The sequence below is a fragment of the Cupressus sempervirens genome, chromosome 9, assembly GCF_028749045.1.
Source record: "Cupressus sempervirens isolate cs-2001-9-10 chromosome 9, ASM2874904v1, whole genome shotgun sequence".
Lineage (NCBI taxonomy): Eukaryota > Viridiplantae > Streptophyta > Pinopsida > Cupressales > Cupressaceae > Cupressus > Cupressus sempervirens.
This window is the reverse complement of record NC_143126.1, coordinates 63,034,608-63,178,786: the sequence shown is the minus strand read 5'-3', so window position 1 is coordinate 63,178,786 and position 144,179 is coordinate 63,034,608. Positions and strand designations below refer to the sequence as shown.

The 144,179-nt window shown below is 33.3% G+C and overlaps 1 protein-coding gene across 1 annotated transcript; it reads right to left on the bottom strand.

Moving 5' to 3' along the window:
* Positions 1-56,345: 56,345 nt before the first annotated feature.
* Positions 56,346-127,912, bottom strand: LOC149537643 (agamous-like MADS-box protein AGL11). The gene is made up of 8 exons (XM_089801392.1): positions 127,693-127,912; positions 127,423-127,608; positions 57,433-57,511; positions 57,218-57,279; positions 56,986-57,085; positions 56,827-56,868; positions 56,610-56,651; positions 56,346-56,528 (listed from the first exon to the last, which is right to left on the bottom strand). Exons 2-8 carry the CDS (start codon positions 127,602-127,604, stop codon positions 56,346-56,348), a joined length of 690 nt encoding a protein of 229 aa, XP_089657518.1. The 5' UTR covers positions 127,605-127,608; positions 127,693-127,912.
* Between the last annotated feature and the right edge of the window lie 16,267 nt (positions 127,913-144,179).

Here is a 144,179-nt window from a genome sequence, read left to right as displayed (position 1 = left end):
ATGGCTAGTTGAAACTCAATATTTCTTGCTCTCTTTTCTAGATATCCTTTCCCATTTTATTTATTTGAGCAAAACCTTCTTCAAAAGAATAAAAGAATAGTTGTTTTTGTACCAATTCCTTCTTAGTATTACAAACCAAATGTAATTCTTTTTATTTATTAATTTATTTAATGTAATACTCATTACATCCTTTAGCTCATTTTCTCAATCTTCCTTATCTTTTATTTTTCCTATGCCCTTTATTGCATAGTGAAATAGATCAAAAATTTTGCTGAGGTATTTGGAGAAACTAAAATTAATTTTCTCTACAACAAATCCCTCCCACAATCAAAATCTAGTAGATCATGGGACTGGTCAAAGGTCTTTTCTAATTGATCATTAGAGTGATCCATAATTGAGCAACATAGGGTTGCAATAACATCATCCCTACTAATTCATTTTCTCAAAATTATTCTCAAGGTGGCTTTATTATTATCAACTCATTCCATATCTCTAACAACCTTGACCATTCCTAGCAGAAAAGTGGCCAACCTAAACTCACCTTTCTATACAAAATTATATCTTTGATCCTACCCTCATGTTGGATACCTAGTTTAACGTGTAGTGACCAAATCTTAGCTTTCTCCTCATTTAGCTCATCAGCCATGTAAAGTTCTGGTTGCTGGGGAGTTCTTGGAATTCCCATAGTTGGAATAGTATTAAATGGTGGCATAGGGGGGGGGACTACCTACAATTCTAAGGTATCTAGATTGCTTGATTCCTATATCTTTGGTAGATCTATCCATTTTTGAAATCTTATTCAATAATTGGTAGATTTGTTCACCCCTTTCATCATAGGCTTCTAGTACCATTTCAAAATTTTCATTCAATTTATGAAATTTATTTTTATCCTTGGCAGAAACCACCACCCCAAAATATGCCACTTCTTTATTCATCAAGACCACCTTTTCACTATCTACCTCTGAACCCTGTATACAATGAGATTATATGTGTTCTTAGAATCTGAGACTTCTTAAATTTTTGCCTTGTCTCTCTTTTGGATTGACCACATGACTAAGGCTTTATGGTCATCATTGAACTTAACCTCCTTTTGGGCTTGTATCACCTCATCCTTGGTCCTAAAGTATGTCTCTTTTTCTCTTCACACTACATCAAAGATCATTGCATTAGCAATGTCCCATTTAGGTAGTGTTAGGTCTCTCAAGCCTTTATTCCTTCCTTGTTGAGAGGTTTTTTTTTGAATTCCTTCATAATGTTATCCTTAACCTCCTCTTCAATATCATAGTCATGCCTAGTAGGTTGCTCTGTCATGATTTATTTGCACTTGGATTTGAAATTTTCTATATTACTGCACCACAAAAATTGGATGAAATCTAGGAATTTTATTGATGCCTTGCCCACCATAGGGTCAACTACTTTTCCTTTGAAATCATCTATAGAGAGGGCTAGTAATGACATGGGAGGCTCTCTAGCTGCTTCTTTTTTCTACTTCTATTGTAGTTATCACAACATCCCCTTTACTTCCTATTTTCCTCAATTGATCCCTCAAGGAGTGTTCATCATTGATTCAGATGGGGTTTGTGAAGGGGAGTACTCCTGAGCTAGTGAAGAAGATCCTTATTCTAGTTTTTGTTTCTTAGCAGCAAGTGTTGTAGAAGGAATCTCTAAGATGTATATTATCTATCTTTCCTCTATAATGTATATTATCTCAGCTTTAGAATGGTTCTACTTGCAAATATTTTCTCAATTTCAATAGCTCGATTAGGATAAGATTGAACCAAAACTTATTCCTTCTCATTTAGGGATTACATGAACCCAAAAAAATTGTTCCTAAGCATGTTAATTCTATTACCTCAATACTTTACATTAGCTAAGGTATCATACTATGGCTCTAAAGAATTAATGAATTCAAGAACTCTACTATACACCTTCGATTTTTCTTTCCTAACCTCCTATAATGAAAATTCATTCCTAATTACATCCTTAGAAAAATAGAAAAAATTCTCATAAGATTTAGCCTTAGTTCTATCTTTAAACATGTCATAAAATCTCTTAGGATCAATAAAGTGTGCATGAGATTGGCCCATCTGACTCAGTGCAAAGCAGGAGAATCCCCAAAGGAGATGTTCTAGCCCCTAGCTATATAACCACATAGTGGAAACACACAAGAAAGAAGCAGAAATGTAAGATTTAATACCAAATTCCAATAATTTGTTCATAAAATATAACTAAGTACATGCAATATGCCTGGCTATAAGGTCTTCTAGGTTAGGAAAAAATATAAACAATAATTACAAAATTTGTTCTGCAAGATCCAACTTACAAATCAATCTTGGCTAGTATAGATACACAACTAGATAAGAACACCAATAACAATCCACACTTGTACCTATAGGACCACCAAGACATCCTCTAGTTCCTAAGCCACAACTCTAGCTCTTCAAATTTGCATCTATCCTTCCTTCTATCCCAACTCGATGACTAAAAAACTCCACAAGACCCCTACTTATACCAATCTAAGATAGAAGTCAGCATAGCAATTACAAATTCAATAAAACATAACATTAAATACTTGAAGAGTTACATGTCAACTTGCAACAACAATGAACTATCTAGAAATTGATATCCAATAAAAATCATGATATCTCCTAGCTCTGATTGAATTATAACTTTTTGTTTGAACCAAAGGTAGAAATTTAAGTCCTCTACAACCCCTTCAAGGCTCAAAGGTTGAGTCATCAAGGATAATTGTGCATCCATCCCGAAAGTCAAGCATAGAAAACTATCGTGCAAAATTGCTAGAAATTGATACTTCGGGAGAATTGCCATATGTACCAAATTATGAGGAATTAGAACTTTCACCTTTGATAAAAGGAATTAAACTAGGCCCTCTTCATTTTGTGAAAGGAACATCCTTTAATTCTATTGTTTTAATATTTTGCATGGTAAAATTTCCCTAACCCAGGTACAAAAAATTAGATTGAATCCAATAATGGTGAGTAGGGTTTCTAGTTTTTATTCTTCCAAATTTTATTTTCTTTGAAAACATTTGTTAAACCCTATATCTCGTTCCTTTTAAATTTTTGGGCACAAAATTTGTTAAATTTTTGCCAATATTCTGTATTCATTTTAATTTTTTTTCATCCCCAAGTGGCCTTTTTCTCTTATGTTCCTCACCTTCTAATTTCTAATGCATTTTAGTATTAAACTTAGGATGTTTTCAGTCCAGTCTGTGAGAAAATTTTTATAGTGTATATTCTTTGCATATTTTCTATGAATACATCAACATGAAATGATCTTTGTGTTTCTTTCTAAGGTCATTTTGAGTTTACTGTAATTGGATGCAATTTTCAAGGAAAATTAATACAAGTTTTGAGCTGTCCCCATATCAATTTTTATTAAATTTTGTCTCCTTAGCTATTACCTAGTTATTTTGAGATTGTCTGAATAAAGCTTTCTTAATTGAATGCAATTCATCTGGGTTGTATATCAACTTATTACTGCTATTAATTCAACGAGTTAAGTAAATAATTTTGATGAATTAGATGGGATTGTCATGGTAATAGAAAGGATTTCTATAAGAATAAATTTTAGTAAGAATTGCTAACAATATTTGTTGTAAAGCAATAGATTAGATCCATAAATCGGAGTGGACTCTAAATCTTAATGGAATACACACTGACCAAATTTATTTAGTCTACAAAATAGATATACTATGAAGAAGCACCAATTCTAAAATCACAATCAACTTTAATTTACATATTTTTTAAGATTTTAAATGATGGTCAACACTTTTTTGCATGGAATGTTTTAGCCGTAGTTACCCACTATTGTTGGGAACACTTGCAAATCTATAGAAGAAATTTGGCCAAATCTATTATTCAAAATTTTAGAATCATGCATGTATTTGAGGATTTGAGATGAAAATTAGAATGAAACTAAAATAATTCTCATACAGTATCTTCTACTCTTGAAATAATCACTGGGTATACCCACTCTAGCTTTGCAGAGCCTAAAGAGTAGAAAACCACCCTTGGTTTTGTTGAAGTTGGTTTGGATGGTTTACATGTGTAACTACTAATAGGAATTGGCTAATCCTTATGCTATGTGAGTAATATCTATTTGGTATTGAAATTTTGTTGTTCAGTAGTTGTAAAATGCCAACAAAATGGTGACTCTGCTGGGGAGTTGTGCAACACATCTATGAAAAGTACTATACTTTCTTTGGTCCTATTGTGTACATGTGTGTCAGACTATTTAGTATTGCCTGTGGTTATAAGGGGGTGTTTTAGTGACAAACCTTGAGAATTTAAAAAGAAAGAAAGAAAAACCCAAATACTACAAAGATACAATGACATATCTAGCCTCTCGAAGTGTCTTATCTAACAAGCAAGAGTTACAGTCTTATAATCTCAGTGATTGGTCCATCTGTATTAGATATTTCCAATTTTATTTGTGGTTTTTCCTTGAAGTCAAGAATGATTTTAAGTGTGCATTTTCTCAAGAAAAGGGTGGTCATTTAGTCAAGGTTTTGAAGCTAGTGCTTATTTGATATATAGTGAAATGATTGACAAAAGAAAAAATACAAGAGCCAATCCTGATGTACCAATGTATACTTATTTACCTAAAGGTTGCAGGAAGAACCTGAATAAGATAAGGATAGATCCAAATCCTGCCTGGAAACTGAGAGGTAGTGTGTTAGTCAACTCCTAGTATCAACTAGTGATAGGGAGAGAGTCTTCTTCACTGAGCTCTAAATCAGAAACCACAAGACTCCTAGGAGAGATATTTACTACCCTAGTACCAGATGAAAGAACATATCAAGATAATAATATGTCACAAGTAGGGAATATATCCCCTAGACTAGGTCTCATAGCTCAAATATATCATAGGTTAGGACTGAGAAGTTCTTTTGGAGATCCTTCTAATCCTAAAATAGTCCCATATACCCAACCAAATCTTATAGATCCAGATTACCCTGTTGACTCAAAAGCTACTTCTATAGATCCTATAGAAGTATAATCAGAGATAAGATTCTTGAATAAATGGGTTGCTAAGGAAGAAGCTAAGCACATGCATCTTTAAAAAGAGAAGGAACAAGCCACCCTAGATGCTATAATAGAAAGAGACATTCTACTTAGAAGGATGGCTACCTGGAAGGAACAAAATAAAAAGTCAGAAGCAAAAAAAACAACCCTCTATGTTGATGTCTTTGGAGATGTAGACAATTTGAGAGCTAGAGTTCAAGAAAAAGAAAAACTCCTATATCAAAAGAAAGAACCAGTTATTGCTTAAGTCCAAGATTATAAACCTATCCAAGTAAATCCTATAGAACCCACTCTGAAAGTTGTAGATAAAGAAAAGGGTAAAGCTATAGGAGTCCAAATAAATGAACCTCAAGCTCAACCAAATAAAACTGTAAAACCTTCCATTGCAAAATTAGAACTAGATATTTAAAAGGCTAGAAAGGAGAAGGAAGACCTTGCAAAAGAGCTTGAGAAGGTGGAAAATGAAGCTGAAGCTATGGAAACTAGGAGAAAAATTTAGTTCATTAAGTCTAATTTTGCATTAGCCTCATGGCCAAATTTATCCACCCCAGCTTCAGTTTCTATACCTACTTGTGGACCAATAGTTTTCATTCAAGGAATATCTTAGTCTGTTCCTACCTCATCATTCACCACTTATACTCAAGCCCATGTTGTTCAACCTCAAAAATCCCAGAATGTCCCTCTTAACCAAGTCAACATAGTGAGAACCTTGAATGTTTCTAGTTTCCAAAAGAAATCCATGTACATGGAAAAGTATAGGAAAATATCATTTGTAGGTATTCCTTGTGCTCCACATCCCATATCTTTTGATTTAAGAGATAAAGTGGTTAAGTTTTCTGGAAATAATGTAGTTACTAGTGAAGAACATTTGAGAGTTTTCATAGATATGTTAAATGAGTATGAAGTTGAACATGAGGATGTGGTCATGAAATTAATTTTTGATTCACTAACTGAGGATGCAAGGGATTGGTTCAGAAGGTTACTTAATGATAGTACTACCTCTTGGAGTGACTTGGAAAAATTGTTCAAGGAGCAATATGGAGACAACACTAATGAAGGATTCATGTTAAATGAATTCAATAACATAAAAAAGAATCATAATGAGTCCACATTTGACTTCAATGTAAGATTCCAAAAAGGTATGTACAAACTATTTCAAGTTATGAGGTTGAATGAGAATGTTTGTCTCAAAACATATTTTAATGCTTTTGATAGCAAAATGGCTTATCAGTTGAGGGATAAGGATCCTAAAACTTTAAGGGATGCCTATAAGGTTGCAATAAATATAGAGAATAATAGGAAGCCATCTAGTAAACTGGGTAGGAGAGATGATCCAAATCTTTTCAATCCCAAGAAAAACAATAAAAGGGAGGTTGATAAAACTCTGGCAAGAAAGAAGCCAGAAGAACCTACCATAGGTGAGGTGTTGGAATTGCTTAAAAATATGAATCCTACTAGTTTCAATGCCCATAAGCCAAATGTTGTTGAGAAAACCCCTTTGAACAATAGCAATTTAAATACACAACCTAGAATGCAAAATTACCATTATACCACCCAATGGAAGGATGGCAAGCCAATCCCTAACTAGACTCAAAATGTAAAAGATAAGCATACAATAGACCCTCTACAAAGAAGTTCAATAAATATGAATGATAATGTGTCATGGTGTATTATTTGTCAAACACCTCACTCTGTAGAATATTGTGTAGTTGCTCAATCATTTGCTTCTGATCATAGTTTACAAACTGAGGAGGAGGAAGAAGAAAATAGCCATGATGATGTAAGTTGTAATATGGTAAGCATGTGTAGTGATTGTGTTGATTTTGATTTGGAAGAAATAGAAAGTGATCTAGAGAATAAGAAAATTGCTTATCATTTACATCATCAACAAGTTTTTTTAGACGATGAAGGTTATGACGAAGACCAAGTATGGGTTACATCTTTTGAAGTTGGTCATGTAAGTTTAAGAATGCCTTCTAAAGAGGAAATTGATAGGATATCTATGCAAATGATCTCCCAAGTACATAGCAATTACAACTTGAGAAATACAATAGTTAATAATGATGTGGGAAACCCTACTGGTATATTCATAAAAGATATTACACATAAGATGAAAGATGAGGACAAGAAGGCTAATGTAGAAATATTCAAGACTAAAGACATCAAAACCAAGAAGTGGGAACCCAAGAAGAAAGTGCAATTCCAAGCAAATGAGACAACAAAAGAAATTCTGCAAGAGAAGGGATTATGATCTCACAATTCTAAGCAAATAGTAATCCCTACTACTTAGAAGTTTCCTACTGTAGCTATGATTGTAAAACCTAGTGTCTTTGATCCTATTGATATGATATCCATGTTATCACAAATCAATATTAAGGTACCTTTGTCTGAGCTATTTTGAATTGAAGAGCATAAGAGCAAAGCCTTGTCATGGTTGGGAGGGATAGGAAATAGTAACAACAATGTAGAACACCAACAACCCCCCTTAGTAATAGAAGATAGTTGTATCATGTCCCAAATTCCCCAAATGTTTTTGGATGAATCATCAGTAGCATACATAGAAGATATTGACACATTTTTTTGCAGTCTAATTATAAAAGGAAAGACACTTTAAAATTGCATGATAGACTCAGAAGCCTCTAACACCATAATGCCTTTCAAAGTAATGGAAGCCTTAGGGTGGAAAGTTGACACTAAAAAAGGCAAAGGAAAAGGTATGGATGCTATAGAAGTACCAGTCATAGGTACCATTAATGCTTTGCCATTTAAGCTAGCTACATATCCTAAGGTAAAGTTGACCATGTTAGTCCTTGTAGTTGACATACCTTCACACTATGGAATGTTGCTTTGTAGAAAATGGTATTGCTAATATGGGAGGTCACCTGCAATGTGACTTAACTTATGCAACTTTTCACATGGGTGATAAGGCTATTAAAGTAGACAAAGAGAAAAGGGTTAGTCTCATCTTGGGTGAAGAAATTGACATAGATGCTACTTTCTTTTTAGTTGCTGGTCTGAATGCATTTAGAGTTTAATTGATTATCTAATAAGTTGAGAATTTTCCTATTGTAATTGAACATGAAGTTGAGTGGTGTATGAATTCTCCAAAGTTATGGACAATGTTCTTTGATGGGGCTAGTTCTAAGGAAGGTGCAGGGGTAGGGGTAGGTTTTGTCTCTCTTAAGAAAAACACTTTTAGATACTCCTTTACCCTAATTTTATCATGTACCAACAATATAGCTAAGTATGAACCCTTTTTTTTAGGGTTGAAAGTGGTGTTGGAATATTCAAATATGGAAAGAGTACTTATGAGAGGGTGGGATGAATCATAAGTATCACACTTTAGCCAATAAAAGTTTTACCTGAAAGTAAATTGCATGCATGTAAATACATTAAGTAAACATGAAATTTAACACATGAATCAACAACTCATAAAACTATAATTTGGTAACCCAGAAACCCTCCAGGAATAAGAAGGTAAAACTAGGGTGGGGATGATACCCACAAAAATTACTACAGTAATATTGTTCAACCACTTCTGATGGTCTGCCCTGTTAAAGGCTTTACACTATGTCAATAGTTACCTGGTTAGAGGATTTTCAAAGACTTAACATGAAGTGTCACCCTGTTAAAGGATTTAATCACCTAATTAAAGGATCTGATGAAATAGCTGTTAAGCTAACCTATCACCATAGGATTTTCATTCTAATACATTTGCTAGAAAGTATTAGGTATAATGAACCTGATAAATTACAATCCTTGATTGCTGAATGCAGGCACCTTTTCACTTTCACTGATCTTGATCCTTTGTGATCTGATAATCCTCGCTTCTGAAAATAGATTTCCCTATGCACCCTTGTATATCCAGTCATATATCCACTCATATATTTAAAAATGAAATTTTGTCTTACTTATAAAGACATTTGAGGATTTAGGGTTAGGTATGGATCTATGATCCATATTCAATCTCCATTTTCCGCTCATTATTTGCATTTATTCTATTGGTTGCATGCCTTCATCATTTTTCTTATTGGCTGCATGAACATTGCATAGGAAAAATAAAATATTTGATCTCATCATCAAATCCTTCGAGATTTACCTTATGTTGGCTGTAAAAATAGTTTTCATAATAATTTGTGCAGTTACAAACTCTTATGCTGATCTACTGAGTTACTTGGTTCCTGAAGCATTGTTGATATTCGACACATGTTGTTTCTTGGATAGCTCGACATCTAAACAAAACAATATCACTTGGCACCTTGTGTTTCTCGGCACTTGTTAACACTCAACACTTGTTAACACTCAACACTTGTGTTACTCGACACTTACACTTCACTTGGTATCTGATCTTCACTCGGTATCTAAAAACTACTCGGCACATGAAGATCACTCGGCATGCATGGTGTACTCGGCTCTAATGTGGAATTTGATTAAGTGTGTTGGCACTCAAGTGTCAAAAACCATTATGAGGTTAACAATCTCCCCCTTTGACATGAGTGACAAAAACACTTAACTAACCTTATTTGTACATTTACTAATCTGATTGGTATATACAGAGCTTAAAGAAAACTTTATCAAAATTTGTAACTTACAATATATACCTCAAAAATTTTATAACTCCGCCTAAGTTGATTATGCCTTATCTGTATATCAAGCAACTCCTTTGTATCTTTTCTCCCCTATTAATTCATCTCATAATATTTATATCTCCCCTTATTATAACTATTTTCTCCCCCTATTTTGACACTTATGTCAAAAAATGTTTAAGGGTTGAGACCATATTTAGCCAAAAATGTGATGTTTACCTCCATAATCATTCTGAGAGTTGCATCCCAATTGTTCAAAGCAATTTTTAGTGACTTATGTTGGATGGCAGTCTCAGCAACAAGATGAATAAGTCCATCTGATGTAGACAGATTTGGGTCTTTCTTGAGAACAGTTTTAGCATATAATTGCTCTTTATGGAGTATCTCTAAATGTGGGGTAATGGAGGATTGAAGATATATTAATTTGGCCTTGATATTAGCCTCATCTACTGTTAATACAACTATTTTGTTGTGAGTGTGAAGAGATTGAGCAAAATGCTTCTCACTTTGAGCTGGATCATTTGGTAATTGCATGCTTGAAATGTTTAAATTTCTTTCCAAGCTCAGTATCTTTTGGCTTGTTTCTTGTGTGAAGTATGAAAAATCACACAACTTTTTGTACAATGAGAATATATTCTCAAGTACCTTTTTCACTTTGTCAATAAGTTTAGCCAATTCAACTTGTGAAAGTGCAATTTGACTTGATATTTTCTCATTCACTTTCCCTTGAAATTTTCTTTCTGAGCATTCCATAAGTTTTGCATTTGCTTTTAGGTCTTCATTTGTCACTTGGTCAACAATATTTGTTAATTGTTCCATGATATGCTTTGAATCATCTGGTGATTGCAACTGAAGTCATCCATAAAGATGTCCTTAATCTCATGTAGTGTTTGCTTATGTTTATACTCATTCCTGAGTATCTCCTATCTTTTTCTCCTATTCAGTGCTTCCTGCACCTCATTGATTTGATCAATGGTTATTGATTTTGAGTCATAGCTCAGTATGACTATCTCCTCATCTAATTCAGGGTCTCCATAGTGAAGTATCCTTGTAACTCTGGTAGTACTAGATGATGGTACAAATATTTGCAATGGATGGTGTGAAGGAGTTCTCGAGGTAGGCAAATTTATTAATGTTTGTATTGCCTCCTATTCTTTAGGGGTTTTCACTATTTCCTCCTCCTTCTGTCTACCATGATCAATTATTGTAATTTGTGGAAGTGCACCTTGTGTTTGTTCTGTATGTAATGCCCCGCCCGTAGACCCTTGGAAACGAGGATTCAAATGAAGCCAAGATTTTTTTTTTTACAAGTATGAATGCACAAGACAAAATAATATAGGGATCACAAAGATCGCAACAGAAGACTTCAACACAATCTCGGCAACCAACGAATCTCCGAACGCCACTACCAAACTGACACACACAAACAAAACCAAAAAGGACAATGCACATGATGAGGGCACAAGAAAAAACCACTCATCAACAAAACACCAAGTTGGGGTAAAATGCAGAATCTTGAAATTTGGATAAGCCTGAAATCCTGAAGCCCTGAAAATTAGCTAAGTCTGAATTTCTGAAGCCCTGAAATTTCCTAGAATCTATAACTTATCTGTGAGAGGTTTGAAACCTATCTCAAATGATTTGTCGCATATATTAAAATATATCTTAAGTATAAGGAATTAAATGATATACTTATACTTAAACTTATACTTAAACGATATATTTTAAACCCCGAAGGACAACAATAGAAACCCAAAAACTGAATTTCAAAAGAAACCTCCTGAATTCAAAATGCAACAACATAGGCTCAAAGAATGCCCAAAAGGGTAACCAAAACCACTCTCAAAAAGATCGGATCACGAAGAAAAGTGCCCGCTAATGGCACACATAGATTTTTCACAAAACCCGTGCGACACTTTTTACTAAGGGAGGGCGATACTTCTCTTTAAGGCATGCGACATTCTTCCAGTGTCGTACGACATTTCTCAAGAAGGCATGCGACACTTTCAGCATCGTACGCCATTTCTCAAGAAGGCATGCGACACTCTTGCAGTGTCGTATGACATTTCTCAAGAAGCCGTGTGATACTTTACAGTGTTGTACGACATAGTTTGAATGGGCATGCGATACTTTTCAAAGTGTCGCACCATGCTGAACAAATGTTGCCCATAGAAACACGGAAACACTCCCAGAAGCAAAAAGGACCAAAATAGAGCAAAGAACCTCCACACCAGGGAGTACTGGATCCACAAAGGCTCGAGGAATGAACACTCGAGTGCAAGAACAACACCGAATGAAGAACATCAAACCATCTAAACCATGAAAGAAAAGAACATACTAAAATAAACATCACAAAGAACAAAAGCAACATCACAATGAACATAAATACATCTTAGGAACAAAACAACCAAACTAAGTATGTAGTTCCTCCCAACCGTCAATAGCATCATAAGACCATCGTGGGTCCTAGCCATCCCCCGCGCATAACATCCCAAGCCACCAACCAAATCGTTGGTACTGTCATAATAGGGACGTCACTACTAAAACATGCAACACTAAAAGCATAAGGAAATATAACATGCTAGTGATAACGCATAAGATAATCCTACAGTAGATAACATCACCTATCACATGCTAAACAACAGTAAGCAATAGATATACCACTAAAGAAAATCACATCATCTAATCATATGCTAAACATCATAATAAGGGAATGCGCCAAATAAAATAACATCATCTAAACATGATATACAAGCATCCCAATGAAAGCATAAATCACAAGAAAGCATACTCCGGAACCTGAAGTACCAAGTGAAAACATCCAGCAACGGTCGCACTAGGACAAAGATCATCTCTGTACATCGATCCCTACAAGTGGTGAAGGTAGCTACGCCTCCCAACCACCTGGCACCCGTAGATCCACACCCGCCATGCTGATGGAGATAATGATCCAACCACAAACACACATAAAGCACAACATCCAAGGCTAACACTCATGCCAGACAGTACGATGGCTGAACCAAGAACCTAAAACAATGCAAGGAGTAAAGGTCCTGGTCAGACACTCAATAGGCTACTATGTAGGGGCTGACATCTTGGAGAGTTGCTTGCCATCAAAAAGCCCAAGCTCAGATCATTTGTCCTCAAACTTAAATAGGTGCTCACACGTTGTGTCCTCGAACTTAATCGGGTGCTCACACATTTTACTTATCTTAAGTTTTATTAACAATCACACATTTTATTTAGTTATCACTTATATAAAGCTTCCTCTACCAACCCATGACGCCATGATCGTTGGACTGTGAGATAGAAGCCCCCTCTAGATGCTACCCTACCCTACCCATGCTCATCCTACAACAAGTGCCCGTGGGCATGCATACTCCCATCCCAACCCCAATGATCATAACTTTCGATAAATCCATGGAAGATTGGGCCTCACAAGTCACCCAACAAATGTACGTGCACGCACTCGTGTGTGGCGCACCACCATCACGAAGATCATAACACAAGGATAGGAATGAGAACATAATGCAAAGAAAACAGCCCACTGAAAGCAACACAGGAAGGATGGATTCTACACGAATCCCAAAGCCAATAAAATCATACACCATGAAATTACTCAACCAACCTCAATCCGAGAGTATGGATTCTACACGAATCCCAATGATGTAACAAGATGAAACATCATGAACTCACTCAATCGGCCTTAATCCGAGAGTATGGATGCTACATGAATCCTAGCGTTCACAAAACAAAAGCAAAGGTCTAAAGGAAACCATAACAGGTATAAAATCACTCAACCGAACACAACGTCGGGAGTACGGATGCGACACTCATCCCAATGCAACGTAAAAGTGCAAAAGTGTTCTGAATAATATCCAAACAAATCATCAATGTCCACGACCCACATTGTGCCAAGAAAACTTGAGAAAACAGGGTGATACGCAAAACGAGGTAAAAACCCCAAAAATTGAAAAACTTCAAAATTAAAACCCATTTGGCCTTTGGGTTCAAAAACCCCAAAAATCCAAAAATAAATAAAATCGGACACCGTATGCAAAAATGGCCAACATAACGGCGTAAAATCCAAAACCCTCATCTCAAAAAATAGAGAAATGTTCATACCCGCCCAACCGGGTAGAACTAGCATACAAAAACGGAGGGGAACACTAGTTTTCAGCCTCCAAACAAACAGCTACCAAAAATATAAGCTGAAACAGAGCAAAAATAATAAAACAGGAAAGCCCTACCTCACAGCCAAAAGGGCAAAACGGGAATCTGAACCATAAAATAAATATCCTGCAGAAGTAGCTGAAAATCGTGAGAATCCAAGGTTTCCTCGAGCTGGATCAAACGAGCCCAACCTCGCAACGATCCCACGCCCGTAGCTCCCACAACGAACAAAAAACTAAATCCTCATGAAGAGGATTTTGGGTTTTACTCTCCAACTTTCCAATTTGAAAGTGAGAAGTGAGGAATTAAATTCCTCTTTGGATACTTATTCACTTTTCGGGCAAATAATCGATTAGGGCAAATAACCAGCCAATCTAGCTAAACCCCGAATCGACCCAAATGAAAACAGGCTATTCCTATAAATAGGAATTCATCTATGGCAAAGCTGCCATAAATTAAAATAAATCAATTAAAAAGCCCGAAAACCCAAAAACACATAAATCTCCTAAACAACTTTCGCGACAAAGCAAAACTCTAAATGCACAGACACGCTTACTAGTCTAATCACATAATGCAAATGAGTTCAGATTTAATAATCACCGAAAGGTTTAAATTAAACATTTAATTAAGGATATGTCGACCATACAAGGGCGACATTGGTAAAATATGAATGGCTGAATCACTAACTCCATGTGCCACTGCCAAGGATATAAATCTTGCACACTAAACAACACGATCAAGTGCAATTTCATATAATAACATAGCCGAATCAATAAATTTATTAAATCACCTAATTTAACAATTAATTTAATTATATTAAAATAATCTATTTACATCACTCACGTTCGCATAATGCATAACAACGCAGGAATGAAGTAAATAACCATAGCATTAAATCCATCACACAACATATTAAGAGATATGTCCAAATACCAGATAACATCACAAAACACATTGTCAGCTCAAAATGGCATCATCATGCAATATGATTAACTGAATAGCATAGTAGTCTAAAATCCATGATATTGGAATCAAAGTGTAACATCTGACCCTCGGGTCCTCTCAAATGTAAACATAACATCAGTAACAAATATCTTTCTAATCAGAAATATAACAAGGTAAATGCCTACAACACATAACCAAAGAATCCAACATGAACAATCCATTCTAATTACTTAAGCATTTAATAATGATTTATTACTCTACATTAAAAAGGCATTTAAAACACATAAGCAAACACAGTCGTAAACATGACTAACCACTGCTACAGGAACCTAGTCCAATGTAGCATGGTAAAAGAACATAGTGAAATCTCTGCACACATCTCAAGGTAATCACAGAACAACCTCATGATACCACATCGATCCTGGCAACCACTGGCACAAACCTCAGTGAACCAAAAATCACATCATAATCTGAAAGATCAGTCAAAAGCATAATTAACGCAACTGATAAAGAAACATAAATCCAAACACCTCAATGATGTAGACCACTCAGGGTCACAATCAAGATCCATCACAACAAAAGATCAGCAAGGTTGCACCCATCAGGACGACTTACAAAAATCAAATGGGAGAGGCACTACACTGTAGGATCAGATGTAATAGTCTGTCTTGTTTGTTCTATTCCTTTTTCTACAGCTGCACTTGGCTTTTGTCTTGCAACATCAATTATGCTTATTGGTATTTGGAATTGACTACTAGTAGTTGTTGAGATGATAGAAGGTGGTTCTTGTGGATTAACCTTATCTTTGAATATACTTTCTACTAGTTTTTGAAATTCATCTATACTGATCAATACTGGATCTATGTATAATATTCCTTGTTCTGTTGATTGGTCAAGAATTCTTTTCAGATCTTCTGCAGTTAATGGATTGATATTCTGACCAGAAGTATCAGGAACATTAGTAATAGTTACAGTGTCTTCAGGTGAGATGGATGATTGAGGAGGGCTAGGGGGTGGCAATTGTGTGTCTTGCACACTCTGATCTAGTTGCTGCTCTTGTTCAGCTATTGTCATTGTATCCTATTTTTGTGTCTATTGCTCCTCTCCATCTTTCTTTTCTTCTTCCTTCTTTTCTTGTTCTCTTTTCTTTTGTTCTTCTTCTTTCCTCTCTTCCTCTCTTTTCTTTTCTTCATCTTCTTTCCTTTTTCTCCTCTCCTCTATTGGTACAACAGCTTCTTCCTTGTATTCTTCCTCAAGAAAATCTTCAATCTTTTTGTACAAGTTCTTCCATGATTTCATTGTTCTTTGAACAATCTCTTCCATTCTGTTTTGAAGTATGAAGAATGCCCTGTATTTAGGTGTAAACCTATTATTATGCCTTTTGACTATATTCTTTACTTGTTCCCTAGTCAAATCTGGCAATACACTTGCTAGGGTTGATTCCCTCATTTATTTTTCCATTTTCAAACAAAAATGCCATCTGTCTTCTACAATTTTTTACAGTTCTTTTGGCAATTGAGCATCTAGTTCAAGTGGAGTGTACTTGAACTGTGCCATCATTCCATAAACTATTTCTTCTATTCTATTCTATTCTTCTTTATTAAATTTACTAAAATCAACTTTATTTAAATTTCTTAAGTCACCATTTCCAATATTTTTACATAAGGTATCAACTGAAGAATGGGTTACCTTTTCAGATTGGTCTTCTTCATCAGTGTCAGGTTGGGCCAGATATCTTCTTCTTTTCCTCGGCTCTTCCTGTGTTTCCTTGATTTGTTTCTTCTTTGTAACTTCTTCTTTAGCCTTTTGAGTGGATGCCCTTGTTGTAGCTCGTGTTGTTGGCTTTTGAGGTGATGGCATGGTAGGTTTCTTTGATATGGGCTTAGCTAGAAGTTGTTCTATTGCCTTTCTCTTCTTTGGCTCAGCTTTAGTTGGTGCTTCCTTGGCTTCTTCTTCCTCTACACCTTCCTCCTTGTCTTCTCCAAGACCTTGTGTTAATTCTATTGGCCCTTGTTCTTTCTCATCTTCATCATCACTATCATCCTCTTCTTCTTCTGCTTCAGCCTCAATTTCTTTACCAAATTTCTTCTTAATCTTCTTTATTAATTTGTCTTTCTTCTTCAATGTGTAAGCCATTTTTAATTCCATGTTTATTTTTTATCTTACCACATCATAAGTTCCAAAATGTGGAGCACTTTTATCTATTTCTTTTGCTAATAATGCAGTTATTGCTATAGATGCCTCATCAATATTAATTTCATGTCCAAATCGCCTTAGCCATCTTACCCTTGGTATTACTGCTTGAATATAGGTAAAATCAATGTCAACTAAGAAACATATATCATTAGTATGTTTTTCTACTAAGGAAGTTGGTATCCTTGATCTTTGCTTCATGGATTTCTTGAAATCCTCAAAATAGCTTGTCATCAAGGTATCAAAATTTTCTCCCATTTGATCTATGTATTCATTCATTTCAGCAATGATGGTTTTTTCATTTCTCCATGCCACTTTGCCAAAAGAAGGAAACTCATTTTGAACATAAAATAATATGCAAACTAGGATTGCTCCAAACTTGCATTGAGTGCCCTTTGTTCTTCTTATGGTAGCTAGGTTTTCATTGATCTGTTGTAGTTGCAGTTCAGCAAGATCATAAGTATGATCCTTTTTCACCAATTTGTAGCCTACATCTATTGCAATACATGGTACACTGTTAAGTCTATTGGATTGATAGAATTTATGGGCAATGACTCTAACAACAAAATCAACTAGAGGATCCTTTATGGTGTGAATTGTCATTCCTCTTTTGTTCCACTGGACACCAATATTCTTTTCAATAACCTCCTTTGATTCACTTCTCAGGGTTTTGTACTGATCTAGGGTTGGGTACCCTGTTACTCTATGTATGATTTCTTTGGTCAGTTTGATGGGAATATCTTCTAACCACAAATTTTCACCATGAATTATGCTTAATACAAGTCTAACCCATTCTATTTTGAATACGGTGGGAAAGCTTAAAACTTCGGTCAAACCCTTTCTTTCAATGATTTTGAATTCTTCTTTCAAGACACCATCTACACACAGTTTATCATATGCCTGTCTTATTTCCATGTCTCCTAAAGCACCTATCTTACAGTTGTAACATTTTCTCACGTCTTGGACCATTACAACTTTTGGGGGAATATGGGAGAGAGCTCTGGCTGGTTCATTTTTGTAGGCAACTTTAGGAATAGGATGGAAATTGGGTTGCTTGACTTCATTTGAGACTAATTGTACTTCAAAAGACTCTTTTTTCAGTTTTCTTCGAACTTGACACCATTTATGCAAACTAGGGGTTTTACAACAAAAGGATATGAAACTAAGTAGCTCTGCACAAATGAAAATACCTCAAGATTGATGAAAAACATGTTGAATGCGGTTGCAATATGCTTGATACACTAGATTCTTGCTATGAAGTTGCTTAGCTCTCTTTTCTCTTCTTTGCTTCTTGATCACGATGAAAAAAATGAATTGAAATCACGATAATATACCCTATTTCCATCGCATTAAATGCTCAACTGCCAACTCGACTTCTAAAGAAATTTTGACCTAACTTGGCTTCCACTATATTTCCACTTTACTCAGCTTCCATTGGAGTTATCAACTTGGCATCAATTATCAGCTTGGTCACTGTTGGGAGCTCGGCATCTGTTTTAACTCAGTATCCAAAGACAACTCAGTAACAACATTTTAGTTTTTGTCTTGCCATCTTGTTTCATGTAGATTTATACCTTGCTTAGCTTCTTTGTCTTGGGATTGATGTATGGTATAGCTTTGTATATTAGTCATGTGTACTTCTCATGCTTAGTTTGATGTATTGTGATCACTTGACCCATTGGGTGAAGTGATCCCTCCACTTGATGTGTTGCACTCATCTTTCTTTCTCCAAGTCTTATTCATTTGCCCCCTTCTCTTTTCAACATCAATCTTTTGTTTTCCTTTGTTATCTTCAGTCTTGGGTGCCTTTGATCTTGTAGGATAGTTTTTGCTGATATGACCAATTTTTAAATAACTGAAACATGTAGTTTGATTCAACCATCTTTTATAGTTTCGTTTGAAATGTGTTCTTATGCAGTTTTGTGGTATATGTCCATATTCTTGGCAATAATGACAACTGAACCTGGTGTTGTAATCCCAATGATAATGACTTTCATTCCCTTCTATTTTTGCCGGTTGATTTGATGTCCACATAGGTTTTGATTTTCACTCAAATGTCCTATTTCAATACTTTTTTCAATTATAACAATGTCCATCAAATCTCTGATTCCTTGTGACATTGGATCTGCAATTTTGTGTCATATGTCCTTGCATGTTGCACTTGTGACAGAAACTCTTATTTTTGGGTGTGTTTGATTGATTGAATCTTCTACTCTTGCACACATTAGCTGTATGCCCCTTCTTATTACAGTAATGACAAGTGGGTTTTGAATTCTTACCTTTATCACTTCTTTGTTCAGCACTCTTTGATGATTATTCGACTCCAGTGCTATTGTATCCTAGTACTAATGTATCATGGGCAGATTTTGGAGATTTTAGTAACTGTTCAAAATACTTGATGGCTTCACTTGATTTATTGAGATTCTCTGCTACCTCTTTTTCTCTGTTCAATTCATTCTGCATTTGTTCATTCTGCATCTTCAAAGTAGAGATCTCAATATCTTTCACATTGAGTTCATGATGAAGGTTCATCATTTGGGCAAGTGTATCCATCTGCATGTTTGAGATCCTTGTCAATTCAGTACATTTTTCTTCAAGTCTGTTTGCAATATTTATTTTGTCATTTTCCATCATCACTTTATCTTCAACTGCTCTTTTCTTGTGTTCAATAATTTCACATATCATTATGGCCTGTGACTCATGTTCCATCTTGAGAGATCTTATCTCATCTGCTTGAACTTTGTCTTTCTCAATCAATTCTGCTATTGTTGCATCAAACTCTTTTGTAGCTTCATTGGAAAATATGTTGGTGGTATCAATCTCCGTGTAGTGTATATCATTTTCAGCTATGGCTAGATCCTTCCTTTTTTTTAATGAGTTTCTCAACTTGTTTCTAAATTCCTCCAAGCTATGCAGAGCAAGTTGAACATCTATCACCTGATTTTCAATGATCTTTCCAAGTTTGAAAGCTTCCATATTCAGATCTTTTCCTCCAAGCTGTTAGGCTTTTCGTTGTGAGAACCTAGATTTTCTCTGATACCAATTGTTGGAATAGTCAAATATGGAAAGAGTACTTATCAGAGGGGGGAGTGAATCATAAGTATCACACTTTAACCAATAAAACTTTTAACTGCAAGCAAATTGCATCCATGTAAATACATCAAGCAAACATGAAATTTAACACATGCATCAACAACTCATAACACTAGAATTTGGTAACCCGGAAACCCTCCAAGAATAAGAAAGTAAAACTGGGGTGGGGATGATACCCATAAAAATTACTACAGCAATATTGTTCAACCACTTCTGATGGTCTGCCATGTTAAAGACCTGCCCTGTTAAAGGCTTTACACTATGTCAATAGTGACCTAGTTAGAGGATTTTCAAACACTGAACATTAAGTGTCACCGTATTAAAGGATTTAATCACCTAATTAAAGGATCTGATGAAATAGCTATTAAGCTAACCTATCACCATAGGATTTTCAGTCTAATAAAATTTCTTGAAAGTATTAGGTATAATGAACCTGATAAATTACAATCCTTGATTGTTGAATGCAGGCACCTTTTTGCTTTCACTGATCTTGATCCTTTGTGATCTGATAATCCTCGCTTCTAAAAATAGATTTCCCTGTGCACCCTTGTATATCCACTCATATATTTACAAATGAAATTTTTTCTTCCTTATAAAGAAATTTGAGGATTTAGGGTTAGGTATGGATCTACGATCCATATTCAATCTCCATTTTCCACTCATTATTTGCATTTATTTTATTGGTTTCATGCCTTCATCATTTTTCTTATTGGCTGCATGAAGATTGCATAGGAAAAATAAAAGATTCGATCTAATCATCAAATCCTTTGAGATTTACCTTATGTCAACTGTAAAAATGGTTTTCATCATAATTTGTGCAGTTACAAACTCTTATGCTGATCTACTGAGTTACTCGGCTCCTGAAGCATTGCTGATACTCAGCACATGCTATTTCTTGGATAGCTCATCACCAAAACAAAACTGTATCACTCGGCACCTTGTGTTTCTCGACACTTGTCAACACTCAACACTTGTTAACACTCGACACTTGTTAACACTTGACATTTGTTAACATTTGCCACTTGTGTCACTCGGCACTTAGACTTCACTCAGTATCTAATATTCACTTGGTATCTAAAAACTACTCGGCACATGAAGATCACTCGGCATGCATGGTGTACTCGGCTCTAATGTGGAATGTGATTAAGTGTGTTGGCACTCAAGTGTCAAAAACCATTATGAGGTTAACAAGTGGCTACCCATCATGGGATCAAGGAGTTGCATGTTATAGGTGATTCTAAATTGATTATCTCATAGGTAAGGGGAACATATGCTTCTAAGAATAGAAGGTTGAAAAAATATAGAAATTTTGTGTGGGGTCAAATTGATTTTTTTGAAGCATTTGGCATATCATGGAGAGATAGAACTCAAAATAAGATGGCCGACTTATTAGAAAATGTAGCAATTAAACCCTAGGATGTATCATTTGTAGGGATATCACAAATTGAAGTTCAAAATAGGCCATTAATACCTAACAACATTGAGCATTGGAAAGTCTTTGAAGATGACAAACATGTTGTGAATTTCTTGTTAAATGAAGATAAATACCATGGATAGGAGTTGGATTATAGTGGTTTGGTTCAAACCATAGATGGGAAGGAAACAATTTTTGGTCAAGATGTTATATAGTTAAAAACTAATAAAGTACTTAAAGGTTTGGTTGTTTTGGATTGCATGTTTGATAACCAAGATAGGGTAAGGCCTAGTGCTAAAGATTGTAAACTTCAAGAGCTAGAAGATATAAATTTGGGTACTAATGACGCCCCTAAGAAAGTTCATGTTGACCAAAATTTGTCAGCTAAACTTAGAAAACCTCTAATTGATCTGTTGAGAAAATATAGATATGTCTTTGCTTGATCATATGATGATTTAAAAGCTTATAGAGAAGATATTTTTCAGCATGTCATACCTTTGAAGGATAATGTAAAACCCCCTTTAGCCAGAAAAAAAGACCAATTAATCCCACTCTGGCCCTAAAATGCAAGATGAACTAATGAAGTTAAGGGATGGGGGAATAATTAAACCTATCAGACATTACACTTGGGTTTCTAATTTAGTACCTATCAAAAAAAAAATGGAGATATCAGACTCTATGTAGATTTTAGAAATTTGAACATTGCTTCCCTGAAAGATAATTATGGGTTACCCAATATTGAAGCTATGTTGCAACAGGTGATAGGGTCTAAACTTATGTCAATGATGGATGGATTCTCAAGATATAACCAGGTCCTAGTGAAAGAAGAAGAACAATTCAAGATGGCATTTATAACTTCTTGGGGTACTTATGTGTATGTGAGGATTCCTTTTGGATTGATTAATGTTGGTGCCACTTTTCAAAGAGCCATGGATGTGGCTTTCCATGAGTACATAAATAAATTTATGTTTGTGTACCAGGATGACCTAAAAACTTATTCCAAAAAGGCTGAAGACCATTGTAGACATTTGAAAAATATTATTATTAAAGCATTGGAATATGGAGTTTCATTAAACCCTAAGAAGTGTGCATTTGGGGTAACTGAAGGAAAATTATTGAGACATATAGTATGAAAGTTTGGGGTAAAGATAGACCCTAAAAGAGTAGTAGCCATTGATAAGGTCCCTATGCCAAAGAATGTAAAAGGAATTCATTATTTCTTTGGACAAGTTAACTTTCTATGAAGATTATTACAAATTTTGCTGAGATCAATAGACCTATTTCTAAAATGCTCAAGAAAGGGGCTGCTGTCAACTGGGATGGTGAACCTTCATAGGCATTTTATGATATTAAGACTACTATAAAGAATGCCCCAATCCTAAGGACCCCTTACTACACTAAGCCAGTGCATATATTTTCTTTTGCATCTTTCCACACTGTAGCTATGGTTTTGTTGCAAAAGAATGAGGAGGGACATGAACAACCCATTGCTTTCTTCAGTAAGCCATTGTAGCTTACTGAACTAAAATATGAGATAAATGAAAAATAAGCATATGCTTTAGTAAAGGCTATTAAGGCATTTAGATGCTACTTGATAGGAGCTATTGTCATTGCATTTGTGCCTACTGCTGATGTAAAGGATATTTTTCTCAACAAGAAGTATTAGGAAGAAGGTGTAGGTGGATCAATAGGATCCAAGTGTTCAACATTGAGATATAGATAAAAAAAGTTGGTAAGAGGTCAAGGTTTAGCTAAACTCATGGTTCAATCTAATTTGGATGCTAATCAGATAAATATTGTTAGAATATTCAAATGGGAAGAATGCTTCTAAGAGAGGGTGGGGGGTAGTGAATCAGAAGTATTAAACTTCATCCATTAAAATTTTTAATTAAAAGTATATTACATGCATGTAAACATATGAAATAAACATGAAGTAAACACATGCATCATCAACACATAACACTAGATTTTGATAACCCAGAAACCCTCCACGAATAAGAAGGTAAAATTGGGGTAGGGGTGATACCCACAAAATCACTACAACAATAATTATTTTGACCACTTCTGATGGTCTGCCCTGTGAAAGGCCTACCCTATTAAAGGCTTTACACTATATCAATAGCGACCTAGTTAAATGATTTACAAACACTTTTCATTAAGTGTCACCCTGTTAAAGGATTTAATCACCTCTTCAAAGGATCTACAACCTAGCTGTTTAGCTAACCTATCAACATAGGATTTCCTTTCTAATACAATTGCTAGAGAGTATTAGGTATAATAAACCTAATAGCTTACAATCCTTGATTGCCAAATTCGAGGACTTGATCTGCTCTCTCTGATCTTGATTCTCTGAAATCTGATATTTGTTCGTATCCCTTGCTTTGTTCTAATCAACTGAATATCTAATTGCTGCTCTTTTCCTCTAAGTCTTTTCACTCTTCACTCTAAATTTCATATAGCTTCCCATATCTTCTTTTATCATATGCACAATGAGATTTCATCTTCTTTATAAAGACTTTCTAGGATTTAAGGTTACGTATGGATCTATGATCTATATTGAATCTTTATTGATTGCTCATTCCTTGCACTTTTATTATTGGTTGCATGGCTTCTCTATTTTTCTTATTGGCTACATGTAGATTGCATAGGAAATATAAAATATTTGATCTTATCACTTAGATCCTTCAAGATTCATCATATGTTGGCCATAAAAATGGTTTACATCTGAGTTTGTACCTTCTCAAATTCATATGTGCATTCTGTGTTACTGAAAACTCTCTGATTCTTGATGCTCGACACATATAAGAAACTAGCTCACTCAGCTCTTGTAGTGATTCTATTTTTCTCGGCATCATCTATGACTTGGCATCATTTGTGACTCTGCACCTATATATTACTTGGCACTTGTATCATGCTTAGCACCTGAAGTCACTTGGCACTTGATCTTCACTCGGTACCTAAAGATTGCTCAACACTTGAAGATCATTCAGCACTTGTTGCAATTCTAACTCAGCATACATTGTGTACTTGGCTTCAAAGTAGAAAGTGGTTAAGTGTGTTGGCACTCAAATGTTAAAAACCATTCTGAGACTAAAAATCTCCCCCTTTGACATGAGTGTCAAAAACACTTAACTAAGCATTATTTATCTAACCTTATAGGTACATCATTCATTATGTTCAGTGTATGCACAAAATCTCAAAAAATTGTTCAAAAGTTTTGCAAGCAACAGTATACCTTAAAATTCTTATAACTGCCCCTGAGCTGATTGTGCCAAAATTCCTGTAACCAAAATTTTGATCCTCTTTTGCTATTTATGTACTCTATACTTGTGTTATTCAATGTATCTCCCCCCTTTTTATATCTCCCTTATTATATCTCCCTCTTTTTTTTTATCTCCCCCTTTTTGTTTATCTCCCACTTTTTGAGACAAATGTCAAAGGGTACTAAGCGTTAAGACCATATTTTTCAAAAAATGCGCTATTTACTTCCATAATCATCTTGAGAGCTACATCCCAATTATGCAAAGAAATTTCCAATGACTTGTGTTGGATGGAAGTCTCTGGAGCAAGGTGAACAAGTCCATCTAAAGTAGAAAGATTAGGATCTTTCTTTAGAATAGTTTCAGTATAGGCCTATTCTTTATGGAGTACTTCCAAATGTGGGATTGGAGCTTTATCAGTTGGGCCTTGATGGTGGCCTCTTCTATTATCAACACAGCTACTTCCTTTTGGGTGTGAAGCATTTGATTAAAGTGCTTCTCACTTTGAGCTGGATCTTTTGATAGCTGCATGCTTGAAATCTTCAGATTCCTCTCCAGGCTCATTATTCTTTGGCTTGTTTCATGTGTGAAGTATGAAAAGTCACACAACTTTTTATACAATGAGAATATATTCTCAAGTACATTTTTCACTTTGTCAATCATCTTTGCCAATTCAACCTAGGAAAGTGCTATTTCACTAGATATTTTCTCATTTACTTTCCCTTGGAATTTCCTTTCAAACCATTTCATAAGTTTTACATTAGTTTCTTGGTCTTCATTTGTCACTTGGCCAACAATATATGACACTAAAGGCATCCATAAAGATGTACTTAATCTCATGTAATGTTTTCTTTAGTTTTTACTCTTTCCTAAGTATCTCTTACCTCTTTCTTCTATTCAATGCTTCTTGAACCTTAGTGATTTGATCAATGCTTATTGCTTTTGAGTCATAACTAGGTATGACTATCTCCTCATCTAATTCAGGGTCTCCATAGTGAAGCACCCTTGCAACTTTTGTATTACTTGATCATGGTGTTGAAATTTGTAATGGCATTGCATCATTGCTTGGCTATTTCAAAGGAGTTCCCAAGGTAGGCAAATTTATCAGTGTTTGTATTGCCTCCTGCTCTTTAGGGGTTTGCTCTATTTCTTTCTCCTTCTATCTACTACCTTGATCAATTATAGAAATGTGAGGAAGTGCACCTTGTGTTTGTGCTATAGGATCAGATATAATAGTCTATCCTGTTTGTTCTATTTCTTTGCCTCTTGTTGTATTCAACTTCTACACTATGGTGTCTACTATTCCTGATGAAACAACTATTTGCATTTGAAGTTGACCAACTAGCTGTAGAGATAATGGAAGGTGGTTGTTGTGGATTAACCTTATCTCTAACTATGTTTGCTACTCACTTTTGTAATTCATCCACACTAACCAATACTGGATCTGTACATAATTTTTCTTGTTGTGTGGATTAGTCAAGGATTCTTTTGAGATCCTCTGCAATTAAAAGATTGATGTTCTAAGAAGAAGTGTCAGGAACATCCTTTATAGTTATAGTGTCTGCAAGTGTGATGGTTACATGAGGAGGGCTAGAAGGTGGAAATTGTGTTTCTTACACACTCTAGTCTTGTTGCTACTCATATTCAGTTGTTTCCATTTAATCTTGTTTTTGTGTCTCCTCCTCACCTTTTTCTTTCTCCTCTCCATCTTTCTTTTCTTCTTCCTTCTTCTCTTCTTCTCCTTTTTCTATATTTTTTTCTTCTTCCTCCTCTTTCTCACTAGGCTCTACCTTATCTTCATGTTTAGTGTTTTGTCCCTCAAGGGGATCTTCTTCTCCATCTTTGACAGTAGTCAAACCATATATCAACTTCCATATTTTTGTTGACTTATTGACAACATCTTCAATCTTGTTTTGTAAGATACCAAAGGCTCTATACTTTGGTGTGAAATTGCCACTATATTTCTTATTAGCCTTTTTTATTTGACATCTTGTTAGGTCAGGCATCACTTATACTAAGGTAGATTCTCTTATCTCCTTTTCAATTTTCAGAACATAATGCCATTTGTTTTCAATTATCTCATATAATTCTCTAGGCATGGTATTGTCTAGCTCTAGAGGTGTATACTTGAATTCAGCCATCATGGCATATACTAATTCTTCTATTTTGTTTTGCTCTTCTTTACTTAGCTTTTTGAAATCAATGCTTTTCAAATCAGTAAAATCTATATTCTTAATATTTTCACAAATTTTGTCTGTGGCTAATTTGGGAGGATGACTTACCACTCTAAATTGGCTAATATCTTTTGACTCTGTTCTCTCCTTCTCATCAAAATTTGGTTGTGCTACATATTTTCTTCTTTTTCTTGGCAATTCACCAGTCTATTCAATAGCCTTCTTCTTCTCTTTAATTTGTTCCTTGGCCTTTTGTGAAGATGCCCTTTTCGTAGCCCTTGTGACTTGTATCCGTGGCTTGGCTTGAGTTGGCTTAGCACCCTTCTTTGCTTTGGGCTGGGCTGGAGGATGTACCAGTTGCCTTTCTTTTCTTTGGCTCGGCTTGGATTGGTGCTTCCTCAACTTCTTCTTCCTCGACACCTTCCTCCTTATCTTCACCTATGCCTTAAGTCAATTCCATTTGGCCTTGCCTTTGGTCATCCTCATCATCATCATTGTCATCATCATCTTGTTCTTCTACTTCAGCCTTAATTCCTTCACCAAATTTCTTCTTTATTTTCTTCACCAATTTATCTTTCTTCTCCATTATGGAGGGAGTCTTTAACTCTGTTACAACTTTGGATTTAACTACATCATATGTGCCAAAAGGCTTGGTAGACTTGTCTATTTATTTTGCAAGAAATGTAGTGATTGTTGTTGATGCTTCATTCACATCTAGTTCATAACCAAATGGCCTTAGCCATCTCACCCTTGGAACAGCTGCTTGGATATAGGTGAAATCAATATCAACTAAGAAGCATATATCATTGATATGTCTTTCCACTAAGGAAACTGGTATTCTTACCCTTTACTTCATGGATTTCTTGAAATCCTCAAATTAGCTTGTCATATGGGCTTCAAAGTTGTCACCCATTTGATCAATAAACTCATTAATTTGTGTAATTATAGTTTTGTTAGGATTCCAATTTACCTTCCTATAGACTGAAACTCTTCCATAATATAAAAGAATATAGACATAAGAACTGAACCAAATTTGCATTGAGCACCTTTTGTTCTCCTTATTGCTCCTAGGTTTTCATTTATCTATTGCAAAAAAAGTTCTAACAAATCATATGTGTGATCTCTCTTTACCAGTTTGTAGGCCAGATCAACAACTATGCATGGCACGTTGTTCAATCTACTGAATTGATAGAATTTGTGGGATATTATTCTCACAGCAAAATCTAGAAGAGGATCAGTGATAGTATCAATAGTCATACCTCTCTTATTCCATTTTGCACCTATATTATTTTTGAAATGACCTCTTTGGAATCACTGCATAGGGTCTTAGTCTGATCTAGGATTGGGAAACTCGTAACCCTATGTACTATCCTTTTTGTAATCTTTACTGGACCTTTTTCCAGCCAAAAGCATCCATTGTGAATTTTTCTTAAAACAATTCGTATCCATTCAATTTTGATTCCTATAGGGTAAACTAGGGCATTGGTCAAACCCTTTCTTCCGACTATCTGGAATTCATCCTCCACAATCTTATTCTTGCATAGTTTTTCAGAGGCTTGGAATATTTCAAGATCACCTATGGCACCAATTTTTCATTTATAACACTTTTGTACATCCTGGATGGAACAATGGATAATGTGTCAGTAGGGTCATTTTTGTAGGCAAATTCTAGAATTGGCCTAAATTTGGGTTGTTTAACCTCATTACTGACCAGTTGAACCTCATGACCTTCTTTCCTTTGGGGTTCTTAGAACTAGAAGCCATTATATCACTCTAGGGTTTTAAAGATTAAAAAATTTTAACACTACGTAGCTCAACACTTGATAAATACCTTTGATTGACGAAATTTATACTAGATTGCTATTGAAATTTGTGCAAAGCGATTCAATGGAGTTCTTTGATCTGTCATGTGCTCTTCTTGTCTTTGCTCTACATTTGAATGGCGAGAAATGATAAAAAATTGACCTTATACCCTTCAAAACATAGCATTAAATGCTTAGTGCTTGTACAGTTGTAAACTCGACACTTGAAGGTTTCAACATGACTCAACATCAATTGACATTTCTCAACTTGGAATCAACCATCAACTTGGTCACTATTAGAAACTTGGCATGCATTGGGGCTTTACTTGGCATCTGAGGATGACTCAACAACATTTGCAAGAACTTCAAATTTTGACTTGGCACGTTTGCTTATGCTGATTTCTTCTTTGCAATACATCTTTGTCTTGGGATTAATGTATGATATAACTTTGTACATCAATCACATACACCTATTCATACTTAGTTTGATTAAGTGTGATCACTTGACCCATTGGGTGAAGTGATCCCTTCACTTGATATGCTGCACTCATTTTTCTTCTTCCATGTCTTATTCATCTCTCCTCTGATTTGTTCAACATCTACCTTTGCCTTCCCTTTTTTGAACTCAAAACTTGGTGCCTTAGACCTTGTTGGGAAATTCCTACTGATATGACTAGTCTTCAAGCAACTGAAACATGTGGTTTGATTCAATCATCTACTGTAGTTTCCTTTGAAATGTGTCCTTGTGTAATTTTCAGGAACATGTCAATATTCCTGATAGTAATGAAAGCTATAACTGGTGTTGTAATCCAAATAGCAGTGATTTCCATTGCCTTTTGTATTTTTTGGTTGATTTAATGTCCACATGGACATTGATTTGCATTCAAAGGCTCTATGTCCATACTTCTTGCAATTGTAGTAGTGACCTTCAAATCTTGGTGTCTTGATAATCCTAGTTTTGTATTCATGTGCTTGATGTCCTTGTTCTTGCACTTATGACAATAGCTTGCACTTTTAAGGTTATCATGCTAATGGTAATTATTGCTCCTACACACATTAGAAGTTTTTCATTTCTTACCATAGAAATGATAGGTAGGTTTGGTGTTCTTACCTTTGTTGTTCCTTTCTTCTAGAGTCTTGGATGACTCCCCTTCTTCAGTGGTGGTGTATCCTAATCCTTGAGTGTTATTGCTAGACCTTGGGGATTTTAGTGACTGCTCAAAGTATTTGATGGCTTCAGTAGGTTTGTTGAAGCTCTCTAAAATTTCCTTTTCTCTTCTCAAATCATTCTGCAATTGATCATTTTGCATTCATCATCTGGCTTAAGGTTTCTAGCTGCATGTTTGAGATTCTTTCAAACTCAATTGTCTTTTCCTCCAATCTATTTGTACAATTTCTCTTGTCATCTTCTGTCATGGCTTTTTCTTCAATAGCCCTTTTCTTTTGTTCAGTAACTTCACAAAGCATTATGGCTTGTGATTCTTGTTCAATCTTCAAGATTCTAATTTCTTTTGCTTGAGATCTATTCTTTTCCAGGAGTTCCACTATTGCTGCATTGATTGAAATCTTTAGTGTCACCATTGACAAACACTTTTGTGATATCAATCTCCTTTTAGTTTGTATCATTTTCAGCTATAGCTATATCCTTCCTTTTGTTTAAGGATTTTTGTAATTCTTCTCTGGCTTCCTCCAATTTGTGTAGAGCAAGTTGAACATCAATCACTTGATTTTCTATTTGGATGGAACAATGGATAATGTGCCAGTAGGGTCATTTTTGTAGGCAAATTCTAGAATTGGCCTAAATTTGGGTTGTTTAACCTCATTACTGACTAGTTGAACCTCATGACCTTCTTTCCTTTGGGGTTCTTAGAACTAGAAGCCATTATACCACTCTAGGGTTTTAAAGATTAAAAACTTTTAACACTACGTAGCTCAGCACTTGATAAATACCTTTGATTGATGAAATTTATACTAGATTGCTATTGAAATTTGTGCAAAGCGATTCGATGGAGTTCTTTGATCTGTCATGTGCTCTTCTTGTCTTTGCTCTACATTTGAATGGCGAGAAATGATCAATAATTGACCTTATACCCTTCAAAACATAGCATTAAATGCTTAGTGCTTGTACACCTGTAAACTCGACACTTGAAGGTTTCAACATGACTCAGCATCAATTGAAATTTCTCAACTTGGAATCAACCATCAACTTGGTCACTATTAGCAACTTGGCATGCATTGGGTCTTTACTTGGCATCTGAGGATGACTCAACAACATTTGCAAGAACTTCAAATTTTGACTTGGCATGTTTGCTTATCCTGATTTCTTCTTTGCAATACTTCTTTGTCTTGGGATTAATGTATGATATAACTTTGTACATCAGTCACATACACCTATTCATACTTAGTTTGATTAAGTGTGATCACTTGACCCATTGGGTGAAGCGATCCCTTCACTTGATATGCTGCACTCATTTTTCTTCTTCCATGTCTTATTCATCTCTCCTCTGATTTGTTCAACATCTACCTTTGCCTTCCCTTTTTTGAACTCAAAACTTGGTGCCTTAGACCTTGTTGGGAAATTCCTACTGATATGACTAGTCTTCAAGCAACTGAAACATGTGGTTTGATTCAATCATCTACTGTAGTTTCCTTTGAAATGTGTCCTTGTGTAATTTTCAGGAACATGTCAATATTCCTGATAGTAATGAAAGCTATAACTGGTGTTGTAATCCCAATAGCAGTGATTTCCATTGCCTTTTGTATTTTTTGGTTGATTTAATGTCCACATGGACATTGATTTGCATTCAAAGGCTCTATGTCCATACTTCTTGCAATTGTAGTAGTGACCTTCAAATGTTGGTGTCTTGATAATCCTAGTTTTGTATTCATGTGCTTGATGTCCTTGTTCTTGCACTTATGACAATAGCTTTCACTTTTAAGGTTATCATGCTAATGGTAATTATTGCTCCTACACACATTAGAAGTTTTTCATTTCTTACCATAGAAATGATAGGTAGGTTTGGTGTTCTTACCTTTGTTGTTCCTTTCTTCTAGAGTCTTGGATGACTCCCCTTCTTCAGTGGTGGTGTATCCTAATCCTTGAGTGTTATTGCTAGACCTTGGGGATTTTAGTGACTGCTCAAAGTATTTGATGGCTTCAGTAGGTTTGTTGAAGCTCTCTAAAATTTCCTTTTCTCTTCTCAAATCATTCTGCAATTGATCATTTTGCATTCATCATCTGGCTTAAGGTTTCTAGCTGCATGTTTGAGATTCTTTCAAACTCAATTGTCTTTTCCTCCAATCTATTTGCACAATTTCTCTTGTCATCTTCTATCATGGCTTTTTCTTCAATAGCCCTTTTCTTTTGTTCAGTAACTTCACAAAGCATTATGGCTTGTGATTCTTGTTCAATCTTCAAGATTCTAATTTCTTTTGCTTGAGATCTATTCTTTTCTAGGAGTTCCACTATTGCTGCATTGATTGAAATCTTTAGTGTCACCATTGACAAAAACTTTTTTGATATCAATCTCCTTGTAGTTTGTATCATTTTCAGCTATAGCTATATCCTTCCTTTTGTTTAAGGATTTTTGTAATTCTTCTCTGGCTTCCTCCAATTTGTGTAGAGCAAGTTGAACATCAATCACTTGATTTTCTATTATCTTTCCAAGTTTGGAGAGCTCCATATTCTAACCTTTTTCTCCAAGTTTTCAAGCTTTTCTTTGTGAGAACCTTACCTCTGATACCAATTGTTAGAATATTCAAATGGGAAGAATTCTTTTGAGAGGGGCGGGGGGTGGTGAATCAGAAGTATTACACTTTCTCCATTAAAACTTTTAACTAAAAGTATATTACATGCACGTAAACATATGAAATAAACATGAAGTAAACACATGCATCAAAAACACATAACACTAGATTTTGATAACCCAAAAACCCTCCAGGAATAAGAAGGTAAAACTGGGGTGGGGATGATACCCATAAAATCACTGCAGCAATAATTATTTTGACCACTTCTGATGGTCTTCCCTGTGAAAGGCCTGCCCTATTAAAGGCTTTACACTGTATCAATAGTGACCTAGTTAAATCATTTACAAACACTTTTCATTAAGTGTCACCCTGTTAAAGGATTTAATCACCTCTTCAAAGGGTGTATAACCTAGCTATTAAGCTAACCTATCAACATAGGATTTCCTTTCTAATATAATTGCTAGAGAGTATTAGGTATAATAAACATAATAGCTCACAATATTTGATTGCTGAATTCAAGCACTTGATCTACTCTCTCTGATCTTGATTCTCTAAAATATGATATCTATTCATATCCCTTGCTTTATTCTGATCAACTGAATATCTAATTGCTGGACTTTTCCTCTAAGTCTTTTCACTATTCACTCTGAATTTCAATATAACTTCCCATATACTTATTTTCTCATATGCACAATGGGATTTCATCTTCCTTATAAAAAATTTTGAAGATTTAAGGTTAGGTATGGATCTACGATCCATATTGAATCTTTATTGACCGCTCATTCATTGCACTTTTATTATTGGTTACATGCCTTCTCCATTTTTGTTATTGGTTGCATGTAGATTGCATAGGAAATACAAGAGATTTGATCTTATCACTTAGATTCTTTGAGATTCATCATATGTTGGCCATAAAAATGGTTTACATCTGAGTTTCTGCCTTCTCAAATTCATATGTGTATTCTATGTTACTCAACACTTTCTAATTCTTGGTGCTCAACACATATAAGAAACTAGCTCACTTGACTCCTATAGTGATTCTATTCTTCTCGATATCATTTGTGACTCGACATCATCTATGACTCAACACCTATGTATTACTTAGCACTTGTATCATGCTTGGCACTTGAAGTCACTCAGCACTTGATCATCACTTGGCACCTAAAGATTGCTCGGCACCTGAAGATCATTTCACACCTATTGAAATTCTGACTCGAAAAACATTGTGTACTCGGCTTCAATGTAGAAAGTGGTTAAGTGTATTGGCACTCAAATGTCAAAAACCATTCTAAGACTAGCAAATATGGCTACAGATGACCTCAGATCAAATTTATGTGACATGGATCACTCTAACTAGTATGCAAATGTTATCCACTATCTACAACATGTGGAAGCTCCACCTTATTTGACTAAACATGAGAAGAGGAGCACTAAATTACAAGCCATCAGGTACATAATTATTCAAGGCATCTTGTGGTGGAGAAATTTTGAAGGGATATTACTTAAATGTGTTGATCAAGAAAAAGCTAAAGAAATCCTAACTAAAATGCATGTTGGAGTGTGTTGGGGACATTATATGGCCAAAACCACTACACACAAAGTGATCATGAGAGATGGCTTCTAGTGGCCCTCCCTTTTTAAAGATGCCCAAATCATGGTTAGGAAATGTGATTCCTAATATAGGTTTTCTTGAAAACTAAAATTCTTTTGTAATACTCCGTTGAAGCCAGTTGAGGTTCAAGCACCTTTTCAACAATGGGGTATGGATTTCATAGGTGAGATCTCTCCTAAATCTAACAGTGGCTATTCCTGGATTTTAGTTGCTACTGATCTTTTCCCAAAATGGGCAGAATTCATCCCTACAAGAAATGCAACTAGTAAAGTTGTCAATAGTTTTTTGCTAAATAATGTTATTTTCAGGTTTGGTTGCCCTCAAAGAACTGTAACAAATAATGCAATGTGCTTTAGGTCTGAGGAATTCATAAAATTTTGTGACAAGTATGGAATTACAAGATCAATGTCCTCCCCATACCATCCACAAGGAAATGGACAAGCTGAATCCACAAATAAAATCTTTTTAAAAGTCATTAAGAGGACCTTAGATGATAACAAGAAGGCATGGGATTCCAAGTTGCAACTAGCAATATTGGTTGACAGACTGACTATAAAGAAGGCCATTGGAGCAGCCCCATTTGATCTAGTATATGGAATTTAGGCTAGGATCCCTCAAAATAACTTGGTAAGACTCTACAATTATATCTAGTTGTATGATGAAGATATTATAGATGACATGCAAGAAAGGTTGGATGAGCTTGTAGAGTTAGCAGAAACTAGAAGAGAAGCATTTCTCAGGAATCAAAAGCTATAACTACAAGTTAAGACATTATATGATAAAAGGACAGTAAGTAAAAAGTTTGAAAATGGAGATTTAGTCCTAATGTGGAATGCTATAATTGAAGATAAAGGAAAACATAGTAAGGTTGATCCTATATGGTTAGGTCCCTATTTGCTTGAAAACACTTTGGGAGAAGACTCTTATGTTCTCAAAGATTTGTCAGACAACATTGTGGAACTACTAGTTCATGGATAGTTCTTGAAGAGGTATTTTTCTTGAAAAAATACTTGTTTCTTCCATGAATAGTAGTTTAAGGTTTCTTGTACATTTGTAAATTCTTTGGCTTTGTTCAGTTTCCTATATATAGCCTTCATGTGTTTGGTTGTTCTCCTAGTAGTGGTTAGTTTGTAGGGAATCTGGGTGGTCTGTTTCTCCTAGAAATTCTGAGCCCTCATTTGAATCTGCATAATTCAATGTCACCAGATAGAGCCACTGTTTGTCTAATATTTTGCATGAAAAAATTCCCCTAATCCAGGTACAAAAATTCAGATTGAATCCATTAATGGTGAGTCGGGTTTCTAGTTTTTATTCTTCCAGATTTGTTTTCCTTTGAAAATATTTGTTAAACCCTATATCTCATTCCTTTTAAGTTTTTGGGTACAAAATCTTTTTAAATTTTTGTGAATATTTTGTATTCGTTTCAATTTTTCTGTGCCCCCAAGTGGCATTTTTCTCTTATGTTCCTCACCATCCAATTTCTAATGCATTTTAGTATTGCACTTAGGATGTTTTCGGTCCAGTCTTTGAGAAAAACATTATAGTGTATATTCTTTGCATATTTTTTGTGAATACATCAATATGGAATGATCTTTGTGCTTCTTTCTAAGGTGATTCTGAGTTTACTGCAATTGTATACAATTTTCAAGGAAAACTAATATGAATTTTGAGCTATCCCCATATCAATTTTTATTGAATTTTGTCTCCTTAGTTGTTACCTAGTTATTTTGAGATTGTTTGAGTAAAGTTTGCTCAATTGAAAGAAATTCATCTGGGTTGTATATCAATTCATTACTACTATTAATTCAATGAATTAGGTAAATTCTTTTGATGAATTTGATGGGATTGTCATGTGGTAATAGAAATAATGTCTGTAAGAATGAATTTCAGTAAGAATTGCTGATAATATTTGTTATAAAGCAACATATTAGATCCATAAATTAGCATAGACTATGAATCCCAATGGAAAAGGCACTAATCGAATTTATTTAGTGTGCAGAATAGATATACTATAAAGAAGCATCAATTCTAAAATCAAAATCATCTTTAATTTAAATTTTTTGAAGATTTTAAATAATGGTCATCAGTTGTTTGCATGGAATGTTTTAGCTTTAGTTAGCCACTATTGCTGGGAACACTTACAAATCTATAGAAGAAATTTGGACAAATATGCTATATGGGATGTGTTTTTTTTTCAAAATGTTAGAATCATGCATGTATTTGAGAATTTGGGATGAAAATTAAAATGAAACTAAAATATTTTTCATACAATATATTCTAGTCTTGAAATCATCCCTAGGTATAGCCACCCTGGTTTTGTAGAGCCTAAAGAGTAGAAAACCACCCTTGGTTTTGTTGAAGTTGGGTTTGGATGGTTTACACATGTAACTACTAATAGGAATTGACTAATCCTTAGGTTATGTGAGTAATATCAATTTGGTATTGAACTTTTGTTGTTTAGTAGTTTTAAAACACCAACACCTTCATTGTGCAAAATTAGTTACATTCCCTGTAAGAAGCACCCAGGAACTAGAAAAATGTAGTTTCAACAAGGTACAAACATCTCAAAATTCAATTCAATCCATCAAATCTCTATGCAATCATGAGCAAAGGTTCCCCAATGTGTCCCCAACACATCCCTAACCATGAAATCATAAATCCACCAAAATCCAAGCTCGATGCTCCTCAACACCCAACCAAAATTGCTCCAAACATGTAGGATCACAAGCAAGCCTAGGATGCTCCTGCATCACCATCTAATACCTATCCATAACTTTTCCTAAATGTCTCCATCCTCCCTCAATAAAATAAAAATTGTGAGTTACAATAAAAAAGGGAAAATTTGTACCTATGGATCTATCAATGATCTCCTTCTCTTCTAGTCCTATTTTCAATAGGAATTCCGCAATTCCAACTTTCAATGGCACTTTATATGGTAGGACATGGGGCTTCCCTTGGAAACCATACACTCCTAATATAGTGGAGATAGAGTAAGAGATGTTATCCCCCCAACTATGAATCACTTTTAGTTATTTGGCATGATCCTTAGCTCTGATCAATTCTAGAAAGGACTAAGGTATTCTAGGATTATTTCCAATCAATAGAATCCCCAACTTCATAGAAAAATACCTATCAAATGTCAAGAAGCTAGCATCATTGCCCTCCCAAGTCATCTCAACACTCTAATATAGTTGGACTAGAAATTTATTTCCATACATCTCTAGCTCCAGCCTCATCTCCTTAGAGAAAACAAAAACGACTTTGCTCAAGCATATGTACATCAACATAGAATACTAGTAGAAGGGTTTATCAATTTTGGCTTTTTTGATAGCAATTATAGAGAAAAAAAAAATCCTTTGCTCAATAATATGTACATCAACATAGAATACCAGTAGAAGGGTTTATCAACTATATCTTTTTCTGATATCAATTAACCCATTATGGATTTATTTTTGTAAATATGTGGAAAAAATGAAAATTGAGCTCATGTCATAATGTAGTGTCTAGGCAATGATGAAAACTATAGACCTTTGGATGTGATCTTTCTCATCCCTTCCCAAAATCTTGTAGAGGGAGAAATATAGTGCTTATTCCCTAGGATTGGAATATTTCCTTATCAGTAACTCTAGGGTATTTACTATAACTAGGGGTAAATGCCCTATCTTCACAAAGTTCTCTTGTAGTGGCCCCCTCCTTAGGTATACCCTTTGGGAATCATACCTAGCTTGTAGATCATCCAGATCAATCTTCTCATGAAATATATGGTTAGGGTTTAACATAAAACCTCCCTAGTCACCTCAAGTGTGACCCTAAAGAGGTTCTCTCCACCATGATTCTTCATTACCCTCAACACAAGATCATATCTCTTGGTTATCATTGTCAATAAATCATCATCAAAAAAGACTCCAGGAACAATCAATTTTCCAATGTCAAATTTCTAGACATTTCCCAAAGGAGTATCATATTTTCTAGCCATTTTCTAAGTAATTCTAAATCCCTATTAGATGTCTCATAATTTTACTAGCTATTTTTCTTTATCATAGAAACCCTCACTAACCATTAAGGTAGGGTTTTTTGGAACTAACTCTTTCCCCTTAGCTATTTCATTAGTAGACAAGTGAAATAATTCTAGAAATTCATCATGTACATTCCTCTATTGGTAAACTACTTTCCCTTTGAAATCCCTTTGAAGCAGTTACCCAAAAATTTTCTTAATTCACTAAAAAAATCAATTGCAAAAATTCATTGTTTCAAAAAAATACGATCTAAGTTTTGGTCCTTCTCTAATCAAATTATTTTTCACTTGGTACTCAATAATGAATTAAATCACAAGTTTTATCCGAATTCTCTTCTCATGAACTCCCATTGATTGACATTAATATTGTAATAGCCAAATTTTAGGAAGTGCCAAAAATTTGAAATTTGGTCATCAATTTGGGCAAAGATCAGAAGATCCCATTTTAAAATTTAATTCTTGCATTACCTTTTTGGAAAGTTAGACATCTGTCATCATGTCACTTTCTCAATTTAGTTAAAGTTCAAGCATCTTTAAAATGCAAGAAAGATACTATCATCGATCTACATTTGATTGAAGGCTTTGAAGATGCACAATTTTAGACCACTTAAAACCTAAAAAGAGAGGCCCATAGGGATAGGTTTCAATACCTCGATTTCTCACTTTAGGTAAACTCCATACAAATTTAAAATGTGAGAAAATTATGATCATTGATCTTCATCTGATCGATAATCATGAAAATAGCTTACCAAGGGTTAAGAAAATAAGACAAGGAATGGGCAAGCTAACCAAAGGAAAGCTTAGGTTGTAGCAGAGCCATCCACTAGGGTAAAATAGAATTTTGCAAAAATATTTCAACTACCACACAAAAATAATATAATCAAATTATTTAAAAAGGTTTTTAGTGCATTATTTAAAAATCTTCCCCTGTATATTTGAAAATGCAAACAATTTCAACCAATTTTCAAAAACCTAGCACATGAATGACATTAGGACAATACAATTAGGTATTTTTCTAAGGCATAATCAATCAAGAGACATATAATCCCTAATTACAAAAGGATAACTAGTTTTTTCAACAAAAAATTTGAATTATTATTAATATGTGAAAAGCTAGGCCAACAACCCCCACAAAGTTTTTGAGGTCATGAGGATTTGACATGTGGTAGAGATTATGATGTGGGATCTTAAGGCGGTGACCTAGTCAAAGGCCCAAGTAGCAATAGGAGACACTTAGGAGATTACATGCAATACATAAGTGTAATTGACTAGGTTTGAATAGTTGATGGATAGAAGTGAGATGAGATTCATAAATTCCATATTCTTTTTCGTTATCCAAGTTGCATGCATATTTTAAATTCCTATGCTTATATTCTATAGTTTGATACTATAGATAAAACTAAATAATTTAAAGGATTAGAAGGCATCTTCAATTTTAAATCTTATAGATTCAAATACATGTTAGGAGCACAATTTCACAATGTGTGTGTGTGTGTGCGTGTGCGCCCATGCACACATGCCCATGCATGCATGTGTGTGCAAACATGTGCATGAGTGTGTGCACGCATGTGTGTGTGTGGAAGTCTAATATATTGTTAGAAATTTCTTGAAGTATATTTTCTTATTTTGAAGCCCAAACAAGTTTAGCTTTTACTATTTGAAAAATATTCTCACTTTTGTAAAATAGGGGCATTCACAAAAATATTTTTGTTTTTATTTTTATAGAGCTTCAATTTTAGTTTGCAGGCAAATGGTTCTTTGGGTTTGTCCCAAAATTGGAGAGAATTATGTTAGCAGTATTATTTTTCCTGGGAAAGTATTTGGTGGGAATTTTATTGGCAGATTTGATTCTTTTTAGATAGTTAGTTTCTCCATCATTTGAGGATATTCTAATTAGTTTATTGAGATAAATCATGTGGATTTGATTTTCATTTGGAGGGGGAAGAGAGAAGAGAGATGATTTACAACAATAGGAAGAAGATTCAAGTACACAAATGTCATCTACAAATCATATCTAGGATTCTTTTAACTTCTATATCTTCTTTCTTTCTCTCATTGTGTAGGGTTGGGTTCAAGTCTATTGAGAAAGTTTTCATTTTGTGATTCCACCATTCTTCAACATTTGCTTTCTATATGAACACCATATTGTCTATCTTTTAGGGAAGAATAATGAAGTGATAGCTATAGTTCTGGTGTATTACATGCTTCTCTTGAGTATTATATTCATCATAATGTATTTAGCTTGAGAGAAAAAAACACAATGAAGCATTGACAATATTTTCATCTTGAATCTTGTCTATTGTCTTTGAGTTGTGTAAATTTTTGATAATATGTGAGAAAAGAACACATATCCCAGTTCCAACTATTTTTGAATTGTATTTCATTGTATGTTTTGTCATTCATTCATAGAATCAAGTGAATTATTAGTGTACTATGATATGGTTGTAGATTGCATGAAAAGATTTTGGTGAGTTGAAGATTCATTGCGAAAGTTGATGTCTCATTTCCCAAGTAAATTGATAGATCAAAAAGGTCATGGTGTATGACTTGATTTGGGTAACATCCAAAGGATGGAGCACTAATGTTAGCAAGGAGATTGAATGTCTTTTTTGTTTCATGTATGGGCTACAATGAAACCATTATAATCAAGGCGACCATTTCCTTTTTGCGTTGCAGAGATGAAAGGAAGACCCTCACTTCACTTGTGAATCTTTAGGTTATGTAACTAGCTATTTCATACTGACCATATTACATGAGTATAGAAGACTCATGGAATTACTTTCTTTTTTCCTCAATTTAGATATATGTTTTAGTGCTAATGAGATTGATGAATCTAAGGTCTACCCAACTAGGTTTTGTTGAGCCTGAATTGTGCAAAGAATATGGCATGATAGTTGACCCAAGATCTATTTAAAATGCATCCATCATAGTAATTAGCTATATTTATATGTATTTTGATTCAGATAATTGACATTAAAACATTCTTAAATCATGAGCCAAGACCTTCTGACATTATGATTTACATTCCTTCTAAAATTCATATTTTGTGATCTCATATTTGGTATTCTCATATTGGTAATTCTAAGAACCTTATTGTATGTCACTAATTATTGAAATATGGTATGATATTAAAAAATTTAATTGTTCTAGGTCCACATTTATTTGTTTACAATATGCAATGCCTAGCAATATGACCAAAATTATTGCACTTATTACATATAACTTAATCTCTTATGAAATTATTTTTTCTAAAATGCCTACAAACTTTAGGGTTAGAACTTTCATGCATTCTAATATTATTATTATACCTAGGTTTCCTACTTTCATTATATTTATGTCCATAATAAAATGAATTGTAAAATAATCAAAGAATGGTTTAGAATACATACCTTTACAATTTGTCTCCATATGCCCAAACTTATTACATGCAAATAATCTTCTATTAAATTTTTATTTACTTCTTCATGCTTTTTAGGTAGTCTGTGTACTTCTTTGATTAGATCATCATGTTAAATAGGTTGATTAGGTTGACAATTTAATAAATCTTGTTTGTAGGTAACTTTAGATCCTTTAGAAGATTTTTCTTTAGCATATCTAATCCCTTTCTTATCATAAATAGGTCTTTGTTCCATAATCTTGTCAACATAGGTCTAAGTTCTAGAATATAGGTTTCCGAGATGTTTCTTTGTTTGTGTAAGTCCTCCTCCTTTAACAATAGCATTGTACTTATCAAGTTTTTTATAATGTAATTTTTTTTGTCTCAAGCTTAGATGTCCCTTGTTTAGTTGAGATTTCAGATGTGCATTCTTTGATCTCAAATCTAATTGTCCTTTCTTCACATCTTTCATTATAATCATCTTAAGATGGGTGATATTATTAACTTCATTACTATTCTTGATCTCATCATGTGACTCTTTATTCTTGGATTTATTTAATTCAATATTCTATTTGAATTTTGAATAAAACTTGTACATCTATAAGTTTGATCTTCATTTTCCTTGTTTTCTTTGTGACTACATATTGTTCCTCATGAACTTCCTCTAGATCATTTTGTAACTAGTCCATATCCATAGAGATCTTACTCAATTTATTAGGCCTCCTTTGTGTAATTATGCTTTGATACCAATTGTTATATATAGGAAATACTTGAAGGGGAGGTGAATCATTGTTCCATAAAAATTTCTCCAACTATGGTTATCATTAAAAATATTTATACTTGCATATATGATCAAACTTAAAGATAAACATAACCATAAAATAATGCAACTCATAAAACCATTATTTGTTAGTTAGGGAAACCCTCTCTAAGGGGAAACCCTAGTGGGGATGGTACCCACAAAATGATCTAGTAATCAAAAGTATCTTGTGAAAGATAATAACCCTATTAATGAGTCTATTACATCTGTATAGTGTATCTATCCTTGTTAAAGGAATATAACTTGTTAGAAGCCTCGACTCTTTTAGGCATTGGTATTACAAGATAAAAATCATAAGTTGAGTCCACTAGACAAACATGTATATATAATAGTAAAATATGTATAAAAAATGTGATCATAAAAAGTTTGTATTCAAACATTATATTATTAAAATAAAATACCACACTTATTATAGAAAAAAGGTGTCTTCATTTCTACCAAACTACTTAACATGTTGTCCTTCAATACTTTGCACATATTTCCCAAAACTTGAAATTTAAATTTTCTTAGTTAGGGTTAACATCTAGGATGTTATCCCAAACTTATTAAGTCATTTTTTTTAACCATAAGAATCCCATAATGAAAATGACCTTACTCTATCATCTACTATGTTCTTCCTATCATAACCTATACCTTGTAAAATGTCCATATCTTTGTCAACACCATGAATCATTTTTAGTTTATCTAACGACATGATCTATACATCCTTGTCTAGCTCCCATCAACTATGCACAAGCTAAAAATGCATCATGTTAAGTGTGCTACACAAAATATTATGATTGTTCACTAGTTTCCAAAATAACTTGTAGTTTCCTTTTGTGAAGTTTGTTCATTAACAAGGACCTATCATATATTATTTCCATTTGTTTTCCAATATTTATTACACATTGGATGGAGGATATTCTTCATCTTTGTTAAGGCTTTTTTTTCCTTTCATATTGAGTAGTGTACAATATTTGATTTTTTCGAAGTTCCTATTGATAGAATATGTTACATGGATTTATGGAGACCATGTTGGATCATGTGTTTACCTATCTATACCCTCCTAGATTTTTTTTTTTTAATGTGTGTGGTTGATAATCTTCATTTGGACTAAGACCTATAGTTTATAATATCTATATCTATTAGCCAACCTATTCTTGGAATACTTTAGAATAACTAAGAGGGTGTGGGGGTGAATCCATTATCCAAGGTATAGATATATAAATAAAACTTTTCATAGCTTAGTGAACCCATAAAAAATTTGACTTCATGCATGCATCATTAAGATTATGCAAACACTTAAAACTTGTAGGTTATTATTAAATCAACTTATAGAAATGTAAACATCAAACATAATAGATTCATCAACACACTTGACACAATCATTTATGTGGAAACCCAATTTGGGAAAAACCACTAGTAACATGCTACTCTTTTTCACTCTTATGAAGTGATGTCCTGTGAAAGGCGAACCCTATTAAAGGTTACAATACACATTGTTAAATGTGACCCTATTAAAGGATTTCAATCACCCTATTAGGAGTGAGCCTTGTTAGAGGACTTTACTCCATTCACCAAGAATGCCACCCAATTAAATGATTTACAAATAACTTTTAGGTCAACCTTAATTCAAAGGATTTACCCTACACTGATACAATTATTAGAGAGTAACAGTAAGTCTTGATTTGATAACAACTTACAACTCCATTTGTATATTATAGATCACTATTTTAGTTCTCTATTCTATTTGGCCTTCACTCATTATAGCTTGAATAGCTTGTTCATCCTTCAATCATCCATATCCTTAACTTGTCTTGCTTAACATGCCATTGTCTACTCTTTTCTTAGGTAACTTTATGAAGCAAGACCCTTGTTTCCTTCACTTCCTCAGGTTGTCACACATGACAACCTTGCTTCATGACTAGCCATTCCTATAAATAGAAAATTAAGATCTTTTGTCGATCATTCTCCATCATCCAATTTAGGGTTAGGATGGATTATGTAGGATAAAATAAATCTATCCCACATTCCATATCTCTTCTAGAAAATTTTCCTCGAATCCTCTTTGAATTCACCTAATAATGGTTCACCTTGAATTATGTGCCTCCAACTCATCAATATTATCTTCCACCTAGTTCAGATAATCTATGGAAACAAACTTGTCAGCACAGATCCATCAAATTCATGATCTTTTAGATAATGCAACCACTTGACATTATCTTTCTTTTGATGGTCAAAATACACTATGTTTCTTAGCATCCTCTATAAAATCACTCATCATGAACTAAAGTTTACTAGTGTTTAGCATAACTAAAATTTATTTGGCATCCACTGTTGTGCTCAACATACACTAGAATAGATGTTTACTTGGATCCAACTGATTTTCTACTTGACTTGCACTGACTTTGCTCAGCACCTACTATCCACTTGCTCAAGCTTGGTAAACAAACTTTGTGTAACTTGTTTTTTTAAACTTTGTTAGTGTAACCAACATTTGTAACCTTAAGTAGATTATCAATACATCATGTAATCACTATCTTAACTGATTCTTGTACTCTTTTACATTTAATCATTACTCAACCTTTCCTCTAGGTGCTATTGTTGCATCTTTTGATCAAATCCTCCTCATCAATCAAATAATTGATAGTACTTATATCATATAAGCAGTTGTTTTACTAATAAATAGTATGTTTGACAGAAATGACAAAACAATGATTAAAATATATTGATCATACTTGAATATTCTAAACAATCTCCCTCTTTTATTGTTTTCAATCTATTCTAAACAATCTCCCTCTTTGATATTGGTGGAAAACCAAAATGATCAACCAAACTGACTAAGTTAAAATAGTAAAACAATACCAAAAAGAAAATGATTCCTTGTGTTGAAATATCTCCCTCTATCAACAACTTTAATCTTCTAAATAGGTTATAAAATTCCTCCTTGTAACTCCCTCTAAATTAATTATTGTATCTCCCCCTTATGAGGTAGATGTGAGGATTTCTCTCTCTTTGTTCTTTTGATCAATAACTATATTTCCTTTGATGTATTTCACCCTCTGATAAGTTAAACCCTCCTTCTTTGACAACAATGCCAAAGACTTCTCATCTTAACATGTAGATATAGGCTTCCTCAATTTCTTTAGTTTCTCCCTCTGTCACCTTACTTGTAATTGATTTTTTGTTTTTAGCTCTTTGACTACTATAGGTACCTCCTAAATTAAGATCTTTTGCATCAATGTGTAACATATGAACATCATCTTATCTAATGTAGGGCACTCCTCTTATTACTTAGATACCTTTTGATAGGGGGTATCACCCTTAGTTTGTACCTCTTAGATACTCTTGAGTATCCTTAGGTAATGCTTTTGTGAAGATATCAGCAATTTCCTCTTTAGTGTTAACATATTCCATCTTTAGCTCTTTATCTTGAATTAATTCCCTCAAGTAATGATACTTGATTGCAATTTACTTAGTTTTTGTGTCCATCACATGATTCTTTGATATATTGATAGCACTTGTATTATCACAATAAAGTATCACTAGTTCTATGATCTATTCCTTCATGCCTTTGAGTAATTGTTTGATCCATACAATGTTTGTCCAATTTATAGCAGAAACAACATATTCACCTTCAATAGTAGAATGTGAAGTGTAGTTTTATTTCTTGCTAGTCCATGTAAATAGCCTCCTGCCTAAGAAAAATTCTCCTCCTCTAGTGCTCTTTCTATCATCAATATTTCTAGCCCAATCAACATTATTTTAGGCTCTCAATTGAAATTTCTCATTCTTCTTATAGTATAGACCATTCTCCTATGTTCCTTTTAGATATATCATTATTCTCTTTATAGCCATCAAGTGATTTTCTCTAGGATTAGTAGAGAATCTTGCAAGTATCTTTATAGATAATGCTATGTCAAGTCTGCTATGTACTACATATTGTAATTTTCCAATCATATACCTATATAATGTTTGATTCACCTCAACTGAATCATCATTCTTTGACAACTTGTTTCATATCACCAAAGGTGTACTAACTAGTTTGGAATCTGCCAATCCAAAAGTTTTCATTATTTCTTTGACATACTTTGACTAAGTGATGTATTTACCATACTTCAACTAATATAGTTGCATACCCACAAAGAATTTGATCTCTCCAAACATAGACATTTCAAATTCTTTCTTCATTTGAATTGCAAAATATTTACATAAAGCATCTTGACCTCCAAATATGATATCATCAACAAAAAATTTCAGATAAAAAAATACCTTTGTCTTTCTTGGTCTTCATTTATAGATTGTTGTTATCTTCAATCCTTTCACATCCAATCTTCACAAGATAATTATGAAATCTCTCATACCATGCTCTTGGTGCTTGTTTCAAACCATATAGAGCTTTGTGGAATCTACATACCACGTTCTTGTTGTTAACAGAAAATAATCCCTCTGGTTGTTCTATGTAAACTTCTTCCTCTAAAATGTCATTCAGAAATCTAAATTTATCATCCATTTGATAAGTTTTGAAACCTTTGTATGTATAATAAGAAATTAATGTTCTTGCTCCTTCTAATCTGGTAACAGGGGGAAATGTTTCTCCATAGTCAATTCCTTTCTCTTGTGCATATTCCTTGCAAACTAATCTTGCCTTGATTCTTGTGACTTTACCCTTTCCATCTAGCTTGTTTCCAAATACCCACTTGGCACCAACCACATTTTTGTCTTCTAGTCTAGAAACTAGAGTCCATGTTTTGTTTTTATCAATTTGTTCAATCTCTTCTTCCATGGATTTACTCCAGTCCACATCTTCTAAAGCATCTCTCACTAATTTGGGTTCCTTCATACTCATTAAACTTGTATCATTTCTCAATCTATTTCTTTTCATTGTTCTAGCATATTTATCTCCATTAGTTTGTGTAGTAGGATGATGTCTTTTGACATATTTGGACAATCTTTGTTGAGCTCTAGTTTCCTCATTTTGTCTTTCAGCTTTGGAGTCACTATGTACATTTCTATGTGGTAGTTCAACATTTCTTTCATGTACACTAATCTCAAAATCGGAATGTGCTTCAACTTCATTCTGTAACTTGGCATCTGAATGTAGCTTAGTTCCTGAATGCAACTTGACATTCATAGTTTGTGACTTGGCAAACACTAAAACTTGCTATTGGTATGTAGCTTGATTGGCATCATCTTTTTCATTAGGTATACCGTCATAAAACTATACAAATGATTTTTATTCTTCTATTTCTTTCATAGGTTTGGCCTCATGTACTTTTGTATATTCATCAAAATTTACATTTACAGTTTCCACAACTTTGTTAGTGTTAGTACTTAAACACTCATAAGCTTTACTTCTTGTGGAATATCCTAGGAATATACCCTCTTCACTTTTTGCATCTAGTTTACCATTCTTGAAGTCTTTAAGAATGTAACATTTTCTTCCAAATACCTTAAAGTATTTTACATTGGGTGAGTGTCCATACCATAATTCAAAAGGTGTTGAATGAGTACCTTTCTTTACTTGCACTCAATTAAAGTTATAGATAATCATACTTATAGCTTCTCTCTATTATTTCAAAGCAACATTTTTCACCATCATGAGCTTTCTAGCATAGTCCATTATAGACCTATTTCTCCTTTTAGTTATCCCAAATTTTAGAGGGGTTCTAGGTGAAGATGTCTATCTTTTGATTCCTCTACCATTACAATGCATCTCAAACTCATGTGATGTGAATTCTCCTCCTCTATTAGATCTCAAACACTTTAGACTTTTACCTATTTCCTTTTCAACTCTTGCTAAGTACAACTTAAACATTTAGAAAGCATCAATTTTTTAATTTATAAACATAACTGTCATCATTCCAGAATAGTCATCAACAAACAACGTAATGTACTTACCTCCTTTGTAGCTTTGCACATCAATTAGACCACACAAGTCAGTATGAACAATCTCTAGTATTTCTTTAGAGGTATAAGCTTTACTCTTAAAACTTGACTTTGTCATTTTTCCTAATTGACATGTATTGCACATTATATTATCAGGCTTCTTCAACTTAGGAAAACCTCTAACTTTTCTCATGTTATTGATAGTGACCAAGTTATCAAAATTGGCATGATATAACCTTTTGTGCCACAGCCACACATCATCAAATTTTACAACTAGACAAGTAGCACCCTCTATATCAAGATAGAATAGATTACTCCTAGTTTGATCACCTTTTCCAATTAGTTTTCCATTTGTTTCATATATCTTAGCAATCTTGTTTTCAAACTCATCCTTACATCCCAAATTATTCAGTTGTGACACAAAACAAATTATAGTTAAGTCCTTCAACATAGTAAGCATTGTCACATAAAATCTTATCTATGAGTTTGACAAAACCTTTTCCCTTTATCAAAAATGGTGCATCATTACAAAATTTTACACTATTTCCATCATAACAATTTAGGGTAATGAACTTACTTTTGTCTCCAGACATGTGATGTGAATACCCACTATCAATAATCCATTTGTCATTCTTGTTCACACAAGTCATAAGTGCAGTTTCCTCATCTTCATAAAATTCATTCTTTATTGCAATATACACCACTTTGTCATCATGTTCATCTGATTCATCTCTTGTTTCCTTTTTAGCAATGTAGCATGACTTCTTGCATTTGTGTTTGTAGTCCTTGATGTTTTCATCTGTTCTTCTCTTATATTTGTCACCACATCTATAATTCTTCTTCTCTGGACATCTAGCAACAATATGACCAATCTCATTGCAATTGAAACAAATGATAGGTAATTTACCTTTGAACTTGCCTTTACCTTTGTGGAATCCTCTTGGCAGTAGTGCTTCAAGCTATTCTAGATCCTCCTCATCTGTATCACTATCACTAGACACAGACTTCTTCTTTCTCTTCTTTTTCTTTTCATCATGTTCCTTTAATGATACCTTAGCTTTGAAAGCGGATTCAATACTCTCAGGTTTGTAATTATCAAACTTAGATTGCTCAAAAGTAGTGAGTCTACCTACTAGACCATCAAGTCATAGTTTATTCCTTGGTATGCATCTCAATTCTTGTATTGTAGAAACTCTAATAGCATATATAGGAAATTTCCTTAAAACTTTGATTAGTATAGTATCATCATCATTATTACCATATCTCCTCTTATTGCATTAACAACTTCCCTTATTCTTTCAACACATTGAGCAATATTTTCACCTTCTTCCATTCTCATATCATCAAACTTACCCTAGAGACTTTCAACTTTAGCTCTTTGAATAGATGCATCTCCTCCATAGATAGTGGTTAGGAAATCCAAAATTTTCTTTGCACTATCAAGACCTTTGATATCATCAAATTCAACATAGTGTAGGGTAGAGACAATCTCCAGCATTACCTAGTTATGTTCTTTATTCTTTTTCATATCTTCAAAAATTGGGGCAATAGTAGGATCAACATGCTTAATGGAAATGGTAGACTGTGCATGATCTCCAAGTCCTCCAAGGTGCATCTTCATAAAACTTTTCCATGCAAAAAATTTATCTCTATTAAGCTTAGGTACTTCTCTTTTTAACATCCTGATCTTTATGGTTCTAGTACCTTCAAACTAGTTCTCTTAAGAAGATGGTTCTGATACCAATTGTTGGAATACTTTAGAATAACTAGGAGGGAGGGGAGTGAGTTAGTTATCCAAGGTCCATATGTATAAATAAAAATTTTCACAGCTTTGTGAACCCATAAAACATTTGACTTCATGCATTAATCCTTAAGATTATGCAATCACTTAAAACTTGTAGGTTATTGTTAAATAAACTTATAGAAATATAAACATGAAACATTATTGATTCATCAACACACTTGACACAAGGATTTACATGGAAACTCAATTTGGAAAAAACCACTAGTAACATGCTACTCCTTTTTACTCTTCTAAAGTGATGCCCTGTGAAAGGCTGGCTCTATTAAAGGTTACAATATACACTATTAAATGTGAACCTATTAAAGGATTTCAATCACCCCATTATGAGTGAGCCTTGTTAGAGGACTTTAGAATTCACTTGGAATGTGACTCATTAAAGGATTTATACATGACTATTAGGTCAACCTTAATCCAAAGGATTTACCCTAGACTGATACAATTATTATTGAGTAACAATATGTCTTGATTTGATAACAACTTAAAACTCCTTAATTTTAGATTATAGATCATTGTTTAAGTCCTCCATTATACTTGGCCTTCACTCATTATAGCTCTAATAGCTTGTTCAACCTTCAAGAATTCATATCCTTAAGCCTTCTTTCGCAACATGCCATTGCAAACTCTTCTCTTAGGTCACTTGATGAATAAAAATCCTTGTCTCCTTGACTTTCTTAAGTTCTTGCACATGACAACCTTGATTTATGACTAGCCATTCCCACTAATAGGAAATTAAGACCTTTTTTTGCTCATTATACATCGTCCAATTTAAGGTTAGGATGGATTGGATAGGATACAATGAATCTATCCCACATTTCATATCTCTTCTAGAAACTTCTCTTTGAATCCTCTTTTAATTCACCTAAAAATGATTCAACTTGAATTTTGTGCCTCCAGCTCATCAATCTTATCTTCCACCTAGTTGACATAATCCAAGAAATAGAACTTGTTGGCTCAGATCCATCGAATTCATGATCTTTTAAATAATGCAACCACTTGGCATTATCTTGATTTTTATGCTTGGCATCCTGTGTAAAATCACTTGGCATGAACTAAAGTTTGCTAGTGCTCAACATCAACTAAACTTTACTTGGCATCAACTGTTAAGTTTGACATACACTAGAATAGACATTTACTTAGCTCTAATTGATTTTTTGTTTGGCCTGCACTAACATTGCTCGACACCTACTATCCCCTCAGTCAAGCTTGGCAGACAAACTTTGTGTAACTTGTTCTTCTAAACTTTCTTAGTCTAACCAACCTTTCTAACCTTAAGTAGATTATGAATACATCTTTTTATCACTATCTTAACTGGTTCTTATACTCCTTTACATAATCATCACTCAACCTTTCCTCTAGGTACTATTGTTACATCTTTTGTTCAAATCCTCTTCATCAATCAAATAAGTAATAGTACTTAAATCATATAAGCAGTTGTCTTACTAGAAAATTTTAGGTTTGACATCAGTGAAAAAAAATGATTGAAAAATATTGATCATACTTGTATGTTCTCAACAATATCCCTCAAACAATCTCCTTTTTTCATTGTTTTCAATCTATTCTCAACACCTATGTCTCAAATATATCTCATTGTAATTCTATTATAATAGTTGCAACCGATTAGCCCTTATGCCTTGTACATTTTAATGATTTTTTCTCAAAAAATCTATACTACGCTAATGATAGTTTCTTGTTCTTCCATATTTGTTTTGTTCTTTTATTTTTAACTCTAATAGAGTGTTTGGGGGTGATTCATTAAACCATTCATTTTCACCCACATTTCTTGAATTTTGGTACCAAGAAAACACTTCCCAGAACATTAAAATGATGATGATAATGATAACCACAAATCTCAATACCAGAGTAAATGATTCAATATTAGAAGAATATATATACTCTTTCTTGAGGGTTCACCCAACTATGAGTGATTTATCCATAGTTAGAAGTATAAAAAATCTGTCATGATCCATCTTGTTAAGTGATTTACAAAACTATTTTAAGAGCTTATCTAGTAAGCGGATTTGCAACTAAAACATGTTAGGGTTCACCTAACCTAGTGATTTAACTCTAGTATATTTTAAGAATAATTAAATACTTGATCTTGTAATTTCACTCATTTCTAACGAGATCTAATTATTATTGTGCTCTTCTTCAAGTGATGTTTTTTTAATGCCTTAATGCAATTGTTTGATTTCTTCTCAATAATAATTTTAATAGTAAAAAAACTCATTGCATTTAAAAATCTTCATTTCAATAACTATTCTATTATTCTCAACTTTTACCTCTTAGTCTTGACCATATTTCAACCTTAAGCTTCCTATTCATCCACCTTAAGCTTCTCCCATATCTTAAAGTATCAACGTAATTGTCTTATGATCTTGCTAGTCTTCAACTAATCTTTCTCTAGATACTACTTGGAATAGGCCAAATATATTACCTTTCCCTATGCATTTCTTTGCTTTAGCTTTATATTTATCTAGTGATCTAGCTAATACATAAATAAATGTCTCTTGATCTTCTCTCTTTAGTGTCACACTGTTCAACATGATCATCTCATCTAAGACTTTTGATAATATCAAATGTTGTAACTTTCCTTTGAGTGTTTTCTTTTTCCACTTGGTGTAATCCAAACTATTCTTTCCTCCCAACCAATAATGTTGTGATCATCATTATAAAATAGCATAATGATGCATATCATGTAGTATTGATTTTATCTCCCAATTTAACTTCTACCTTGAGAGTTATGGATTTTTTTGTATAGGAAAATCTTATATTCCATATTCATTAATTATAATATCCATGTGTTCTCTAATTATCTTATGTATAATATTCCTTTAGCAAGTAGTTTTTTCAAATGGATTAACTTAGTTAAAAACTATTAGCTTTCCTACAAATTGTATCACTTCCAGTTTTATAGTTTCCACAACCAAGTGCTCCAATAATCCCCTCACAATAAAAATAGGTCATGTTAGGTATCCATTTACAATATGTATTTGAATAATATATCAAATGAACTCTCTCAAAAGTTTGAGATAAAGAGAAAACCTCATGGGAAAAATCCACCCCAAATAGAGATGAATGAGAAATAAATATGTATGTATGGATGGAGTAGTTAGGGTTGTCCCATTATAACATACATCATTCATATACAACAAAGAATCCCTTCATAATAGTTTAAAAAGGAGACATGATGTCCACCACCATAGCAAATGATCTCTTACAATTATGGCAACTGGTTGAAGACAAAAGATAGAACCATTCATACAAAAATAGTTTATCTCCCGAAGAAAATGATAAAACAAGAATAAATGTAGGAACACTTCCCATTGTGGGTAGGAATAAGGACGTGTAATCCAATTCCTAGTTAATGATAAACTATTATAAATCAGCCCTAAACACTCAAGTAATATTGAACTTACTCATTGCCTTTCACAATACCTCTTTACGAAAAGAGAAATGAATTAAGATGTGATTAATGTCATTTTTTTTCTTTTCTTACATAATATGAACTTTTTAATCATCTCAAACTTCCTTTTTATTCAAGTTAACAACACTCGTGATTTTACTATGTAGGGTTTCCCACTAGAAAAAAATAATTTTAGAAATAATATAAAGGTTCTACACCATTTTCCATATTTAATTATCATCATTTTTTTCTTTCTGTAAACATCAAGAGTTGATGATGAAAACCCCTAAAGTGTTCCCCAACCATGTAAAGAGGTCATTTTTTTTATCTATTCTAAGTTGATTACTCATCCTTAGCCTAACTAGATAAAGCATGACACTCCTCGGTATAATCCTTTGAATTTATTAAGTTGCTTTGAGGAGACTTATAATATACAACATTCTCTTCAATATTTCCATAAGCATGTTGAACGATCACAAACTAGGAAAATTATCATTGAGACACTAATCTTCCCAAAATATGGCTTTCTTCTCATTACTAACTTTTAGTTTGAAACCACCTTTTAATGGCCCTCTACATTTTAACATGTTTTCGTATACTTTAGAGAACATAGTAATGTTTTGTGAAGTAACAAGGGGAAAAAAAAGTGAATTTAGGAATTTAGTTTCCCTCTTAATCCTAAACAAGTCTAAGGATCCATGAGAAAGCCTCCAACCAATCTTGGTCAGCATAGATTTATTGATTTCAAACACTTTTGTTGAACCAAGAGCATGAATAGCCTTACTTTTTCAGCTAGTATCCTTGCTAACAAGGCTTAATCTGTTTTTCTTTTCCACTCTTGTCCATTGAAAGTTGCATCAAATTCTCTCTAATTTCTCCACTCTTCCCCTAAAATATTAAAAATAAATAAAAGATAAATAGCGATTTCACAGAGTGAAGCACTAAAAAGTTCAAGTTTACCTACATTGCAACAATTTTTTTTATCCTTTGATTGAATGATTTTATTTTGATTTCATTCATAAATAAGTTTCCAAAAGTTAGAAGAAGTTGTGTTGATAGTTACCAAAAGGAAAAGATAGGTAGTCAAAAGTTTAGCCAACTCAAAATCCAAAACAATAATAATTTACTTCTAAAGATCCTTGTTAGTATGAAAAATTAATTATTAGTTTTTGCATATTATATTTTTTGTCCCAAGTAAATCTTATACTTGGAAATGCCTTGTGTAAAATACCAATTAAATCCCAAAGAAAAAACTATCATTGAAAACCTACTACAAAATCTCATGTTGTAGCAAGGTAGATAATCCAATTCCCTTTATGTTTCAAATAGTTACAAGTTTTAATATATTTCGGCTAAGAATCCATCCCAACATTAGAAAGAGAAAAGGTAAAAAGTTGTCTCATTAGCAAAGGACCTTAACTAATATGAAAAACCCTAATATGTTCCATTGAACAATAATGAGAAATATATGTTACCCATAACTTCTAGTATTATTCTTATGAAATTAGGATTAAATCTCAATTTAGTAAGGATTTAAAAGAGGAAGTTTGAATTCACTTTATCATATTCTTTATAAATATCCAATTGAAGCACAATTTTCGGAGCTTTATTACTATCCATAGCATTTTAAGACCTATGAGATGAAATAGTATCATCATATTAGCCTTGTAATGTTTTGACTATCACAAACATTTATAAAATGAAAACTTAAAAAACAAGGATAGAAAAAAGAGATTGTAAAAATAAAAATGTAAACTATAGATATAAAAAATAAAATAACACAAAATTGAAATAAAGATGAACAATAAAATAAAAATAAGATAAAAATAAAGGAAGAGATAAAGATTCAAAGGATAGAAGAAGAACATGCCAATATAGAAAGCTAGAGGACAAAATGCCAGGTGGAAAAGAATACCAAGTATAAATATTTTTTAAAATGAGATTAAAAGAAAATAAATGGGAAATAAAAGAGAGACTAACTAGGCAAGAAAGCATCGGGGAGAAGGGAAAGAAGCAAGGGAAAAGAAAAATGATGCCATACATAAAGGTCATAGGGGCGAAAAGAGATAAGGTGGTTGAGTAGGTTTTAAAGAAGAAAGATAGGAGGCTAAGAGGGTGGGGATAGAAAGGTGGAAATAAGAGTAATGAAATAAATGGTTAGGTGGGAAAAATAAAATTGAAACAGTATAAATGAGGTTGCAAAGTGAAACTTATGGTCCAATATTTGTCACTATTGAGAGAAAATAAAATTTTAAGATATATCTATTATTTCTATAAGGTTCACTTATATTGAATTAGGCTCTTTAAAAATGAGAGGAAAAAATCAATATAATAGATAATATAAGATATTTATAAGTTTAGAGATCATTTAAATTATATTGTATTGAAGCGATATGCCAAAACAATATATCATAGAAAGTATGCACATGTTTTTCATCTAAATAGAAAATATTAAATAAATGGTAAAAATTGAAAGTTATATTAATATATAATAATATTTACATATACATAATCTTCTCTATTTTCTTAACTAACAGTCTCTAGAACAAAATACAATGTAGCTACAAAATTGATTGGCAAATATATTAAGCTTCCAAAACTTGCAACATATTGTAAAAACACAATGAACATAATCAGGAATGCATAAATAAAGAATTAGAATATTCAAGAGGTGTATTTGAATTATTTCCATAAGTTCTAAAAATGTATTTATTTATAGATTACTTTCATGTTATTTTAATTGAAGTGTTTTATTTTAAATGGTTTTTATATATACACAAATGTTAGCTTTACTTAAAAAATAAAATTATTTTCTATTGTGTCTTAAGTATTATATGAACTTCAAAAAAAACATGACTGTTATTAAATAATTTGTAACATGATTTATTCATGTATGAAATTGTAATTAAGTATTTTGCATTAAAAAAATAGATACTGCTACTATCCGCCACTAGACACTATTTAAAATACAAAGTTTGAAATGTTATAGTAGATGAAGTAGAATATACAAATTTAGTGATGTGCACCTCCTAATTGGAGACTAGTCTCGGTGCTAGTTGAATCTTCTGAAGGATAAGGGTGAACCATCTCAGTTAAATCTCCGATCACAGTACTTTTGTTGACATGACCTTGAAGAAAGAAGTTGTTGGAATAATGTAGTGCATTTGTGAGTTTTGTACACTCAAATTGTGTAAGCTATAAATTGACAATATAAAATTAGAATATGACAATCAATAAATTATGCAATAAATCATGTAACTTACATATACATAGTACCTTATCACACAATAGTTGATTTTCAGCCAATAAAACCCGTTCCTACCAAAAACATATTTAAATGTTTTTATAAATAACATTTCATTACATTTTAGTCTAAATCAAGTAAATTGAAAGCAACATATATTAAAATTAAAGATTACAACCATTGGTATAAAAAAATTTCATTACAACTATTCTTTCAAGTATATACTAAAAAGATAAAGGTGTAGCCTACCCTTTTTTGAATTGTTGCAATCTCTTGAAGAAACATATTATCCTTATTTTTTTGAACCATATCATACAAAAAAATGTTAGTGACTATATCAGATAAATAATTTTAAATTTAAATTTAAATCTTATTGTATGTATAATTGAGTCTATATTTTTTATTTACCTTCTTTGATTGTATCCTATCAAGTCCTTGTTGAAGGTGAATCTCAAGCTGTTTGAGTTGATTGATGTCTAGAGAAGAAATATTTTCCCCTTCTAGATTTCTGTGTAATGTTCAATTTTATTTTTTTTAAATATTATATAAAAATTAAATAATTAAATAATTCACATCTTCATAAAAAAATTCAACATTAATTTAACTAAAATAAAAATTTAATAATTAAAACAGAACAAACCTCTTTTCAGTCAATAAAGTATCAACTTGATGCCTCAATTGTCTTACTTCCAGCTTCAAATGCTAAATCAATTAACAAACAAGCTATCAAATAATTTTATATAAATATTTAATATCTTCCTAGTTTTTAAAACTATTATATAGCATTATACTAAACACTGTTCAAATGATAAAATAAAATATACATGAAATTTATAATGGTGATAATACAAATACCTCTATTGAATTTCCACTCATTTTAAGTTCTTTCCCTTGTGTATGAATCCTTTTGTATCTCTCAATTGTTCTATTCATTCTGTTGATAAAAATAGAAGTAATACTAATCATTAATAAATATATAATACAAAAAATGATTTAATTTATAGTGTTAATGAGATTATTACAATAAAACTAAATATCTATCAGTATAATTAATAATAATGTATGTTTACTTTAACAATGTAGAAGGATGAAGCTGAATTAAATAGTCTTTGGGTGAAGTGGGAGAACCTAAAGAAATTGATGATTGGGTTGGATGTTAGTTTTAAGACCCTAGTGGACTTTATGGCTAATGTAATGCATGCAACATCTACTAGCCTCAAGCTCTTATAGTAGGAGAAAGTGTAGGGTAAATAACAAGAGGAGGTTGATGTTCTGTTGGTTTCTCAACTTATCGGTTGGAAACATTATGATCCTTGCCTAGTCAATATTGAGTAATCTAACAATATTTGGATAATGGAAATGATTGATGCTTGATACTCAAATCCTCTTCACTTCAAGATATGCTATCCTAGATGAGTACACCTTATGAAAAAAATTTAGTATAGCTTATGCAAATTTTACAAAGTAATACTCTTGAGATAGCTAGTTATTCTCAAGGAGAAATCACAAGTGTAGGGCTGAGTACTTTTTGAATAATTAAATGAGTGTTTTAAGTAAAAATGTATGATAAAAATGGTAACAATGACTTAATGTGATGTTGCTAATCATATAAATAACCTCGCCAATTAAAAATGTTGATAAACTTAACAAGAGCTAGACCAATCCTTTTCAATTGGGCAAATAGAGTCTAACCCTAAATCAAAGTATCATCAAACCTTTGAAGACAATGTTTATACCATCAGCTATTGGATAGATAACTTGAGTAATATGGAGCCTAGTCAAAATAAGCTTAGACCCAATACTCAAGAATAATTAGAAAGATATTACATTTCATCAAATATTTGATAATAGAAGATATATATAAAACTCAATCCATTAACAATAACATAAATTCAAAAGTAAACTACCAACAAGTGATTTATTGAACATCCAAATATTTGAGATCAATATCAAAGGAAAGTATCTTATATTGATATATAGAATAAGAAACAATAGTAGAAATATGTAAGTTGCATAAATCTTGAAATTACATCAATCATTACACTTCAAAGTGCTTTATAATATTTCATAGAAGGGAAATATGTCCAAAATATCAGATTGTATCATACATAAAATGTATTGTATGTAACATATATCTTCTAACTTATATCAAAATGAGATCATGTACTACCTTTCTTAAACAAAAAAGGGGCACAATAGATATTTACATCTCTTCATTACATGACTATTCATAACTAACTAAATTATACTTTTGCATAAAATCTAAAAACTACTTTAATAAAGGTTTCATGTCCTCCATTCTCCAATAGAGGCATCATATTCTTCATTAGTTGTTACTTCTTCTTGAACTAGTTCTCGTGCTGACATGTATCCATTGATCCATTTCAACATCTGTGTGTGTGTGGAACATGTGAATATGGATATATTAGGAATAAACTTCTATATATCTTGCCACTTATTTCTTTAGAAACACAAACACTAATTTGAAATTTATCAAACTTTCTCTCAGGAAAAATAACTTTATCCAATAATGTATGGAAATTGTTTATCTAGAGGTTCTCATTTTCTTTGAACTAGGCCATATCACTCTATGGAACTTTCATGTTTCCATCCTTACATTAATCCATGCTCTTAGTCTTTCTATCATTTCCCTTCAAACAAAGATAACACAATGTTCAATAGAGGAAATGAGCTATACTTTTTATTTAAGTTTTCTTGATCCTACTTTCTATTGGCTACATTCTTTATTATGGCTTCAAAAACATCCACTATATCCTTAACTAGCCAATGGGAATTTGAATCCATTTTCTTATCTCATAGAGCCAACCTAATCTATATCGAGAAGGATTCAATTTTTTATCTAACTCTAGCAATATAACCTTGTTATCTTTTAAGAAAGAAAGCATTTTATTTAGACATTCAGACCCCACATATACTTCATTGAAATAATCATCTTGATCATAGATTTCATGATATCCTCAAGGTTCTTATACGTGCACTCTTTCTATACTTCTTCTTTGTTGATTTCTTCTAGTCTTTTATCCTTAACTTTAAAGACTAGGGTTACTGGTTGGTGAAAAAAATGGATTTGGGTGTTGGAGGAGATTTCAAGCTATGGAGATGACTCTCTAACCTCATTTTTCTTGTACGAATTTTAATTATCATGGAGTTCATATACATATATAGCTAGATAAATTTTATCCTTATATGGATTTTCAAACCCCACATATTAAATTTATCCTTTTCTTTGCACATCAATAGCTAGATAAATTTAAGGAAAACTACCCTCTCAAACACAAATTGAGGTAGCCTATGTAGATGATGTATACATCCATATAACCTATTTAGTGTAAAATTAGAATTGCATATTGATTCACCAAATTTTAAGTCATACTTCCCATCAGGAATATATCCTTTTTTGGCCTTAACATGAGGTTGATTTTTTTGGGGATCTTGGTAATTAAACCTCAAAGTAGTCTAGTTATGTACACAAAAAATACATGTCTAATAATTCTTGAAATCTCCATATCCTCCATGTTTGTTCCTAGCTTTTCACCACATCTAAATGGGTAATGGGTTACTTTTCTCATTAGTGGTGTTAAGTTATTACAAAAATGGTTAGCATTTTGAAACATAAATAGATGGCACAATAGAGGAAGATTTTTGAAAGATGCGGTAGTCCTCTGCCAAGATAATTGTGTATGAAGGGTTTTCTTGATTTCACTTGCAAATTCAAACTCAAGATATGAATGAGGGTTCTGAATCGTCATGGAAAAATACATGTAATCAAAGGGAATAATTTTGGTATAATTATCTCCAAACAACTCAGCCTAGCCATAATACTTATTCATGAAAAAACACAGAAAACTATCAATAGAATGAGGATCCATGTTTTCAATTGGCATCAATCTATTATTTTGTCAGCTTTTCATGCATTGTGCAATTTGAGAAAACCTAAATCTAATTGTCCTCTTATAGTCAACTCTTAACTAATCTCTATCTATCTTGTTAAGAGCCTGAGTGCTCAAGAAAAATCACTCCTTAATGAAAGACCTAGTTAAGACAAGTAGAGTTATTTTTTCTAGTTTCCTAATTGTTCTCCATAGTTTTTTCATAATGATTGACTAGGATATTGATAAGCTCAAAGTCTATATACACATTTGGAACTATAGTTTTTGTTAAGATGAGTTTCCAAATATTATTTCGAGGTTCTTTCAAATCTTTCTTTGCATAAAAATACCAAAATAGAGACGTATCATAAACTAGAAAATTTTCATCCTTACATCACTATATTCATCAAAAAATATGGACCTAGTGGCAAAGTTAGTAAATAATTCTAGGAGTGTCTTTCAGATTTTTTTCTCCATGTTCTCACCCTAGTCTTTCCTTATAGCTACCTCTTTCTTAGCATTAAATTCTTTCTTAACATTAATCTCTTTCTTAGGTGCAATTTTGAATGGAATTACAAATTGAGGAAGAAAACTCAACGTATGACTTTTTGAAGCTTGAAAATACAACCTTGCAATTCACTCACACATCCTACAATTCCTTCTACACCTTGAAAATGGTGTTTTGTAGAGAATGATTTCTTTATTTTAATAACTTACTTTTTCTATTCCTCTTTTAATTCTTATTTATTATTTCATAGACTTTGCACAAGTGACTACTTCTCCACTTCACTTACCTATCACTTCAAACATTCTATAGTTAATGACTCTTACTTTGATGAGAACAAAACTACTTACTTCACCTTTTAAAAATATACATTAAATATTTTTTTCATTTTCACTAAGTCATTCATTGATCCCTCCTGAAACAACAAAATTTGCCACTTTGTGATCCCCTTTTATAGGTACCTTCAGACTTGAAAAAATCACCATGTCATAGTCACCTTATATTAGTATGTCCAAAATAAATTGCTACCTCATAGACATTCGATCTTTAGTCATCCAAAATAGAAGAACAAAAATTACTACTTCATGGGGTTCCATCATTGTATCACATGAGACAATGAATTTTTTCCATTTCCTAGGTATTTTTAATTTATGCCTACAAAATAGAAAAAATACACTTAGCAATGATATTTATTAAGTAAAAATTAAAAAACATATGGTGCAATTTAGCATGAAAATTTTCAAGGTCTACCATTGATTTGAGAGGACTTTTTCTTGGATCCCTCTAATGATTTGTTAGATATCTAGTAGCTAAACAAACCCCATAGAAGGAGAAGAAAGAATGATAGCTTGACCTCATTCCATGATGTTGATTTTTTATTATTGTTTCTATCAATTAAGTGCAAGCCCTCCATGGTAGTTATTATGAATAAATTTCAAAGCATGGAGATAGTTTCTAGTAGTTTAGTTATGATCAATTATAAACCATGATACTATTTCTATCCCTTTTTTATTCTAAATTTTTCTAAAATATTTTTAACAAAATTTGTAAAAAAATATAGTACTTAGGTAACATTATTTTTCTAAACCAAGGGTAAATCTATAGGCTCTACAACTTCCACAATTCCTTGTGTCCTTCCTTTCCTATAGTATTCTTTGATATCTCATATGTGAAATATTTCCTAGTTACTAATATTATTGATGTTGCAAGAAGGACAAAGAAAAACTCTATTCATTTTCCTAGATCCTTTATGATTTCTTTGACGATGTTGACTAAAAATCCTATTAATTTATTATTTAACCAAATGTGTTAAATAATGTAAAGATGACAATTTGCTCACTAGAATCATAGGAAAGTTAACAATACTTCCATCTTTCCTAGATATAAGGATAATTTATTTTAGAGATAATTTGTGAAGGACGAGTCACAAGAGAAACCTAGTAACTCTTTGATGTATCAAACATTGGGTAGATAGAGGTAACACTTTTTCTATTATAATTGACATTGAGAAGGATACAAACTTAAGGAATGCAAAAATTGATATGAATGTAGGAAAATGGAATTAAGCAATAGAGAAAACAATAAAATTTTTGATATTTCCAAGAAGTCAACAACTACAAACTTCACCCATATCTATAAAAGATAAAATAATGAGCTAATTGATCAAATTTGTGATATGATGCTAGAGGAGGATGGTGTTATCTTCACATGTAGTAAAATCACATACACTTAGACTTAGACCATACATGATAACTAAATTCTTTGTGATGGAATGAAAAAATGGGGTCTATCTCCATGTAGAGTCTTAAGGTTATGAATAGGTATGAAATGTCTTTCAAATTTATGAATTGCAAGATACATGTAAATGATTTCCATGAAGACAATAGTGATAAGGAGCTCTTCATATTTCTCATTGGTGATATCACCCATGCTCTCTATTGTTCAGATTTTAATATTGAGTCCACTCACCATTTTTTAAAGATGTGTCTTATGCTTCTCTTGTGCTAGGAGATCTCAAACCATGTTTTTATTTTCAAGCATATAACTAGATACAATAAATAATTCTAAACATCTAACAAATATGATGCAGGAGCATCCAGAGATATAAGGACAATCTTGTGTTACAAAAAAAAATGTACTTAGACTTAGTTTCTGTTTCATGTCTTTACATTTTTGGATACCCATTTGGGTCAAATAAAGGTTCCAACTCTATAGTTCCACTATCAGTGTGTTTGAAAATCTTGAAAAAATAGGAACATGCAATTTGGCCATCATTTTGGTGACCTAGAAGGTGTAAATTGGCCAGATGAATGTAATTGTGATTTAGAGCATTCTAGAAAAAGAATTAGGTCAAAAGGCCCCACGGTTTGAAAGTTATTGCAATTTTTTGAGTTTTGGAGACCTCCTAAGAATGCTTCAAAGCCAGGTTAGGGGCATTAAATGACCTTGAAAAGGGCCAAAAAATGGTGGATGAGCAAAGCTTGTCCATAGGGCTATAGAGCACTTTAGGAGCTTTCTGAAAATGTAAACAGTCCATCAATCAAAGCTACGGTTCAAAAGTTATGCCTTCGCGAAGTTCGGTTACCGTTTATGGATTCTTCTAGATTTGCACCAACTTCTAACGTAGCTTCTGAAACCTTCTATTTTGTCGGTGGATGCCTACTAGCACTTTCTAGAATGTACTCCTAGTCCTTAACCCTTTGGGGTCTATTTAAGGAGATTTCTGGCATTGTAAAAGGCAGTTCGAAGTGGAGTTTGAGAGGAGGTGCTAAAAGGAGAAATTATCTCTAGATTTATGCTATTGTAAGCCCTTAGGGCATATTCTGAAGTTTATTTTCTCTGTACTATTTGTATTAGCTTATTTTCTCAGTTAATATAATTTCCCTTTTGTGTTGTGTCCATTCTGTTCTTGGGTTGTGTAACCATCAAGTGATATCAGAGCTATTTTTTCTGAGTGTGTAGACAGAGCACCGACTGTGAGGCAGTTTGCACCATGACTATGTGGTTGTGGGTTCGAGTTAGAAGATGCCTCCATGAAGAGAGGGTGGTGGAAGGGCTAGAGCTATTAATCCTAAGGAGGTTAGAGCCCTCCAAAGGCAAGTGTAGGCATTGCAAGAGGAGCTTCATAGAGGAGAAAATATTGCCATAGGTGACAATAGTGAGGATGAAAATGAAGAAGAAGTAATGGGACCAGAAGAGGAAGTTGATGGGGAAGTTTTGAATCCTGTAGAGGAAAGGCTTTTTAGGGCCATTACTAAGTTTGGGAAAAGACCTACAATTGAAGTGGGTGTATTTTCAAGAAATTTGAAACCAGATGAGTTGATCGATTGAATCAATGAACTGGAAGAATACTTTGAGTATGAGGATATCAGGGACCCAGATAGGGTTAAGTTTGCAAAGGCCAAACTAAAAGGCCATGCCAAAATTTGGTGGCAAGAGGTTCAATTGGAAAGAAATAGAAGAGGAAAGGAGAAGATCATGATGGGATTGCATGGTGGACAACTTGAAGAAGCAGTTCATTCCTGTGGACTACGAGCTTGATCTGTTTATGAAGATGCATGGGTTAAAGCAAGTAGGAAGATCAGTCCAAGAATATACAGAGGAATTTTACCGACTCTTGATTAGAGCGAGGCATGCAGAAGAAAATAAGGAGAAGGTTGCTCATTATATCAGTGGGTTGCGACCAAGCATCCAGGAGGAATTAATTCTGGTAAGAATGACCAGCATTGAAGAGGCATACCAGTTTTCCCTACGAGTTGAAGAGAAGCTGAATAAAAGGTTTGAAGGAAGACAAAGAGGGCATGGTCAAGGAGGAAGGGGAAGTGGTAGATCATCTGGAGGCCACAATGAAACCCAAAAGAAAAATGAAGATGTGGGTACTAGCAGAAACTAGAGGAATGAGGGTTTCAACCGCTCCCATGATCAAGACTTTGGAAATCAAAGAGGAAGAGACAAAGGATGTGGAAAAGGAAGAGGAGGCTTCCATGGTACCTGTTTCCATTGCAATGAAGAAGGTCATCGTGCCTTTGAATGCCCTCAACTACAAGGAAGGACAGATAGGAGAGCTGAGGGCCAAGCTAGGGTTGCTCATGTGGATGAGGATGCACAATCATCAGATTCAGAGGATGCAGAAAGAGGAGAGACCTTGGTAAATGAAAGAGTCCTACTAAGTGGTGAGAATGAACAAGGACAACGAAGGAGTTTGTTTCGTACCAGATGCAAGTGTGATGATAAATGTTGTGATGTGATCATTGATGGTGGTAGCACTGATAACTTGGTATCAGAAGAGATGTTCTCTAAGCTAAAGCTCAAGAGGAAGAAACATCCCCAGCACTATCGAATTTCTTGGGTAAAAGATGATCATAAGGTCCTAGTAAGTGAACAATGTTTAGTAAAATTCAAAATTGGGAGTTACCATGATGAAATTCTCTGTGATGTTATTTCGATGGATGTTTGCCATCTATTGTTGGGTAGACCATGGCAGTTTGATAGACATGCAATACATGATGGACATGCAAACACATACTCTCTAACAAAGGATGGAGTTCACCACAAATTGAAGCCCATGCAAAAGGAAGGTGAAAAGGTATGTAGTAGTGCTAGGATTTGTCTTGTTGATGGAAGGAAGTTTTTAGATGGCATGAAACATCAGCATATGTGCTATGCTTTGATTCCTAGGAAAGATAAAGAAGGTAGTAGTGAAATACCGTTTGAAGTTTCAGATTTACTAGAGGAATTTGGAGATATTATCTCTAATAATGTTTCAGATGGATTGCCACCAGTAAGGCAAATCAGTCATCAGATAGATCTAATTCCAGGAGCTAGTTTGCCTAACAAGGCTGCTCACAGGATGACTCCTACTAAAACAGAGCTAAATAGACAGGTTCAGGAGCTGTTGAGGAAGGGCTTGATTCGAGAGAGCCTAAGTCCATGTGTAGTACCTGCAGTACTCGCACCAAAGAAGGATGGAGAGTGGAGGATGTGTACAGATTCCCAAGCTATAAATAGGATAACCATCAAGTACCAGTTTCCTTTTCCAAGGATGGATGATCTTATGGACTGCTTGAGTGGAGCTCAGTACTTCACAAAGATAGATCTGAAGAGTGTCTATCATCAGATATGGATTCGAGAAGGAGATGAGTGGAAAATAGCCTTCAAGACCAAGGAGGGTCTTTATGAGTGGTTACTCATGCCCTTTGGATTGACGAATGCCCCAAGCACCTTCATGCGGCTCGTGAATGAGGTACTTAAGAAGTTCTTGGGAAAATTTGTTATTGTCTATTTGGATGATATTTTAATTTTCAGCAAGACTTTGGAAGAACATTTATTGCATATTCGTAGTGTCCTTGAAAGGCTAAGGGAAGAGAAACTGTTAATTAATCTATAGAAGTGTGTCTTTGCAAATAGGGAATTATTCTATTTGGGGTTTGTTATATCACCTGAAGGTCTCAAAATGGATCCAGAGAAGGTAAAAGCCATCTTGGAATGGCCTACTCTGAGGTCTTCTACTAAGGTAAGATCATTTCATGGTCTGGTTAGTTTTTACAGGAAGTTTATTAAGAATTTTAGTGGCATATGTGCACCCTAACTGATACAATAAGAGGGGATAGAAAAGAGTTCAAATGGACTGCAACAGCTGCGAGAAGTTTTGAATTGTTGAAGAAGAAGGTGACTGAACAACCTGTGTTGGCACTTCCAGATTTTAGAAAAGTGTTCCAGGTGGATTGTGATGCTAGTGGTAGTGCTATTGGGGCTTTATTAAGCGAATAAGGTAAGCCTATTGCATATTTTAGTAAAAAATTGAATGATGCAAAGAAGAAGTATTCTGTTTATGATCAAGAATTCTATGCAATAGTTAAGGCCTTAAAGAAATGGAGGCACTATTTATTGCCAAAGGAATTTGTTTTGTATACTGATCATCAGGCATTACAGTACCTAAATAGCCAAGGTAAATTGAATCAGAGGCATATGAAGTGGGTAGAATTCTTGTAGAGTTATACATTTGTGTTGAAGCATAGAAGTGGAAAATCTAACAGGGTTGCAGATGCACTAAGTAGGAGACAGTCACTGCTTACAGTAATGCAGGTTGAAGTAGTTGGTTTTGATGAACTCAAGAATTTGTACCCTAAGGATCCTGATTTTGCTGAAGCATGGAAAGCTTGTAAAGAACCTGTTGCTGTAGAGAGAACCAAGTGGTTAGACTATTTGATTCAGGATGGCATGTTGTTAAAAGGTAGTCAATTGTGCATTCCAAGGAGTTCCATGAGGGAAAATCTGATTAAGGAGAAACACAGTGGAGGAATGGCAGGACATTTTGGTCAAGATAAGACCATTTCCTTTCTTAGAGAACATTATTTTTGGCCTCAAATTTCACAGGATGTGAAGAAGTTCGTACAAAGTTGCCAAGTTTGTCAAGTTGCCAAGGGGTTTAGTCACAATACTGGCCTATATCAGTCGTTTCATGTTCCATCAAGGCCATGGGAGGACATAAGTATGGATTTTGTTCTTGGATTGCCAAGGACACAAAGGGGTAATGACTCAGTATTCGTGGTGGTTGATAGGTTCTCCAAAATGGCACATTTCATTCCATGCCACAAAACTCATGATGCTGTCCATATTGCAGACTTGTTTTTCAAAGAGGTGGTAAGAATACATGGTCTTCCAAGAAGTATAGTTTCTGACAGAGATACTAAATTTGTGGGGTATTTCTGGAAGACATTGTGGAAGAAGTTGAGAACAGACCTAAAATTATATTCCACGCATCACCCATAGACTGATGGTCAAACAGAAGTGGTAAATAGAAGTTTGGGCAATTTACTGAGATGTTTAGTTGGGGATAATCCCAAGGGATGAGATTTGATTCTACCACAGGCAAAGTTTGCTTATAATAACTCTGTAAATAGGAGTACTAAAAATTCACCATTCCAAATTGTATATGGGAGTAGCCCAAGGACTGCACTAGAGCTAAGGAAGATAGAACAAGGGGAGAGGACAAGTGCTAAAGTGAAAGAATTTGCTGAACATATCAAGCATCTACATGAGGAGGTTTAAGCACACATTACCAAGATGAATCAAGAGTATAAAGCTAGGGCTGATCAAAGGAGAAGACATAAGGAATTCCAAGTAGGGGATCTAGTCATGGTGCACTTACGAAAAGAAAGATTTCTAGCTGGTACTTACAATAAATTGAAAATGAAGAAATTTGGCCCTTGCAAAATTTTGAAGAAACATGACTCAGGAAATGCATATGAAGTAGAGCTGCCAGATGGTATTCACATTTCTCCCATTTTCAACATTGCAGATTTAATAGAGTATCATGATGATGGTGCAGATGATGAGCTGGTGTTAGAGCCATGTCCAATTCCTACTTCTAAGAAGGAGGAGATAGAAGACATTTTAGATCATTGTGTGGGTAGGAGTACCAGAAATAGGTAGTATGAGGAGTATTTGGTCAAATGGAAAGGATGGCCGATCGAGGACTCAACTTGGATTTCAGCAGCTGAGGTTTCCCATTTGCGATTTCCTCTACCCTCCATAAAGTGACAGGGTCACTTTTCAATCTACCCTGGGTGTCTGATGCAGGAGCATCCAGAGGTATAAGGACAATCTTGTGTCACCCAAAAAAATGTACTTAGACTTAGTTTCTGTTTCATGTCTTTACATTTTTGGATATCGATTTGGGTCAAATAAAGGTTCCAACTCTCATAGTTCCACTATCAATGAGTTTAAAAATCCCAAAAAAAATAGGAGCATGCAATTTGGCCATCATTTTGGTGACCTAGAAGGTGTGAACTGGCCAGATGAATGTAATTGTGATTTAGAGCATTCCAGAAAAAGAATCAGGTCTAAAGGCCCCATGGTTTGAAAGTTATTGCAGTTTTTCGAGTTTTGGAGACCTCCTAAGAATGCTTCAAAGTCAGTTAGGGGCATTAAATGACCTTGAAAAGGGCCAAAAAATGGGGGATGAGAAAAGGTTGTCCATAGGGATATAGAGCACTTCGAGAGCTTTTCAAAAATGTAAACAATTCGTCAATCAGAGCTACGGTTCAAAAGTTATGCCTCCGGGAAGTTCGGTTACCATTTCTGGATTCTTCTAGATTTGCACCAACTTCTAACATAGCTTCTGGAACCTTCTATTTTGTTGATGGATGCCTACTAGCACTTTCTAGAATGTACTCCTAGTCCTTAACCCTCCGGGGTCTATTTAAGGAAATTTTTGGCATTTTAAAAGGCAGTTCGGAGTGGAGTTTGAGAGGAGGTGCTAAAAGGAGAAATTATCTCCAAATTTATGCTATTGTAAGCCCTTAGGGCATATTCTAAAGTTTATTTTCTCTGTACTATTTGTACTAGCTTATTTTCTCAATTAATATAATTTCCCTTTTTTGTTGTGTCCATTATGTTCTTGGGTTGTGTAACCATCAAAATATATAAGACTCTACAATGTAGGTCATTATATCTGTTGCATGGAAATATTGGGAACATGATGTTGACAATTTGATGTTAATAGTGGTTTCTTCTACATTTTTTAGTTGGTGGGATTTTAATTTTTTTGATGTTGTGAAGATAATTCTAGGCATTGATATTATGCTTTTATAAGTGTAAAAAACCTTTTTTTTCTTTTAAATATCGATATTAAAAACAATCTTACATCTTCAATGTGCACAGGTTAATTTAATCCTAATTATAAGAAGTCATTTTTTAATCATAGAAGATAATTTAATATAAATAATAAGATGTCATATTTATAAATTGTATAGTTATATAATCAATATAAAATTATTATTTTGCTTTGCTACAATTTAACAAAAACTCTTATACCCATGTCTGCTTCCATTGAAGATATTCTTTTGTCAATTTCCTATCATTGTTTAAGATACCCAATGGATTCAAGGATATAATTGCAAAAAAAAAACAATGCAACTTCTTTTGATCATGTACTAGGGAGAAGGATAAAATGAGGTTGGTCAGCTAGGAAAAAGTCTATAGATCTAAATGTAAGGGATGACTAAATTTGACGAAAATAAAAGACCACAATAGAGACTACATTCCCAAGGTGGGATGAAGGCTATTCCAAAACACTATTGGTTGGTCATAAATCATGACAGCCAAATATGTGAAGGATAACTCCTTCTCCCATCAAATATTAAATAATGAATTCCTTGTTGGATATAGAATTTTCTAATATACCTAAGAAGTGGAGCTTCTAAACCAAGGTGTGAAATATATTTTTGGGGATGGGAACAATATCAAATATTGGGAAGATGATTGACTCAAAAATTACCCACTTAGTCAAATCAGATTCAGCCTCATAAATCATTTTTGTACTATTCTATATAGGTGGAGACTAAGTAATTATATGGATAAAAATGGTAAATGGCATAATTTTTTAATTAATGTTCAAGATGAAAAGAAATATCACTATGATTTTGGAAGTGCTAAAATCTACGATTAATGGGATTCATATCCCAGGCTTCCCTGGAGAGGATATCATTATTTTGGTTCTGTATACTTAGAGTGAATTTAGTATTAAATTCTCATATCACACAATTACTATGACTAAGGTCAATGGATATGTTGGGAACCATTTTACCCTTTTGAAGATAAACTTCTTTTGGTGGTCTACTCTTCAATGGAAGAATACTTACTATTGAAAAACTTAAATGAAGAGGTTTCCAACTAGTCAATTGGTATTTCATGTGTACAAATGACGATGAAGGCATCTATGACCTCCTCATTCTCTTTCCTTATGTCAAATAAGTCTAGGAGAGAATTTTACATAAACATAGGTTGTCCCAAGTCTTTAATTATGGCCTCCATCAATTTATATCAAATTGGAAATGCCCATTTGATTGCCCCCTCCTCATGACCCTATGGAAAACTATTCTAACATATGCCTCTTGGAAGCTTTGGAAAGAAGGGAACAAGTATATCATCAGACAAAAAGACTCTCCCTCTGTTGCTACTATACGTATTATGGTTAATATCATCAACAAATTTTTTACATCTTGGATATTCAAAACACCTCTTGTCCCTCCCCCCTCACCCCGATGAAAAAGGATGAGATTATGGTTGATAATTGGAGACTTCACTCCTTAGTCTCTAGGTTTTATAACACTAATACAATTGCTAGAAGTACTGTTCAATTCCAAGACATTCCTTCCTTTTGCTTGAAACTAAAATTTGATTAAATGGCCACAACTGGTGTTTATACTATTGGGGGAAACATAGGGCATGACAAGGGTAATCCTATGATTTTGTGTGGGGATATGTGTGGTCAACTCTAGCAATATCATAGAATCCATGGCCTTACTCAAGGGGATAAAAATGATATGTCTATTGGTTTATTTCAACTAATGTTATAAGGTGACACACAACTCATCATTGATTTGGCTTTTGGTCATATAAAAGTTGATTGGTATTTTACATAATGTGAAAATCTAGCATATGTATCAAGAAAGGAACTAGGTGGTGGACACTCTTGTTGTATGCAACCATGACACCTTAGATTTGCAACTTTTGTGAAATGTGGAAGGCTTAGCTACATCTATCCAAAATATTTTTAAAATTGATAAAATTGAAATATGATGGGATTATACACCTCAATTACATGTGGTGGTGTGTGGAAAAGTCTCTTCTTCTAGAACAGAGTACATTTTAAATTTGAATAAAGTCATTAAAGTAATGATGGCCATATACTATATTTTTTACTATATTCAATATTAAAAAAGCTTCTTTGTTTCAAGGATGGTCTTACTTAATTATAATGAGTTGTAGGATTATGATGCAAGGTGGAATTATTTCCTTTTATGGTAGCATACTAAAGGAGTAATTTCTCCATATTTATTGTGTTTTTTTCCTTTGAGAAGACAACTTGTGATATTGGCTTTATTTTGACCTTTCATATTTTAAGGACTTGTTTTCTTTGTAAATAGTGAAGGGCAAATTTATCTATCAATCTCTACACTTTTTTAGTTTTCAAAGGTGAATTTGAAATGGATTTCTTTGAGGAATTGGTCATTGATTTAGGGGAAAGTTTTGAAATGGCCACAAATCATATTTATATTGACATGAATGATATTGATGAGCACATTAAAATAATGGAGTATCTTGGACTTATTTGTGTGAAGGTGGTCCACTTCTTTTCATAATATGCATTCATTGGTATCATGAAAATGTTACCATGCAATTTATTAACTCTTTGAAAGACCGACATGTTACTATTAATAAGATATTGTTTTAGATTAATGAAGATGTCATTTGTAGAGGTAGTGGGATCTCCCTTGAAGGCATGAAATGGTGCAAGAAAGCTAGGGTTTCCAATCAAGCCAATCTTAATAAATTACTTTTCCTTGATGTCAGATGAAGAGTCGGCTTGAACACTAGGTTGGTTTGAAAGAGAATCTCTTTGGCCACCATGTGATGAGCTATTTTATGATATCAATTATTACAATACGCTAGATGGTCATTTTTTTAAAATTTACAACTATCATTTTTGCATCTTAAATCAATTTACAAATAGGGACCTTCTCTTTTTCCTCTATTTCGTGTTTCATTCTATGGAGGAGAATATTTTGAAACTTGGAAAGAAAAGGAAGGACAAAATGTCCAATACAGTGTTTCATTAAGCATTCATGATCAACCTTTCTAATATATATATATATATATATATATATATAAAATGAAGTATATGATTTTATATAATTGCCCAATTTTATGATTCACAAGTTTTATTTTTATTATTAAGTAATGCCCATTTGAAATATATCTAGACATGTTACCTTTAATTAAATAATGATAAGTTGTAAATTTTCAATATATTCTGTTATTGTTAATCTATTTTGAGATAAATATACTTAAATATTTTGGAAATCAAATTAAATATTGACATTGCTCTACTTTTGAAAAATTGTAAAATATTTTGTTTAGAGTATAATAGGTTTAGCTTTGTGTATTTTGGACTCACTTCAAATTTAATTTAAACTATTGAAGTAAAAAGTAATTAAAATTCGAATACATAGAACTTGACGTGACACAGCATATCTAGAAAACAAAATTTATTTATTTTTATAAATTTTTGAACAATGTGGGTTATATTGAAGAAACATCTCTGAAGTTTTAGCTATTAGATATATTAATTTTCTTATTATCACTCCATTGCTAAAATGGAATGGATAATATTATATTATCACTCCAATATACTATAGGAGAATAAAAAAACTTAGCACAAGTATTATCTCAAAAAAAATATTTCTAAAATTATGGACCTAGCTTCCTATGAAAAAATCTACAATTATAAAATGAACAATGAAGGTGACCTCAAAGTTAAGTTAAGATTGCAATGTGACATATATAAATGATGGGGAAACAACCCAAGCGCAAAATGGACACAATAGGAAAAGGGAAATTGTATTAACTGTGAAAATAAGCTAGTACATTCAGTACAGAGAAAATAGACTTCAAAACATGTCCTAAGGGCTTACAATAGCATAAATTTGGAGATAATTTCTCCTTTTATTACCTCCTCTCAAACTCCACTTTGAACTGTCTTTTACAATGCCAAAAATATCCTTAAATAGACCCCGGAGGGTTAAGGACTAGGAATACATTCTAGAAAGTGCTAGTAGGCATCCACCAACCAAGTAGAAGGCTCTAGAAGCTACGTTAGAAGTCAACGCAAATCTAGATGAATCCAAAAATGGTAATCGAACTTCCAAGAGGCATAACTTTTGAACCGTAGCTCCGATTGACGAACCATTTACATTTCTAGAAAGCTCTCGAAGCGCTCTATAGCCTTATGGACCAGCTTTGCTCATCCCCCATTTTTTGGCCCTTTTCAAGGTCATTTAATGCCCCTAAATAGACTTTGAAGCATTCTTAGGAGGTCTCCAAAACTCGAAAAACTTTAATAACTTTCAAACCGTTGGGCCTTTTGACTTGATTCTTTTTCTACAATGCTTTGAATTACAATTACATTCATTTGGCCAATTTACACCTTTTAGTTCACCAAAATGATGACCCAATTACATACTTCAATTTTTTTGACATTTACACATATCCCAAGGTGTTCAAATACTCTATCCTAAAATGCTGATAGTGGAACTATGAGAGTTGGAACCTTTATTTGACCCAAATGGGTATCCAAAAATGAAAACACATGGAATAGAAACTAAGTCTAAGTACATTTTTTTTTGGGTGACATAGGATTGCCCTTATACCTCTGGATGCTCCTGCATCAATAAAAGATTATTAAGTTATACAAATATTTTTTAAAGAATAATTTAATCTTTTATCCATGTGTTCAAAGAATGAATTATTTGAATGCAAAGACTAATGTTGTTTGGGTAGGTTCTATAGATGTGAAAATAAGTTCTTGTGGTTGTTTCATTTGTTTTTTAAGTGTATTACTCTAATGGTTTTGCTACAACCATTTTTTAGTGTTCCTACAAACAATAGAATTGTATTAAAAAATAAAGATATGTATTGGAAGCAGTTTTTTTTATAAAGAAAATCTTGAAGGGTAATACATGAAGATATTATGATTTTATTTTTATCCTATGTGGTAATTTTTTTTTTGATGAATAGTCCTTTTCAATTAATAAATAATATACTAAGTGACAATTCACAAAAAAGGGCCAGGGGATACAAGTTTACCCTCTCAAAGTTCAAATGGCCTCAACAGGAATCAACAACTATTCAGCAAAAAAACTTATAGGAAACATCCTCAAGTTGCCAAAGTAGTACTAGTTGAGGGTGGTGGTTCATCTTAACCATGGAATCCTTAGTCATCCCTATGAATAGTAGGTGGATTGGGAATAGTCCAGCCATGAACAACATCATCGAGGGCCTGAGCTTCATCCTTGTTATCAAATCATGGGGGTGAGATAGCTAGATCCATGCAAATGGGCCATTTACTAGGTACAATATGTGGAGCACCAACCAGGGGAGCCACTGATTCTAGAGACCACCCTATGCCACCATAGGGTGAAGAAATTGAACAATGACCCTAATCACCATTGCCACCAATGAGAGAGTGATTACGGGAAGCCTACAAGTGAGGTGTATATGAGAGGCAACCTAAAGAGTTGGGAAAACTAGTGTCAACAAAGACATCAAATGTAACTCTGGCACTTGTATATGGAGCACTACCCTAGTGGTTAAGTAACTATTGGAGGTGGGCCACCTCTAGAGCTAGCTTGTTGGCTTGTACTTGAATCTACATCATTGCATTATTACAAATGCATGCTTTAGTGTACATAGCAAAATTTATGTTAAGAAAATTGTGAGTGAAAATAACAACATTCCTATCTTTCCATAAAGTAAACAAAATCTCCATCCTGAAGGTACGCCAAATTTGGGTAAACCTTTTCGATAACCTGGGGGAAATCACCCAAAATAACCATATGCCAAGAAAAGGCTACTAGCTAAAAGGGCTAAAAAAAATCATGAATCTAGTGCCAATGTTGTTGAGCATGTCTATAGAACCAAAAGAGATGGAAAAATGTCTCTAGTTGCCTACAGAAAGGTCATGGAGGATCCAGAACCCCAATATGTTTGGGTCGAGGCAAAAGGCCAAGACCTTGAAAAACTAGACACCAAGCAAAGTGGGAAACCTTAGGCTCTGTAATGGCATTCCAAATAGTGTCAAAATGTATTCTCCACTAAGAGAGAGAAGATTGAAAATACTAGAGCTAGTTAAGAGTATCGACCATCGACAGATGGGGAGAAAGCTAGTGATATCCCAAGCTGGGCTTATAGCTAGTGAAGATAGTAGCAGGATACCATTTCCAGTCAGCCTACCAAGGACGAACAAACTATAAATAATTTGGAATTGCAGCAAGCAACAAATTATAAGTCTCCAGATCTAAATGGGAAAGACAAAACTGAAGTTGCATATCTTCTAATGATTTGAGGCTCACAATGAGCCTAGAAAAGAGGTCAAAACATAAGCACCTTGAGTCTTTGCCAAAGGGATACCCTGGGTGACAAACAGAGGAGACCACCAAATCTTCTATTGATTCAAAGAGAGTCCATCCCTGAACCCATCACCAAACTAGTGAAGCCAAGGCTTGATAGCTTGCCAAGTTTGAAAGCCAATCCCCTTCCATATAGGTCTACTAGTAGGAAAGCCAGAAGAAATGCAATGCCAAACCAAAAAATTCTAGGCTTCATCTCTAGTAGTAGTAAAAATTATCCATTTGGCACAAAGAGAAAGACCTTTCTTTTTAGTGGAAAGAAGGCCAAGGCCTCCATACTCTTTGGGGAGGCAACAATAATCCCAAGATACTCTGTGGAAGCCATGATGGTCAGAGCCAAAAGACCAAAGAAAGTCTCAAAGTAATCAATCTAATTTCAGATAAGAGGGTTTGGAGGGGGGCCAATAGGAGGAATAATATACATGTCTAGCTACCAAAGCCTTTGAGAAAATCTAGAATTTTCTTGCAAGAGAAAGGGGTTTAGTAAGCCAATAGTCAAGCTTTTTTTCAATCCTTATAGACACATCATTCCAAAAATCAATTGGAGAGGCTTGAAAGCCAAAAGGAATGCCCAAAAACCAAAAGGTCTCCCCAGGAGTGACCCATTTACATTGGAACTAGTCAAGCCATGGTGGTGCTAGAAGAAAATATTGCCAATAATAGAGCATTTTGTGTCATTGAATAGCTGAGCAAGAAGCTTGACAAAAAGTATTCAAACTTTGCAAGGCATTAGTGATGTTTTCCTCATCCTCCAAATGATTGAGAAAGGAATCATTAGCAAATTGAACATTGACCAACTAGGAGGAGGAATTTGATGACAAAATGCCACACACCAAACAAGAAGAAACATAGTGGGCTAGCAAGTATCCAGAACATTCAATAGTGAGAACATATAAGATCAAAGCCAAAGGGAATCATTTCCAAATGGAACGAAAGAGCCCAAATACTTTAGAATGAGAGCTATTGATAGCAATACAAGCATTAGCATCTCCAAAAAGCATTTCCGCATACTAAAGAAAGTTGGGACCGAAACCAAGAGCTTGAAGAATAGAAAAAATGAAAGGTCATTCAATCCTATCATAAGCTTTAGCAAAGTCAATTTTCAAAAACACAAAGTATTGATTTGACTTGCAAGCCCACTGTATGCCCTCCCAAACAACAGTGATGTTGTCAAGAATATACATGGACTTAATAAAGCTATTTTTCTTTGGTCGAACAATTAAGGGCATAAGATGGTAGATTTTGAGAGAAATTGCCTTAGCAATAATTTTATAAGACACATTAAGCAAGGTAATGGGCAACCAATTATATATAGCTTTAGGATCTCCTACTTTAGGTATGAATTGGATGTTTCCTTTGTTAATAATAACTCCTAGACATTTATAATGATGGGCTTCAAGATAAACTTTGGGTAGATTTAGACTAATAGCCTCCCAAAGATGTTTCTAAAATTCATAGGGAAACCCATCACACCTAGGGGATTTTTCATCAGCTATAGAAATAACCAACTCCTTGAGGTCTTAGATGGTGAGAAGCTACTCATAGAAGGCTCATTTCTTGACCACTAGGTAGTTTGGAGTAATAGTAATGCACTTTGTAAGGGCTTCCTCACAAGAAACAGAATTTCCCTACAAAGAAAACACATTTTTGTAGTCGTTCACAAAAGCTTGTAGGATGTCAAGAAGAATGGAAAGAACAAAATTGCCTTATTTAATCCTTTTAATCCCAAAATTGGTATGGGCAGCTATAAGAGCCTAAAAGACTTCTTTAGAAGCCTTATCACCAACCTCCAACTAATGGAGGCAAGCTTTGATTTGGGTTTTGTGAGCACCAAAATTATTTATAACCTGCTTGTCATGATGAAACTTTGCAAGATGAATTTGAATATAAAAATCAAAATGGTTGAGGGTGAGCACTTCAGAAGCTTTTTTGAGAGATATGGTAGTGGATTCATAAGACTGGCATCTAAAAATCGCTAACTACCACCCATAGATGTGCATAAATTTGGTAGTTCTAGTGATGGCATCATTCCACTATTGAATCCATCCAGTTTGGGAATGCAGACATGGCTCCAAGTTCCAAAAACATAGGATGTGCACAATAGTAGAAGCATGCATTAGCACTAAAGTATTAAGAAAAAATTGAGTCTTGACAACATGTTAGATATTTTTATGCCAAGAGATGGAAAAATAAATGGGATAGTGGTCTGGTAATATCACATCTACCAAGGGAATGACAATTAGTTCTTGATCCTCAAAAAAGGAGAAAAATAATTGTATAATACTTATAGCATGATTGAGACATTTTAGAATGCAGTTAGAGCCAGTTTGAAAGTTGGACCAAGTGTGCAAGACCCAACTATGCGGGTAGCAGTTAGAATTGGGATCATAAAGGTCCAATTTATTATGCATGTAGTACCAAGCTTCCCTTTCCTTAGCTATCCAATGAAAAGAAAAAATGCCATCTTTTTTAGAGTCCACCTCAACCATATTGAAGTCACCACACATAACCAAAGTAGCTAGAGGCAAGTTGTCTGCCATCCAACCCCACAATTGAGATGTTTCAAAAATATCATTGGAAGCATAAAAATTAAGTACTCTAAAAAATTTATTGTCAATAGAAAGCACAAGCCAAATTATTCCATGTGTGGGGTCAAAACTATGTGAAATAATAGCAGAATGAAGATGAGGTGACAACAAAGAAACTACACCACCTCCACCAATTTCATGTTGGGAAGAAAAGATAATGCAATCCAACAAAATGACACAACATGCAAAAGAAAGCATGAAACGAAAAAATTTAACCTCTTGCATTCAGAGAAAATCTAAATTACCAAGTTTATGATGGGTATCCTAGACATAGTACTTTCTGGAGAGGTCTACAAGACCTCTTACATTCCCTAATAAAAAACTTATGAAAAATCTTCCATATCTTCCTCATCCTTAAGAGAGGAATAGCTATTTTGCAAGAAAGTGAAAGCTTGGTTAAATCTAATATGAAAACACTCTAAACTAATGGCTTATCTTTTTTCTAGTGTCTCATCATAGCTGGGATAATTGTGATAATACCATGCATTCTGGTCCATAATGGAAGAGGACACAAGAGTCATGTGAATCACCACAGAAGTGTTAGCCTTTGCAGTTGCTTTGATCCCCTATAAACTTCTAGGTTTGGAATTTAGGAAACACCAGGGCCTAGATCTGAAAAATTTGGCTTCAATCCTACAACGGCTATAGTTTGCACTCCTATGGCAATATGAGGAACCAAAATGACTACCTCATATGTTTGTTTCAGAACTAAAGGAGTTTTACCCTTGCACCCAACTATAATCCATTCATCTTTTTGTTTCCCTTATGCATATTTAGCTAGGGCCTTCTTAGGTAGGGTTTTGACCCTAGGCATGACCAAAGTGCAATCCCTGATCTTGTGTTCCACTGACTAACACCTATAACAGGTGTTGCGTAGGTTCAAATAGAGCACGCTCTGAGAGAAGGTTTGAGAACCATTCTAGATTTCCACAATATCCTTGAGATTATTGGAGACATCAACCTCAACACATACATGTTTCTAAGGATGGGCATTGAAAAACTTTCTATGTTCCTTAGTGATAACTTTTCCAAGATTATTGGCAATAGACTTGAAAAGAGTCCAACATGGCAAGGATAAAACTAGGAACTCAACCCACATAAGGACAATTCTTTGAAAAATAAGTAGGGAGGAGTGGGCCATTGATAAGTACCATGTTTTCTTGAGACGGGTTTGCAAAATGAAATCAAAATAAACCTTTGGTAAGGTTTTGCATAGCATCAAGGTGGACTCCACGAGGAGTCTAGCCAGCTCTTCTTAACCCATTCTTAGAGCATAGCTTCAGAAGGAGTCCTAACCCCAAAATACCCTATCAAGGTATGTTGTTCTAACCAATCAAAAGCAACATCAAATTCTTGCAAAGGAATGATAATATCAGGATTACCTTGTGAAAAACATTTAGGAAAAATTTATGAGGATGTCTATTCAAAGGAGACGCAATGGCTATCCAAAGTAGCAATGTGAACACCAGTATCGATAACTTGGTCACCACTAGCTGGTGCCATTATAAATTAGCCTAAATACTCTTGCAGTAAATGCAGTTTAATAGGTGGAAAACACAAAAATAAAGCTTAGACAAAGAGTCATTCATAAGGAAACTCAAAGATTGCATGAAACCCTAGTAGAGCCATGTTCTAATTTTGATTTCTTTAAAAGTTTAAAAATTTAAATTGTGTATTTGAGAGCATAACTCATATTTATTTATTACTAATTCTTAAAGAATGAAAATTTAAATACTTACTTCTATAAATGCATTGTAGATGTATTTAAAATTAGTGTTATGATGTACTAGCTTTTAGTGGCTTTTAAAATTTTAATGTTTTTTGTAGGTTGTTTTAGAATTTTTTTATTTTTTTTTAATAACTTTGAAATATTATTTACAATTTTTATTTTTAGTTCATCCTTCATTTTATCTTTGTTTTAGGAAGCTATGCATAAATAAGTCTTCCTTTTAAGTTGTTTTAAAAATTATGAAAATTTGAAAAAATGGTTTTAGATAACAAATTGCCAACAATCGCAATCTTGGATTATGATCTAAAATATTGTTTTATCTCATTATAGGAGAAGAAGAGTTGGAATAATAAAAGAGAATATTAAAAAATATTTTGGTGTTTTTTTTTGTTTCTTATGTTTCTTTTATTTGTTTGTGAAATTTTTGTTTCATTACCCTATATCAAAGCTTATAACATATGGGAAAAGAATTTTTTTGGTTGTGTGATTATAAGTTTGTATTTATGCTCATTGAAAAGAGAAACTAGTTTCCAAAAGACTAAGTAGAGAAGAGAAAATACATAGGTAGGGTAAAGGGAAAGTGGAAGAAAAGTTAATAGAGTTCCTTGAAGTGATGGATTTGTTGAAGAAGTATTTACAAGAAAAGGACTCATTAAAGGGGAAATAAGAAAGGAAAAAAAATAGAAGATAAAGAGACAAAGAGGAAGGAAGAAAATACAAGCAAATTAGAGATGATAGAAATAATATGAGAAATATACCAAAGTTTTGAACTACTAGGAAAGCTAATAAAACTAGAAATGCAGAAATGGTACCTACCAATTGAAAAGAAAATTTACATGCCATAGTAGAAAGATTATTCAAATGATAAAAATACTAGATAATAATTAAATATTGGAGAAAGAAGTAGAAATGAAATGGTAAATATACATATGGTTTTTTTTGGCATCAAGCTCGCAAGAAGGGAAGGTAAACATAGTTGCAAATGAGTATTGTTCTCATTTTCAATTAGTTGTATCTAATAATTAAACTAGGAATGAGGAAATGAATGTGGATGATAATGTTTTTAATGAAAAGGTTTCATATTTATTTGTTAACTAGGTATACACATATTTGCAAGGGTATTTTGTGAATTTTGGTAATAGAGAATAAGCTTCTATGATATATGACAAAGACATAAATTATGATGTTAATTACGTGTATGCATAAGAAATAGAATTTTGAACCCTAAAATTTGAGGTGGAATTGAATGGAATAATTGTTAAGAGAAAGAAAATGATTAAGGGCCCATGGACAATTAAAAAGTTGAAGGGTATAATAAAAAAAAACTTTAACGCAAAAAATTGCATTCAAGAAGACTTGAATTTTATGTTCTTTGGGTCAATTAAATTCATATTTGGTACCCGACCCTTCCTCTGATGGTGAAGCTGCCTGGACATAGAAGGAAACCTATGAGCTGTAGCCCCATCCTGCAGATGAAAATTGAGGTGATTACAGATAGCAAGATCAACCGGATCCATACCCCCATCAAGCTCACACTTCATAAGAATAGTTTCCTAAAGAGAATGTGATATTTTCCACCAAAGATGAAAAACACCAAGCCGAACATCTTGGAATATGTAGTGATTCCTCTCCAACCAGATATGCCAAAGCATGAAAGATGGGCTAGCAATCCAAGCAGCATGGAGAAAAGAAGACTTGGAGGGAGCAGTACCCAAGCAGGCCCAAAACTCAGGCAAAGAGGAAGCATGCCAACAAGAGAAACCCCAAGTGCTCCACCAAAGGTGCCATATCTAAGTAGAATAGGAGCAATGGAAGAACAGATGGGAGACAGACTCCTCACCATTGCCACACAAAACACAATAAGAGGGGCCCTAAAATCCATGTTTACAAAGATTATCCCAGGTAAGACAACAGTTGTGAGCCACTAGCCACATGAAAAAATTGCACTTGGACCAAGAAACTTTATTCCAAACTTTCTTCCACCAAGGGACCTCAGCATCCCCAAATAATTGTCTAGTTATCTCTTGATACCCAGGAGAGACATGATATTTACCAAACAAGGTACCACCCCAAGCCAAAACATCTGGACCAAGCAAAGAAGAACACTATCTAGAGGCCAGAATTTGAGAAAGCTCCTAATGATCCATGTTTGTACCTCCAGGAGGCCAATCAAAAGAATGCTTCCATCTATAACCAACAACAGGTCCTAATTGATAAGGAGTCTTGTAATGAGCCACTTTATCCCATCCAGCGGCAAAAAAAGAGTCACAAAGAGGATGAAGATGAGCGTATATGGATAAAATGGAATGGAATCCATCCCAAGCATTAGACCAAAACAAAACCTGAGAACCTCCTTTACATATCCAAAACAGACCCCTCTTTACCAACATCGCACCTGTCTTCAAAGTATGCCAAACCATTGAGCCACGACCTTCAAGAGGAAGTGCAGAAATAGAGCAAGGATCAACACCATGAAAATATTTATGAGTGATAATATGAGCCCAAAGTTGATGTTGTCTAGAGCACCATCGCCAATAAAGTTTAGCGGCCAAAGCTTGACTACTCAATAGAGCAGATTGAAGACCAAGACCACCCTCCTTTTTAGGCCTACAAACAATTGCCCAATTAACCAAGCTCCATTTAGTACTAAGAAAATGACCACTCCAAAGGAATTGCCTAGAAAGAGCATCAAACTCCTTGCGAAAGTAAATAGGTGTAGCATGAACCATGCTTCAATAAGTAGGAAGAGCTTGGATAACAGCTTGAAGAAGAGTAACCCGGGCAGCAGTAGAAAGCCATCTATGAGTCCAATGATTTACCTTATCCTAAAGCTTGGTAATCAAATTTTGCCAGAAGAGAGGTGGCTGCCTGGAAATAGCAATAGGGATGCCAAGATAAGTCAAAGGAAGTGATCCTATCTGAAACCGTAGGATACCAACAATCCTGTGCTGAATAGAATCAGGAGTGTTAAAAAAGTAAATGGAAGATTTGTGCTCATTAACTTTTTGGCCTGAAGCTGCCAAATAAATGTCCAAAGCATGTCAAAAGGCTTCAGCTTCCTTGATCCTAGCAAGACCAACAAGAGTAGAATCATCAACAAATTGAAGATGGGAAAGAGAAGGTAAGCCATTACCCCATTGCCAGCCTTGAATAGAATTCTGGGACACCTTATGCTTAATGAATCTAACCAAGCCTTTAGCCATGATGATGAATAGATATGGGGAGAGAGGGTCACCCTGGTGGAGGCCTCTAGAAGCACCAAATAGTTGAGAAGGTTGACCATTAATAAGAACAAAAAAAGAGGCAAAAGTAACACAACTCATAATCCAACTCACCCAGTCAGAGCTAAATCCAAAAGAAAGAAGAATACTCCTTAGGAAGCTCCATTTAACTCTATCGTAGGCCTTAGCCATATCCATCTTAACAAATATGGCTCTCTCCCTTGAAGTAGCCATAGAGTAAATAGCCTCAGTAGCAATAACCACCCCATCCAAAATTTGTCTGCCAGCAACAAAACCACGTTGTTCTTCTGAGATAATAATGGGAAGCCACCTTTTCAATCTCTTAGTAATCAACTTAGTAATAACTTTGTAAACCACATTACATAAGGAAATTGGTCTAAAAAACTCCAATTGATTAGCACCCTCTCTCTTAGGAATAAGAGTCAAGAATGTAGAGTTCAAAGCTCAAAGCATCTGCTTGCTAGCATAGGATTCTTTAACCACCTCCAACAAATCATGATTAATGATGTCCCAAAATTCCTAAAAGAATTCAAATGGAAAGCCATCAGGACCAGGAGCCTTCCCCTTAGGCATGCCAAAGACCACCTCCTCCAGCTCTTCCAAAGAAATAGGACGCATGAGATAATCATTCATTTCCTAAGTGATAAGGGAAGGAATACAGGACAAAAAAAGATTTTCTTCATTATCAGCAGGAGGAGAGTCCTCAGAGAAGAGGGTAGAGAAGTACCAAATAGCCCTCCTGGAATAAAGTTGGCAAGGAATTCAGTTGGATACCTTGAGAATTAACCAAAGAAGAGATAGTGCTCTAATTCTGGCGAGATTGCACTATTTTATGGAAAAAGGCAGTGTTATGATCACCTTCCTGGAGCCAATCAACTCTAGCCTTTTGCTTCCAAAAAATTTCCTCTCGAAGTTCCCATTCTTCTAGAGCTCTAGAAGCAAGGGATTCAGCCTTGCCAAGATCCTCTGAGAAACCTCGATCTCTAATCTCCCTTGTGATGACATCAAGATATTCTTGAGCAAGCCTTTTCATAAAGTGAAGGTTCCCAAAGCATTCCCTATTCCATATCTTGAGCTGCATTTTAACATATTGAAGTCTTTTAGAAAATGAGAACATTACAGTACCATATGTAGAAGCACCATCTTTCCACCAACAGAAAACACAATCATGAAGAGAGGAGTCCCGAAGCCATTTCAACTAGAACTTAAAAGGAGGATGCTTCGAAACATAAGCCCCTATAGTGGAAAATTTGATTGGCCAATGATATGAACCCCTCCAATCAAGGATTTCTGAAGAGATAGTAAGGGAGCCACTAACCCAAAAGCAAGAAACAAGAAATCTATCCAGACATTCTGAGATAGCAGCAACACCAGTCCTATGATTATTCTAGGTATAGAGACCATTAGAAGGCTTAACATCAGAGAGATGCAAAAGAGATATATGTTGCCGAAGAAGAGCAGAAGAAGGCCCCAATCTAGCTAAACCACCATGCTTCTCCTCCAAACTTAAAATTGAATTGAAGTCCCCTGCTAACACCCAAGGATGATAAGGATGACAATTTCTAACATATTGAATATGTTCCCAAAGTTCCTCCTGTCCCACAAGATCAACAGGTGCATACACATTAGTAACCATGATCACCTCTCCTAAGTCTAGAGCAGAAGCTACCATAGAGAGAGCTGAGTGAGAAGACATCTAGCCAGGAGGAGAAATTTTTTGAGGATCCCAAAATATAGCTAAACCACCTGCACTGTCTGTTGCCCCAACACACTGGCATTGGCCACGAGACCAAATACTAGAGGCATGTTGAACCATAGACTCCACAGAGAGCTTAGTCTCTTGGATACAAAAAACATCAGGGCTATGATCAATGACCAAGTTATGAATAGCCTTTTATCTAGGGATGCTATTCAACCCCCTTACATTCCATGAGAGAATAATCATCATTGGGTAGAATTGAGAAAATGAGAACCAAAGGTTTCACTGAACCAGACTCAATCAATATATCTCCTGTGAGTTTAATCTTCTCTTGGTTTGTTTTGCGCCCACTCCTTAGAGGAGGAGTAGAAGAAGCCTGCTTAAAGGGTCGAGACATCAACCCCAAGGGGAGAGGAGAACCCTTTCCCTTACCTGATGGTAGCACATCCTTAACCAAGTCAGTTAAAACAACATCATTATCCTTGAACACTGTAGGAGTCACGAGAGCCTCTGTCACAGGAGCTACAGGGACCTCACAGTTCTGATATACAACAACTTGGGATGCCCCACAAGCATCATTAGGAACAGATCTCTCATCTGGGCAAACTGGATCAGAAGAGATAGGAGGAGGAATAACCTCCTCTAGAACCATACTATCCAGCACCTCAAAGTGGTTAAAACTTGAATCAGATAAGCTTTCTTTCAAAGGCCTCTTTTGACCATGGCCCTTAGCATGAGGGTGAACAGGGGTAAATCCATCCTTATCCTGCATTTGAGCCTTACCCTTACCTGTAGCATCTTGCAGATTCATCCCCTTGGTAGTATTAGCCATTTGAGATTGTCCTTTCCCTGTAGTATCTGCCAAACCACCAGTATTGTCAGCTATAGAACCATCCACTCCTTTGAAACTTGAGTTACAAGGGCACTGACGTAGTAAATGACCATACTCATGACAAATTCAGCAACAGAAAGGGAGAGATTCATAATCTAACTGCTGCACCCAAGAAAAATCCCCCATACAAATTTCCAAAGAATCTGGTAATGGGTTATTCAAATTAATTTCAACACAAATTCTAGCATAAGAAATAACCTTTTTATCGAGGGATTGAAGGGAGATCCTCAACAGAATTAAAACCTAAATCCCAAGGTTTGACAAATAACCGCACATGATTTTAGAAATAAGGGTCTCCTTCAAAAACATGATCCCGATCAGACATGCAAGAGAATACAACAAAAAAATAACTATTCCCCGCCAACATAATCTCCATATCACCTTCCACCTTCCATGATCGACGGATCCATGCCTCAAGAGCGGATAGGGAAATCTGAATTCCAAGAAATTTGCATATCAAAGCATGCTTGGTCCAATAATCAATGTCCACGATTACAGCCATTGGAGGAATAACCAGAACAGGGCGATCATGGCTATGCGAAAAACAACCATTAAATTTTTTCAGCTTGGAGCTCTCCCCTGAATAAAATGATTCAGATCGCATTGCAGGCATAGTTGGAGAAGAACCATCTGTTCTCACCAAAGGAGAAGAAATCCCAGGCCTTTCCATGAAAACAATAAAACCGTAACCCAAAATTGACTGCAGAAGATTTCCAAAAACACCGATGCAAATTATGTCCAGTAGCTAGCAATCCAAACAGAATAGAAAAATAGTAAAGATCAAACACCAAGAACAGGCTAGGGGAAAAACCCTAGCCCAGCCGGCAGCCAACGCTTCTCCACATTCTCCAAAACCACTCCCATGAATATTCGATAAGTCTTATCTTATTGTTCTATTAATTATTTGTGGAATTTACGTTAAATCATTTATCAAATAATACATTTTGGTATCTTAGAAATAATTGATGGCATGTTATCCCTCCTAGAATGGTGTATACATGGGAAAACTATAAAAATGGATTTATCAAAGATTTATGCAGGGTAAACTTTAAGAGACCCCACTCTAGAAAAAGATATAAAATATTGGCGAATCTTTCATTATTTTAAAAAACTAGATTATTTTATTTGGTGAATCTCTTAGTTTTTTTTTAATTTTAAATATTATTTACATTGGCAATTATTTTGGAATCATAAGTTTTGAGTAGAAAATATTCACAAATCTCTATAATACTAGGAAGTCCACTAATTGTCATGGATTATTACAAATCAAAATTGAACATGTTTTATCTCATGGAAATTATGAGGATAATTACATTATATTTTAAATCAATAGTGAAAATTAAATAATGGTAATTTATCCCTAAAGTAACTAATAATTATGATAATTATTGGTGAATTAATTTTAATTCCTTTGATAATATATAATATTTAGGTGAATCAAATCTAATCATGTATCTAATATTGTGGTGAATCTTTGAGTTTAAATTTTTTAATAAAATAAATTATTAAACGATTTAAAATATTTTAGAACTGAATTTAATAAAAAATATGGTGATTTAAGTTGCATTAAATCTTAAATTATTATCCAAATTACTAGGAAAAAATTTCTAAAATTAGCGAATTTATGAATATTAGCCACTAGAAAATAGCTTGGATTTATGTTATTTCATAGACAAATGGAAATTTCCCCACAAGGTATTTTCATTGATTTTAGCATTGTTGGAGTTCCAATTTAATAGTACTAGAAGACAAAAAATATTATCATACCTAGGGTTTATCTACTTCCCATGACTAGCACATGCTATTTCGATTTAGACAAACTAACATGACAACTTTCTTATAAAATTTAGGTTTTGCTAACCAAGGTGAGTTAACCTTGGGATCTAAACCTTTTCTAAACATTATAATACTACAAATCCTTTATGGAAGATTTGGTCTCTAAGACTTCTTGAAATTGCAATTGACAACAAGCTAATAGTATCCAACTAAAACATGTTAAACATTTGCAATAAGTGATGATCAACATTGAACTTCATCTCTATAAACATTGTAAATTGATTTTGATTTAGAATGAATGATTTAGTGCAAAATATGACTATCTTGGTTGATTCTCGAATCTTGACTTGTGCCTTAATCAATTGTTACAATAGAGTCATGTCAATGACTTAGATCTATTTAATTGAATTGAAATTCAATGTATTAGTTGTTAAACCTTAAAATCCATACTTATAATATCCCTTCCACACATCAATAACCCTATCACTTCATAGAAGTATTTACTTAACTCCTTGAATTATAAGAAGAAATGAAGTAATATACAATTAAACTAAATTTCATTTAAATAAAATGAACCTTGTTCGTCTATTCTTAGAGTTATAAACACATAAAATGGAGATAGAATTTAGAAAATATGGGTATCCTATAACTTCCTTTTGTATTTAACTTCTTGAGAATGATACATATCTTTGATATAAGACTCTAAAATATAACAAAGAACTAAAACTAGTCTTTCATTTAATTTCTAAAATTCTAAGAAAACAAGATAGATTATCAAAAACTAAGCATGAACCATGGACCAACTCCAAAATGATAATATCAATAAAATGACTCAAAATTTGGACCCTCACTGCACATCTTAGAAATCCTTATATAGAATAAAGATTGTAACAAGCTTTAGTTGGGAGAACAAATGTCAACACATGACTCTTCACGTTGTTAGAGAGGAAGACAAATATTCTCCTTACAACAAATTCTTTGCATCTTAAACAAAAAAAAGAAAAAAAATAGTCCAAAATATGATAGCTAGCATGAAATTTTTAGGTACTGTCTTGGTTGGTTCCATAGGTGTATCCATAGCACAATGCGAAAGGAAGATAATTTGTAATGATCACTATCGTACCTCTATTTTTTCTTTTTTGCAATCCACTAGTGATCACTTAAGATCTTCACTTGGGCAAGGCATTAATCTCTCCAACTAGTTCCCACACGTAGATTTCTCTTTTTGTGGGTCATTTATTGCCTCTATCTATTTCTAAATCATTAACTAATTTTTTCCAACTGCCATCTATGATGGCCCTTGATTCAATTAAAAAGTGATTTATATGAATTTCCATCATAAAAAGAGAATAAATTAAATCATTAAAAGCTAACTCATCAACATCTCCATAAAAATAGTTGTCACCCTTTCCAATGTTAGAATTTGATCAAATGAATTTGACCACTCTTGCTAATCCTTTAACTTATTATCATTATCTTCAATTACAGGAGAAAATGACTCAATGCCTTCAGCCATTATTTATATTTTACTTTGAATAATTTGTAATTTTCTAGAGAAAAACACAATCAACTCTTTTTCAACTTCTAGATCCTCTTTCACTGTGATAATTTTATCTGACAAATGTGGCTTCTTAGCTAGTAAAACAATTAATCTCTCAAATAATTCTACATATTGTTTCCATTGGTTCAAAATTGGTGATATCCATGCTAATGTTTTATAACAAATATGCTTAACATTTTGTAATGAAATAAAAGTATTATGTGTCTACTGAGAGATTCTCCTTCAGAAACTTATCCTATGATTCATCATACATTTCAACATAATAACTTTTGATTAATGAATTACTAAGGAATTTCAACTTCCATTGTGATAACTTGAGGCTCAACAGCTTCTTACATTGGTTTTGGTATTTGAGTTGCTAATTCTTTAGTGACCTTTTCTGGATCTTCAATTCTCTTCTTTAGCTTTTTTCTCCTCCATAGCTTTGAGTTGCTCCATTAATAATACAACTTCTCTTTCCAATTCCTGAGTTCTTTCCTCCATCTCTTTTATTCCCTGCTCATATACATATATTTTTTTGAGCTTTTCCTCATAGTGCTTTCTTGTATCAATGTAGTCTGTAATAGTTTGAGCTAATCTCATCCCAATATGATCAACATTAGTCTCATTCATAAATGCAAAAATTTTAAGAGAACTTGAAATCTCTTTACCTATGGTATTGTCCAATGTCCATACTATATTGGACTCATGCATTGTGTTTTGGACATCCATTAATTTTTTCTTGTTTCTTTCTGGTGCTATGCTCCATAAAGCCAAAGTTTTAAAATCTATGTTGAATCATGTTCCCCTTTGAAACCCTTCAATGTCAAATGCTTCATATTATATTGATTTGTCGTGCCTCCTAATTAGATCTAGTACAAAATATTTTTCTAGATCCCCATGAAATACTAGAAGCATACCACTTCTTGTTACAAGGTCTTTGGCCATAGTAGCGGTCATTTTCTCACTTTCAGGGTCATAGGCTAATAGATTTCCAATAAATGTATAAATAAATTATAAAATTTATTGATTTAATGAACTCATCATCTTCAAGAAAATTTTCATCTCGGATGATCATATCATCCTACCTAGTAGTTGTCAATTATAAATCAATCACAGATTTTTCTACTGCTACTACTCTATCTTGTAGACCTAGTTCTACCTTATATAATAAAATTATTTGCTCTTGACCAGTATCAATTGTAGAGTCCTCTCCTTCACTTTGTTAAGCATGTGGATAATTTTTTTTAAATTTTTTTTCCCTTTCCCATCCATGTAGATTTCTTAGGCTCATCATCTATCACTTCCAAGACAATATTTGGTGCTTCAAAATCAAGGTTTACTCTCCCCTCTTAATGCTCAGGCTCTTGTGACATTTGTGACATGATGTGGAAGTAATTTTCAAGTAGCTTCTAGAGTTTATAGGGATGTGGTGTTTCATGGGAAAAACCTTGAAGTTTGGGTCCATTCTCTTCATCTCGCTCTGTACCCACATTGTATCTTCATATTTTCTCAATCTCTCATTGACCTCCCCTTTTGCTATAACTTTTGTAATTAAATATTTAATTGGAAACTCTCTTTTATTTGCCAATTTATAGTTCTAATCTGCTTTATAGCATGCCTAACAAAATTCTAAAGATCATAAATGCTATAAGGTGTAGTGGATAAATTATAGAGTCTTAGATACTCATGAATATGGTCAAGAGACTCCTTTGCAATTGAAAAATCCCCTATCATAAATCATCTACACAATGTTCATTTACACAGTTTAGAGCCTAGGTACTCCCTATCCACCAAAATTAATAACCCACACAAATTTAATTATGGATAACCTAGGAGGAATATACTTTGGCAAAATATGCAGAGGTTGAGAACAAGCATAAACTATCATGACTAAAAATTCTTAGAATAAGAACACATCACCCCAACTATGATCAAGTTTTATGTCATCTTGCAAGAGAGCTAATATCATGAACCTTTTCAAAACATTGGGAGCTCTAATAAATTGGTGGTCTAACATTCTCATTATTACATAACTGAAATTATTAAAGAAAGACTAGGAATTAGAATAATGGTAATGTCTCTTCCATACGGATGTCCATCACTAAACTAGAAGGTCTCCATTACCATCTAATATTTTCTCAATAAAATATGGGCTAATGTATCCAACATTATTGTATAGTATTATATGGATTAACAATGAATAATATTGGAACTTGAAATTCCCCAATTCTCCTCTCTGTGTTGCATCAATATTTTCTTGCATCTTCTCACTAGTATACTCTACATAATTATATTCCATTTTATGAAAGGGGTCTTGCACATCTAGGACCATAATTTAGATTGACCCATATACCACCTCATAACTATCACTTCCCAATGCCTTATGCAGATCATAGACTATTTTCTAGAAGTGGTTTTTAATTTTATCTAGAGGGAGCATCTTGTCCACCTTCTTTGGAATATCTCCCTTTGAATTGAGTTTAAACAGAATATGATGGATCATCAGATTTCCAATGTAGAATCTCTTATTCCTTTTGAATTTCTTATGGAGCTCATCAATGTCAATTAACACACTCTTTTGGCCCTCAAGCCCAAAAGCGTCAATAAATGAAAAATGATCAAGTGTACATATAGTACTTTGGTTATGCCTATGGAAAGATTTAGTTACTAGATTGTATTACTTTATGAGGGATTTTATCAAGTCCACCTCCACATATACCGCTAGAAATACAAGCTTTAGAAGATTCTACCACCATGGCTTTGAAGTTGGTGCCCTCTCAAATTTATTGCCATAGAAAAATATGAATAATTCATATCCGTTGGTATTAGGGAAATCACATCTCTACAAAATGCATATGGATCTTTGGAATGATGGTGTTTTTTGAGTTACCATTTGATGACTCAAGGACAAATTTCATCGATTCCTCAACATATTTGTTAGGTTTTCTCTTCTCTTCCTTGCCCACCTTTGATGTCAAAGATTTAAGAGCTTATGTATTCTTAGATTACACTTATTCTACCTCCATTTTAGACATCTGTTATGCAATAAAATCTCAAATTTTGCAACTCTTCCTATAGAACACTTAGTAATTTAGTATCTCTACAAATACAAGAGGTCAATGAACCTTCTTTTCTGTGTAATGGGTAGCCTTTTGTTTCTCAGAGAATGTTTTTATGTGTATACATGCTTTATCAACCTCATTTATTTCATTAATTGTTAGTATGCACGAAGCTTTCAAACATACAACTTAAAAGTCACTTTAAAAAATGTCAACTTCAATATCCAATTAAGCACCATTTGCTTAATCCCTATGTAGCTTAGAGAAGACAATTTATTTTTTGGTCAAATTAGGGTTTTTGATCTTTTTCTCTACTAAAATTTTGACCTTTCATAGCTTTGTATGTGTGAAACACTCAACCCCCTGATCTTACGCTCAATAGTTTATTGAAGCACTAGAGATCTCATTTTCCATGTTTTCTTTTAAGTTGTGAAATTTTTTGGGATTATAGATGGAGTAACTAAGAGGGGGGTGAACTAGTTACCACAAAAACAAAACCATAGATCCCTTAGATGTCTTAAATAACTAGTTATTGCTGATACTCGATAAACACTATAAAAATGTTGTAACTTGGTAAGTTAACTTGTTATTGATCATCTAGAATTCTTAATTATTGACATGCATGCAAAAGTAAATAAAATGAACACGAGAGACACCAGATTTAACGTGGAAACCCAATATGAGAAAAACTACCAAGTAACTAGCTACCAATTTTCACTCTTTTGAAGTGGCCCTATTAGGAGCCAACCTTGTTAAAGGTTACAATACACACTATTAGGTGTGACCCTATTAGAGGATTTAATCACCCTGTGATGAGTGGCCTTGCTAGAGGTCTTTCGAACAATTCAACTGAACTATCACCTTGTTAGAGGATTTAAAAAAATGGTTGTTAAACCAACTCTGTTAAGAGATTTTGAAATCAATGCTACAATGGTTGTAAAGTAACAATGAATTGACCTAAATAAGATGCAACTGAATTCTTTGATTATAGATCTCTCATCTGCACTATTAGATCCTTTCAATCAAATATAGCTTTCCTGCTCGTCAATGATCTCTTATCATCCTTGAAAATTCACTTTCACAATAATTAGTCTTCCTTCTTTATTCACATTACATCAAATCCATCACTTACACTTAAAATTCACAACTTGGACTCTTATATATACCATTTAGATTATCAAGTCATCTCATTCATAAGTTACATTTATCAATAAAAAATACATCAGTTGGCTACAAATATTACTTTAAACAAGTAAAATTTATTTCACAAACCAATGAAATCCTTCACTAGCCGACCCTGCTCAGTAAATACTGCTTCTAGAAATAATTTCTTGAGTTAACCATCTTAACTCAGTTAATACTGCAAAAGCTACAAAATCCTTTGGCTACCAAGTTAACTTGGTAAGAACTAAATTTCCTTGACTTTCCATGAAAGCTTGATTAGAACTGTTTCTTGCACTATTTTCTCTTGATGACCAAGTGAGCTCGGTGGTAACTAAATTTCCTTTGCTAACCTTGAAAGCTCGGTAATTACTGAATACACAAGGTAAAGCCCAAGAACGCTTGGTAGACACTATAAACCTTCTTTACAAACCTTTTGAGCTTGGTAGACTTTGTCTAATGACTAATATGACATTTGTGTAACATCAAAGACAACACACAATTGAACAATTGTATCCAAAAATCTCCTTCTTTGGCATTGATGGGAACACAACATGTCATAGCAGAATAAAATTTGAAAACAAGTCTTTACTGACAGAATGCTTCACCTTTTTACATTTCATATAGTAATCTCTCCCTCTTACATAGATTCTCTTTTTTTTGCAAATTTCAGAAAGATATGACAGTATACTCTCCCTCTTTGACAACACATGCCAAAGACAACACAAATCAAATGAATAGCATTGTATCTAATGTACTAATTCATATGCAATGTCTTCATTACTTTGCTATATCAACTAATAGATCTTCAATTCTGTTCTTGTTGATGCATCACTAAAACTATATTTTAATGAGCTTTAGATAGGGGAATGACCCCTAACTTACCTCTTAGATACAAGAATCCATCCTTAGGTAAAGGCTTTCTAAATATGCCAGCAATCTATTCCTTTGTATGGACATATTCCAATCTAATTTCCTTTTCTTATACCAATTCTCTAACAAAGTGATATTTTATAGTGATATGCTTTGTTTTTAAATGCATCACTAGATTCTTGGATGTGTTAATTGCACTTATGTTGTCACAAAACATAACAACAAGTTATTTTATTTATTGTTTCATACCTTCCAATAATTGTTTGAACCACACAATGTTTGAGTATTTTAGTTCTACTACAACATATTTAGCCTCTATTGTGGACTAGGATGTATAGTTCTACTTTTTACTTGTCCACAAAACCAACCTCTTTCCAAGAAAGAAAGGTCCTCCAGTTGTACTTTTTCTATCATCAACATTCCTTTCCCAATCTGTATCAGTGAACACTATTAGATCTAGATTTATTCCAAGTTTATACCATAATCCATAATCTTTAGTTCTTTTTAAATATCTCATGATCCTTTTGATTTCCATCATGTAATTTTCTTTTCGTTTTGCTGAGGATCTTGCTAAAATTCCTACTGCAAGGGTGAAGTAGGTTTTCTGTGCACTACATACTACAACTTTACAATCATAGATCTATACAATGTCTGATCCACTTCCTTTGATTCATCATCTGTGGTAAGTTTCAATCCAGTACACATAGGATTTCCAACTGGTTTGTAGTCTTCCATACCAAAATATTTTAGTATTTCCTTGGTGTATTTAGATTGAGTGATGTAGATACCATTCTTACTCTGATAAATTTGAAGACCAACAAAGAATTTGATTTCTCCAAATATTGACATTTGAAATTCCTTGTTCATTTGTTCTGAGAATTTTTTGCAAAGATTATCATTTCCCATGAACAAAGTATCATCTACAAATATCTCTTCCAAAATAATCTTATTATCTAGTCCTTCCTTTATATACAAACTACTATTATCATTAGTTCTTTGAAAACTAATTTGAATAAGATAGTTATGCAATCTTTCATGCGATGCTCTAGGTGCTTGTTTCGGACCATACAATGCTTTACACAATTTGTAGAGCATGTCCGTCTTGTCTGGATCGACAAAACCTTCAAGCTATTCAATGTAAACCTCTTCATCCAATATGCCATTGAGAAATGCTGACTTGACATCCATCTAATAAACTTTGAATCCTTTGTATGCAACATATGCAAGTAAGGTTCTGACACCTTCCAATCTTGCAATAGGAGCAAAAGTCTCTCCATAGTCTACACCTTCTTCTTGAGAGTATCCTTGACACCTTACCATCTTCATTTAACTTGTTTCTAAATACCCACTTACTTCCAATCACATTTTTGTCTTTAGGTCTAGGTGCAAGAGTCCATGTTTTGTTTTTCTCTATCTGTTCTATCCCTTCATTCATAGCTTCAATCCAACTTTCATTTTCTAATGCATCTTTGATATTTCTAGGTTCAAAATCAGCAAGTAAACAAGTTCCTTTCAACTTACTTCTTGTCATTGTTCGTTCTAATTTATCTCCAATGATATGATCTAGTGCATGATGCTTCCTGACATACTTGGCTAACAAAGGCTCCTTTCCTTTTGAATGACTTGCATTGTTATCCTTTTGTGCTTCAACTTCTAGTTCTAGTTCTTGTTGGTTAGGCTCTATAGGTTTTCATTCAGTAGCTTCTATTTGAAACTCGAGTTCTTGCAACTCGGTAGGTATTAGCTTGGTTTGAACTTCTTGCAACTCAGTTACTAAAGACTCAAGAGTTGAAGATTCCTGATTGACAGGTGTATTTGGCATTGTATCAAATTCAATGTAAACAAATCTCTTGTAGTCTTTAGGTTCCCTTTTGCTTTCTTCTTCAATTCTTTCTAAAAACTCATCAACTTTCACATGTGCACTTTCTATGACTTTGTGAGTAGACAAATTTAAACATCTATATGATTTACTTTTGCAAGAATATCCTAAAAATATTCCTTCATCACCCTTTACATCAAATTTACCATTTCTAGATTCTTTCAAAATGTAACATTTGCTTAGAAATACTTTTAGGTAACTTACATTGGGTTTGTAGCCATACCATAACTCATAGGGGGTTTTGAATGAGTTCTTTCTCAGCTATACTCAATTCAAGGTATGAACTGTAGTGTTAATAGCTTCCTTCCAGTATTTGATAGCAATGTTCTTCTCAATCATTAAGGTTCTTGCACAGTCCATGATAGATCTGTTCCTTCTTTCAGCTATTCCATTTTGTTCAGGAGTTCCAAATGCTGAAACCTATCTTTTGATTCCCCTTTCAATACAAAAGTTATTGAACTCATGTGAAATGAATTCACCACCTCTATTAAACCTTAAACATTTTAGTCCTTTGCATGTTTCCTTTTCTACTCTAGCCAAATACCATTTGAACTTTTCAAATGCTTTTGATTTCTCTTTTAGGTACATGATAGTCATCATTCTTGAATAATCATCAACAAAAAGAATGAAAATTTTTTCACCAGTATAAATTTCAATGCTAATAGGTCCACAAAAATCAGTATGCACAATTTCTAAAATTTCATCAGACTAATAGTTCTTTCTTTTAAAGCTAGTCTTTCCCATTTTACCAATTTGACAATTCTTGCATAGACCAACCTTAGGTTTCTTTATGGTAGGAATGCCTCTTACTTTCCTAAATTTTCTTATTTTTACCAAGTTGTTAAAGTTTACATGACATAACCTCCTATGCCATAACCAACTTTCTTCAACTTGAGCAATGAAACATGAACATTCACCAAGTTCAAGATAAAACAATTTACCTTTTGTTTGAGTGCCTATTCTAATCAGCTTACCTTTACAATCTAGTAGTCTTGCTTTCCCATGCATGAATTCTACTTTGAATCCATTATTGAGTAGTTGTGCCACACTCAACAGATTGTGTTTTAGTCCTTCTACCCAATATGCATTATCACATACAAGTTCCTTGGTTACTGAGATTCTTCCTTTTCCTTTTATGCAACAAGGTTCATTGTTACCAAATCTTACACTACCACCATCATACTCTTCAAAATGTTCAAACTTAGTTTTATCACCAGTCATGTGATGAAAACAACCACTATCTATAATCCATGTATCATTTCTACTCATATGAAAAATGAGTCCCATTTCTTCATCATTATCAGACTCATCTTTTACAACAATGTAAACAATTTCATCTTCTTCTTCTTCATCAGAATCATTAGAATCTTTAGCCATGAAACATGTTTTCTTACCTTTATCCTTGAATGATTTGAAGTCTTTCTTGCCTTTGCACTTGTGACCTTTCTTCTCATCCTTATTTGGGCACCTAGCAGCAATATGTCCAATTTCTTCACAAGAAAAATAGATTAGAGGAACCTTCCCTTTGTATTTTCCTTTGGCTCTTGAATATTTCCTTGCTAGCAGAGCTTCAACCACCTCAAGATCACTGTCTGAACTCTATTCTTATTCTTCATCACTATCTGACAGAGGATCCTTTATCTTCTTTCTTTTTTCTTTAAGTGAAAGCTTGGCTTCGAATGTTGATTCAATGTTCTTGGTAGTTGGAACATAATTATCATAGTTATATAGCTCAAATGCAGTCAATCTTCCAACTATGGCCTCTAGATTCATCTTATGATTTTCTTCACATCATCTTTCTTGAATTGTAGGGACTCCAATTGCATAAATAGGAAGTAGAGTTCTAAGAACTTTACTTATAATTGTCTCCTCCTTGATATCTCCTCTAGATGCTTTGATTACACTAACACATGTTTTAACTCTTTCAACATGTTTTGCAATGTTTTCATCCTCATTTGATCAAATTTTCCTCTCAAACTTTCTACTTTCATTCTTCTCACATTATCATCTCCTCCATAGATCTCTTTCAACTTGTTCCACATTTTGAAGGTAGTTTTGCAATCCTTGATATCATCAAATTCTTCATAACTTAGAATAGATGCTATATATGTCATCATGTTGTTGTGAGTCTTCTTTTCAGCAATATCATTAACAGATAATGTACCACAAGGTTCTACATATTTTTTTATCAAGGTACTTCAGTCTTGAATCACCAATAGAAGCTAGATGAAGTCTCATCAATACCTTCCATATTGAGAAGTTGTCCCTATTAAGTCTTGGAATTTCCCTCTTGTAAGACATCGTGATCTTTAGCTTAGATCCTTGAAATCTTTTCCTGTAAGCACCAAGAGCTCTGATACCAATTGTTGGGATTATAGATGGAGTAACTGAGTGGGGGGGTGAATCAGTTACCACAAAAAAAAACCATAGATCCCTTAGATGTCTTAAATAACTAGTTACTATTGATACTCGGTAAACACTATAAAAATTCTATGACTTGGTAGATTAACTTGTTACTGAACATCTAGCATTCATAACTATTAACATGCATGCAAACGTAAATAAAATGAACATGAGAGACATTGGATTTAATGTGGAAACCCAATATGGGAAAAACCACCAAGTAACTAGCTACCAATTTTCACTCTTATGAAGTGAGCCCTGTTAGGAGCCAACCCTATTAAAAGTTACAATACACATTGTTAGGTGTGACCCTATTAGAGGATTTAATCACCCTATTAGGAGTGGCCTTGCTAGAGGTCTTTAGTACAATTCAACTGAACTGTCACCTTGTTAGAGGATTTACAAAAATGGTTGTTAAACCAACTCTATTAAGAGATTTTGAAATCACTACTACAATGGTTGGAAAGTAACAATGAATTGACCTGAATAAGATGCAATAGAATTTGCTGATTATATATCTCTATTCTGCACTATTAGATCCTTTCGATTAAATATAGCTTTGCTACTCCTCAATGATCTCTTATCATCCTTCAAAATTCACTTTCACAATAATAAGTCTTCCTTCTTTATTCACATTACATCAAATCCATCACTTACACTTAAAATTCACAACTTGACCTCTTATATATACCATTCAAATTATCAAGTCAGCTCATTCATAAGTTAAATAATTTACCAATAAACCATACATCAGCTAGCTACAAATATAACTTTAAACAAGTAAACTTTATTTCACAAAATAATGAAATCCTTCACTAGCCGACCCTACTCTATAATTTTTTCTTCTAGAAATAATTTCTTGAGTTAACCATCTTAACTCAGTTAATACTACAAAAGCTGCAAAATCCTTTGGCTGTCGAGTTAACTCGGTAAGTACTAAATTTCCTTCACTGTCCATGGAAGCTTGGTTAGAACTATTTCGTGCACTATTTTCTCTTGATGACTGAGTGAGCTTAGTAGCAACTAAATTTCCTTTGCTAACCTTGAAAGCTTGGTAACAACTAAATACACAAGGTAAAGCCTGAGAACACTTAGTAGACACTTAAAACCTTCTTTGCTAACCTTTTGAGCTCGGTAGACTCTGTCTGATGACTAATATGATATTTGTGTAACATCAAAGACAACATAGAATTAAACAATTATATCCAACGGAACTTGACCTGAATCTTTTTGATAGTCTTGCATAACTTCAGAAACTCCTTTTATACATATTATGATCAACATGACCTATAGTATCGTGAGCCTTCCTTATACACCTTAAAACCTTACACTTTAGAGTGTATTGTAAGATTGGAGACCAAAACTATTCATCTTTATTCTAACTGTGACCATATGAAAATTGACAAATTGTTTGTCATAAATTCAAAAACTTTGACCTTACCATTGAACTTAACCTACCAATCATACACTTAGCACTTATCATAGCATCTGAGGTCTTTTCATTTCATTCTATGACCTTATGCTCATGGTTCAAACATAACTATGAAATCCTTCATACTTCATCTTAAGATCCCATGACCTCCCCTTGATTGTATCTCTAGAGAATTTAAAAGTCACATAACTAATTTCATTATGCTTTTAGCATATTTTATCAATGCATTGCTTTCCCTTAATGATATATCTTATTCATTTACACTCAACTTTTAGGACGTAACATCGGGAGACCTTGAAATTCAACCTACAACTCCTTGCTCAACCCTAGACCATATCATAAATAGGTTAGAAATTATTTAATTGTGCTTACAATTTCCCACATATCAAAAAGATCTAGAGTAATCTAAAGGTGGGCTATAAGATAGAATTTTTATGGGAGAAGCATACGATAAATGATTGGAATACTTTCATGACCTTAGGACTTAAATTAAAATGTGGAAATATCACAAGACCTAGACATAGAAACTTAGGGTTTTCCTTTTCAAAAAATGACAATAACATAAGGGTATGTGCAGGATCATGGTGTGCCAAATGGTGGTGATCTGAAAAAATATGTACTTATGAAAAACTTCAAATAATTTCGAAATCTATTCCAACATTTTTCCCACCCATCCTAATACCAAACCCAAAAATTAACACCTTTATAAGGCCTAGTATATCTTTGAATACCAACCCAATGTGGTCAAATTTAAAAATGTCCCAAAAAATGTAATTTTGGCCTATTCTTGTGTATTTTTTCCTTCAAACATGTATTTGATGACTTTTTTCCAGCCAAATCTGATGAAACAAAAAGGGTTTCTTAAGAATGTTCTTACCTTCCCATAAATGTAATGGCTATCAAATTATGATTTTAGTAAGTAATTATTACTTATTTTCTAATGGAGTTATGTATAAAGTGTCGATTGACACACTAACTGAAAAACATCTATAACTTTCAAACGATACAACATTTTTCAAATCCATAAGATGCATCACATTTTATAGTTCTTCTACTATAAGGAAAAAATCAAATTAAATTTTACAGGGATTTGAATTAGTTAAGTTAGTCAGACATGAGATATTTTATTCTGAAAATACTATAGTAGAAAATTTATAATTAATTAATTATTTAGAATAAAAATACACAAAAATATGTGTCACATGTGGGCATGAGTTTACCTATTATATCTAGAATATTATTTAAAAATATTATCATTTAATTTTTATTAAGGTGGTTAGACATACGTCTAGTTCTTTTTTTCTTCTTGACTATTTTTTCCGATTGAATTACAATTAAAATTTATGACCAATCAAGTTTTATTTTTTTCAAATAAGGCCTAGTAGTTTAGAAAGCAAATTCAACTTCTTAGAGATTTTTTTGTCCCAACTTTTTGATAGAAAGTTCATAACAAGTTGAAAATTGCACGTCAAGATAACATAACCTTGATTTTCTAATTTTTCATTGCGAGTTAAGGGTATAGTTTGGTTGACCTTGATCCTACACATACCCATAAGTGAAACCCTAATTGAAGAACACTATTTGCATAATTTCCAATTTTTTTTGCATACTCACAATATGAGCTTCTAGTGGCTCTATCTAGGGATAATAGATATCTTGCATCCATGTACAAGAATTTAATATTTCTTGGAAAAAAAACCACATACATGATGAACTACCAAATTTTTCAGATGAAAACACCCAAAAAATAGGGAAACCCAAACATAAATACAAGGCTTTACAATATTTACAAATATATAGATATCTAAACTACTACTCATGGAAAAACATGTACCTTCAACAAAAGTACTTTAGGAATTGTCCATAAATGGTCAATTCCAAAATATCTCCTGACAATTCATTGATCAAATAAGAATCCTTTTTCCATATCTCATAAACTAGATATAGGCCTAAGAAATTTGGGTTAAACTTCCCTTGTTTACCCTTGTTTTCCATTCTGGTGTTCCATAGCAATACTAAATGTTCTAATTTAAAATTTCTTGTGAGTGCACCTTTTTCTTACAAGTATTTTATCTGCAATTAAAATTTTTTATTTCTAGCAGAGACTTCTCTAATAGTTTCATCTAATTGCAAAATATCATCTAGCCTAACTTGCATTTCATCTATTACTTCACCATCATATTTTTTGACAAACTTATACATTCCACTTAAGTTGTTTTCAGACAATTTGTCTTGTATCCCATAAACTAAGTCACATGATGCACAACCTATTTCCTTTGTGATAGTAAACCAAGCTGTCTAATTTTCATTCAAAATCCTCTTTACAATCTTTAATAGGCTTTTATTGCTAGATTTTTCCCATCCATTCCCTTGGGGATGATATGGAGAGGATGTAAATCTTGTAATACCAAATTTGTCAACAAGAAGTCTTTATATTCCTTAGATTTAACATACATAACATTTTTAATTACAAAAATCTTATGAGGACAACCAAACCTAATAAAAATCTAATCTAGAAAAAAATCCATCACCACTCTACTTGTTGACTCCTTAGTATAAATTGCTTCAATCCATTTTGTAAAAGAATTAGTTGCTATTAGGGTCCATGAATCTCCCCAACTTAATTTATTCATGATTTCTCCTATGAAGTCAATTCCCTATTTCTAGAATGGTGTTTGCACCTCTACTTATCTTAATGGAAGATTACCATCAAATTTCAACATACCAATCAATCTCTGATAGGCATCACACTTCCTTACAAGTTCTTGTGCATCCTTAAACAATGTGGGCCACCAAAATCTAGCTATGATTACCTTATGAGTTGTTGTCTATATTGAACTCTTGGATTAAGTTGATCCATCTACATCTTCTTTCTGAAACTTCTTGCTAATAGAATATATCTTTCACTGCAGTACTAGGAACAAAAGCAATTATAGTAGCTCCCATAAGATAACACATAAATTTCATCACAACTTTGACTAATGCATAAGCCTATTTCTCACCAATTTCATAGTTTAACTTTATAGCCTAAAAGGATTTGATAAAGAATGTAATTGGTTTCTCAAATCTCTCTTCATCTTTTTACCACAATACTGCTACAACAATATGAAATGAAGAAAAAGAAAATATGTGCATTGTCTTGGAATAATTAGGAGATTTTAAAATAAGGGCATCTTTAATAGCTTGTTTTTCTTTTTGGAAAGAATTAGTTGGCTCACCATCCCACTTAATCTCAGATCCCTTGCTAGGCATTTTAGAAATGGGTCTAGTTACTTCTGCAATGTTTGTAACAAACCTTCTAAGAAAAATAATTTTCCCAAAGAATGATTAAATATCTTTTACATTCTTAGGGTTTTGAATCTTGTCAATGGCTTCCTCGCTCTTAAGGTCTATTTGTTTTCCAACCAAATGTCCTAAAATTTTACCATTAGTAATTCCCAAAGAACATTTTCTTAGGTTTAACAAAATGCCATATTCCAAAGCTCTATTAAATACCTCTTCAATATGCAAGCAATGATCTTATTCCTTCTTTGAATATGTTGTTAGTTCATCCTAATATACTACTAAAAACTTATCTATGATGTCTGCAAATGACACACCCATATCTTTTTGAAAAGTAGCACTAGCATTGTCCAAGCCAAACAACATCCTACTATAAACATATGTCACCCAAGGTGTTGTAAAAGTAGTTTTTTACTATTCTGATTCTTTTAAGACCTCTTGGTTATATCTTGAGAAGCCATCCATCATTGACTTTAACTCTAATCTAGTGACCCTCTGCAACGTGACCTTCATATTTCACAACCCATAATTGTCTTTCAATGAAGAAATATTCAAATTTCTAAAATTAACACATAATCTTATGTCTCCACTCTTCTTCCTAACATGAACCAAGTTATACACATAAGAATAATGTCTTATTGGCTTAATTATTCTAGCAACCCTTAATTTCATCAATTCTTCTTTCATTTTTGGTGCCAAAAATGGAGTATTAGGCCTTTTTTTGTCTAGAAGGATTAGATCCTTCCTTCAATGACATCTTATGTTGAAACAAATCTTCTAGATTTTAGATCATCATAAGACAAGGAAAAAACATGTTCACACTTCCTCAAAAAATAAATCAAAGCCTTTCTTATTTTAGGAGAATTTTTTTTACCAATATATACCTTTTTAGGTGCATCCTTAGTTCCAAGATTTATCCCTTCCATATCTTTTGCATCTTGATCCTTAGTGTTCAGCCTAGATCTATCTTGATTGTCAAAAATAGTTTCCAATACAACCAGATCCTTTGGGATTTTGTTTGTTTTATGATAAATAATTTACTTGCCAAAAATAGTATCCATACCTTCTACAATCTCAGGAAATGTTGGACAGTCAATCATTTGACCAAAGAATTCATCTTCACAATTCAGAAATCTTATATCTCTATCATTTTAAAAACTTGCCAATTTTGGATATTATCAAGTACATATGATCTAGTTTGTACTTCTACATTTGATATGCCAGTAAATGTGATATCATCAAGCTTTATATCATTTTTTTCTAATAGACCAGCCATCTTTTTATTGCTTATTTCCATCCAAGCTATACCAAAAGTGTCAAAACCCTTTAACATATCCCATACACCATTATTATACTGCTTCAGCCTTTTCTTTTTAGAGACATATATTGATTTCAATTGGGAAATTACCAACTTAAAATCACCAAATACCTATAAAAACTTAATCTTGTGTTTATAGCTTGATCTAAAACCTAATAACAAGGCCTCATATTCTGTAATATTATTGGTACATGGAAAACTCAAACCAAAAGAAAACTCATGAGTAATTCCCTTAGAAGAAATTAGGAGAATACCTACACCAGATCCACCCTTGCAACATGCTCCATCAAAATACATATTCTAGAAGTCCCCCTTCTCTAGTTTTGACTCAACTTCTATTGAAATGGATGGTGTGACAAATTGTTTTTCTAAAACCAAGTATTCTCACCTGAAAGACTTTATGTCAATATCTAGAAAGATGTCATATCATCATCAACCTTTTGTTCAATCATGTAAACACTTTTTGGTTCTTTATTAATCTTAATTATTTTTTCATGAACGTGAAAAGTTTCATGGGACAAATCACATTGTAGGCTTCCACTTATAGCTGTACTCTATTTCCTAGATAGAAACATACCATATTGAGGTGGAATATCAACCACTAAGATACTCATTGTCAATTATTTATTAGGATAAGTAGATAATTAAAAAAGTAGTGCACTTATTGTCTGTATAATAGTAACTTCCCTTTGATCCATTGTAGAACATCTACCTTGGGTGGTACATACTTTTATCCCCAATTATTTCATAACTTCAAAAGTCATTACTATATTAGATGCACATGAATCTATGATACAATTTTTCAATGTTTTCGCATTTACTATAATTCTTAAAAAATAATGGGTCGATATTTCCTAAACATTTATTCACTCAATCATTAAAATATATGGGTGGGATCTATGACACAACTCCCTTCATTGCTAGTAAATTACCAACCCATGCCATAGCCTTTTTTATTTATTTTATGTTTAGGGATTCTTAACAATTTTAACAGTGGAACCTTTACTGTAATTTGTCACAACATCAATAACATATCAATAGGAGGAGTAGGAAAAGTGTCTATATGCATACCTTTTATCTTCTTTTTATTTTCAATAACATGAGCAACACCATGAATCATTAGTCCATTATATTTAGCAGCTACATGAGATGTTTTTTCTTCTCCTTTATTTCTATAAATGGTATGAACTTTGGTGATTTTTGATATACCCACTTTCTTTAGTTCCTACTTCTTGTTCACATTTATGATTTTAATATCGTAGACATAATTGGGATTATTTACCTTAATCCTTTACGAACTATTATTTTGACAAAAATATTGACTGCTTTACCAACATTATCTTTAGATACAATACCACGAGTATGTACTAGTGCAACCATATTGGCATTGATCTTGTAAATATCTTCTTTACTAGGTTTCCTCAAAATTACCTCATCCCTTGAGGACACCATATTGCAAGTTGCATCATTTTCTTCCTCTTCATCTAGAAAAATTTCCTCATGTATTACATCATGAATCTATCTCTTCACATACACATCACTATATGCATCCTCACAATAAGAGACATCATCATAATAATATTCAACCATATTACGTCCTACATCATTTTTATTATCGTCATGATCAAACTGCTCTTCATTTTCACTTGGACATGTAGAAAAAGACATTGCAACAATATAATAATTTGATGAATGGGGGAATTTACATACCACACACCATTGAGAATCATCTATCATGTTGACAAAAACCTTTTGTAAAGGATCAAGGATAGTCTTCTCATTTCTATTTTTGGAAGGAGGCACAATAGGTTCTACATCTTTATTAATCAACACATTCTTTTACTCCTCAAGCCAAAATGATTCGATAAATGAAGAATGATCAAGTGTGCATAGAATTCTTTTGTCATGGCTTTGTAAAAAATTAGTTAGAGGATTGTATGACTTTATTAAGGGTTTTATCAAGTCGACATTCACATATACCTCTGGAAATATAAGCTTTGAAATATTTCTCCTCCATGGGTTTGAAGCTAGTGCCTTCTCAAATTTGTTGCTATAGGAAAACATGAATAATTAATATCCATTGTTATCAAGGAAAGTTGATGTCTTTAAACTACATATGGATGTCTAAAATCATCTCCATTTGTTGAGTTAGCATTTGATGACTCATAGAGCAATTTCATCCATTCCTAGACATATTTATAAGGTTTCCTTTGCCTCGTCCTCTCTGCCTTTGACGTTAAATTTTTATGATCTTTTGTACTATTAGATTGAAATTCTTCTACATCCATTTTAGCCATCTTTTCTAGAATAAATTCTAGAATTCTAAAACTTTTCCTATAGAAAACTTAGAAATCTAGTATCTCTACAAAATTCAAGATCTCAATAAACTTTCTTTTCTTAGCAATGGGTACCTTTTTGTTTTGTAGAGAATGTTGTTATGCATATACATGCCTCCTTAACCTTATTTATTTCATTAATTGTCACCATTCATGATGGTTTCAAATCTGTAACTTAAAATTCACTTTAAAAAATTTTGACTTCAATATCGAGTTAAGCACCTTTTGCTTCATCTTTTCAAACATTTGATTAGCTATACCCTTTGTCCTTTTCCAGATTAGAGAAAGCACACACTCTTTGTGTCAAATTAAGGTTTCAAATCTTTCATTCTCTTGAAATTTTGACCATTGATAACCACATATGTGTGAACATCTCAGCTCTCTAATCTTATGCTTAGTAGTTTATTAGTACTAGAGATCTCATCTACCATGTTTTCTTTTAGGAATCAAACATATGCTGGCTATTTGTAATACTCATGCATAACATTAGAAACTCCTTTTACACATCTTACAATCAGCACTTTCCATTGCATCGAGAGCCTTTCTTATATACCTTACATCCTTATGCTTTAGAGTTTATCATAAAATTGGAGACAGAAGATGTTCCTCTTTATTTTAACCATGATCACACACTGATAGTCAATCAATAGTTTGTCATAGCTCAAGAAACTTTGATCTTACCTTTTAAGTTAACCTCTTCATCATATACTTAATAATTATTGTAGTATCTGGTGGTCTTATCATTTTATTCTATGACCTTACAATCTTGCTTCAAACATAACTATGGAAGCCTTCATACTTCACCTTACAATCCTACGATCTTCCCTTGATTATATCTCTTGAGAATTTAAAAGTCACATGTCCAATTTCTTTATGTCTTTAATGTATTGTTAGAAAACATTACATGCCCTTCATGATATATCATATGCCTTTGCTCTCAATCTTATGGATGTAACATCAGAAGACCTTGAAATTCAACCTAGGAATCCACACTCAACCCTAAATCATAAGATCAAAAATAAGTTAGAAATACTTTTAATTATGTTTATGATTTCATTCTTATCAATAGGATCTAGAGTAATATAAAGGTCAGCTATAGGATACATGATTGAAATACTTTAATGAACTTGGAGCCTAAATTAAAATTTGGAAATATAAAAAGGCACAGATCAAGCAACTTAGGGTTTTCCTTTTTGAAACATGATAGTAACATACATGAAACCCTAATTATAGAACACTATTTACTTAATTTCCATAAAAAATTGAATAGTGAAAATATAGGCTACCAAGCTCAATGTATAGGATTTATGTAATGATAGATGCCTCATAATTAATCTTAACCTATGATATAATTCATGTAGATATATGATAATATAATTTTGTATTCAATGTAGGGATATTTTAATAACTATGTGATGGAGTGTTATATTGATATAAACCTATATTTGTATGTAGCGTGTATCATATCTTTGTCATACTATCCTTTTACTATTTTTTTTGAGTTGACTCTTAGATGTTATTGTATGATGCATTTAGTTATTTATGTAATATTCTATCTACATGATTCCATTAATTATGCATGTAGATGATTATTGCTATGATCCAATATTGGTCATGTATATAAATGATGGTTATGCTAGTAGGGATCATGATTTAATTATTTTTAGATGCATTCATATATTTAGAATGCTGATTTTATTTTGAAACTACAAAGATGAATATTCAGACTATAATATGATGTACTAAAATTTATGATATGAATAGAGAAGAGGATAGAAAAGAGGTACATGGGTGTGTCTATGTCTTATATAGGAGCATCCTTGTGCTATTAGTAATCTTGCATCCCCAAAGAGATATTTGTACATTTTAATGTTTTCTAGTTATCTATTTGACTATTTGATTTGAAAAAAACATATTTTCCATTAACAATTTTTTTGGGATTGTTGTTCTATATTTAAGAGTTAGCTTGCGCACTCTTGGATCAAGGTATTTCAATGATGTATGAATCTATATCTAAGGATGCCAACGAAATAGTGTATTGTGTATATAGTCAATAATTCATTAAGGGTCAGTCCTATACTATACAACAAATTTCCTATCATTGGAAATTATAAAATCAAAGCTGACCTATGTGTCATGATGGCTATATATTAATATAAATAGGTCTTCTAAAGTTGAATGTTATGTTAAGAAGGAGAAAAATTCTAGGTTCTAGCTTGGTTTGTAATCTAGAATGTATTGGTCATAACTAGGAAGACATTGAAGTTGACCGTGTATGTGGTTAATTTTATTTAAATCAAGATCTATTAGTAATAAAAGAGTTGATTTTCAATTAGATCTTGTTGTACTTGCATTGTATTTTTAATATACAAGGGCTTGGTTGGTCATCACCTTTAGGGATACACATTTCTCATATTACCTTAGTGTGTATGCCCAAACTCACATACATGTATATGATTGTGCATGTGTGCATGTGTACATGTGTGCATGTGTGTGTGTGTGTGTGCATGTGCGAGCACACACACGTGTGTGGATGTGTTTGTGTGTGCATGCATGCATGCGCACATGTGTGTGTGTGGACGTGTGCATGTGCACATGCACACGCATGTGTGTGTGTGTGTGTTTAATTTCAATAAGGATATACTTTTGTCTAATAACTTGCCAATATCTTTTGTGACTATTTAGATGCATGACATGATTCATCTATATTTTTTTGTTATTGTTCTCATTTATGTGTGATTATGTATTAATGATAATTGAGTTTTGATTGGCATGATTCTCATAGGTAGCAAGCATTAAAAGAAATTGAATTTTGTGATTTGGGTTAGAATCTCCTTCTTATCTATCTTTTATGAATTTTGGATCAGTGTACTTCATTTTCTAAGTGTATTTTAATTCATGAGATTTAAAATTGTGAGTTCTTGTTCCATTTGAATGTAATTTTTTTATGATAAGGGATTTTTGATGATTTAATGACTAGAGGTTAAAAGGTTGCATATTTGGATGAATTAAATCAATTTTTTGAGTGTTCTTAGAATGAAGAGAGTCCATTTTTTCACATCCCTTATGTTTAAATTTTGAAAATTTGATGAATTTTGTCTTTAGTGTAAGATTATATCTATAGTTTGAGCCTTTATTTTCTTCTAGTAGTGAATTATCAATTCAAAACATTTTCTGTACTAATATTATGAGCAAAATGATACATTTGTGGATGACATGAGTATGAATTTCACCTTTTAATGAGGTCATGTATGTTCTTGAGCATGTTCATAAAAGTATATTGGCACTTTTGAGTGTGTCTTTGTATGTAATCATGTGATATCCATTTCATTACACTATATGATAGAGATAAACACTTGTTTTATTAAGGTTATGGTGTAATGACACCCAAGAATGCCGAAAAGTTGAACCAAGGCTAAAATTATATTAATGCTACAAATGTTGCAATCAATTACAAAGAGATGTATTCCAAAGGCCAGACCCTAAGGGAATGACATCTAGAATGTTACAACAGAGAATGAATGTCCTCTATTGCCAAAAAAAGGAGTGTGATTCACACATCCAAGCTCTTATCAAATGCAAGTCATAATCATCTGATGATCAACAATGAGACTTTCAGCCCTATTTATCCTTCTGGAAGGAACTAAAACATTAATTAATTGCAAGAGCTAGAAGCTTCCTCCTTCCAATAATTAATGTGTACCCTAAAAATTCCTCCCTGGCAATAATTAATTAAATCACAAGAGGCTTCTGTCCTTCCAATAATTAATACATACCCTAGAAGCTACTCCCTTGTAATATTAAATTAATTAAATACAAAGTCACCTTTAATTTTAATTGAATGACTTTATAAGAAATTAATTTAATTTCTTCTTATCCTCCACTTAGACTTTGGAGAACGTGAGAGCTAAAAGATGGGATCATTACAAATCCGCCCTCCTTGAAATTGCTTGTCCTCAAGCAATTAAGTAACATAATGAACTCCAACCTCCACCTGGATCCCAATTGAAGTAATATGTGATATCCATATGGACATTAAAAAAATTTCAAATGAACATCATTAAGACCAACCACATGTCCTGCAAGTTAGCTCCCAAAACTTGTGTTGATGAAGTATAAGTCTGGATGTCACCAGAAGGTGGCTCCATAGAAGATCTATGAAACATCTTCTTCCCTATATCCATCCACATAATATATATTGGACTGGAATGTATATTATCACCATCATGCATTGAAAAAGATGTAGCTGTAGGTGAAACATATGTACTCATGCTAACTTTATGAACAATAGGTGTTGCTGCATCGAAATATATGGAAATAGGAACAACATTAACTGCTGCAACAGTAAATTGAACCGAATTTGTTGTTGATGAAAAATCATAATCATCAACATGTGCACCATCATTAGAACACATATCAACAACTACATGCATACTGCTAAACTCCTCATTGGATGGTTCAACGGACATAGAAGTGGTTGTTGATATGACAGTTCCCTTGCATTCTCCTACTTTCACTGTTGTTGCATCACCATCCCCTGACAAAGCTTCATATGTGGTCTCCTGACTTTGAACCCATGTCTCTACTGACTCCACTGAAATTCCCACATCACCAACATCATAGCTAGCTAGATCTATACGTGTCTTGATCCCACCTGAGGAATCAACTACCTTTTGCTCTAGAGCAACATACAAATTGTCAATGTTGATGCCCATCTTTCTAGCCATAAGTTGCAACATCATATCGATTCACCTATTCTTCTCCTATTGCATCATATCCATTCGCCTATTTTGCTTATGTTGCATCCACTACCCCTCCTCTAATGTACCTAGTAATCTGAATATTACATTTTCTTGATTTGAACTGATATACATTTTGTCAAACACTTTTCCCTCTATCCGGCTATCTATAAAACCTCAACAGGATGGAAATACTTATAGCTCTGATACCACTGTAATGGACACCCCAGAATGCCCAAAAATTGAACCAAGGCTGAAATTATATTAATGCTAAGAATGCTGCAATCAATTACAAAGAGATGTCTTCCAAAGGCAAAACCCTAAGGGAATGACGTCTAGAATGTTACAGCAGAGAATGAACATCCTCTATTGCCAAAAAAAAGGAGTGTGATTCACACATCCAAGCTCTTATCAAATGCAATTCATAATCATCCGATGATCAGAAATGAGACTTTCAACCTTATTTATCCTTTTCTTCATCCTTCTAGAAAGAACTAAAACATTAATTAATTGCAAGAGCTAGAAGCTTCCTCCTTCCAATAATTAATGCATACCCTAAAAATTCCTCCCTAGCAATAATTAATTAAATCACGAGAGGCTTCTATCCTTCCAATAATTAATACATACCCTAGAAGCTACTCCCTTGCAATATTAAATTAATTAAATACAAAGTCACCTTTAATTTTAATTGAATGACTTTATAAGAAATTAATTTAATTTCTTCTTATCCTCCACTTAGACTTTGGAGAACGTGAGAGCTAAAAGATGGAATCATTACATATGGTGTCAATCAACTATCCTTTTATGAAAATTACTGATCTCGTCAAGTGCCATGAGATTCTTTGGTGTATGATGATACATTAATAGGAGTTGTTATTAATGGGGCAACTAATGCACAAAGGGGCACTATATTAACCTATTATGAAGATCTTCATCAATTTGTAACATTAAATACATATGAGAATTAAATATGATTTAGCAAACTATAAATTCATAAGGTTAGAGAATGTTAGGTCTTAAATAAAAATTGTGACAATCATGAGTTGACATGTCATAGATGTAATATATTGAGGGAAAAGGATTGGTTACTCAATGATGCTTCCACACTCCCACTTCCGCACTTCCTAGAACTTAATATTGTCTATTTAAGATGATGAACCTTGAATTACTATGAAATTTAAGTATTGAAATAGTACAATTTATCCATAGTCATTGCATCCATCTTGTTGATATTTTTTCAATATTGAATGATTTGGTTGATTGCATTTGTGGGAATGGTATGACAATGTGAGTATTGTTTGTGTCTAAAGGATCACTATTTATGGTAATATTCATTGTGGTTAAATATGAATGTTGTTGAATTTCCTATGTATAGCATATGTTTGTATTTAAATGTAAAAGAAAGATGGTCCTCTCCATGAGCATACTACGAGTGGACTTGAAGCTTTCTTATGGCTAGTTTTGAGGAAGAACTAATTAGGCTACCAAGGTATGCTCTGGATTGCTTTGTCCTAGCTGAAATATGCGGACAAATGTTCTTTGTAGTTAAAGATAACCTTCCTCAAGGAAATGGGAATTTGTATTTCCCATTAAATTGGTCTCCCTAGCTTGCAACACAATAATCAATGCTTTTGCAATTGGGAGAGACCTATTGAACTTCAATTTGGGTTTTACCAAGAATGAATGGGTTTGGATAATAAGAGATTTGCAAGACTAGTGCTTGGTATAGCAGGTTAGGTTTAGTCAGTGTCTCACCTTGAAGAGTTTTGGGAAGACTACAATAGCGAACATGAGGTCGCTAAAAGAGACCACTCAAGGCTGACATTTTCTTAGATAACCTCACTAATGTTGAACTTCAAGTTGGAAGGGCTTATTGAATATGGTTCAAAAGTCATTGAACTAAGTTATAAAGAAATGATTGAATAGGTTCAATCTGAGGTTGAATTGAACAAAGATGAGGAGGATGATATAAAATTTAGGTCTAGATCCATTTTGGAGTGCACAAATAATTAGTTATGAGGAAAAAGAACCAAGTCACCCAGTACGATGAAAATTGAAAAACCTACAAAAGGTTTTTTCTTTCTCTAAATCTTTGACTTCTTACATCCCCCTTTCATCCGATGATGTAGGTTGTGTTTCTAAAGTTAAGAGGAAGCAAGGGGTGGCACCACCAAACTAACTGACAAACCTAGAACCAAGTCCAAAACTAGGTCTACAATGCCAGTTCAAAAAATAGTTCAAGGGCCCAAATTTACGGATCAAAAGAAGGATAAAGGAGATGACCTCATGCTGTCAGATTTTCAAGAGATGGACACAGAATCCGTAGGTACTACGAATGTGATTCAATGAAGCTTCATGACTCCCCCTAGAACTAGTGAAGGGGTGATAGTCGCTAGCACTGGTATTACCCCGTGGCTGTCTAATTTTGTAAACAAGAAACAAAGCTTCAGGGTTGTTTCTATGCCAATTAAAGATAGAGTCACGAAATATGCTACTCGCACTCCAAAGAATAAGAAGGTAAAGAATGATGCCCGCCTAACCAAAGATCTTATCACTATAGGCAGAAAGATGGTTTGTATGAAGTAGAAGCCGAAGATTTTAAGGTCTCCACTATGGATTTGGGAGTCCTTACCAAGGACATTGGCAATCACATCTTTCAGCTCTTGGCTGACCACATTATGAATCAATCAGAAAAAGATAGCAAGGAGAAGAGCGAGCTGAAACGACTGGTCAAAAAAATCGTCAATGTGATGAATCGGGGTTTCTAAACTCTTCGTTTCAAAAAAACAAAAAACAAACATCAGTCTTTTCAGAAAGAAGGAATTGAGGAACTTCATATTGTATGTGCCCCAAATGGAACAATTATAACACATTAACCCCAATTCGAACAATTATAACACGTCGGCTAGTAAAATAGGAACACCATTTGGAAACAACATGCGGTCACAGCATGTCTACATAGTATCAACTCATGACAGCTTCAGATGTATTTCAACATTACTTTTCTGTTTTGAAGTGCCAGTTCCATGATGTCCTCGGCGAGTCTTCGCTATCATTTTATTTATGGGCAATCAGTCTTTCCTAAATGTCGCATATGTAGAGTGACCATTAGTAAATTTGTCTTGGTTACAAGATTTGAGAAAGGGTTACTTTTTGAGATTTTATCCCAGTTTTAGTGCACAGGATTCATATTGAGGATTTGATGCCTAAATATCATTTAATTCCAATCACTCTCCAGCTATTCGAGCAAGGGAAATGTTTTTCGAATTATGGACTGGATTCGTTTCACACGTTTAATAGGTTCCTCCTCTCCTTTTATTCAACGTCTCCTAATTTCATCTCATCGATGCCCATTGCATTATCTTTGCCTCTGCGTATCCTTAATTGTGGTTTATCTCCCTCTCGATAGAAGGTTTCCGATAACTGTTAGAAGCTGGGAATCGGCAATGACATGCCCTTTCTTCAATATGCACACGAGGAAGGTGTCCTATTGGGATAATAAGCAGAAAAAGGAGGACATTTTTGTGATCGATCATTGGGAAAACCCAATCACAGGCCTTTTTTTGAATATGACCATGACGAAGCTGGCCTTATGGGATAAGGTAAGAGCATTTAGATTCCTCAATATCCAAGAGTAACTTTTAGACTGTAGGTACTCATGATTTTCAATACAAATGCAAGAACAAGTTTAATTGTAAAATTTGATTGCATATTAATCCAAGGAAGAATTCCTATAGAATTTTGAACTTGCGAAATCAAAGCTATGACGATTTGAAGGGGTTACTTTAGTTGGAGTTCTATTTTATTCAAAGCATTTGAGAAAGAAATCAATTATACCATGAAAAATAGTTTGGTCTGTTGAAACTGTTGCATTTAGAATAAGAAATTCGGAATTCTCTGCCTTTCATTGACTCATTTCCTCCCAACACCATGTCCACACACACACACAATTTATTCCTTCCTTCTATTAAATCTTCTCATATTTATAATTCAAGGAAGACCTTTTTATTTTAAGTTAATATGGCTTATTAAATTCATAATCCTTTTAAAAAGACTTTTCCTTATTTATGGATTAGTAAGGGGAAATGAGAAGCAAGTAAACACAATTTTATCGCATAGGCTAATACATCAAATGGGAATGAAGAAAATTGATCCTTTCAATTCTAATTTTAAGGTAACTAGATCTAAGAAGATTAGTGTCAACCAAGTGATAGGGGAGCACAAATACAAGAAAATATCTAATGATTATAGAATTAGAAAAAGAATACAAGACCCTTACAACTCTAGTGTAGAAAGAGCTATAAAAGACAATAAATTTATCAAGTAAATATGATGAAATAAAGGAAACAGTTAATGACTCACCTTGAAAATGAAGGAGAATATTAGATCTGTTTTTTCAATGTCTATTTAAATTCAAACAGTGAATGGTTGGAGTCCCAAACTTGAAATTGTGAGAACATAGAATCCCATAAATCATTCAATTTTGTTTGGCAAGGTATTCAAATATCTCTTACAATTTTAATATCTCTTAAGTTTCACGTAAAGGTATTCAAATATGCAAACTATTTTTCCTTTGAGATCCACAACCTATAATAAAAATAGTTTTAGATTTTTAATGGGCATTTTTCCATGTTCTAGTCCCATTTTAGGAATTAACACTAAAATTGAAATACTAAAAAGTAAAGTAAATGCTTGAATTCAGTTCACAATAGTAATATTTCTCAAATCAAATGCAATTAACTCACTTTACCAATTGAATAGGTCAAAATAAATGAAAGAAGGATGAATCCAAACAAAAATCTTCCCTTGATGATAAGATGGACACTTTTACTAATTAAGGAAGCTAGACATTGAAAGGTTGTAGCATGAGTATCGAAGAAATAATGAAGAAACCAAATGAACTCCTTGAAACTCCCTGAATGCACTTGACGATAGCTTGAATGTTTGAACAGTTGAATGAGTATAAACTTCAAGGCTTAACTGTTACTCCATGTTGGATGAAAATATGAGTGTTAGATGCAAAATGAGAAAAATCGATGGGCTTATTACGGGATTGGCAATAGGTTACTGGGCCATAAAATTAACTCCTCACACCAATCTATAAAATTGGACATAAGAGGGAAATGAAAAATGGGTCTCAAGCAAGGACTCGCTACATCCATGATTGGTCATGTAGGGTTGTATTGTGTCCCTTATTGTGAAAGGACACACAATGTCCCTTCTATCTACATCCAATAATCTCTAGAAATCCCTAGTCATCCCATAAAAGGCCTTGACTTTAAAAAATAGATGCAGTTTTGTAGAAATTATGGTTTGAGTGCAAAAAAATAGATTCTAAGTGATTGGAGGAAGATAAGGGAGGACCCAAGTGGTTAGATCCTACCTTGATGTTCATAGCATGAAATAGGAATACTAAGGAGTGTCTAGTAGATCATACCCTAATTCTACCTATGCAAAATGAAAATAAATAAGAAGAAATGGTAGAAAAGAAAATTAAATTCAAGTCTAGCAACACACGAGTGTCAAATCATCATGGAATTGGAACTTTTCCAATTTAAGGTAATACAACATATTATTGTATTCTCTATTATACAACTTGTGTATGCTTTTAATTTTTAAAATGATAAATTTAAACTAAGAACTTTTTAGGGAAAAAAAAAAGTTATATTTTTCAAAATAATAAAAAATAACTTCACTACTATTGCCTTCTTGTAATACATGGGCTAATTATGTAAATTATTTTTCTTAAAATAATTAATATATTTTAGTACTTAAAATAAATATTTCTTTCCTTAATTTCAATAGTGAAATAATTTTAATAAATAAATTGATAAATAAAAAATGTAAAAATATATCTCTTACTACTTTAGTTTAATATTTCTTCACAAGGCAAGAGCCTACAACATAATGGTAAATTGTGTGCCTCTTATATCAGAGGTCTTGGGTTGAAATATACTTAAGTTTAATAAATAATACAAACACAAAATAATCAATATTGGCTTCGACCTCTTACCCTATTAGAATATATAGTCCATTGATATAAATGGGGGAGGGGGTGGAGGTGAATCAATTATCCAACTAATATCACAATTATCAACTATAAACAATCTTTAAACATATGAGTAATATAAATTGAAACCACAACAAGATACTTATATGTAATAACACCAGATATGTTAACTAGGGAAACCATTGATCAGAGGGAAAGCCCTAGTGGGAATCATATGCACAAGATGATGCACTAATATAAATATTCCTTGTTAGAGGATAGACCTTTATAGGAGTCTATTACAATATTCAGTACATATGATTTTGTGTTAGGAAACTTTGAATCCTTGGTAGGAGATTGCAACTCTGTTAGGAGTTGTCCGAACCCTATTAAGAGTTGTAGAAGACAGATGGATCCACTGCCCAAACAACATCAAGGGAAAGACCAATGAATCCACTCTCACAATTATCTCTGTATTATTCCCTACAAAATAATAGAATTTTTATTGTGTTGTTCCTCCCTCTTTCTCTATCATGTCAATCAAACCTCTGCTCCTTCTATTTTTGTAACCAAATCTCAAATCTCACATCCGGTAATCCCTTGGATCACTTACACACATTCAATAAACACTTTTCTTCTTTTTGCACTTTTCAGTTCAACAAAGATCTCAATATACATCATACACTTTACAATCAAGGAAAACATATTTCCTTTATACCACATCTTCATAATAATTCCTTGAGTTGGCCTTAAGGCTTTCCCAATTAATTATAATAAGATAAGTAATTAATTACAATTACAATAGAACTGTTGACTAACAGTCAATAGAAAACTTCACATATGCAATACTATGGCTTGTATAGTCATTGACATCATCAACAAATTGTCCCTTGTCACTGGATAACTACACATCTCTTCATTACATCTTAGGTGTAAGATAGCCAACAACCATCAAGAACTTCTCTCCAATACTTTGTCTCTGAACTACTCTCTATAAAAAAAGTACAACTTTTTTACATCTTCAACTCAAACTCTGTGCACTCAACTACATCATCATAACACTCTTGCAAAGATATCATAATGGTACATGACCTGACAATCAAACTATTGTTTATACCATCAACATCTTTTTCTGCTACTCACCTAATATTTACAAAAAAGTCCATACTATGTTGAGATTAATGAGTAACATAGTCATGAATGCAACATATCAATACTCTCCAATGCTTAGGATACTCCCCCAAAGTAGTATCATTAGCATTCATGTAACAATCTCTCTCTTTGGCATTGATGGCAACATAGATGGAAAATATCTAAGTTTCAAGAATACTAAGTAATACTTTGTTGTTGTTCTCATCTACTCAAATCCTCTTCATCAAGAAATTCTAAAATCCTCTAGATGTAGAGACCGACATCAGCTATCCACACACTAAAATGAATCTTAAACACAATAGATACACATAGGTGGATATTCCTTCTTAGACATCAATTTTTTACTTCACACTAAACAATTCACAATACATTAGTTGGACATTCCTGCTTCTTTATATGGATCTTTCTAAATCTTTCTAAAGACATATCACTCCACCACAACTTAGGAGTTCTTCACATACATACTCTCCCCCATGACTTAGGAGACATTTTTCATTCATATTCTCCCCCATTGACATCAATGTCAAAGACCTCAATCTCAATGTTGCAACATACAAATTGTTAAATACCCATTGCTAATATGTTGCACAAAATCTTGAGTTAGCTCAAGTGTCCAAAGACATTGTTCAATACCAAATACTAGGAGTCCTTAATGACATATCTCATGACAAATACTCCCCCATATGGGAAGTATCAACATTCAGTCTAGTCAAATAATAATGCTTTGTACTGCTAGACAGATACACTCTTTACATCACCTACTTAGAAGTAGGCAGGGGCATAACCCCAACAATACCTCTCATGGTGTAAGGAGGGAAGAAATAACTAGCACCAAGGGCACACCCAACTATCCAAACCACCTTTTAGAGTAAACACAATGGAAGAAAACATGAGAGAACAACACCAAAGGGGGAGAGAGAGAGAGAGAGAGAGAGAGAGAGAGAGAGAGAGAGAGAGAGAGAGAGAGAGAGAGAGAGAGAGAGAGAGCGAGAGAGAGATTCTTTATTGATGCATCAAGTAATCAACATACATGCTCAATTGTAAGGCATTTTGGATTACGACTAAATAAGAAAAGAAACTTCTAGGTTAATGATTGAACTTTAAATTTGCACTTCTAGACATATATACACCTCGTTCAAAATCCTCTAAGTTCCACCTCCCCTTCCTATTCTACCCTAAGCCTAAGTAATCTATTTATACTTGTCAAAATTTCTTACATAAAATTATAAAACAATCCAAATTAAATACAAAAATTAGCTCCAACTAAGAACCTAAAATGTAGACAACTCGGTCAATGAAGAAACATTTGGTGAATACTGGATAGCTTGGCACACAATAGATAACTCAGCATAAGAAGGATAACTCAACACACAGTGGATAACTTGGTAGCAACTAGAAATTGGAACTCAAAAGCAACTGAAAGTAGGTAGCAACTAGAAGCTTGGTAGCAACTAGAACTTAATAGTAACTAGCACTCAGTAGCAACTAGAGCTTGGTACTAACTAGAAACTGGAACTCACCAATTACTGGCAGGATGAAAAAAAAATTAGGATTACAAGGCAACCTAGGATGCTTCTACATCAGACAACTCGAGTTGAAAGAAATGACTCTCTCAAATCATGTAAGTGTCACAACCTGAGCTCAATCCAACTCGAATTGAGAAATCCATGTAGCATCTTTAACTAGTCTATTCTTCCACTTCACCAAATACTCATAGTAATCTTCTCCTCTTGTTCGCTTACCAACTCTTTGATCCAACAACTTTTCAACTTATTCAATTTGCTTCTTAGGATTATCATCTGATACAATAACCTCATCATCTAACTCATGATACCTATATAAATCAGCAACATTGAATATAGGAGATATATCCATGTCATCAAGTAACTCAACTTCATAAGCAATACCACTATCAAACTTCTTCAAAATCTTACAAGGTCTAAACGTCTTCATCTTTAGCTTACTATATATTCCAACAGGAAATCTTCCCTTCTTCAAATGAACCATCACCTCATTACCAACTTTGAAAATATAATGTCTTCTAGACTTATCAGCATTCTCCTTATACTTTTGATTTATTTGTTCCAACCTCAACTTTACTTCCTTAGGTAAAGACTCCATAAAATTAGAAAATTCTTCCCCTGCAGCACTTCTCTTTTCTTCACCAACAACATCCCTCAAATCTGATACTCCTCTAGGTTGCATTCCTCTAACAATCTCAAAAAGTGTTTTCCCTATACTCCTATTCACAAAATTATTATTTGCAAACTTAGCTTGTTCCAATACCATTTACCAATTACTTGGCTTATCTCAAACTAAAGATCTCATCAAATCACCCAAGCATCTTTTCACAACCTCTATTTATCCATCTTTCTATAGATGGACTGTAGAATTAAACCTTAATTTACTACCCATCTTCTTCCACAAAGTCTTCCAAAAATAACCAAAAAACTTACTATCTCTGTTAGAAATAATACTTCTTGGTAATTCATGCAATCGCATGATTTCTTTGAAAAAAAGTTCAGCAACATGCTCAGCATCTGATGTCTTCTTACATGGTATGAAATGAGCAATTTTAGAAAATATATCCACAACAAAAAAATATAGAATCATACCCCTTCATTGTTTTAGGCTTTCCAAGATCAAAATCCATATTGATGTCACTTCAAGGTTTCTTGGGAACAACAATAAGTTTATACAGACATGTATTCTAACTTACTGCTTTGGTAATTGACAAACTCCACAACTCTTCACAAATTATTAAACATCCATATGTATTTGTGGCCAATAGTACTTCTCCTTCATCAAACTATATTTCTTATCAATTCCAAAATGTTTAGCCAATCCACCACTATGTTTTTTATTGATCAAATTAATTCTCATATGATACACATCTGAATTCCTTTGAACAACATACCTTCTTGAATGAAGTATTTATCATACTTACTTATGTGATCTACTATATTTGGTGCTCTGTACTCTCTCCATGCCTTAGAAAAATCAGGGTCAACATCATACAACTCTTTCATTTCATCAAAACCAAGAACTTCAACCTTCATCTTAGTCAATAAAGAATGTCTTCTTCTTAATGCATCAACAACTACATTAGTAACTCCACTCTTATACTTGATAAAAAATGTGAAACTCTACAAGTACTCAACCCAATTCATATGTCTCTAAATCAATTTATGTTGACTTCCCAAGTACTATAAAGCTTTTTGATCAATATACAACACAAACTCCTCAGGAATCAAATAATGTCTCCACTTCTTCAAGCCTTGAACAATAGCAAAAAATTATTGATCATACATAGAATGCTTCCTTTCAGAATCATTCAACTTCTCACTAAATAAAGCAATAGTTTTACCCTCTTGACTCAATACAACTCCTATTGCACTACCACTAGCATCACATTCAACTTGAAATACCTTGTTGGAATTAGGTAAAAATAATACAAGGAACTCAACAACCTTTTGTTTCAAAGTTTTAAAACTATCATCATCTCCATGTGTCCACTTGAATTCCTTTTTATCTGCTCTCATTGTTTTAGTCATAGCAATACAAACAACACTGAAATTCCTTATAAACTTTATGTAAAAACTAGCCAAACCATGAAATAATCTTACCTCACCCACATTCTCAGGTGTAGGACACTCCAAAATTTCTTTAACCTTCTCAAGATCCATCTTCAAACCATCAGTTGAAACCACAAATCTCAAATATATAATCTCTTCTTGCATAAAATAACACTTTTTCTCGAATTAATCATCAACTTCTCCTCTTTCAATCTCTACAAAACTTGTCTAACATGCTCAAGATGTTCTTGCTTAGTCTTATTTAATATCAAAATGTCATCCAAATAAACAATCACAAACTTACACAAGAATCTTTTCAGAACTTCATTCATTAACCTCATGAAAGTACTAGGTGCATTAGTCAAACCAAAAGAGATAACCAACCATTCATACAAACCATCTTTTTTATTGAAAGCAATCTCCAATTCATCACCTTCCCTGATTCTGATCTAATGATAGCCACTCTTTAAATCAACCTTTGTAAAATACTTTACTCCACTTAAACAATCCATTATGTCATCCATCCTTGGCATAGGAAACTTATATTTCACTGTGATCTTGTTAATAGCTTTGGAATCGGTACACATTCTCCATTCTTCATTATTCTTAGGTGCTCATACAATAGGTACACTACATAGACTCAAAATTTCTTTGATCAAACCGTTCTACAATAACTCATGAACTTATCTGTGTGTATCAATCTATATGGTTCTTTATTTGGAAAATTGGCTCTAGGAATCAGATCCATACAATGACTTATACTCCTTACTAGTGCTAAACCATTAGGAATATCTTCTGAAACAATATCCTTTTATTAATTCATAAAAAATTTAGTTTCTATTGGTACTTTACTTCTCCCAGCTTCTACTATGATTCGGTCATTACTAGCTTCTGCTATCACTCCGTCATTACTACCAAAACTTAGTCATCTAGGAATTATAACAAAATAAACTTGGTTCCTTTTAATTTATTTTTCAAATTGTTTCCCATTGGCCATGCAAATTTTCACAGTAGTACAATTAACCTCATCTGGACTTTCAATCAAAGGCAACAATATTTTCTTTTTCCCATTCACCCAAAGAGTATATTGGTTCAATCTTCAATCATGTATAGCATATCTATCATATTGCCAAGGTCTACCCAATAAAATTGACAACAATCCATAGGCATAATATCACATAAAACTTTATCAAAGTAATATCCAATCTTGAACTTCACAATACATTGTTCACTTACCAATATCTTATGGTCATCTTTGATCCATGAAATATGGTAGGTTTTAGGATGCTTCAGGCTCTGTAACTACAACTTTGTAACCAACTCTTTTGATGCCAAATTTGTAGAGCTTCCATTGTCAATGATTACCTTGCAACATTTTCTAGCCATCTTGCATCTAGTTTTAAAAATATTTCTCTTTAGGAAAGGTTCCTCATGTGTTCCCTTATTACATAAGGTTCTTCTTACCAATAGAATTTTCACCAGCCTTAGGTCCACTTGGTGAAACCTCAGTATCTTCTTGAGTCACAACATTTATGTTATCTTGCCCACTTTTAGAAGATCTACATTCAAATATCTATGCCCTTCTTTACCACATTTGAAGCAATTGGGTAAAAGCACAAACCTGTGTCACCTTTTATAAAGAAATGGGATATCAAAATGTGACAATTCAACATTAATGACAAAAAAATGGTATTTATTTTTAGAATTTGAAGATGATGCAATCTAATGAAATGTGTAGAATTAGTTGAATTTTATGCCTATAATTTTTTTTTTTTTTTGAGTAAGAATTTATTCATTTTCTTTTATTTTGAAGTCCCTTTTTTAACTATAAAAAATATAGCATGTAATTCTCATCAAACAAGTATATTAAAATCATCTTTTTTTGTTTTGATTAAAAAATATCCTATAGATGGCATGTATAGCTAGGGAACAACAAAATAAATAATTATTTTTCATGTATATTCTCTTTGTTATAAGAACTCAAGCTTGACCTTGTCAAAGTCCAACAATTTTTTCCTTCCATCAAAACTTACCTATCAAATCTACACCTTCTTGAAAAAAAATACATATTCATAAAGAGGACTCTCTCCTCTAGAGATGAATATAATTTTAAAATTTTTTTATATGATTTACATTTTTTTCCCTTTTTTGAGGGACCATCTTCTAAAATGCTAAAATAACAACTTATAATATTTTGAAATTATAACATATTATAACTAATCAAAACACTTAAAAATTTATATAATGATGATATTGAATCTGATATCTATAAAAGGGTATTTTTAGTTTTTGAAAAACAAAAGAGTTTTGATAGAGAAATGAGATTTCACCGAAACAAGGTTTGATATCCTAAACAGTGACACAGATCTGTGTTTTTACCCAATTACCACATCTTCCACCTCTAGAATAAGAATTACCTCTTCCTCGATAAGAATCCATACCTCCTTGGTAAGACTCACCACCTTTCCACTCGATCATGCCTTTCTCATCACTCTTCCATTTAGAGTTTTCCTTACCTTGCACATAATTATTAGATTTGTCAACTTCTCCATAAGATCTACCTTTGTCTCTTTGTCTTTGTTCATGCTTCTTTGTCAAGATCTCCTTAGCTTTCAAGGCATATTGGTATGCTTCTTCCACACTTTCCAATTTTACAAAACTTATTTCATCTTGAATTCTAGATCTCAATCCATTTATGTACCTTGTGATTCTCTCAATATCATCATCCACATGTCCTAATCTAATGTCCAATCTATAGAATTCCTTAGTATACTCCTTCATAGTCATGTCTCTTGGTTTCAAATTGTGCATCTTTCTCAACAAGATAACGTGGTAATTAGGAGGAAGTGTTTTTTTCTTCACTTTGTTCCCCAGCTTTACCCAACTTCTGATCTTTTTCTTTCCTCGCCTTTCTCTATCAATTTGCAAATGCTCCCACCATAGTGAGGCATATTCTTTCAATCTTGTAATTGCAATCTTCACCATCCTATTATCAAGAGTATTTTCATAATCAAAGAACTTCTCCATTTTAGAGATCCAATCTAACACAACATTGGTGTCCAATTTCCCAACATAAGGAGAAACTTCTACAACTTAGGCTTTGAATTTTCTCTAGACAATACTCTTAACAACCTATTTTTATGCTAATCTTCTTCAGGTTCTAGGTTAAAGTATGGTAATACTGGTTCATTATTAATTACATTATCAAGATGTGATCCTCTCCTATGGGCTATCTCTACAACATCTAATGATGAAGGGTACTCCACTTAATACCATAAACACATTACAAAAACAAATAAATAACAATAAATGCAAAAACAAAATATGGACATAACTTCTTTCATACTTAAGTTGGATCAATGAGATTTTTATGGTAGGATTATAATTTCAAAATGAACCTTGATGCAAAAAATGAGACCATTCTAAGATCATATGAGAAACTTACTAAAAATAACAAGTTCCTATAAATAGAAACCACCCTATCTACTAGTCCGTATTAAAATAGAAAAGATTAAAATGAACAATATTTTTGGGTTATGCAAGATTGACCCTACACCCAGGATGCTCTTGCATCAGACACCTGGAGTAATTTGAGAAGTGATCCTCTACTGACCTCCCATTCCATTTGGCTATATATTGCTCATAAGTTTTGTTCTTGGTACTTTTGCTAACAGCACTGTCTAGTATCTCCTCAATCTCCTTTGTAGAAACAGTGCATTTTGGTTCAATCAAATTAAAATATTTAATTATTAAATATAATACTTCAAACTGCAAAAAAATAAAAAAATAAAGAAATTTAATTTCTTTTATACAAAGACATCTACTAATTATTCTCTTCCTTTATCATATGAAATATATATATTTTAAAACTATGAATTAAGATATCTATATTTTTTGGAAGTGCTATAAAACCTGATTAATCTCCTTTATTTTTTAATATTTTTTAATGGTTGTACAAACATTTGCAAAAGCATCAAACATGATGACAAAGTTTAACATTATAGTCTGGACATATTGGGTGAGCAGTATTCACAGAAAATCGTTGTAATGTTTAGTAGAAACTTTTAGTTAATTTTTTTTTCCTCTATAAATAATTCATGTTATCTTATTCTTGATTCTTACTTCGAATTACTTAAGATTTTGTTGCAGATTTCCACATCTACATTTTGGTTTTCCATAATTTTAAAATATATTATAGGCATTTTAGGCTGTTAAACAATAAACAATGAACAATAGATTAATTGGACATGTATCAGACTAGATTTCCGAGAAGAGATGGAATGTCTCGAAAACTTTCAAATATGTTCTTCAGACAAAATGCAAATCAATCAGCTCGGAATATTCTTCCGAACGATTAATTATTAGAAGTGTTAGCAGAAGGCCCATGGTAGGTTTTCAAGAAAAGTGCCGGCTAAAATGGATGCCAAAAAATATAGAAAAGGGCTACTCGTGATTCTATAAATAGCTTAGGCGTTCGATTCGCTTCTGAATGGGACACCAGAGTAGCTTATGTTCTTCTTTTATACAAATTTCAAGGGTTCTGGGAAGATAACTATGCCTAGCTGTTAACCATTTTTCAATTTTTTTTAATTGAGAACCATATCTTAAGAACCAAACTACCTGAAATACAATAACTTTTTAATGTTCCAGCAGCTGCAACTGTGAAGCAGATGGGGCAAAGCAGAGCAGCACTTTGCTTTGTGTAACTCTCATAATTTTATCTCCTAAAATAAAAAAACCCTAAATGATAGGGAAAGCGGAATGAATGGAAACCCTAGGAATGAGAAAAATGGGTGAATGAAAACACATACCCGTGACTGCCATACTCGTAGAGTTTCCCTCGGGTGGAGAAGATGATGAGACCCACTTCTGCCTGGCACAGCACAGACAGTTCATGCGCCTTCTTTATCAGCCCACTTCGCCTCTTCGAGAACGTCACCTGCCGATTTGTTCTGTTCTCGATCTTCTTTATTTCTATCTTTCCCCGCCCCATTTATCTGAAAACAACGAAACCCCATCTAATCAGTTGACCGGATCTCAGAAACAGTTGGAAATAGAGCAAAATTAGGGTTAGCGCTCACACGAGAGAAAAATCTTTGTAAGAGTGGGCTGGGTAGAATGGATTATCCTGCCGTCTTCCTCGTACACAGAGTATCGAAAGAGCAGTATACAGACTCTTTTAGTTAGATCGTTGTGCCCGGAGTCATGGTAACTAGGGCATCGAAATTCACGTTTACAGCTGTTCGGTAACCAACTCCACTTTTTCCCAATGGCTAGCTAAGGAACGATCTGGGAGCCTTATTAGATTTGGCGAAGATGGAGAGATTGCGGATCAAATATACGGCTGAAAGTTCTTCTAATGAAATTTGAATAGAATCTATAAATATTTTGTTCTAAATGCGCAGAGGCCCCCACATTCTGGCAGGCCACGTGAAGTGTTGTCCCACCTTCGCCGTATATTAGCCATGAACATGCTGACTTTCCACCATCTCTGCCTTTTTCACGTGTAAATTCTGTCATACGTCCGGTTTTCTGTGTGCCGGAGGTTCACCAGTTTCAATGACTAGCGAATTCTGGGAATTCGTAGGTTCGTAACATTTGTCAGTCATCTAGTGGGTACCATTACTAGATTAGCGATATCGTTTAGCACATTAGCTTGTTTAGTTTGTCTCTAAGGAGAAGTCTATATGACACCTTTTGAACGAGGTATCGCACTAATAAAAAGGTTCGGTTCATGTTTTGTGAGCAATATTATTTTTCCTATTAAAATTATTGAAAATATGGTGCGAAATAACTATATTATAGTTTGAACATTTATATTATTTTAGATTTTTCTTATATTAAAATGTTATAGAAATTTCACTTTAATTTTTAATAAGCATAAAACAAGTTTTTTACTACATAAAGATTTAAAATGAAAGGTGTCAAAATGAAACAATGTCCTAAACAACAGACATGCCTACAACCACAACCAACAGACAAAAGCTAGCACAAAAACTCGCATGAATTAAAAAACTAACAGTCTGACTAGAGCAAAAACAAAAAAGAAACAACACACAGGTGGAAGAAGCTAGATTAACTCTTCCACCTTCTCTTTAAGCTCCTACTAAATGTTTTTGATCTTCTATATGACCTCTTTGATATTCTTTTTTTTTGTTAGTCTAGGCCCCTTTCTTCTGCTTCTTCTTGGTGTTGGATAGGGTACATTTGTCAAGATCCTCCTCCTCCTATTCCTTCTTAGCTTTCTCTAGATTGATCACAAGCTTCACTTACTTATCCTTATCTGAGTTACTCAACACCTTGCTCATCCACCCAATGGTGGCATCTTGACAATGCATCTCTAGTCACTTTTTCAGCTTTGTCAAAATTTCTCTTGATTTCTTCAATCATCTCTAGATTACACTTTTTTTCTACCTTATTTCTTGTCCTCTTTACTCTGCATCTCCTCTATTTTCCCTTCTAGAGGTCGGCATTTTAAATTCAACATTTTGAGGGAATGGAAAGTCCATTTATCTGGTCTAGGCGAATAGAGGGAGACTACTTTTGTAGTTTGCAAAACACCATGAGAAGGATCAATAGCCATGTCATTTATATCTTCCTCTGTAAGCTTGACATTGAACTCCTTATCAAGCACTTGCAACATTGGAATCTTAGTATTTCTCTTTACTTTCTCCTTGTAGAAGTCCTTGTCCATTCTCACATATAGTTTCTAACTATTAGTTAGGCCCTCAATCTCCTTACCTTCAATCTCTTGTAGAGAAATGAATAAATCGTGCTCAACCGACTCATCATAGTCAATAAGCCTAATGACTATTAGAATGATGAGGTATGATAATTCTCAGTTCACCATATGATATGACAAGTATTGGTGAATACAATGACACATATTCCTCAGGTGAAGGAATTTCTTGAGGCAAAGGAAGATTCTCGAGGCAAAGAAAGATTCTTGAGGTGATCGAAGTATCTTAAGTTGAAGGGAATATCCTAAGGCAAAGGAACATTCTTGAGGCAAAGAAAGATTCCCGAGGCGAGAAGAGTGACCCAAGGGTAAGGGAGTGTCTTGGGTGTGATGGAGGGACGACATGCCTGATGCTAAAGGGAGTGTTTGATGTGTAGCAATGCTCTGAGCTAGTAACCAATTGTTGTACTAGTAGATCATTTTCTAATGGAGTGGTTTTGTGCTAATTTCATAACAAATTACAATGTATAAATTGTTGCTTGTTTCATTAGACTTGAAGGTGAAAGTTAGGTTGATTGTAAAGGAAATCTAAGCCTATTATATCATTAGCTTATTATATGTAATATTGATTAGTATATAACAAAGAAGTTTCTCAGGTTCTTGGGTGGTGGGTTTATCCTGAAATGGTTTCCCATGTTAAATTTGGTCTATGTTGTTTATCTTGTCTGCATGTTATTTTTCCATGTTCTTGTTTTTCTTATGCAACTCAATATTTTCAAGTAGATTGAAAATTTATCCTATATCCCTTGTAAGTTAGCATTTGGAAGATGTTTATAGACACAACTTTCCTAACTACTAGTATTATAGCCTGACTAATTGTGTTATTCTTTCCAGGTAGCGTTGGTCATTTGTATCAATTTGGTTCTAGTGGGAGTTTGCAAATTGTTTATTTGAATATTGAGATGGCACGTATAGGGAGAATAGACATTGAGAATTTTAACGGCACAAAAGTTTGAGTTGTGGAAACTTAAAGTTGAAAATATATTGGTTGACCAAGATCTATCGATCATTGTGTCTGGCTACATGCCTTCTAGAATGAAGCAAGACGATTGGTATCAAGAATATCAAAAGGCTATATGACTTATAAGGCCTTCTCTTGAAGATTTTTCTCAATTCAATGTCCATGAAGAGCATACCACACGATGTTTATGGAAGAAGTTGGGAGATATTTATCAAGAAAATCCATAGTAAACAAGCTCTTTCTGGGAAAGAAGTTGTACTCTCTAAAGATGGACATAGGAGCACTTGTAGAGGAAAATTTAAACATGTTCAATAGGGTGATTGCACAACTCACATATGTTGGTTTACATCTTTTAGTAAAGAAGAGTGTTTCATGTTACTTCTATGCTTGTTTCTTGATCCATAGGATCATCTTGTGATGGTTATTAGAAGTAGTACTACCCAATTTAAAATGGACTAAGTGTTTGATGCATTTATATTGAAGGAAATGTAGAGGGAATATTCTTAAGTGGCTAAGGAGGTTCTCATCATTCAAGGTTGAGGGAAGGACAAAAGCAAGAAGGGAATGAAGACTAAATGATCTAGAGAGAACTCCAAAGTGAAGTATTGGAACTACAGGAAAGCTTGTCATATCTTAACATATTGCAAAAAGAGGAAGAGGAAGAGGAAGAAGAAAATGGAGCAGTTTTCTAATTTTGAGTCTTCTTATGTTGAGGATGAAGATGCTAGTAGTGCTACTTTGGCTAATGAGTAATCTTATAATGACTTGTTAGAATAATTTAATTTGTGCATTAAAGATGTTTGTCATGATGTCGTGCATGACTCCACAATACTAGTGGGAGTAATTGGTAGTGATGTAGAGGCCATGTGTGATTCAATGCTAGATTTTTGTAAGATTTTCTAGTAGTGACATAGTGAATGATCCTCTTTAATATTTGTAGATATTAGAGGCATGAGATTTTGATTTTGGAAAATGACATTTTCACATTTGTTGAAGTACTATTTCAAGATGTTAATCTTCAAGTGATTGAAGATGTTGACATATTGAGGGATCAAAAAAGTCTTTAGTAAAGGTGTAGATTATGTTTTCATGTAACATGTTATGATATGTTTAAATGTAGCATATAATCTCTTTGCTTGAGATTATTTAGATCATTTTTTCGTGATTATGTTCCTAAGACCATAGTTGGAACTTTGACATGTTGATCTTGGTTTAGTTTCTTTGTATTGAGTATATTAATCATTTTTTGGACAATTTGTGATATTGGAAGGTGGCATTTGAAGTTTGCATGAATTGATCAGTTATGAGTGCTCATGAATACTTATAAATTGTTGTTATGCATTGATGAAGTTGGTTAATACAACTAAGTTCAAATGGTGCACAAGCTCCATGGGACTTAATGCCCCTCACTCTTGTTAGCAATTGTTGAGTAACTTTGTACTTCATCAAGTGGGAGACTATTAGAATGACAAAGTGTGATAATTCTTAGTTCACTGTACAATATAGAAATTGTTGGTGAGTATGGTGAAACATATTTATGAAGTAAAGGAATGACCTAAAGTGAAGGAATATTTTTGAGGAAAAAAAAGATTCCTAAGGTAAAGAAAGATTCCTGAGTTGAAGGGAATGTCCTAAGGAAAAGGGAGATTCTAGTGGTGAAGAAAGATTCCCGAGGCAAAGGCAGTGTCAAAAGGAGAAGGGAGTGTTTAGGGAGTGATAGAGTGTTTGCATACTTGATACCAAAGAGAGTTTTGTTGTGTAGTGTTGCTATTAACTAATAATAAACTATTGTGCTAGTAGAACTTTTTGTAATGTAATAGTTTTTGTATTGATTTCATAAGTAATTATAATGTATAAATTGTTGCATGTTTCATTATACCTAAAGGTGAAATTCAGGTTGATTGTAAAGACAATCAGAACCCATTAGCCTGTGCAAGAACCTTTAGTTTATTTTATGCAATATTGATTAGTCTAATACAAAGAAGTTACTTGGGTTCTTGGGTGGTGAGTTTTTATCAAAAGGGTTTCTCACTTTAAATTTTGTCTCTATTTTTTATATTGTGTTCTTCTTAATTTTCTATGTTCTTTTATTTTTCTATGCATATCAATGTTTTAAAGTAAATTTGAAATATTTCTATTTCCCTTGTAAATTGGTATTAGGATGACGTTTCAGCACATAGCTTTCTTAACAATGGTTCTTTGGGCTACTCATCTTCCACATTCTCCCAAGTAGTCTAAATATCTTTTTCTTTGTTTATTGGTGGAGAACTCATCTCGTTATGAATTGAACCCAGAGAGTGAGGAGAAACTAGGTGATTGCCACCCCTAAATAATCTTTTCATATATTCATATTTTTCAACCTCATTTGAAATTTTTGTGTCCATCTCTTCTTTCTCGTTCTTCTTAGTCACATATTTCTCTTCTTTATATTCACTTTCTTTTCTAGATTGTGAGATAAGCTTTGCATGAATGACCTCAACCTTCTTCCTTTTTGTAGAACTTAGACAATCCATTCCTAATTCCCCTAAAATCCTTTTATGTTTTCCCATATTTCTATTGAACCAATTTCAGCATGATGATCTAAATTCTTCCTCTAAATAGGGTGAGGAGCAATTTTTTTCACATAATTGTTAATCATCCTCATAAGACCTTCATGTGGGATATATTTTTTTGGGTTTGGACCTTAAAGAATTGATACTATGAGACAATGAACAAAGAAGATACAATGAAAAAAAGCCTTTTTATATCTAAAAGGACTTGATAGGTATAACCCCTCTCATATCTCTTGTCAAGTACAATAGACTACATTATAATAGTAAGAATGCACCTCCAAAGCAATTTAGTGAATGATACATCATAAATACCATGCTCCTCTTTAACTGGTTTACCATAGGTATCTTTGGGAAATTTCTAGGTAAATACCAATTTAGAATTGTGTAGGTCATGGAAAAAAAGATTACATGTATCACTGAGACCCATAATTTGTATCATTTCCAGTACAATGATTTGTGATTTCCTCCCACCCATTTTAATTTTTCCATTATTCTAGCCTTTCAAGAATGTACCTATAAGTTTTGATTTTACCATTTTCATTTTCTCCAAGTGGGGAGCCAAAGATGCTTCATCTAAGTTTTCCCAAACCTCCTCCTCCTTCATCTATTTATCAAAATTTGGTAAAGTTAGGATCATGGTCAATGAAACTATGCCCTTGAGTGGCAATAAACAATCAGCAAATGAGGGTTATGTCAACTTGATGTGCAATTTTCTACTTGTTATAAACTTTACACAAAAAAAGTTGAGAAAAAAGAATCTATAGGAAATTGAATTTTGTTTCTAAACTACTAGGCCTTATCTAAAATAATAATAATAATTGATTGGTCAAAATTTTGAATTTTAATGCAATAGTATAGAAATTTTAGGACAAAAATAAGAAGTAGAAGTATGTCTAATCACCTTAATCAAAATCAAATGATAATATTTTTTAATAATATTATAGATATAAGAAGTAGACTCATGCTTGGATGTAACACATATTTTTGGGTATTATTATTCTAAATAAATAATTAATTATTAATTTTATACTTTAGTATATTTATAATAAAAAAATTTGATGTTTGACCACCTTAATCACTTGAAAAATCTACAAAAATATTATCTTTCCTTATAGTAGTAGAAACATAGAATGTGATGTATCTCTTGGATGTCAAATTTTTTGTATCATTCAAAAGTTATAGTTATTTTTCAAGTAGTGTGTCAGTCAACACTTTACACATAACTCCATTAGAAAATAAGTAATAATTACTTAATGAACTCGTAATTTGAAAAACCTTAGATTTATGGAAATATAAGAACATTCTTAAGAAACTATTTTCATTTCATAAAATTTTGGTGAAAAAAATCATTAGCTCTATGTTTTAAGTAAAAAACACAAAGAACATGGTAAAAGCACAATTTTGGGATGTTTTTAATTTGACCATATAGGGTTGGTATCGAAAGATATCGTAGGCCTTATAAAAGTATTAATTGTTTTAGTTTAGTATTAGGATGGGTGGGAAAAATGCTAGAATAGATTTTGAAATGCTTTGAGAAATTTCAGAACTATATTATTTTTAGATCGCCACTTTTTGGTAGACCATGATCCTACACATACCCAATTGTTGGGTTTCCCCCTTTAAAATTCCCAACCAATTTTGGCAAGTTGCAAAGCCAAACTCTATAATTTTTTTCTCACATAAATAAAATTTTTGGAGAAGAAAAAAACTTAAAAAAACTTATAATACATGTGAACCTCTTATCATGATACTATTATACCAAAAACACTTGAAATAATTACATTTTATTTCATAAAGTGCTTGTGTTCTTAATACAAATGAGTGAAATAACCCTATCTTTATTTGTTTTCTTATCATGATTAATAAGTGCCTCTATTTCATAATTAATCTAATCCTTTTTATTCTAGGATGTGATGTCCCTTTTAAACCGTCATGTTTAGAAGTGAGTCAACAACTGTATTTGCTTCTCTTAATAAATGAGATATAAATACTTTACTAAAAATAATGATTAAGGTTTTGGCCTCCTTGATAACATTTTCAATGGGCCATGAAAGAGCCATGGAACTAGATAGAAAAATTAATATATTCTATCATGTTCCCTTAGCTTTGATATCACTATCCATTTTAACCCACAAAGAGGTCCCATAACATCATCAATATTGTTGGTTTGAGTACCAAGAAGGTTCATCGTCACTTTTAGCATAATTTGCTAATGATTCCTAACAATAGTCCCACAACCACCCAAGCATGGGTTTCCCTTAGAGAATTTTTCAAATTTCTTCTTAATTCATCCCATTAGAGGATGACCAAATCTTCTATTTTCACCTGTACTTTTCAGAGATGCATCTAGACCCTTCATTCAACTTAAATTCACACCACCATCAAATTCCACTTTTTTGTTGTGCATAGTATTGAAATTTTCAATGATACTCTAGTTAATACAAAGAGAAATTCTAGAGAAAGTTTGAGGTATATCTATAAAAATCTCATTTTTACTATCCTTCTAAAGATTACATATAACATTTGAGAAAATCATCATTCAAAGACTTTGTTCAATGTTTCCTTTAAAATATTTCCACATTTTCTAAAGATCTTGGATGTTCTCAGCCACTGTCTAGCTCAAATTCCAAAATTTAAAAATCTCCATTCAATTATTCAAATAAAACTAACAAGAAATAAAAATATAAGTTTGGCCTAGACTACAGAATAAAAATACCTTTTATTAAAAACACATACCTCTTTTGTTCAGATTGTGCAAAGTTAGAGTATTTTCTTCTAAGGATAACTACCTAAATAATGTTAATTTTTTAACTAATCTTAGTATTCCAAAAAGAGGACCAAATAGGTGTGAAGCTTCGGTAACTAGGAGAGAAAGTTAACAAATAAAGAAATAGAGTTATCCCTTGAAGGAAATCTGTCCCAAATTAAAGAGTCCTTTGAACCTAACCAAATAAAATTTTTATTAAGACTATTTTGAATATATTTTAATTCAAGAGTGTTTTCTCCAATTGTCATGCATGTACGCCCTCTCTAGTAACTTCCAACCTTGGAACCATACAATTGAACAAATTATTCAATAATAATATTAGAGACAATCACCAAAGAAATATGTTTATCCAAAAGATACTAATCATTCAAAAAGTAAATAATATGCCTAATTCGAACCTTCCATCTAGCTTTAAGTTTGGAAACTCCTTTGGCTTATAGAATACTCTTCTAATGTAGAAGCAAACAAAGTTTCTTCATTTTCAAGAAATTTTCCAATAGGGAAAAATATTTGAAGTATTTTCCATGTATAATATTATTTCAATATTTCCTTTCTTAATAAATCTAACAAAATTTCTTAGTCATAAGAGTGCAAATCATATTTTTTATAGGTCTTAGCCCGAATCCCCCATTATTTTTATTTGCAAACCAAACACAAGGCAACCAATTCCAATATTTTCTTTTCTTTGACATGTTTCCAAACAAAAGAATTTTGAACTCTTTTTATGGCTTCTTGAAATATCCATAGGATTTTTAACAAGCTAAGGGCATACACTTAAGTGTTTGAATAGTAAAATTAATCAACTTCAAATTTGCTAGGTTAACTAAGAAAAAAACCTTTCTAACCAACTAATTTAATTTGAAATATTTCAAACATGAAAGACCAAAAAGACTTAGGAGGTTTTAAGCCAAGAGGTAAATGAAGATAGGAGGTTAGAACCATCCCTATCTAACATTCAAAGATTCTAGCAATTCTTCCCTATCTAAAAATGAGAGTGTTTATGAAGAAGAGATATATCTTTCTCAAGTTAATATGTTGTGCTGAAGCTGAAATATAAGTTTGAAGAATGTTTTAACATGATTTTCCCTATTTGATTGAAGTTATTCCAATAATTATTGTATATTCAAAAAAAAATTCACCTAAGCACACCAAATCCTTAGAAGAAGGTTTCAAGCCCTTAAATATATCTAAGTAAATTCTAGAGCACCAAAGATATCCACGAGATTATTTCATCAAAAAAAAGACCAATGAGATAGGATCTCCCTATCTTGATCCCCTTGAAGGCTTAACAATTGGAAGAAAAGCCATGAAGTAAGACCACAATAGAACAAGCACATATCAGTTATTGAACAAATTGAACAAACCGATTGCATAATCTAAAGCATTTTTGGGTTTTGAACATGAAGTCTCAATCCAAATGGTCATAAGCCTTGGAAAGGTCAAGTTTAAGTAGGAAAATTGGAGTTTTAGAATAATAATTTGAGTGAATAACTTCATCAACCTTGATAATAATATCCAAAAATTTACATCTAGGAACAATGTTATTTTTATCAACAAAGATGAGTGATGATAGGAAAGACAACAATATCATAGTTAGCATTTAAGAGAATAATTTATCAACATAGTTATAGAATCTAATTGGTCTATAATAATTCACAATTATGGATCCAACTTTCTTACAAATAAGGGAAATAAAAGTAGAGATGATTCCTTTGGACAATTGCCTAGATCCAAAGAATTCTTTAACTACACAATAGAGATTGTTCCCCACTACATACCTAAAATCTGGAAAGAAAAAAAATTAAAAAACCATCCATCCCTGGAAATTTTTCCCCTTCAAAGGAGAAGACAAAGTTCTTAATATCCTCAATATATGGAATAACTATGAAAGCCTAGTTATACTCCTCTTCCAAGATATTAGGGATAGACTACATTAACTTATTCCTATCATCCATTGACAAAGAAATATATTAAGAAAGAAGTGAAGAGGAAAAACAAATATTTTATTTTGAGATCTCTTTATCCAAAATTTTCACTCATTTCTCAATAGAAATACAAAATATTCTAATTCTCATTTATTCTTACAAGTTGTGATGTGAAATATCAAGGATTCTTATCCATTGAATTTAACCACATTGCTTTAGATTTCTATCTCCAGTACATTTCCTCTTTGGAATCATATCGTGATATTTAACCAAGATATTATTTTATTTGTTCCTTGAACCTAGGATGTCTCTAGAATCTTGAATAGTCTTCTAAATGATGTTAAAAATCAATTTGATGATTATATTTTGTTAGAAAATTTCTACAAAAACCTCCTTATTGCAGACTTTAACTTTACCTGTAGTAAAGTTTATTTATTTTTCAATCTAAACATATTTGTGTCATAACTCTAGATATCCCACCACACTTGAGTTTTAGAACTTATTGTTGGAAGTCGCATTGGAAAACTAAGATACTAGGAGGGTGGGAGGGGTGAATCATGATCTGTAAAACTTTTATCCTTCATAAAACATTTATTGTATTCAACATGTTAATCACCTCATATGTAGATTATGCATAACATTACTTAAAATATCAAATGTGCAAATTAATTTAACTATTTATCACATCAAGGAAACATAAAAACATAACATAAAATATTTTGGTAACCCAAAAATCCTTCAAGGTAAAGGTAAAAATAGGTTAGGGATGGAACCCAGAAATCTTCACTACTACAGTAACAAAGTTATCTTGTTAGGAATACAGATTTGATCAATTCTAAGGATCTACCCTGTGAGGGGCATGCTCTATTAAGTGTTGGAATTAACAATGGGAAAGAAAACTTAGAGGGCCAGTGGGGGGTGTTGTTGAATTAGTAATTCAAAAATTTAACTATAAGACATTCACCACACATCCGTCTTATGATTTATCATGTAAACTTAAACAACTAATTACACATGTTCATCCATAACATGAAAGAAATAACACATAACAGAATAATTTTGTTACCAAGAAAGTTTCCAATGAGAAGGTAAAATTGTAGTGGGGATGACACCCACAAATCTTCACTCCTATAGTTGTAAAGTGTATCTAATGAAGGTCACAATTGTTTGATCATAAACTATGATCAACCTTGTGAAAGTTCTTCCCTATTAAAGGCTTACAAAGATTGTTCAATCTTACCCTATTACAGGATTTCAACACCCTCCTAAATTTTCACCTTGTTAGAGGACTTGAACCTACAATAAAAAAATAACCCTACTAAAGGATTTACAAAAGCCTATTAAGACTACATACTTAAGAGATTTTCATTGATTCACCTATTAGAATGTTTTAGCCTTGATCCTTCGGTTAACACCTCACTCCTAGAGATATAAGATCTCCTCTTTCTTGATATGTAATTGATCCTCCTAATTAGATGTATCTATTATGTCCTTTAACTTCTCTTCTCTATTCTCTATAACTAATTATGCAATTCATATCTCTATCATAAATTCCATAGTCACCATGAATCCTCTCTGCATTTAGCATTCAACCCTCTCTTCTCATCTACAGATACAAATTCATTAGGGTTTTCTCTCCTTAAGAAGAGTTAGATGAGCTAGAGTTGGGTAGGAATGAATGATTATGATTCATCCATTTTGCTGCTTAGTAATGACATTACAGTCAATTTTGTTTATTAGAGACACATAAACTTAATCAAATGGTTAGCCAATACCAAGCTTAGCTTTTAGTTTATAGTTTTAACCAAGTAATTTAGGCTCTACTGAGTTCTATAGTTACTACCGTGTGCTTGAAATAGTATTCAGTTCATACTGAGTAGTATCTACCAAGTTGATGATTATCAGTGTAAATTGAGCTTCATAGTGTTTACTGAGTTTCTTAGTGCAAATTGAGTTCTCTGGTGTTTACTGATTTCACAACTTTAGTGATGTGAATCTAGTGTTGACCAAGCTAGGATATGTCAACTAGGTGATTTAGTTTATACAAAGCTCATAGTGATAGTGTTGACCAAGCTATACTGTGTTAGCCAAGTGATTCAGTTTATATGCTGAGTTTTACAGTGTTAACTAAGTCACCAGTGTTGATTGAGCTCAGACTACTTGTAAGTAATTAGTATGAACTGAACTTCTACATTTACCAAGAGTGATGATGCTGAGTATAAGAACCTAACCAAGTTTGTCTTCATTACTCAAGTCCCAGTAGTTGGGTTGACTTTGTGTATCTTGGTAAAACTTGTATTGTAGATGCTTTGATGGATTGCAATTTTGATTGGTATATATGTAATCTATTATATCACATCCAAAACACATTTAATAAAAATATGAATATATAAGGATATGTGTAAGAGAAGAACTGCAAAGTAAGAAGGATAAGAGGAGTATAAGGAGAAGCAAAGATTTACCTATCATAACAAGGTGATCATTACACTACAAAGGAATCTCATTTAGTAAACCAAAGTTACCGATTAGAGATCGACCACTAGTTCATTCTAACAGGTGGAACAGTTAAATCCTTTTACAAGGTAGACTTAATAGTCTTTTGTAAATTTCTTTACCAAGTACACACTTCACTATACATGTTTTATAAATCCTTTTACAAGGTTCACCTAGAAGTCCATATTTCTTCAAATAGGGAAGATCATCAGAAGTGATCATTATAATCCTTAATATGACAACTTTATACTTTAGTACTAAAACTTGTTGGTATCATCCCCACACTAGTTTTACTGTCCATTTGGAAGGTTTCTACATTTCCATATTGTGTGTCAAAGTGTTATCAATGTTTTAATGGTTTCATTTTTTCAGTCATGCAATTAGATCAAAATACATATGAAGGAATAATTGATGAAATGAGAATAAGTTTTATTGGCTCCTGATTCACTCCTCCCCTCTTAGTAACCTAGCTTATCTTATATTTCCAACAATTGGTATCAAAGCATTATTCTTCTCAAAGAATAGGTTTAACAGTTTGGGAAAAGATCAAAGGCAATGGAAGTATTCAGACTTGATAAAGCTATTGACAATGAAAAGTTGTAATTGGAATTGACTATTGGGAAACTTAAGAAGGAAAAGAAGCAACTATCCTAATTCTTGAAGAGAAGAAAATATCTTTTAGTACAAATGAATGAAAAACTCTACATTGAAGAAATAATTGAAGATATACATTTAGAAAGTAATTTAGATGAAGATAGTGATGCAATAAAAGAACTATTAGAAAAGAATGGTAACCTTCAAGAAGAAGTTAGAAAGATGAAAAGAGAACAAGAAGTTTAGTCACTAAGATTGTGTGAAGTCATTGAAGAAAAAGACAAGGCAAAAGAAGAGATAGAAGGAAAGAACAATAAAATTCAACATCTATCCCTTCAAGAAGAAGACTTGATTGATTAGCTTACTAATGCAAATGAAGAAATCATGAATCTTTTATTAGAGAATGAAAGATTGCAAAATGATCTAAACACTGAAAATAAAAATAATGAGAGGATGATGAAATCTCAAGAAAATGTGAATCAGTTGAATGAGAAAAATCAATACAGATATAAAGATAGAACAAGAATTGGATATACAAAAGAAGGTGAATCATTCAAGCAAGGAGCTCAAAAGAATCAAAGGCCTACTTCCAATAATTGTGGTAAGATAAGTCACATATCAAACAAATGTTGGAGTAATGATAAAGATAAATTCAATGGAAAATATTATAATTGCAATAAGCATGGTCATAAAGCTAATGAATGCAAAGAGAAACTAAAATTTGAAGGCAAATGTCACAAATCTTCTGAATGCAAAAAAAAGAACATTGAACCCAAAATAATAGATTGTGAAAGCTATATTTGTTTAGGACTACAACACATAGTGCATATATCACTAGCATGGAGAATTTGGACAAATTGGAGCAAATTGTGTGAAACATCACATGACAACATGAGACACCATTAGAAGATGTTTTATTTGTATAGAACCTAGACACCTTGCCCAGAATTGTATGAACATTAGAAGGATAGAAGATGAAAGAAAGTCAAGGCTAACAACATCAAATAGCATATGATACAAAAATGGATTCTAAAATCTTTTTAAAATACAATTCTAAGCCACGAAGCACATGTCACTCAAGAATTGGGCAACTCAAGAATTTCCACTTTATCTCCCATAGGGATAAATGGAACTAAGACTCAAAAATAGACATCTTACATCAATTCCAATTAACTAGAAGGAAAAATCCATATCAGCATTCAAGATGCAAAGAGATCACTGAGTGTCTAAGGTAAATCTAGACCTTACCAAGCTAGGTTGAGTTGCAAGACTCTGGTAAGCAAGGTCAGGAGTAACTCCAAAATTGTGTGGATGCTAAGTCATGAATGAATCTATTGAGTCCTATGACCAAACTAAGTGGAAGATAGCCTATCACTAAGAAAGAAATAGTACAAAGCATTTATGGCAATTGAAACTAAAATTTGTTAGAAAGGGAAAGGATCAAATTCATTTATCACTGTGAATTTTCAAAGAGCTATTTGCTGAGAATGATTTATATGCTTCCAAGAAATATATGCAATTTGTTGTTGAAGACTTTTTTGTTTTCATAAACCCTACCAAGAATGGTATCCTCTAGTAGTATGAACAAGAAATGATCTAAGATGTTGGTTCAAGGAGTCGATTGGAAGCCACCAAAATCCAAGTTAAGTCTGATAATTGTAGAAATGCTTGATCCAATTGGAGCTTAGTCACAAATTCCACCAAAGGTACTACTAGTTAATGATATTCACTCAAATTTTTATTGCTCAATTCAAGACATTGGAACCATAGAGATAGATGAGACTCTAGAAAAGGTATGTGTGAATGGTGTGTTCAAACTGAAGCAAAAACACTTGGAGACTAAGGGTTTAACCCAAATTCCACATATGCCTTGAGATTTCTAGATAAATTGGGTAAGTTTCATCCTTAGTTTTGTGCACAATAGTTAGCTATGGTTGGAGTAGCCCATTCCAATAACAAAGAAAATTATTCATCGAATCACTGGGCTTTTAGTGTTGAACAAAGCAAAGACTACCAAAACCTTAAGTTGGGTAGAATTGGAAAGAAAAATTCTTACTGAATGGGATGGAAGAGGTATGAAGATCAGCTATGCAACTAACATGGAGCTAAAATTTGGAATACATGTGATAGCACATAAAATCTATTGCTCTAGTTCTCTCAACAATGTATCATTTGAGGGTGTTAATTTGGCTCTCAAGATGTTAAGGAACAACATGTCCTTCGACCTTGCCAAGCTAATGTTAATTCAATTAAAAAAAAAAATGGAGAGCATTAGTACTTCAAAGAATAACCCATGTAAGTTTGGTTCACTTTTAACTTGTTTATTCTTCTTTGTGCAAAATCTTTTCCCTTCAAAAGGTTCAATCATATGGAGAAAAGATGTACCAGTACTATACCAGATCAATTAGTATATAGCTAAGATGGGTGAAAACTATGTGAGTATCATGGATAATTATTTCGATTCATTCAAGGAAAAGATGAATGAAAAATTTAGATTTCCTAAGAAACTTACATAGAAGATAATAAGGATGATGTTTGTTTTATGGTATACCGTGACAAGGTATACATTCAAGTAGTCAAATCTAGATTGGTGTGGGTTAAGCCTCTAAGCTATGAGGTTAACATTGATGACACCAAGGACATCATTGAGGTATTTTTGAATGAACTATGAATCCCAAGGCCAAATATTTTTGTACTTATGATGAAGCCAAAGCTAGAATAGAACTTGAAATAAAGCTTCCTTGAGTAGTTAGCCAAGGAAATAAGAGGATAGTAAAACTAAGGAAAACAAGTTCTACTCTCCTATTAGTAGAAGGTAAAGGTGATGATGAAGAAGAAATAGATGATGTTAATCAAGATGATGAGGAGAAATAATAGGAAGCTATCAAGAAGAATCTCCTTGAGATTCAGAGTATTGGGGAAACTGACCCTAAGAAGATTGCAGCATTAGTTAAGGCTTCATTTCCTCACTCTCCAAGCATAGCTTCAAAGCCATTATGCTCACAAAAAGCTTCCACTAAGTTTTTTTTGGCACCCACTACAATTCCAAGAACCCAATCAATCTTTGAACCTATTTAGTTACGTACTATATTGACTGAAGTAATCAACACTTCATCCATCAAGCAGTCAATGCTTCCTCCTTGATCAGATCTAGCTACACAACAACTAGGTATTTCTACTATCAATGCAATATCTACTTCTTTTCTAGTGCTTCAATTTCCACTATTACTATAATTCCTAGTGTACCAATAGTAAGTACAGAAATAGTTGAGAGAAAGCCTCAACCGAGTACTAAAGTTTCAAGTAAAGGAAAAAGTGAAGAAGAAGACATTGATCTTAATGAGTATATAGCTATACCAAATTGCGATATCTCTACTCTAAATATTGATCAAATGCACATAGTAGTTGAGCTATTGCAAATGAAAGCTAAGCAACAAAGGCTTGGAGAGGAGAAAAATAGAGAAAACCAGGTTCTAGAAGATGCAAAGAACATTCTTACAGATGCACTCAGTATTGAGGTTGATACTACACAAACTA

Excerpts from the sequence above, each read along its gene's own strand:
- LOC149537643 (XM_089801392.1), bottom strand. The coding sequence starts at position 127,604 with ATGGGGCGGGGAAAGATAGAAATAAAGAAGATCGAGAACAGAACAAAT. Across the intron at positions 57,086-57,217 it reads ACTTTATTGACTGAAAAGAG|AAATCTAGAAGGGGAAAATA; the intron begins GTTTGTTCTGTT and ends AACATTACACAG. Across the intron at positions 56,652-56,826 it reads TTGCAACAATTCAAAAAAGG|GAACGGGTTTTATTGGCTGA; the intron begins GTAGGCTACACC and ends TGTTTTTGGTAG.